The sequence below is a fragment of the Ascaphus truei genome, chromosome 10 (genome assembly GCF_040206685.1).
Source record: "Ascaphus truei isolate aAscTru1 chromosome 10, aAscTru1.hap1, whole genome shotgun sequence".
Taxonomy (NCBI): Eukaryota; Metazoa; Chordata; class Amphibia; order Anura; family Ascaphidae; genus Ascaphus; species Ascaphus truei.
This window is the reverse complement of record NC_134492.1, coordinates 44,353,121-44,497,299: the sequence shown is the minus strand read 5'-3', so window position 1 is coordinate 44,497,299 and position 144,179 is coordinate 44,353,121. Positions and strand designations below refer to the sequence as shown.

General features: G+C 42.6%; 1 protein-coding gene and 2 long non-coding RNA genes across 3 annotated transcripts; 1 reads left to right on the top strand and 2 right to left on the bottom strand.

The window, feature by feature from the left end:
* Nucleotides 1-28,012: 28,012 nt before the first annotated feature.
* On the top strand, nt 28,013-55,091 carry RGS13 (regulator of G protein signaling 13). Its single transcript, XM_075615518.1, has 5 exons — nt 28,013-28,292; nt 31,642-31,710; nt 39,418-39,479; nt 50,494-50,660; nt 53,350-55,091. The coding sequence occupies exons 2-5, from the start codon at nt 31,646-31,648 to the stop codon at nt 53,539-53,541; spliced, it is 486 nt and encodes a 161-aa protein (XP_075471633.1). The 5' UTR covers nt 28,013-28,292; nt 31,642-31,645; the 3' UTR covers nt 53,542-55,091.
* Nucleotides 39,475-46,059, bottom strand: LOC142503392 (uncharacterized). Its single transcript, XR_012804005.1, has 3 exons — nt 45,319-46,059; nt 43,197-43,378; nt 39,475-40,373 (listed from the first exon to the last, which is right to left on the bottom strand). It is a non-coding gene; the product is annotated as an uncharacterized LOC142503392 (long non-coding RNA).
* Nucleotides 55,092-55,330: 239 nt separating the features above from the next.
* Nucleotides 55,331-127,762, bottom strand: LOC142503390 (uncharacterized). The gene is made up of 3 exons (XR_012804004.1): nt 127,594-127,762; nt 57,088-57,210; nt 55,331-55,398 (listed from the first exon to the last, which is right to left on the bottom strand). It is a non-coding gene; the product is annotated as an uncharacterized LOC142503390 (long non-coding RNA).
* Between the last annotated feature and the right edge of the window lie 16,417 nt (nt 127,763-144,179).

Below are 144,179 nucleotides of genomic sequence, written 5' to 3'. Positions count from 1 at the left end.
CCTCACATCACTGCCCCCCCCTGCACCGGACAGCACTCTCACCCCCCTACACTTCACAGAACTCTCCGCCCCCCCACCCCACATGACTCTCCCCCGCTGCAACCCACATCAGTGTCCCCCCCTGCACCCCACATCACTCTCCCCCCCTGCACCCCACATCACTCCCCCCCTGCACCCAACATCACACTTTCACCCCCGGCACTCCACATCACTCTTCCCCCCTTTCACCCCCCATCACTCTCCCCCCTGCACCCAACATCAGTCTCTCCCCCTGCACTCCACATTACTCTTCCTCCTGCACCCCACATCACTCTCCCCCCTCTGCACCCCACAACATTGTCCCCCCTGCACCCCACATCACTCTTCACTCCTGCAGCCCTCATCACTCTCACCCCCCTGCAGCCCTCATCACTCTCACCCTCCTTGCAGCCCACATCATTTACCCCCCTGCAGCCCTCATCACTCTCCCACCCCTCCCCTTTGGGCCTCATCAATCTTTCCCCCCTGCGGCCCTCATCACTCTCCCCCCTGTGGCCCTCATCATTCTCCCCCCCCCTGCATCCCCCCCACGTCCCAGGCATTTGTGTCCCCCTCTGTCCCTGGTGCTGGTTCCCCCTCCCCCATCCCTGGCAGTGTTCCCCGCCCCCCCTGTCCCTTGTGCTTGTTCCCCCCCCTTTCTCCGGCACTGGGGCACCCTGTCCCTGGCGCTCCTTCCCCCCCCCCCTCCCAGGCGCTGGCGGGGGTCCCCGCTAAGGGGACGTGTGGTCAGGAGGAGAAGCGGCAGCCGCTCCCCCCCCCCCCTTCCCGGCGCACGCCGCAGTCCCCGCTGAGGAGAGAGGCGGCGGGGTGTTGAGGTGAGGAGCGGCGGCGTTCCAGGAAATGTGTAGCGTGTGCGGTGGGGCTGCGGGTCGAGGTGAGGAGCTGCAGGCGGGTGTTTAGGCGGCAGGGTGTTCAGGTGAGGAGTGGTGGTGGGGCGGGTGGTGCTTGTCGGCGGCAGGGCGTTGAGGTGAGGAGCGCCGGTTAAGGCGAGGCGGCGGCGGGCGGGTTGTGAGTAGGCGGGGCATTGTGGTGATGAGCTGCGGGCGGGCGCTTTGTGTCAGGCGACGGCCGGGTGTAGCGTGTGAAGGGGGGCGTGTTGAGGTGAGGAGCTGCGGGGGGGTGCTGTGTGTCAGGCGGGGCCGGTGGAGGTGAGGAACGGCGGATGGAGGATGTGAGTGGCGGGTGGGGTGGATGGTACCTGGCGGTCCCGCAATGGTGGGTTTGCACTGGGTTTAGGGAGTTCGCTGCATGGCGTGTGTCTCCCGGGCAGAGGGGCAGGTGGTGTGAGGAGGGTTAGGGTGTGTGTAGCCCTGTTGTTTGTGACATCACCCCACCCCGCAGACCAATCAGAGCGTGAGCCACCAGCAACCAATCAGCAACAACCCACAGACAAACAAGATTTCAGTTTTATATATATATAATATATATGAGCAGGGAGTCTCCGGAGCAGAACCGCATTGATTTCAGGTCCGAGGAACCCCTGCTTCCCAAGATACAGGCCCCGTTATGGGGTGTCTGTATCTCCTATGCATTTAAATGTCCCGGGCACATGACGCGTGTGTTTTCTAGTAGCAGGAATGGAGTATTAACATTACTCCCTCAGAGGAGGGAAAAAATGACATAAGAAGAGATGACCAATCAGAAGAGTTAGGGGTCGGTAGAGAGGAGGCGGTAAGGTCCAATCAGAAGAGAAGAAGGACTGGACATAGGAGAATAAGACAAGAAATATTCCTAAAATAACTACAGCTACTGAGGGGAGATAAACAGACAAGGGAGCAGAGAGAGGGAAAAAGCTTGACAAGGGGTCTCAAAGGGAGACAGACACACAGAGGGAGGGAGACAGACAAGGCAGTAGAGAGAGATACAAACAGACAGAGAAGGTGGCACATAGAGAGACAAACAGATAAGGGAACAGAGAGAGAGACATACAAGGAGGCAGAGGGAGAGATAGAAAAACAAGGGAGGAGACAGAGAGAGAAAGACAGAACAGGGCACAGAGAGAGAAAGACATACAAGGAAGCAAAGAGAGAGAGGGAGAGAAAGACATACAAGGGGGCAGAGAGAGAGAAAGACATACAAGGGGCAGAGAGAGAGAAAGACATACAAGGGGACACAGAGAGAAAGAGAGAGAGTGACAGACAAAGGGGCAAAGAGAGAGAGAGATACAGACACAGACAGAAAAGGGAACAGAGAGAGACAAACAGACACATAGGGGCACATAGAAAGACAGGCAGATGGGGGTAGAGAGAGGGAGATACAAATAGAAAGTAAGGGTGGCACATAGAGAAAGAAAGGCAAGTAGGAACAGAAAGAGAGAGAAAGACAGACAAGTGGGAACAAAGAAAGAGAAAGACAGACAAATGGGAACAGAGAGAGAAAGACAGACGAGAGAGAGAGGGACAAGTGGTGTCTGTGTGTCTATTATTATTATTATTATTATTATGTATTTATTATTATGAGTTGTACTATAGTATTGCATGTCTTTATTTTTATAGCGCCAAAAGTGTACTCAGCGCTTCACAAAGAATACAGTACAGGGAATTATAACACTATAAGTGCAGCAAAATCAGACAATAGGAAAGGAAATCCCTGCTCCTAAGAGCTTACAATCTAAGAGGTTTGATGGGAAACTTGCAGAGACTATAGGTGAGGGAATAAGTGCTATAGATGGCAGTGCTATCTGAAATGCTTTGCTCATTTAGTATATAATTTGACTTGTTAAAAGTGTACTTCCATCTTTTCCATGGTGGTTTGGCTGGCAGTGTTTTTTTTAATATTTTTTTCTACTTTTCACTGTGTGCTTCTCTCTTTTTTCACTTTCTTTTCTCTTCAACATCATCTAGTTTTGCTATGCTAGTGTTCACCTCATACATATACAGCTGCTCTCCGTCTGTCCCACCTCTGGGTTTTTGCCAACCTTTTTATTTTGTTAATTTTTAGGATATATAGAGCCATGTTTTATTATGCTATATATCTTAAAAATGGTCCCTGCTGTACAACTAAATGCTAATTGTTAATAAACCTTTTCTTATTTTTCCAAATTCCTATGAAAAAGTTTGTGAACCTCAATGATAATTACAGAAATTTCATAGTTTTTCAATAATAACTTTCTTGAATCAAAACCAGTCTTTTAAAATATCCAATAGGGTTTATGTTAATCAATTCCATGTCTTTAGAAACAAAATGATGTATGAATTAGACCAGGAGTGTGCAAAGATTTTTTGCTGTACCCCCACTGTGTGCCAGTCCCAGCGCTCACCCCTTCTCCAGTTACCAGTGCCGTCTTAACGCATGGGCACGCTGGGCAGTTACCCACGAGCATAGGGGCCCCATGCTAATCTATGCACAGCCCAGAATTTAACACTAATTTTCCGATCACCCGCCTCAACATTCAAATCTCCCGCTAACTCGGTAGAAGGAGAAAAATTACGACTTGTAGCGGAGAGTTGGCATGTCTGTATTGCATGTCTGGAGGTGCTAATAAATATAAGTTTATTTTATCGGTAATTTACATTTTTATTTCTGTGAGTGGTTGTGTAGGCAGGGCCCGGTGCACTGCTTTGCCCGGGGACCTATAATGCTATTAAGACAGCCCTGCCAGTGACCAGGCGTCAAATGATGCCAAGGAACACGTGGCATCCCGTGACCCTGCAGCGTAATTTGAAATGCGTTACCATGGCGATATGACCAGAAGCTGTCTGAATCTCGGTAAGTTCAGGTTACAGAGGCCTAGCGCGGTTCCCTGGCATTTAATTTAAATGTGCTCCCCAGTTTGCGCACCCCTGAATTAGACAAACAGTGAGCAATTAAGAGTCAGGGTATGTGCCAAGGTACAGTACGTGAAACCCTGGTTTTATCTACTAAATTAAAGGGGATAATTAGAATCAGGTGTTTAAATAATTAGGTAGAACTTCATGTGTGCGTTTGGGAGGCCCCACCTATATAAAGATCAGAAACTTTGTGAGTTTTATCTTCACCATACAGGTGTGTGGAAACACATCATGCCAAGATCAAAATAAATTTCTGAGGACCTCAGAAAAGCAGTTATTGATGCTCATCAGTCTCTAAAGGGTTATAAAACAATTTTTAAGGATTTGGGGCTTCACCAATCCACTGTCCTACACTGGCGACACAGTTTATTGCACTGCGGCCAGATCCGCAAGCCGGGAGATTTCCCGGCTTGCTAGTGGCCGCCCCTCGGCGTGCCGCGCGTCACCGACGCGCAGTCACGCGTCATCGGGAGCGTGCGCCCCCTGCACGCGCGTCCAGGGCTCCCCGAGGGAGCCCTGGTGTCCGGCGATGTGGGGGACGGCGGCAGGGGGTTCCGGGGGACCCGGCGGACCCGGCAGCGGGAGGGAGAGCGCCCCGATCGGAGGGCGCTCTTCCGCTGCTTCGGCGCACGCCCGTCACCCTCCGGCGCGCGCCAGGCTACTGCTGCGGCCGAGAACGGGCAAATGCTCGAACAAACTCGGCCGCAGCAGTACAGACAGTATACAAATTAAGAAAATTCAAGACCACAGTCACACAACACATGAGCACTCGTCCTACCAAAATCTTTCCAAGAACAAACCGGAAAATCATCCAGGAAGTTAGAAAGAACACCAAAGTAACATCCAAGGGTCTGCAGGCAACTCTAGCCGTGGATGATGTCAGTTTTCATGACTTAACTATCAGAAAAATAATGTAAAAATGGTGTTCATGGAAGGATAGCCAGTATGAAACACTGCTCTCTAAAAAGAATATTGCTGCCCATCTGAAGTTCACCAAAGAGCACATACTGTAGATGAGCCACAAGACTTCTGGCACAATGTTATCTGGACAGAAGACTCAAAGGTAGAACTTTTAGACCTCAATGAGAAATGTTATGTTTGGCGAATAACATAACACTGCGTTCGAACTGAAGGACCTCATCCCAACCATCAAGCATGATGGTGAGAGTGTGATGGTTTGGGGCGGCCTCAGGACATGGACAGCTTGCCACCATTGACACAACCATTGCATTATATCAGAAGATTCTAGAGGAGAGTGTCAGGCCATTCATTCAAGAGCTGAAGTGAAAGTAGGTCATGCAGAAAGACAATGATGCTAAACATACAAACAGATCTACAAAAGAATGGCTGCAGAAGAAATTCCCCATTTTTGAATAGCCTAGTCAAAATCCATACCTAAACCCCATTGAAGTGTTGGGATAGGACATTTGAAGTGATCTGTCCATGCAAGGAAGTGTTAGGAATCCGGTTTCTCAGCACCGTCTGCCCAACTCACAGACTACCCTCAGGGAGACCCAGGGCATGCGGCGCAACTTCCGCCTACCTGCCTTTATACCCATGGGCCATCAGCTCCCCCGTCGCCACAGGGCTGCTTCCCTCAGCGGTCCTTCTCAGTGGGAGGCACGGTCCCTCCGTCCCACGCGCACACGTGCGCCCTCCTCCAACGCTGGTCGCGTGCACGCGCAACTTACAGAGCATGCACCCAGCATCCGTTCTTTAGCTTGCAGTAAGGCTCCGCCCCTGTACACAGCGCGGGCACACAGAGTACTACCAGTGCTCACCTGGGCTGTATCGGCCGCACCAATCATGAGAGGCTCCCTGCAGTCCTCCTGATCCACCTCCATCCCTGATTGGTCAGCCCAGCCTTATCAGGCATCTCTGAGCCCTCATTCCTCGCTCGACATAGTTTCTGTATGGAAGTTGTTTGGTATTCTCTTTGTGATTCTACAGTTTCTGACATGCCACGTACGACTACCCCCGTTGGCTCCCGACCTCTGCTCTCCTCGGACTATGTATTCTCTGGCATCCCACGATCACGGCTTGGACTTCGGCTCTCCTCATCTCTCCGCTCCCTGACCTCGGCAAGGCAACCACTATTCTACTCCTACACCCGGTACCGGCAAGTATTGTCTACCTTACCTACATCTGGCCTGGCAACGCTTAACACCACACTCCGGACGCGCTCCCTTTGCTGCAGGTGCGTGTATTCCTACTTCCCCCTTCAGCACAGGGGATGGGTCTGGTCTGCGGGCAGCACCGGCGTAACATTATGTCGAGCCCACAAGACGCAGACCAGACTGAACTAAGGCAGTTTCTCTCTGATCTGCTTCAGCAAAACCAGGCCATGGTGGATCAAATTGTGGCATTAACACGTCAGGTCGCCGTACTCTCAGCCCGAGTACCAGCCGCTTCCTCTCCTGGTGTTAATCCCCAGCCCGCAAGCACAGCTAGCAGCTCTGACTTAAGAATTCCGCCACCAAAGCCTTACGCAGGCGAACCGCAAGAATGTAGGTGTTTCCTCAACCAGTGTGAGGTGCAGTTCGAAATGGCCCACCACCTCTTCGGTACTGGATGTAAGCAGGTAGCCTACATTTATAACCTCCTGAATGGCAGCGCCCTGGCTTGGGCTTCCCCGGTCTGGGAGTGACGTTCTGAACTTACCCAGGATTATCCGGCCTTTAAGGCTGAGTTCCAGCAAATGTTCGATTCCCCCGCAAGCCGGGGGATGGCATCTTTTTCTCTCCACCAGATCACTCAAAGGCGACGAATGGAGACGCAGTATGCCGTGGAATTCCGTACCCTCGCAGCCGAGACTAACTGGGGGCAGGAGGCTCACATCTCAGTATTCTGGCAAGGCCTGGCTAATCACATCAAGGATGAACTCGCTCATCAACCCAGTGTCACGCTGTGCAGCCCGCAGACCAGACCAGTCCCCTGTACTGAGGTGGGATGTAGAGTATACGCACCGACAGCAGAGGGGGTGTGTCCGAATGTGGCGTATTAGCGTAGAAAGGCCTGGATGTAGATAAAGAATGGTCAAGTACTTGCCGAGTCCGAGGATATAGAAAGTTCCGTAGTCAAAATCCGTAGCAGAATCCGAGGGTCTTAGAGGTTAGAGTAGTCTGTAGGAAAGCCGAGTTCAGGAGCCAGAGGGGGTATTCAGACGAGTCGGGTCAGTAGCTGTAAGGAATAAACACAAGAGAGCATGACACAGGTTCCAGGCAACATAGGTAGCAAGGAGCTATGTAGAGCAAGGAAGTGAAGGCAAAACCGGATATTTAAAGCGACAGTGACCAATCCGGACGAGGGGCATGGCGGAGGCATGTCGAGGAGCTGCTCGTGAGTGGCTGAGAGACCACGAAGTAGTAGAGCACAGCTGAGAATCTGTAACACCAGTGCCAGAATCCAAGATGGCGGCGGCAGAGTTCAAAGTATGCACTGGGCGGTGGCATGGGTAGCGATGGGGGGCAGGAGCAGCAGCTGCTGCAGTACTGGTAGTGGGTAAGGAGGGGTCATGCCACAAGGGACGTGGCCCCCAATTCCTTACAGTACCCCCCCCCCTTCAGGATCGACCTCAGGACGATCCATCCAAGGCTTCTGTGGAAATTTCTTGTGGAAGCGATTGAGTAGAGCTGGAGCATGAATGTCTTCCCTTGATATCCAGGAACGCTCTTCTGGACCATAGCCCTTCCAATGTACAAGGAACTGTACTTTTCCCCTGGATATACGGGAATCCACAATGGACTGTACCTCGAATTCAGAGTGTCCTTGGACCATAGCAGGGTTGGTTTTACGGGCTTTTGCAGGGAAGCAATTGCGCTGAACGAAAGGCTTGAGCAGGGATACATGGAATGCATTGGGAATGTTCATGGATGAAGGCAACTGTAAGCGGAACATGACAGGATTGATTTGTTCCTGAATCAAGAAAGGCCCCAAAAACCTAGGCGCCAATTTCGAGGTAGGAGTCTTCAGTCTTATATTCTTTGCTGAAAACCAGGCTCGGTTCCCTGGCTTGTAATTGGGAGCCTGTTGACGACGACGATCTGCTTGAAATTTGAACCTCTGAGCTGCCCTAAGGATTGCGGATTGGATCTTGATCCATGAGTTCTGTAGCGTGGTTACCCATTCATCGGCTGCTGGCACTCCTGAAGGACTTGGATGAAAGCCGTAATTCACGAAAAACAGAGATTCTTGCGTAGATTAATTACGGAGAGAATTGGAAGCAAATTCCGCTCATGGTAACAGATCAACCCAATTATCTTGGGTAGCAGAAATAAAGCATCATAGATACTGTTCAAGGCTTTGATTAAGTCTCTCAGTTTGCCCATTAGTTTTGGGATGATAGCCTGAAGAGAAGGATAAGGCCATACCAAGCCTCTTGGAGAAAGCACGCCAAAACCTTGATATGAATTGCGATCCTCGGTCAGAAACTATGGACGTAGGGATCCCGTGGATGCGAAACACTTCTTTGGTAAAAATATCAGCCAGGGTGGGAGAGGAGGGAAGACCCTTGAGGGAACAAAATGGGCCTGTTTCGAAAATTGGTCTACTATGACCAAAATGGTAGTCATACCTCTGGAGGGCGGAAGATCTACAAGAAAATCCATTGAAATATGTGACCATGGACGCTCAGGTACTGGAAGAGGCATGAGTAACCCGGAAGGCTTTTGATGAAGAGTCTTGTTCTGTGCACAAACTGGACAAGCGCGTGTAAATTCGTGAATGAGGTTTGCCATATTGGCCACCAAAAGGTGCGCTTAATGAGATACAAAGTTCTCTTGAAGCCGGGATGGCCGGCTGACCGGACGGCGTGACCCCATTCCAAGATCTTCTGATGGAATTTGGGGGCGGCATAAAGAGTTCCTTCCGGTACCTCTAGACCACTCGGAATCTGTGACTGGGCTTCTATGATCTTTTCAAGAATATCAAAAGAGTTGGCGGAGACTATTCATTTCGAAGGTACAATTGTTTCTGGGATTTCTTTGGATTTTCCTCAGGGGAAAATTGTCTGGACAAGGCATCAGCTTTTATGTTCTTCGTGCCGGGGATGTACGATAGAGTATAATTAAATCTTGGAAAAAAAAGTGCCCAGCGGGCTTGACGAGATCCTAGACGACGTGCACTTTCGATATAGAGAATATTCTTATGATCTGTCAAAATAGCAATTGGTTCACGGGAGCCTTCCAGGAATTTTCGCCACTCCTGTAAAGCCATCTTGATAGCCAGGAGTTGTCTATTGTCGACATCATAGTTCTTTTCAGCAGGGGAGAATTTGTTCGAAAAAAATCCACATGGGTGCAATTTATCTTGAGGGGAGAGTCTCTGGGAGAGAATGGCACCCGCACCACAGTCAGAGGCATCCACTTCTAACGTAAACGGAAGACTAGTATCAGGATGACGAAGGATGGGTGCCGAAACAAAAGCTCGCTTCAAGATTTCAAAGGCGGAGACGGCCTCCGGAGGCCACACAGATGGGTCGACTCCCTTCTTAGTAAGCGCAGTGATGGGAGCCACAGTGGTAGAAAAATTCTGGATGAATTTCCTATAGTAATTGGAAAAGCCCAAAAAACGCTGAATGGCCTTAAGAGAATTGGGCAGGGGCCAATCCAAAACAGCCTTAAATTTTTCTGGGTCCATCGAAAATCCTTTATCCGAAATGATATAGCCTAAGAAGGCGGTAGAAGATTGATGAAAAAGACATTTCTCGAGCTTTGCGTAGAGATTATTGACATGGAGACGAGAGAGGACAAGTCTAGTATGCTGGACATGATCTTGAAGATTCCTAGAAAAAATTAGAATGTCGTCAAGGTAAATAATTACGAAGGAATTGAGGACATCGCGGAAGACATCATTCATAAAATCCTGAAAGACAGCAGGAGCATTGCATAAACCAAATGGCATCACGAGATACTCGTAGTATCCGCTTCTTGTATTGAAGGCGGTCTTCCATTCATCGCCTTCTTGAATACGTACAGTATGAGGTTGTAGGCTCCTCGGAGGTCTAGCTTGGAAAAATGTTTGGCCCCTTGAAGCCTATCAAACAGTTCCGAAATCAGAGGCAGGGGATACCGGTTTTTGACAGTAATAAGATTGAGGCCCCGGCAGTCATTGCATGGTCTCAGGGATCCATCCTTTTTCTTCACAAAAAAGAAACCGGCACCGGCAGGAGACGAAGAGTTGCGAATGAATCCCTTCTCAAGATTCTCTTTGATGTAGGTTGCCATGGCTTCAGTCTCTGGGAGAGACAAGGGGTAGGACTTAGACTTTGGCAGGATGGCACCAGGGACCAGATCAATGGAACAATCATAGGGTCTATGAGGAGGCAGGACGTCTGACTGAGACTTACTGAAAAATCGATGAAATCAGCATATACTTCGGGAAGAGTGGAGTTGCTATCAGAAGGCGTTTTCATTCCCGCGATAACTGTGGTAGGAGCTATGACCAGCAAGGATGAGGCGTCTGACTCTGGCCCCCATTGAATTGGTTTGCAGTCCCTCCAATCTATGCATGGGTTGTGATGCTGTAACCACGGTAATCCTAGGATAACTGAAACATCAGGAGAGTGTATTTCGTCAAAGTAGAATCTCGGTATGAGAACCGGCAGATAAAGTGAGAGGAAGAGTCTCTAACATGATAAAAGCAGGTTGCAAAGGACATCCATCAATAGCCTCGTGTCCAATTGGTACTTTCTTGGAGATAAGAGAAATCTTGTTACGGGTGGCGAACTCTTGGTTCACAAAATTACCACCGGAGCCTGAATCGAGAAAAGCAGCAGTAGTTACACGAAAATTTGGGCCTTCGAGCGAAACTGGGAGCATAATCCTTTTAGGGAGTTCCTCTTTAGAGAGGGAGCAAGAAGAAATTGATCCGAGTGTAAGTCCCTCTTGCATTGCTGGTCCTGTTTGTTCCTTGGGCCTAAAAGGACAAAAACTTACCATATGATCTGGTGATCCACAATAATAGCATAGGCCCTCATTCTGGCGGCAAACCCTCTCGGCCATCCTGTCGGGAGTACGGATCCGCTGACTGCCGATCTGCATGTGTTCCACAGCGTTAGGAATAGGCCGAAAAACCGGAGGAGGACTAGGATAAGAAGAGTCAGTAGGCACGAACCTGGGATGTTGGCGTTCGTGACGTCACTACTGGTGGCGCAGATCCACGCGTATGCACTGTGCGATCAAATCCTCTAATGCTTGGGGTCGGGGCTGGACTGCAAGTTCATCCTTTACAGATTCGGACAAACCTTGCCAAAATACAGTATTGCAGAAAGTGCCTCTTCATTCCGAGTCTATGCTGCGACGGTCCGGAATTCCAGTGGATATTTGGCTACGGACCTACGACCCTGAGACAAATGAACTATAGAAGACACAGCAGTATCTTTGCGAACAGGAATATCAAATACCTGCTGGAACTTTTGGCGGAAAAGCTTGTAATCCGACGTGGTCTCCAGACGCAGCTCCCAGATGGGAGAAGCCCAGGCCAAGGCATCCCCTGTTAAGAGAGAGTAAAAATAGGATACCTTGGTGCGTCCGTTTGGAAAGAGGCTTGGAGATATTTCAACTGAATTTCACAGTATTTCAAATACCCTCGACAGGCCAGAGGGTCACCCGCATATGCTATAGGCGTAGCGATTCTTAAAGGTGCGGCTGCTGCTGGTGGCGGAGTGGGCTGTAGTGAGAGAGTGGATAGTTGTTGAATCAAACAGGTAATCTGCTCTCCAAAAGTTTGGATGCATTGTGCAAGGGACGTAATTAGCTCCCCCACCTCAGCCAGGTCTGCATTTGGGCTCTGCATAATGTCACGCTGTGCTGCCCGCAGACCAGACCAGACCAGTCACCTGTACTGAGGTGGGATGTAGAGTATACGCACCGACAGCAGAGGGGGCATGTCCGGGATGTGGCATAGTAGCGTAGCCAGGCCTGGATGTAGATAAAGAATGGTCAAGTACTTGCCGAGTCCGAGGATATAGAAAGTTCCGTAGTCAAAATCCGTAGCAGAGTCCGAGGGTCTTAGAGGTTAGAGTAGTCTGTAGGAAAGCCGAGTTCAGGAGCTAGAGGGGGTATTCAGACGAGCCGGGTCAGTAGCTGTAAGGAATAAACACAAGAGAGCACGACACAGGTTCCAGGCAACATAGGTAGCAAGGAGCTATGCAGAGCAAGGAAGTGAAGGCAAAACCGGATATTTAAAGCGACAGTGACCAATCCGGACGAGGGGCATGGCGGAGGCATGTCGAGGAGCTGCTCGTGAGTGGCTGAGAGACCACGAAGTAGTAGAGCACAGCTGAGAGTCTGTAACACCAGTGCCAGAATCCAAGATGGCGGCGGCAGAGTTCAAAGTATGCACTGGGCGGTGGCATGGGTAGCGATGGGGGGCAGGAGCAGCAGCTGCTGCAGTACTGGTAGTGGGTAAGGAGGGGTCATGCCACAAGGGACGTGGCCCCCAATTCCTTACAGTACCCCCCCCCCCTTCAGGATCGACCTCAGGACGATCCATCCAAGGCTTCTGTGGAAATTTCTTGTGGAAGCGATTGAGTAGAGCTGGAGCATGAATGTCTTCCCTTGATATCCAGGAACGCTCTTCTGGACCATAGCCCTTCCAATGTACAAGGAACTGTACTTTTCCCCTGGATATACGGGAATCCACAATGGACTGTACCTCGAATTCAGAGTGTCCTTGGACCATAGCAGGGTTGGTTTTACGGGCTTTTGCAGGGAAGCAATTGCGCTGAACGAAAGGCTTGAGCAGGGATACATGGAATGCATTGGGAATGTTCATGGATGAAGGCAACTGTAAGCGGAACATGACAGGATTGATTTGTTCCTGAATCAAGAAAGGCCCCAAAAACCTAGGTGCCAATTTCGAGGTAGGAGTCTTCAGTCTTATATTCTTTGCTGAAAACCAGGCTCGGTTCCCTGGCTTGTAATTGGGAGCCTGTTGACGACGACGATCTGCTTGAAATTTGAACCTCTGAGCTGCCCTAAGGATTGCGGATTGGATCTTGATCCATGAGTTCTGTAGCGTGGTTACCCATTCATCGGCTGCTGGCACTCCTGAAGGACTTGGATGAAAGCCGTAATTCACGAAAAACGGAGATTCTTGCGTAGATTAATTACGGAGAGAATTGGAAGCAAATTCCGCTCATGGTAACAGATCAACCCAATTATCTTGGGTAGCAGAAATAAAGCATCATAGATACTGTTCAAGGCTTTGATTAAGTCTCTCAGTTTGCCCATTAGTTTTGGGATGATAGCCTGAAGAGAAGGATAAGGCCATACCAAGCCTCTTGGAGAAAGCACGCCAAAACCTTGATATGAATTGCGATCCTCGGTCAGAAACTATGGACGTAGGGATCCCGTGGATGCGAAACACTTCTTTGGTAAAAATATCAGCCAGGGTGGAAGAGGAGGGAAGACCCTTGAGGGAACAAAATGGGCCTGTTTCGAAAATTGGTCTACTATGACCAAAATGGTAGTCATACCTCTGGAGGGCGGAAGATCTACAAGAAAATCCATTGAAATATGTGACCATGGACGCTCAGGTACTGGAAGAGGCATGAGTAACCCGGAAGGCTTTTGATGAAGAGTCTTGTTCTGTGCACAAACTGGACAAGCGCGTGTAAATTCGTGAATGAGGTTTGCCATATTGGCCACCAAAAGGTGCGCTTAATGAGATACAAAGTTCTCTTGAAGCCGGGATGGCCGGCTGACCGGACGGCGTGACCCCATTCCAAGATCTTCTGATGGAATTTGGGGGCGGCATAAAGAGTTCCTTCCGGTACCTCTAGACCACTCGGAATCTGTGACTGGGCTTCTATGATCTTTTCAAGAATATCAAAAGAGTTGGCGGAGACTATTCATTTCGAAGGTACAATTGTTTCTGGGATTTCTTTGGATTTTCCTCAGGGGAAAATTGTCTGGACAAGGCATCAGCTTTTATGTTCTTCGTGCCGGGGATGTACGATAGAGTATAATTAAATCTTGGAAAAAAAAGTGCCCAGCGGGCTTGACGAGATCCTAGACGACGTGCACTTTCGATATAGAGAATATTCTTATGATCTGTCAAAATAGCAATTGGTTCACGGGAGCCTTCCAGGAATTTTCGCCACTCCTGTAAAGCCATCTTGATAGCCAGGAGTTGTCTATTGTCGACATCATAGTTCTTTTCAGCAGGGGAGAATTTGTTCGAAAAAAATCCACATGGGTGCAATTTATCTTGAGGGGAGAGTCTCTGGGAGAGAATGGCACCCGCACCACAGTCAGAGGCATCCACTTCTAACGTAAACGGAAGACTAGTATCAGGATGACGAAGGATGGGTGCCGAAACAAAAGCTCGCTTCAAGATTTCAAAGGCGGAGACGGCCTCCGGAGGCCACACAGATGGGTCGACTCCCTTCTTAGTAAGCGCAGTGATGGGAGCCACAGTGGTAGAAAAATTCTGGATGAATTTCCTATAGTAATTGGAAAAGCCCAAAAAACGCTGAATGGCCTTAAGAGAATTGGGCAGGGGCCAATCCAAAACAGCCTTAAATTTTTCTGGGTCCATCGAAAATCCTTTATCCGAAATGATATAGCCTAAGAAGGCGGTAGAAGATTGATGAAAAAGACATTTCTCGAGCTTTGCGTAGAGATTATTGACATGGAGACGAGAGAGGACAAGTCTAGTATGCTGGACATGATCTTGAAGATTCCTAGAAAAAATTAGAATGTCGTCAAGGTAAATAATTACGAAGGAATTGAGGACATCGCGGAAGACATCATTCATAAAATCCTGAAAGACAGCAGGAGCATTGCATAAACCAAATGGCATCACGAGATACTCGTAGTATCCGCTTCTTGTATTGAAGGCGGTCTTCCATTCATCGCCTTCTTGAATACGTACAGTATGAGGTTGTAGGCTCCTCGGAGGTCTAGCTTGGAAAAATGTTTGGCCCCTTGAAGCCTATCAAACAGTTCCGAAATCAGAGGCAGGGGATACCGGTTTTTGACAGTAATAAGATTGAGGCCCCGGCAGTCATTGCATGGTCTCAGGGATCCATCCTTTTTCTTCACAAAAAAGAAACCGGCACCGGCAGGAGACGAAGAGTTGCGAATGAATCCCTTCTCAAGATTCTCTTTGATGTAGGTTGCCATGGCTTCAGTCTCTGGGAGAGACAAGGGGTAGGACTTAGACTTTGGCAGGATGGCACCAGGGACCAGATCAATGCAACAATCATAGGGTCTATGAGGAGGCAGGACGTCTGACTGAGACTTACTGAAAAATCGATGAAATCAGCATATACTTCGGGAAGAGTGGAGTTGCTATCAGAAGGCGTTTTCATTCCCGCGATAACTGTGGTAGGAGCTATGACCAGCAAGGATGAGGCGTCTGACTCTGGCCCCCATTGAATTGGTTTGCAGTCCCTCCAATCTATGCATGGGTTGTGATGCTGTAACCACGGTAATCCTAGGATAACTGAAACATCAGGAGAGTGTATTTCGTCAAAGTAGAATCTCGGTATGAGAACCGGCAGATAAAGTGAGAGGAAGAGTCTCTAACATGATAAAAGCAGGTTGCAAAGGACATCCATCAATAGCCTCGTGTCCAATTGGTACTTTCTTGGAGATAAGAGAAATCTTGTTACGGGTGGCGAACTCTTGGTTCACAAAATTACCACCGGAGCCTGAATCGAGAAAAGCAGCAGTAGTTACACGAAAATTTGGGCCTTCGAGCGAAACTGGGAGCATAATCCTTTTAGGGAGTTCCTCTTTAGAGAGGGAGCAAGAAGAAATTGATCCGAGTGTAAGTCCCTCTTGCATGGCTGGTCCTGTTTGTTCCTTGGGCCTAAAAGGACAAAAACTTACCATATGATCTGGTGATCCACAATAATAGCATAGGCCCTCATGCTGGCGGCAAACCCTCTCGGCCATCCTGTCGGGAGTACGGATCCGCTGACTGCCGATCTGCATGTGTTCCACAGCGTTAGGAATAGGCCGAAAAACCGGAGGAGGACTAGGATAAGAAGAGTCAGTAGGCACGAACCTGGGATGTTGGCGTTCGTGACGTCACTACTGGTGGCGCAGATCCACGCGTATGCACTGTGCGATCAAATCCTCTAATGCTTGGGGTCGGGGCTGGACTGCAAGTTCATCCTTTACAGATTCGGACAAACCTTGCCAAAATACAGTATTGCAGAAAGTGCCTCTTCATTCCGAGTCTCTGCTGCGACGGTCCGGAATTCCAGTGGATATTTGGCTACGGACCTACGACCCTGAGACAAATGAACTATAGAAGACACAGCAGTATCTTTGCGAACAGGAATATCAAATACCTGCTGGAATTTTTGGCGGAAAAGCTTGTAATCCGACGTGGTCTCCAGACGCAGCTCCCAGATGGGAGAAGCCCAGGCCAAGGCATCCCCTGTTAAGAGAGAGTAAAAATAGGATACCTTGGTGCGTCCGTTTGGAAAGAGGCTTGGAGATATTTCAACTGAATTTCACAGTATTTCAAATACCCTCGACAGGCCAGAGAGTCACCCGCATATGCTATAGGCGTAGCGATTCTTAAAGGTGCGGCTGCTGCTGGTGGCGGAGTGGGCTGTAGTGAGAGAGTGGATAGTTGTTGAATCAAACAGGTAATCTGCTCTCCAAAAGTTTGGATGCATTGTGCAAGGGACGTAATTAGCTCCCCCACCTCAGCCAGGTCTGCATTTGGGCTCTGCATAATGTCACGCTGTGCTGCCCGCAGACCAGACCAGACCAGTCACCTGTACTGAGGTGGGATGTAGAGTATACGCACCGACAGCAGAGGGGGCATGTCCGGGATGTGGCATAGTAGCGTAGCCAGGCCTGGATGTAGATAAAGAATGGTCAAGTACTTGCCGAGTCCGAGGATATAGAAAGTTCCGTAGTCAAAATCCGTAGCAGAGTCCGAGGGTCTTAGAGGTTAGAGTAGTCTGTAGGAAAGCCGAGTTCAGGAGCTAGAGGGGGTATTCAGACGAGCCGGGTCAGTAGCTGTAAGGAATAAACACAAGAGAGCACGACACAGGTTTCAGGCAACACAGGTAGCAAGGAAGTGAAGGCAAAGCAGGATATTTAAAGCAAAAGTGACCAATCCGGACGAGGGGCTTGGCGGAGGCGTGTTGCGGAGCTGCTCGTGAGTGGCTGAGAAACCAGGAAGTAGAAGAGCACAGCTGAGAGTCTGTAACACCAGTGCCAGAATCCAAGATGGCGGTGGCAGAGTTCAAGGTATGTACTGGGCGGCGGCATGGGTAGCAACAGGGGGCAGGGGCAGCAGCCGCTGCAGTACTGGTAGTGGGTAAGGAGGGGTCACGTCACAAGGGATGTGGCCCCCGATGCCTTACACCCAGGCCAGATCAATTGGAGGTTCTCATCGAACTAGCAGTCCGAGTGGATCAACGCATCCAGGTACGCCACTCCCAGAGTCAGCTCCCTCGCTTTTCTAATTTTCAAGCCCCCTTCCTCAGTACTCCTGGCAGTACCCCTGCGCTTACAAGTGCTATCACTCCCATTCGTCCTGCCTTGGAGCTACCTGAGCCGATGCAATTGGGGGTACAATGCATCCGCACACCTATACGGCAATTCCGCCACGCCGGGGGATTGTGTTTCTACTGCGGATCCGCTGAATACCTTGTCCGGGAATGTCCCCTGCGGCCGGGAAATGGGAACACCCAGTGAGTACAGAGGGGCTCTCTCTGGGTGTCATGTCTCCTCGTCCCCTCCATAAGGGAGAACTCCCTAAGAAACTCACATACCTGTCTCTCTTACAGGCGATAAGTTTCAGACCTCTACCGCAGCGTTCATTGATTCTGGAGCAGGAGGAAACTTTGTGGATCTAGAATTTGCCAGGCTTAACCACATACCGGTCGAGAGAAAGAAAAATCACATCGCACTGGTCGGTATAGATGGACTACCTCTTACCCCAGCATACATCTCCTTAAAGATGGTTCCTCTCCTTCTGACCTCACACCCTCACAAGGAGACCTTAGTCCTCAATGCCATCCATGCTCCTGGAACGCCCATAACCCTTGGCCTTCCATGGTTAAAGCTAAACAATCCGCTGATTGATTGGACCTCCTCTTCTCCCATCATTTGGAAACAGAGGTCAGGCAAAGCATTCCAACTTTTGGCCAATACCTCCGTCTCTGAGATTACCCTTCCCCCTGTCTACCACCAATTCCGGGACATTTTCAATAAGGTCCAGTCAGATCTTTTGCCACCTCACAGGACCTACGATTGTCCGATCGATGTTGTTCCAGGTTACTGTTTGCCTAAATCCAAGACCTACCCCTTGTCACTACCAGAGTCTCAGGCCATGGATGAATATATCCAGGAGAATCTCAAGAAAGGTTTCATTCACCCTTCCAACTCCCCAGCAGGGGCTGTTTTTTTCTCCATGAAAAAGAAAGATGGGTCGTTAAGACCTTGCATTGACTACAGGGGTTTGAATAGCATCACCATTAAGAATTGCTACCCCCTACCCCTTATTACCGAACTGTTTGATAAATTACAGGGGGCTAAAATCTTTTCCAATTTGGATATTCATGGAGTCTATAATCTGGTGCGCATCAGACAGGGGGACGAATGGAAGACGGCCTTCAACACACGTAGCGGCCACTACGAGTATCTTATAATGTCCTTCGGGTTATGTAATGCCCCAGCAGTCTTCCAGGACTTTATTAATGACGTTTTTCGTAAGGTACTCAACATTTTTGTAATAGTTTACTTGGATGACATCCTGATTTTTTCCAAAGATCTCCAGGATCATATTCGCCACACTTCCTACGTTCTCTCTCGTCTCCGTGAACACCATTTATACGCCAAGCTGGAGAAGTGCACTTTTCATCAGACCTATGCTCAATTCCTGGGTTACATCATTTCAGATGAGGGTATTATGATGGATCCCGATAATCTTCAGGCAGTGACTGAATGGCCAAGACCCAATACCCTCAAGGCCATACACTGGCGACACACTTTATTCGAGCTCGGCTAGTCCCACGAATTCGGGTATACCCGGGTGTATTGAGGTTTGTGACTGTTTTCTGCCCGAGTGCATTGGGTTATTTTCCAGGCAGGGATTGAAGCATTTTATTCCTGCTGGCTGCAATACTGCACAGTATATATATATATACTGCATTACAATTCATGAATTTATGCCATCTGGTAGACACGCGAAGCATTGCAGCCTATTAAATCCTAATCATTATCATTTAACAGATCAGCCGCCCGTCAGCCAGGCATGAACCCAGGCTGGGAAGGCAAACGCAACGGGGCTTGTCAGAGGTGAGGAGCGGCGCATTCCAGGTATCTGCCAGGTACATACTGGGTATTTGCTCGAATAAAGTGTGTCGGTGCAGTACAATGCTTTTTGGGATTCGCGAATTACTATCGTAAGTTTATACATAATTTTTCTACCATTGTGGCACCCCTTACAGCTCTTACGAAGAAAGGGGCTGACCGATCTGCTTGGTCACCTTAGGCTCTGTCCGCCTTCAAGGTACTCAAGGAAGCTTTTGTATCCGCGCCTATCCTCCGTCATCCTAACATCAATCTTCCTTTCGTGTTGGAAGTCGACGCCTCCGATTGTGGCGCAGGGGCAGTTCTTTCTCAGAGACCCACTCCCCAAGACAAGTTACATTCCTGTGCATACTTTTCCAAGAAGTTCTCATTTGCTGAGAGGAATTACGACGTGGGTAACAGGGAGCTCCTGGCAGTGAAGATGGCTCTCCAATAGTGGAGACATCTCTTGGAGGGGTCGAACGAGCCGTTTACTATACTCACGGATCACAAAAACCTTCTCTACATCGAGAACGCCCAACGCCTGGGTCCACGACAGGCTCATTGGTCTTTTTTTTCTCTCAGATTTGATTTTCACCTTTCCTATATTCCAGGGACAAAAAACGTAAAGGCGGGCGCACTTTCCAGACAATATTCTTCAGAGGAGAGACCAGAGGAATCCTCGGAGACCATCCTTCCACATGAGAGGATTCTCGCCACATCCACCTTCAAGAACCTTGCTAAGATTATGCATTCTCAGAGACGCATTCCTAAGGACTTGGCGGTTCCCAACAACAAACTCTTCGTACCTCCCAAATTTGTTCCTGAAGTCCTGAATTGGGGCCACTCCTCAAAATCCATAGTTCATCCAGGTTTTAAAATAGACTCGACCTTATTCATTGGAATTTTTGGTGGCCCAAAATGTCCCAAGATATTTTGGATTATACCCGTGCTTGCCCTATCTGCGCACAGAACAAGACACTCCATCAAAAACCCCAAGGTTTTCTGTTACCTCTACCAGTCCTCGATTGCCCCAGGTCCCATATTTCAATGGATTTCATCGTGCTTGCCCAAATCCAGAGGAATGAACACAATCTCTTGGTGGTCGTGGACAGATTCTCTAAGATGTCTCATTTTATTCCACTTAAGCAGTTACCCAACTCTCCCGCCCTTGCTTATATCTTTACAGATCAAATTTTTTGGATTCATGGGATCCCTTCCTCTATTGTTTCTGACAGTGGGTCCCAGATTGTGTCCAAGTTTTGGAGAACTTTCACCAAGAGATTGGGTATCTCTTCATCTTTCTCCTCCGCCTATCATCCACAGTCCAATGGACAGACGGAGAGGATCAACCAGTCCCTCGAAAAGTACCTAAGATGCTTTATATCTGATTCCCAAGATGATTGGACTCAACTCCTTCCTTGGGCAGAGTATGCTGTTAATTCCGCCAAGAATGAAGCCATCCGTGAGTCACCTTTTTTTTTTTTATAAATTATGGGTTTCACCCTCCCTTCTTGCCCATCTCCAACATTCCTTCTGGGGTACCGGCCGTAGACGAACGCATTTCTTCTCTCCAAAACGCATGGTCCAGGATTCAAACTACCCTTCTCGACTCCTCCCACAGATCTATACTTCAGGCCGATCGCCACGTCGTCCTGCGCCCAGGTAGAGGCCAGGGGATTTGGTATGGCTCTCTTAAAAAAATATCCACTTAAAGGTACCATCCCCAAAATTGACACCTAAATTCCTGAGTCCTTTTTCTATTTTAGAACAGATCAATCCTGTGGCATTTCGCCTCCAGATACCACACATTATGAAGATTCCCAATGTTTTCCATGTTTCTCTTCTAAAACCATTCATCTCCAGTCACTTCTTCCTGGACCAGACTCGCAAGCCAGATCCAGTTACCATCCAATATAATGAAGAGTGCGAGGTCTATTTGATTCCCGTGTGTCCAGAGGTCAACTCCAGTTCCTGGTGCAATGGAAAGGTTTTGGACTCGAGGAGAGGTCCTGGGTTCATTTGAAGGACATCCATGCGCCGGGTCTTCTTAGAGCCTTCAGAAGGAAATTTCCGGAGAAACCTTTTGAGGACCGTCCAGAGGCCGCTCCTGAAGAGGGGGGTATTGTTAGGAATCCGGTTTCTCAGCGCCGTCCACGCAACTCACAGAGTACCCTCAGGGAGACCCTGGACGCGTGCACACGCAACTTACAGAGCACGCCCCCAGCATCCGTTCTTTAGCTTGCACCCCTGCAGTAAGGCTCCGCCCCTGTACACCGCGCGGGCACACTCAGAGTACTACCAGTTTTCACATGGGCTGTATAAGCCGCACCAATCCTGAGAGGCTCCCTGCAGTCCTCCTGATCCGCCTCCATCCCTGATTGGTCAGCCAGCCTTATCAGGCATCTCTGAGCCCTCACTCATCGCTCGACATAGTTTCTGTATGGAAGTTGTTTGGTATTCTCTTGGTGATTCTACAGGTTCTGACACGGCTCGTACGACTACCCCTTTGGCTCCCGACCTCGGCTCTCCTCGGACTACGTATTCTCTGGCATCCCACGATCACGGCTTGGACTTCGGCTCTCCTCATCGCTCCGCTCCCTGACCTCGGCAAGGCAACCACTATTCTACTCCTACACCCAGTACCGGCAAGTATTGTCTACCTTACCTACATCTGGCCTGGCAACGCTTAACACCATACTCCGGACGCGCTCCCTTTGCTGCGGGTGCGTGTATTCCTACTTCCACCTTCAGCACAGGGGACGGTCTAGTCTGCGGGTAGCACCGGCGTAACAGGAAGCCCTCTAATGTCACTGAATTAAAGCAGTTCTGTAAGGAGGAATGGGCCAAAATTCCTCAAAACCGTTGTGAGATTCTGACCAACAGTTACAGGAAATGTTTAGTTTATGTCATTGCTGCTCAAAGGGATGCCACCAGGTACTGAATTTAAAGGTTCACATACTTTTTCACACATTGATATTGAATGTTTAATCACTTGTGGATAAAGAAATGTTGAAACAGTATCATGCGTTTGTGTCATTTGTTTGATCAGGTTATCGTTATCTATTATTAGGACTTCGATTAAGATCTAATAACATTTTAAGTTTCAAATATGTGAAATATGCGAAAATCCTAAAGGGTTCACAAACTTTTCTCACCACTGTGTGTGGTTTACAAAATGCGTCAGGACATTTTTGCAGTTTAGCATTCTTGTAAACCCACTAGTCTGTCTAGTCCATTGACTGTTACCCCTTCGAAAGTCCGCTGTGATTGTGGCATTGGCCTATCCCTGGAAATTGCAGCCATTTATTGAGCGACCCAATCATGCCTGAGGAGATCCAATGTACTTTTTATTTTAAGGTTTTGCTGAGAGATATTTGAACTCAATCAGGATAAAAAATAGTACATACTATACTTCTGAGCTCCAAGGACGCACATCGAGTAGATATAAATTTGATACAGAAAGAGTAGCACTCCATCTTATATAGTGTTCAAGCTGGGTTTATTTCCAATGTTTTTAATGAATTTCAACATTTCAAGGGAATAGCAAACTATTTAAACTAGTTCAAAAAATGCAAACGTGGTGAACTACAGAAAAAAAGATTAAGAAGTGGATTCCAAAAGAGAAGAACTATAATGTTATTTGCCCATGGCTAAAAATGGAGGCACAAAGAACCTCCTACGTGTTTTGCGCCCTCAAGCACTGCCTCTATTTTTTATCGGAGGAAGAATGGACTACAGATGTTCCAAAAATTAGTACAAAAGTAATGGATGATTATAAGTAATGGTGTTGGATGACAAAAGTTGTGGATGTATACATCTTGGACTCTTCTAAGTAATTTTGCATCTATAGTATTTTGTGTGTACACAGAATTAAGGAAGAATAAAATGCCTTTTTCCTTGTTATTGGAGGAGGGTAGCATTAAACTGTAAGTGCTGTTTCAACCTCAAGATTGTGCATTGAACTACTATCAACATAAGGGGGCTCCCTAATTAACATATACTTTATTTTGTCTTTATTTACTCTAAGGACCTGGTTTCACCCAACTCTACATATATAAGCTATTTAAAGCCCTATACCGATAGGAACATAATGTACTAAATGAGATTATATAAAACAATATACAGAAAACCAAAGCAAATGTTAATATTAGCATTAGTAAAACAAAAACAAGTTTACATAAATAAATGAACACTGCAAGTTGTACCTCTTGGTGTAAAAGGGAATTTCATTGAGAATCAAGAGAAGTAAACTTGAGCCTGATTTCTTTTGAGAAGTGACATCATCAAAGTACCTTCTAGTTAGGGATTGTTATTGCAATTTGTATCAAGGCATAATACTAGGTACATAGTTTAAACTCAGAATGTTCAATGCATAGTGTCACATACGGCATACGGAACAAGGGCTAATACACAGCTCACAAGCTGTCCCACTTTTCACCTTCGCAAAGGTCCCTCAAATGGACAAAATCTCCCCTAACTCCATCCCAATATACCACCAGTCACAAACAGCACACAAGTGAGCACATGACTTAAATATGCAACCAGGGTTAATACACACAGCTTCTCTAGCCAACTCACCTTTCTCCTCCGCAAGGTACTTTCAATTAGTAATGTTAACCCCTTACTCAATTGCAATCATATCTATACGCTTCCACCACCCAAAAAATACAAATAAAAGATGTCAAATTAATATTTGCCAGGGTCCAAGGTCCCTGTTTATTATAGAAAAAACTATGTACTTAACACACACACATCTGTTGTAGAAAAATATGTCCGAAAATGTAAATACTCTCTCTAGATGGTGCAAAAGTTCATTCAGAGCCTAAAGCATCACTTATTAAATGTTTTAATATATATAAAAATACATTGCTGAGATTACAGAAAAAGCATTACAGGAACATACAATTACAGTAAATGCAGGACAATTTCTTAAAATAACAGGATAAAACAGAAAACAGAAATCCCTATAAAGTACATTACCGTATGTCATAGGTTTTCTCCCACAAAAGTCACTGGCGTAGCAATATGAGATCACGTATTTGGTCCAAAACACACCTCTGTTGAAACCTGATTTTCATAAACCTTGCTCAGATTTATGTACTATTTGTCCCCCATTGAAAGAACATAAGCCCACCCCTGTCGTAAATCAGCTGTTAGATTGACAGTTTTATGACAAAGAAAAAAAACTGCTACAAATGACATCTGAATTGTGCCTCAGTATGTAACTGCACTCATAACTTCCCTTCTCTAATATGTAAATACCCATGTGAAAAAGAGACTGCTGTGTCTCTCCCAGGGCTCAAACCACCAGTACCCAACCTATATAAAGTAATTAAATCACTGATAGTTCGTGAAAGCACAGATAGCCACAGTAGAATAAACTATGCAGATAGAAGTTCAATGAATCTTGATGCTAGTCACAGATGGCACTGTGTCCCAATGATCAAGTGAACAAACAGCAGAGTAACAGAGTTCAGTATGAACAAGCAGCAAACATGGCACTGATTGAAGTACTCACTGTCTGTGGCTAATCAGGGCTCTCATGCAGCGTGCATCTCCCTTCATTTTGCATAAGCAGGGAAGTTCCAAGATGTCCACGTAGGTAAGGAACCAGGAAAGCACAGCAGGCCAAAAAGCGTGGACCAGGAAAAGCGTGAGCTATTAAAGATGAGGTTTATTCATGTAGAAAACACAGCAGCAGGTGAAGGTGAGGTATCCCTCTTATGCGTTTCGCGCTCTTCCAGCGCTTTATCAAAGAGTAAAATACTCGAGTGAACACTTCCTGTATATAGGCAAGCACTTAGCTCCGCCCCCGGCATTGCGTGACCTTCGCCAATGAACGGCCTGCTGAGAGACCTGGAAGGTAAGCAAAGGAAGAGGAAGAAAAGCAAATGAGCCACGAGGGGCAAGGAAGGGGGAGGAGCCAAAGAGCGAGCGTACTGCTGCGGCCAAGTTTATTCGAGCATTTGCCCGTTCTTGGCCGCAGCAGTATCCTGGCGCGCGCCCGAGTGTGACGGGCGCGCGCCGAAGCAGCGGAAGAGCGCCCTCCGATCGGGGCGCTCTCCCTACCGCTGCCGGGTCCGCCGGGTCCCCCGGAACCCCCTGCCGCCGTCCCGCAGATCGCGGGACACCAGGGCTCCCTCGGGGAGCCCTGTACGCGCGTGCAGGGGGCGCAGGCTCCCGAAGACGCGTGACCGCGCGTCTATGATGCGCGGCACGCCGAGGGGCGGCCACTAGCAAGCCGGGAAATCTCCCGGCTTGCAGTACCGACCACACTGCAATAAAGTGTGTCGGTACTGTACAACCAGGAGTAAACAAACTAACAGGACATATAACATATAAATAATATTTAAACATACGTGAGTTGCATCACCAGATTTAGGAGGTCATGACGGACACCACAACACTAATCACAATCGTTTTAATCCTAAATTTGAGTGACAAATTAATATCTGTCCTTGGCACCTCTTAACAATGCCTTGTGTGGTCTCAGAACATGACACTCTGTGCCTTGAACACACACACATGTAACTCTTTGTATGTACAGTAGATGATGTCACATAATATTCTAATTTTTTTTAAAAAGTCCTTCAATGAATGCATAACCTGTGTGCAATATCTCTCTGGAATGCACCAGTAATTATTCACGAACACTTACATTTCTTTGAGGTTGAATGCATCATCTCTGGTTACCATTTATAACCTTCTACACAACACATATGTCACCTTGAGTGGGCCATCCGTGACAGCCCCCCCCCCCCCCAATTAAGATCTTTTTGAAGCTCCCCCACAGACCCAGGAAAAGTCTTGACCTGTCATAAACCCAATATATTGTATTCTTTATCGAAACCGTACCTTCATTAAGCCCTGAAGCACCAGATGTATTAAAATACATAATATATCATGATATTATCATGACACATAGCGTGTGGGTTCCAACGGCAAGTGATCAGTATTGTGAAGAATCTGCTATATACTACACACAGTGAAAATCTCATGCAAATGTATAAAAAATGCCACAGATCCTATTATACATTATCAACATTATCTTAAAGGAACATATGTAAATTGTTAAAAGATCATAATAGAAAACAATGTATAATTTTAGGGTGTCCTAAAGGACTAGATACCATATATACAGTAGGAAATTGTGCTACAAGTTGTCTTAAGGGTAATCAAAGTACAAAAAAAAGTGTGTGTGTGTGTGTGTGTGTGTGTGTGTGTGTGTGTGTGTGTGTGTGTGTGTGTGTGTGTGTGTGTGTGTGTGTGTGTGTGTGTGTGTGTGTGTGTGTGTGTGTGTGTGTGTTAGTAGGGTAGTACATTAGATTGACTAATAATTATTCTACAAATTATATACAGTACAGTATGTAGGCTCATACTACTAAACACAATGAAAAACACAATCTGGTTCCTTTTCTTAGAGTCATGGAAAATACAACACAAAATCAATTTGTGACAGAGTGGTCACGCAATTTTTATAAGAATGTCTTGTAACGCACTTTTCCCGCTCTACTTTTTTTTTAACTGTAAAAATGAATACATCCAATTAAGGAAAAATTTTCTTTGTGGAAGAATAACCAGTAATCTTTTCTATAAAAAAAAAATGTTTTCTCAATTCTTAAATGTTTGCTTTTGGCTTTGAGCCTGGAGTGTATTAAAATAATTAGAATGTGCAATGAGTTGATGAATCATTATATTCTCTTATATCAGTCAAAACAGATCAACCGCTCAGGAGCCCCCCCCCCCCCCCCATGTAATCAGTATTTCAAATATTGATGGACCAAGAATTGCATGGGTCCACCAATTGAAACCCTACCTCTTTGCAGCATATGAAATCATATCAGAATAAGTAGTATTTTACCTGATCCATAACATATTTTTAATTTTTTAACCATTTTCTCAGATTTGTATCTTATTCCCTACTTGTATTTACATATATTGACATAGGTTTTGCATGCATAATGTCCCTCAATACAAATACACAGATTATTGGATGTAAGAAGCAAAGGCAGATACATTAAAATATTTCGCCCAACTTCACCTCATGTAAGGGGAAGATTCAAAATACTGTACCACACATTGAAACATGATGTAAAAAATCTACTAAGAGGGACTATACCATACCGATGTGGGTTGCACATTACAACATATTCAAGGGCTATATGCATATTTAATAGGCTTTAAGGTGTTTTGTGGCTTCAGATTGTGTTTTATAGCATATTCATCTAAATATCAATTAAGCCAAATTGAGTGAAAAAAAAGAACCCTAGAACTCGTATTTCAATTAGAGATTCCTCTATTGAAGCTTGTAGTCGAACAATTCAAGAATTTCCAAGCTAGAGGTAAAATAATGGTTACATTTACTGTAGTCTCAAGTAAAATATTGGAATTGATTTTTGTTTTGTTTTTCAGAATATTCAACCATAACAAATGTAGGCTACCTTCTTTTTTTTATCAGACTTTGAACACAATTTGCTCGTCTCCAGGCAAAATGATCCAGCTTATTAAAATGTCTCCAATAAATTGGAACCTTGAAACCTACTTGCATGTAAGAAAAATCTTAAAAAATTTTCTGAATTATATTACAAACAACATAAATACAGTCAAGTTCAAGAAGAATTTTTTTACGGTTGGAAAATATTTTTGAGTAACCAGATATCCACAATGTTCAGTACTGTTAACCATTAGACATCTGCAGTAATGCACTATTCTGCACTGCAGTGTGAAGTCATGCATTGCTATGTGATCTCTCCAGCACAGCTGAGGTTAAGAATGATGCAAAACCTAGTACAGTATGACTCAAAAGCTGTTAGTGTCTATCTCATTGCAAAGATAAGACTGTTTCACTCATATTTCAACTGATTAGAATATGGGAACTCGTATAACCCAATTATTATCTACATATATACTGTAGTCATAATTTTCAGGAAACGAGGGACATCTCTGAGTTTTGTATGACAAATGCTTATTGCAGAAGAAAGAGAGCTTCATTCGAAATTCATCTGCCGCCAAGGAACTACTGTACTTGTTGTCGTCATTTTATCCTGTCTTGACAATAATGTAAATTTGTACTTGGAGAAACACTGTAGGAGGTTGGAAAAGTCTAATTTAAACAAGGATCATTTCTTAAGAAAATCTGCTATGGAAAAAAACTCATCCCCAAGAGAGGTACCTGTGAAAGGAACAGACTGAACATCTAGTGAGTTGCGTAAGTAGAGTTGAACTTAGAATTACCTATCGTGAGGAATCTCATATATAATCAGACAGAGAAGAACAAAGACAAAGTCAAATTGGCGCATATGCACTTCTCAGTTTGATTAAGAAAAATTAGGATGGGCTGTGTTATCCGTACATTATTTTTTTTTACCCCATCATGGTTGAAGTGTGATGGAGTAGAGTACCACTACCTTTCTTATTTACTAATCCAGAGTACCACAACCTTTCTTTTTCTAAACTCCTGGTTTCAGGTTTTTATTTTTTATAAAGACTCTAAAACCAACCTATTTTTAGAGCTTAAATATTGTAAAAATGTCAATGGAATACAATGCAGAGAGCTTTTGCCCAATATATTATAAATGTAGATTTTTTTAAATCCGACACAATATCACTTTTATAAACCACTGATCACTATATAAAGTGGCAATTCTCACGTAAGACTATCTACTCCACTATGTTTAGTGTTTGTTTGATTTTTTATAATGTCTTTTATCATTTTCACAGAAAGCCCTAACATCTAACTTGTATTAGCACCATACCAATCTGTATCATAGGTAATCATACTGCCTTATGTTAAGAGCTAGCAACTCTCCCATAGCTAATGAAGGAATAAATGGTACAGCAGCTTCAAGGTTAGCAGCTGAAGTATAAAGACTTCTATAGAAATCACAATAATATCTATTTTAAACACTCTCCAGAAACATTGGCTTACATCAATATTTATTAACAATGGAAACCTGATGGGTGATTGATTTCCCAATCAAGTGTATGATCATGATGAACAAAGGAAAGCAATAGTATGATGTACAGTAACTATTTCTTGAGCTTTGCAAGTGCCCCTTCATCTACTTTTCCACTAGACTAGAGTGACTAGCAATGCTTTGCAAAGCCACAATTGAAATGCATTGTTGGCCATGCTACCGTGGAAGCGAAGAGGTAAATACACAATTAAATATTCAATCCCTTGGATCATTGCATTGTTTATTTACTGTAGATAGGCCAATCATGCTCCAGAAAAACCACTGCTGAAATAGGTGCATAAAGATTAAAACCACAAAGAGAGTGTGGTGAACTCTTAAGTAAATCAATGGGTTGTACATCAAACAGTAATAAATGTTAAGAAAAAGAGATTCAAAATATTGTAGGATCTACAGCACAACATCAAACGTTGTATGGAAAATAGGCAGACAAGGATGGCCAAGTGGTCCTTACATGTCACAAACCTGTGTAATTTATTAAACAGTGAAATTTCTTAGCATGAGTAATGTAACTGAAGTGAATGGTTGTCGTACATGTTAAAACACTAGCATAATTATTCTATCAGGGCTGGTTGTGTGCACATACAGTACTGTATTAAACAGGAAGGTATGCACACCTTTCTGGTTATTGTACATTTGGAACCCGGACCTACATTTTAAAGCTTGGTGGGTTCTCACAGCGGACAGTGATACAAGCAGTCTTGTATTTAGCGCTTTATTTTACGTGCCAGCAAGTAACCATTTTAGTGACAGAGCACACCTTCATCAGGACCAGGAACTCTTTCTTTATACGGTAGTTTTTAACTTGGGTATTTTTTTTAAGTTCCAGATATTTCATATGAGAAAAAAGCTTTTAGAAACTCTTTACTGATGTAAATCTGTTTCAGGCAGTTACAATTATGTCCTGAGATTTTTTTTTTTCCTTTTGCTCTGGAAATGTAGTAATTTCCGGCATACATATTTTATTTTTACGTGAGCATTTTTTATTGAGACAGTCATTGAAAGAGTATCAAATTTGACATAATATAGGTATTTAAAGTGTGCACTCACTCTTAGATTTAAAGGTAAAAGGTAAAGGCAGAATATTGTTATCAAACTTTAAATATAGAATGTATGGTTTCTCTTTGCATCATTGCATACTTATCTACAGTATGTTATGTTTTAAAAATACTGTAGGTCTAAGTTAATGCTTCGGTACATAATGGTGTGATCACCAGTGTTATGGGGGGGGGAGTAAATAATACATAAAATACTCTTTCATTGTTGCTATCAAACACTAAATTTCCCTTTTTTGTTACAAGACCTAATAAAAGATTGATGATTTGCTGGGTGTAGTAAAGATAAAACCCAGTAAACACTAAACAGTGCTATTACATGCCTCGCACAGGTTACCTGAATTACAGTCTATTAATAACATAACATGCAGTGGTTGCTAACGTTACTTCCATACAGTACAGGTGGAGTCTTTCCTTATGGCCCAGCGTCCGAGGGAAATTCTACAGTACTTTTCAAAATTCGGAGACACTCCGCAGCACAGTCCATAGCAGGCTGTAATGGCCCATCAGATTAGCACTGCGGGGGTCCCTGCGTTTTAACGGGACTCACACTGTGAGAATCCTACCGGGCTGCACCTGTCACTAAGAGACGCGCACTAAGAGTGATACAGAATCAGTCACTCTCCCTGCACACATCTAACAGGCGATCGCAGGGCTTTTATTTTATTAACACAGTATTGTAGCAGGGGATCCCCGCAGCTGAAATGAATGCGATTCAGCATGGGAGACCGCCTGCTACAATATGGTGTTTTTAAAATAAAATAAAAGCCCCGAAATCACCTATTAGAGGCGCGCAGAGAGAGCGACTGATTCAGTCTCAGTCTTACTACGCGTCTCTTACAGACAGGAGCAGCCCGGTAGGATTCACACAGTGTGAGTCCCATTAAAACGCAGGGGCCCCCGCTGTGTTAATTCAATGACCCATTAAGTCTGGTTGCTGGGACTCTGCAGCGCAGCAGAGGATGCCGTACGTGACCCGCAAATAGAGAGGGCCCGAACCAAAAGTTCCACCTGTATATGACACTACAGTAGCTTCAGCATAATTATTGCACTTTTTTGTACCTTTGCCTCTGTTTTCCTCTCTGTTACATAGAGCTTTCCACAGACGTGTGCTGTACCATTCAGGGGGACATCCATGCACCACCAGTTGCACTCATACTAGAAATTGGAAACCACTGATATATAGTAATGCATAAACAGTATGTACAGATGTCGCAGATCTCCCAGTAGCTACCATACAGTATTCTGACGCATGACATGGATAAGCAAATAAGCATGCAGCTTGTGTCACCTTTTAGTAATAGTATCCAATCTCAATTTAATTAAGAAGGCTTAAACAAAGATACAACTAAGGGAAATAGTTAGGGCATGTGTGAAACAGACAGGGGCTTATTCGTTAAACAGCGATAGTGCAGATCAGGACTGGTGCAATGTAATGAATAACCACCCAAACCTTCATCGTGAATAGCTTCCATCAAATACATTCACGTCATTTTGCATTAACATGTTATCTGTTATCTCTTTTTAGGAGAATGAGTGAAATGGTTTGTGGTGTGTGCAAGCTGTCCCGTTCAAGATCAAAAGAGAATGATTATCAGTAAGTTTTCAATAAAATAATTTCAGCGCCAAGAGTCAAAAACATGAATTGAAAATCCTGTTTCGGTAATGCACTATTATATCCATAAATGTAAAAGTTCAGGTCATTTCGTGTTACTTTGTAGTTGTTGTCACTTTTTTATACCTCCCATAACTTTTTATTCTTTGTACTAATATAAATGTAACACTGTAGCTCCCATTAATTTGAACGAGAGCTAATGTGCCGTATAGTAAAGCTTAGCACCATTTAGTGAATCTGGGTTAAAGGGGATTTTTCTACAACGTACGGGCAGCTGTTTCTCCATTTTTAGTCAAAAATTCCCCATTGAAATCTGTCGGGAATTCCGGCTGAAAGAGTCCCGAACAGCCACCTGGCAAATAGAGAATCATTCCCTAAATCAGTTAATTTGTCACTGCATCACAACATTACCTGTTTTCATGTGTAGACTATGATCTAAAATTCTATCAGCCTATAATTGACTTGAAAGTCAGTGCTACATTTTGTCAATATTGACTTTTAAATGTAACATTGATTCTAGTTATTTTATTGAAGAGGTTTTATAACCCTTCAGAAAGAAAAACATTAAGGGACATACTGACATTAGATAAGAATAAATTACTTCTTCTAATGAGTCCATTTAGTTTAAAATAAATATTATAAAATTGTATTAAATAACATTGCTATAGCGCCCTTCAATAATTGCACTCTTACAGTACTTTTTCAAGTAAGCGTTATTATTTTTTTATTATGGTAGAAAACGCATTGTGGAGAAGGCAATGCAAATATCTCCGCGACTGAATTATTAAACATTACTGAATTGTTTATAACTATCAAAAGTTCATGTCATGCTTAGGGATATGAAAAGTAAATTCTGAATGTGAACTACACAAATAAAAGCAATTTCCTGGAGAAGATTTTTTCTGAATCTAGATCAATATTGTCAATGATTTATGTACGAGAACCTTTTTATTACCTTGGGAATTACAATGAAAAGGTAATCCGTTAATATAAGCATGAAGAACTACAGTGAAGAATTAAGGAGTACAAGAGACTGAATTAGCAGCTTTCCATGCAAATGAACAAATGAAATGCTATACATGGCTTTTAAATGAATATAGGTACTTTACCTATTCTGTAATAGATGTCCAGATATATTAGCTCTGGTGAAGGTCCATGGACAGTACTGTATACAGTAACTAAAAGCCTACAGTATGTGTGTCCAGATTTCCCAGTAACTAACTCTTGATGGTGGCACAAATGTGTCCATGCATTTAGGAAACGGTTGCCACATTACCTTTGATTGTACCGTAGCTACTGTATACTGTACTTCTCAGTATATGAAATACTGTATTGTCACCAAGGACAGAAACATTACTACTTCATACTGTACATATATTTCCTGGAATTCTCTGAAATTCCAGGGTCTATTGTGACTCTGGAATACTAATGAGAAAGGTAAACATTCTCTCCTAGTATATAGAAATGAAGCCTTGATCTCTGCCCCCTTCAAGTAAACTTTTGTCAAAGTGGACAAATATACAGCCATAATTACTAAGCCGTCTTCTGCTATATGACATCTTGACACACTGGAAGACAACTTACAGCCCATTCACTTGAATGGGCTGTAAGTAGCCTTCCTGCGCCAGTTGATTCTATTCCACAAGACAACTTTTGGCACCAAAAAATACCTTATGGCCCAAATGGGTCGTAGGGTGTCTTCCAGTGCTGGAATGTGTCATGGCATACCAGAGCAGTGCTTAGTAAATAGAGCCTGTAGTTCTCTATCTAGGACACCCATTGTTGTTCTGGTTTGAAATGTCTGAGGCAAGCCTTGCTTCATATCCTAGAATTAGGAAGCTTCCCTTCAGTACAGTCTTTTCATTGTTACATATTCCATCTGCTTTCCCTTGCTCGTCTTTTTCTTTACTACTGCAATTCATAGGGAGATAAAAACACAACATTTGCATTTCTGTGGAACAACATCAGTACAGTATGTACCTACAGGGTGATTTGCTTCTATTTATCATAAACAACTACATATTACTATCATTGTTCTGAATAGTAAGAGAATAACTGAGTTAAAGCAGAGGAGAAGTCATAGAGATAGTTTCATTGGAAATAAACAGCACAGTATATAATGATATAGAATTGATAGCTATATAAAATATATAGAAGTAAATGCTTATAATGCATCTTTGAAGAAATAAATGTAGGGATGATAATAACAACATGATAATAGTAATAATGATCATACTATTCTCCATTTGTATTAATTGTATTTATTTCTGTATCGAGTTAAATTATCATTACTGCTTTTAAAATTGGTAAACTCTGGTTGAATCCAAGTATCAAATACTTTGACCCAGGTTATATAGTTTTAACTCCCTGCAATTCAGACATAATTCAGTTCTATAAGTTAAGAACATCCGTAAATTGCCATTCTATATAAGAAAAACAATATTATTGAAAATAAGTTTGCATTTGCATGGTCCACAGAGGTGACAGATGTACAAATGAAAACACTGGAGCCATTGGTGTTAGAGTGAAATGGTTGTGAATGACCAGAAGTCTGGTAAAAAAGTATATTTGAGGGCAAATATACATTATAGATAAGAAGTAGTGTTGGGAAGCAGCAAGTGTGAGGGTACGTCAGGAGAAAGACAGGGAGAGGGGTGGGCACAAGAAGGAAATTAGTGTTCTTGGATTTGAGCAGGTGATAACATTTACAAATAATAGAGCAAAGATTAAGTAGAAAGGGGTAATGTTTTTTATGGAATGTGGTGACTATTGCAAGCATGCTTTAGATAGTACTGTAATTTAATGTAATTCGTGATTAATTTGATTTTTTTTTTGGTAAACGCTGAATGTTTGGCGATCTTGTTTAAATATTTTGTCACAGCAGTAAAAGGACCTTGCAGGGAAATGCAGGCAGGATCAGTGGGGGGAGAAAGGAGGCTCTCGCCCGCTTACACTTGATGTATTGGGAAAGGCATGGCTGCTGCCTATGGTAGGTGACAGGGTGTGATGGTGTCCTCTAATAAATAGAATTGGGTGCTACTGTACAAGCCAACGGTGAACAGCAGGGCATAGCGGTTTCCTCTCATGGTGGGAAAGATGGTGGTACCGGCCAATCTTGGTGGCAGAGTTTGGTGCTGTCCTCTCATAGAGGTAGAGGCACCGCTGATACTTAATGGTAAATTACAGGTATTTGTAGTCTCCTCTCATGGAATATGGATATGTAATAAGGATTGCCTCTAATCAGGAACTGCATGTATGTGATTCTGGCATGGTCCTCTTTACTTAGAGTGGGTATAAGATTGTAAATAGATTGCTGTGGCAATGTCATGTTTTAGTGTTCTATAGGAGTAAAAGAGGAAGGTGTATTAGGGGTGATATGGTCACAAAGGGAGTGGGCAATTAAGGAATCTCCCAGTCATGTAAACTTCCAAAGAGAATTGTAAAGATGAGCATCACTGAAGAAATTTATTGGGAGAAATTGTCATCACTTGTCAGGTCTAAGTTTGCCCCAAGGCTTCAACATTAGTGGCATTCACACACAGCAGTAAAAATAAATAAACAGCTGATCAATGTAGCTGAAAAGATGAAATTACCCTCAAAGAGGAGATCTTACTTGTTTGCATTTTATAACATCTTAATATGATTTGATCTATTTTGCAAATGTTGGGATAATTCCTTCAAACAGAGAGAAAGTAGCAATGACAATTTACCTTTAGATTCTGCTGCTTTCCTCTCCTGAAGAAGTTTATAGCTCCATTCAAATGAATGGAACTAATATCCTTTGCAGCTTTAGAAAATATTGAATTACATAGTTACATAGTTACATAGTAGATGAGGTTGAAAAAAGACATAGGTCCATCAAGTTCAACCTATGCTAAATTTAGACAACAGATACTTTATCCTATATTGTATTGTATTGTATGTCTTTATTTATATAACGCCATTAGTGTACATAGCGCTTCACAGTAGTAATACATGTGGTAATCAAATAAATAACAGATAATATAAATAACAGATCATGGGAATAAGTGCTTTAGACATAAAAGTAACATTTCGGAAGAGGAGTCCCTGCCCCGAGGAGCTTACAGTCTAATTGGTAGGTAAGGAGAACGTACAGAGACAGTAGGAGGGAGTTCTGGTAAGTGCGTCTGCAGGGGGCCAAGCATTATGTATCGTGTTTAGAATATCCACAGTGCTATTCATATGCTTCTTTAAGCAAGTGTGTCTTAAGGTGGGTCTTAAAGGTGGATAGAGAGGGTGCTAGTCGGGTACTGAGGGGAAGGGCATTCCAGAGGTGTGGGGCAGTCAGTGAAAAAGGTTTAAGGCGGGAGAGGGCTTTAGATACAAACGGGGTAGAAAGAAGACATCCTTGAGAAGAACGCAAGAGTCTGGATGGTGCATACCGAGAAATTAGGGATGAGATGTAAGGAGGGGCAGAAGAATGTAAAGCTTTAAAAGTGAGGAGAAGAATGGAGTGTGAGATGCGGGATTTGATCGGAAGCCAGGAGAGGGATTTCATGAGGGGAGATGCTGAGACAGATCTAGGAAAGAGTAGAGTGATTCTGGCAGCAGCATTTAGGATAGATTGTAGGGGAGACAGGTGAGAGGCAGGAAGGCCGGACAGCAGGAGGTTACAGTAATCAAGACGGGAGAGAATGAGGGCCTGAGTCAGAGTTTTAGCAGTCGAACAATAGAGGAAAGGGCGTATCTTAGTTATATTGCGGAGGAAAAAGCCACAAGTTTTAGAAATGTTTTGAATGTGAGGGGCGAATGTGAGAGAGGAGTCGAATGTGACCCCTAGGCAGCGTGCTTGGGCTACTGGGTGAATGATTGTAGTTCCAACAGTAATGTGGAAGGAGGTAGTAGGGCCAGGTTTGGGAGGAAGTATGAGGAGCTCTGTTTTAGCCATGTTGAGTTTAAGGCGTCGGAGGGCCATCCAGGATGATATAGCAGAGACATTCAGAAACTTTGGTTTGTACAGCAGGTGTAAGGTCAGGTGTTGAAAAGTATATTTGTGTGTCGTCGGCATAGAGGTGATAATTAAACCCAAAAGATGTTATTAGGACACCTAGAGAGAGTGTGTACAGAGAAAAGAGAAGAGGTCCCAGGACATATCTATACTTACTTATTGATCCAGAGGAAGGCAAACAAAAAAAACCATTAAGGGGAAAAATTAATTCCTTCCTGACTCCAAGAATTGGCAATTCGATTAATCCCTGGATCAACATCCTTCCCATATATACTTATTTGGTATATCCCTGTATTCCTTTCCCATCTAAAAAGATGTCCAACCTTTTTTTGAACAAATCTATTGTATCTGCCATCACAGTCTCCATGGGTAATGAATTCCACATTGTAACTGCCCTTACTGTAAATAACCCTTTCCTTTGTTGCTAGTGAAATTTCCATTCCTCCAACCTTAAGGGATGGCCCTGAGTCCTTAGTACTGCCCGTGGGATGAATAGTTCTTTTGAAAGCTCCTTTTATTGTCCCCGAATATATTTGTATATAGTTATCATATCCCCTCTTAGACGCCTCTTTTCTAATGTAAATAAATCTAATTTAGCTAGCCTCTCCTCATAAGTTAGATTGTCCATCCTCTTTATTAATTTGGTGACTCTTCTCTGCACTCTCTCTAGTTCCATAATGTCTTTTCTTAGGATTGGTGCCCAAAATTGTACTCCATATTCAAGGTGTGGTCTTACTAGTGCTTTATAAAGGGGCATAATTATGTTTACTTCCCTTCCATCTATTGCCCGTTTGATGCAAGATAAGATCTTGTTTGCCTTTCCAGCTACTGCATGACATTGGGCACTATTGCTAAGCATGCAGTCTACAAGCACTCATAAATCCTTCTCCATCAAGGATTCCCCCAGTATATCTCCATTTAATTTGTAAGTCGCCTTTTTTATTCTTGCATCCCAAATGCATAACCTTACATTTATCTGTATTAAACCTCATTTGCCATTTACCTGCCCACGTTTCCAGTCTCTCCAGGTCCTTCTGAAGAGAAATTACATCCTGCTCTGATTCTATTACCTTACACAATTTAGTATCATCAGCAAAGATGGAGACTTTGCTCTTGATGCCAACCTCAAGATCATTAATAAATAAGTTAAAAAGCAGGGGTCCCAGTACCGATTGCTGAGGTACTCCACTCACGACTTTAGCCCAACCTGAAAAAGTTCCATTTATAACAACCCTCTGTTGTCTGTCCTTTAACCAGTTTTCAATCCAGGTGCATATATTATTACTGAGTCCAATTTTATTTATTTTGTACTCCAACCTCTTGTGTGAAACCGTATCAAAAGCCTTTGCAAAATCTAAGTAGACCACATCAACTGCATTACCCTGGTCTAAATTCCTACTTACCTCCTCAAAGAAACAAATAAGGTTAGTTTGGCATGATTTATCCTTCATAAATCCATGCTGACTATTACTAATAATTTTGTTTTCCATTAGGAATTCTTGAATATTATCCCGTATTAAACCTTCAAGTAGTTTCCCTACTATAATAAGTTTCCCTACTACTACGTAGTAGTTTCCGTACTATGAATAAGTACCTAAGTTCCATAAATGTTTGATATATTATTAAAAAAATATATTCATACCTAATTTTTTTTAATCCTACCTTATATTGAAGCTATAAAACATAGCACAACCATACGTTCTCTTTAGTCCTCTTTGCCCCTGTAACTTTCAATTTTGTCTTTGTCTTGGAGTAGTACATTCAATGTAATTGACATCTGGTGGGAGAAGTAAAAAATTACACTTTTCTTGATAGCATGTTAGTTATCATGAAATTGATCAGAAGTGGAAAGAAGATTATTCATCCAAAAGGCCAAATTGCAGACCGTGTGACTGCAGACATCAGCAATGGAAACTTTTTTGTAACTGACTCTAACTATCAGAAGATTAAAACGTTAAGAGAAAGAGTTCAAACAAAAAACAACATTGTGTGATCATTTGTATTCACAAAATCCTGTATTTTCATAAATATACCAAAAAGTAGAGATAGAGATTTCCACAAATGTAGTTATTTGTTACATAGTTTGTTTCATACACTTATGGTTCTTATTGTTATAAAGTAATATTTAATGGTAGGACATATATAGTATTAAAAGGGAAAACTTCAGTTTTTACTCATCGTTGCAAAATAACATAATATTGACCCCTGTGGGTGTGTAAAGTACCATATAATTAATATTTTTCTCACTCTAATTAAATTCCTAATATTAGGAGTAAATAACACTTGAAAAGCTTTTTAACTTCCAAAAAGCCAAGTAAATAATTCTAATATCATTGGTAATTATTTGCCAGTGTGAAATGAAATAATATTTCATATTTCACAGTAAACCCCTTTAGTACCAGATAAATAAACCCTTTCAGTGTCCTGTCTCTCTAGGACTTAAATGGGTAATCAGAAATGGTTGAATTACATTAAAGACTGAGGGGGCACTAAGGTGTCTTCCGGTGTTAGAAGGTGTCTTATGGAATAACAATGCTTAGTGAACATGGCCCTTAACCTGCCTGGGAAGCAGTGAGTCATTGAGACAGTACATTCCTCTATTTACAAAGTGACATACTTTGTCATATACTGTATGCAGGAAGAAAGAGACTGAGACATTTGGTAGAAACCATTATACACGTATTAGTAATATCTTTTTTTTTTTGTTATATGTTTTTAAGTATCTCCTCAGAAGAAGTGTCGAAATGGTCAGAGTCTTTTCAAAAACTGATGTCCACTAAAAGTGAGTACAACATTTATTTTCCTTGTTTTAAATAACGTATTATTACATTGCTAGAAGGTGATAGGACTTATTCATTCAACTTTACATGGCATGTATTATGGTTTTCAGGAAGCAGAAAAGAAGCATTTCTGAAAACTTACACGTCTAATAGTTAGTGGGGAAAAATCAATGCAAAAATAGAAACTAGAAAATGTGGAAAATTGTGAAAGAAGTGAATACAATATTGGTAATATACTGTATTACCCACATCAAAACATATAATATAGAAAAAGAACATGCAGAAAACAGATACAAATTGAAAAAACCTTACAAAGATTCACTTATGGGCAGCCTATAGTCCAAAAGGAGATTCATAGGGTCTCCAAGTAACACTTCAGAAAAAAAGGTGAATGAAGCATAGAGATAAATAAAAAAAATGGCAAGAGAAAAATAAAAGTATATAGTGTACAGTAGTGCACTGTATGTTGATAAAAAAATGGGAGCTTAAACAAAGCTTATCATGCACTCACAAATGTACAGTATAGACGTAGCAAGATTTACTGTCTCCAGAGCCACAGCTGGAAAAGCTTAAAGTCGCATCTCAGAGATAGTTCTGTCTTGGTCGCGCTGTGGAGGATCAATGCTTCTGGATCGAAGAACACTGAAGTCAAAGACTCTAAGGAATTATTCAAAACTCGCAGACATTTCCACCTCTCCATCAGGATTGGAGACACGTTATGTACAGTAGGTAGACAGAATCGCCAGCTTAGAGATAAGGTGCGAGTGCTGACATTGAATGCTTGCTTTCCCAATGCATTTCACTGGGGTGAATACGCTTCGTCAGGGAATTATGGGCCATGTCCCCCATAGAGAGTGGCAGGTGTATGCATATCCAAAATCCTCCCTTATGTCAACCTATCAAATATATAATGACATTACAAAAAAACCTGAATACATAGTTATATATGAACTAAATGCTTCTATAATAAAAATTACATATTTGAGGTCACAAACTGGAGCCATTAGTCATACTGAAATATATCCCTTTAATAGAAATATATAAAAGTAGAACCAAAAGATATTTTTTTATATATATATATATATATACAGATGCAGCGGCCGTTATTGGAACATTTCACACATTGTATACCTCGGAATTCCCATGTTATGGCACGTGATTTCTTCCAACTCTACCGCCTTAACACGCGTGTTGACTCGTGTTTTTATCGAGTGCAGAAAATGTCATTTTAGTGTTCTGGTTTTTAAACACCTGCAAATTGACACAGTAGCACAGTAGTACAGTACCACAGTACTGTACACATTACAATTAATTCATTTCTACAAAGGATACGCGAAGAATTGCACCCAAAGAAATCATAATCCATGAAATTCAAACGTCAAACGGTATCAGTGTTCTCAGTTTTAAAATCCCCAAACACTCACTCTTAGAGAGAGTTTTTACATGGCCACCTCCTCTTCTATCTATCAGAACTCTTTCTAAACCCCAAGAAAGAAAGCAAAGGAGCGCACCAAGGTCAGAAGATATGTATTCAAAAATACAATAATAAAGCAAGTGGTTACTTACATATTAGTAAAACATAGTCCAGTATAAAATGCAACCAGGCTCTGTGTCACCACATCAGTATATCAGGAGGGATAGGGGGATGTTGTGTTTGTGTTGGTTTCACTGCGATCAGCCGACACCACCTCACAGTTCCCCTACTTCCGGGTTCGCGCGTCACTGCGGTACTTGTATGGAGTAGGTCTCCATGTCTCTCTGTCACTAACTATCCCGAGCAATGGGAATATGGTGGCTATGTGCAATAAAAGTACACAAATGGAAACTGGCAACCAAATGGTATATGCAATGTATTCCACTACGCATTTCGCACAATAAATGTGCTTAATCACTTCTAAACCCTTATAGCGGAGAAGGGAGGGATCTTGGTTATGATGGCTTTTGAGGTTAATGTGTTGCTCTAAATCTATTTTTATATTTCTTCTCCTGAGCATGAATTTTGAATCTGCATCTTAAACTGCCCTAGAGGGATATTATCAATGGAAGACTTGTTATGATTACTACTTACCATCAGTAAACTATTCACATCTACTTCATTAAAGTGTGTTCGGGTAGTTATTTGTCCATCTGGCAATGCTTGTAAATAGAAATGCTGAAAGTCTATGTGCGTTTCATGTGTTTTAGACTGCACTTATAGTGCCAGCGACGGCAACAGCGACATGACGTTGCGTGCTCTTATAGTAAGCGCGACATGACGGCTTGGACGCGATCGCTGGAAGTCATCTCAATTTGATTTTTCCAGCGACCGTAGCCTGACGTCGCCGTTGCCAGCACTGTAAGCGTAGCCTTAGATGTAAATATTAAATTATAGTCATTATCATTGATAAATCCCAGAAATCCATCAAGTTCCTTCTGTTCACCCATTTCAATTCATTTACCTCAGTGTTGATCAATTAGGTAGCTTACCTGGTTCTCTGCCAACAGAACTAGCGTTCAGAGGACTACTCATTTCCTATACGTACAACTATTATAGTGCATTCATTCCAACTGGTGCATAATCCCTACCACTACGAGTGAAGCAACCTTTTTACTGGAGCTACGGGCTTCGTGTTAATTGGATCCAGTGTTCCTTACCAGCAGCTGTGCCTATTGTATCATATTGAGTGACTTAGTTGCAGTCTCCTTTTATTATATCTGGAGTTCCTGATTTACAGTATTAGGTAGCTTACCTGGATCTCTGCCAACAGGACAAGTGCTCAGAGGACTAGTATCCACTCTGACCACCCATACCTTTCCTTGGCTATCTTCACCTTGTGGTTATTGTTTTCAATCCCCCCGCCCCCCATCTCCTGTATACACTCCCATCCTATAAGGGGTTTATCAGGGATAGTGGTATCATATACTTCTATATCCTATCCCTTTCATTTATTGATCCTGAGTTCCCACTGTGTTACTCCCCTCGGGATCTCCTGTGCGTCATTATATGTTATTTTAATGCCCTTTATTTTAATATCCACGTTCTAATAAAGATCATTTTTTATACCATCACCAATCATCCAGAGGGGTGGCAGCGTGCTGCATTTTGGGTTTCTGCATCTTGTTTAGTATATTACTATTTATCTACCAAATTAGCACCTCCACTCCACAATATTGAGCTGAAGCGGGGGCACCTTACTCAGTTTATCTAACTTTTAGAAAGGCAAGATATAAAGGGATATACCAGGTAAGTAAACATGGGAAGGATGTTGATCCAGGGAGAGATTTGATTTCCATTATTTGGAGTCAGGAATGAATAATTTGTTTCCCCCTTATGAGACATCATTTGCTAATGTGTCACTGGGGTTTTTGTTTGCCTTCCTCTGGGTCAAAATACTGTAAATACAAATATAGGATAAGTACTGTATCTGTTGTCAAATTTTTGGATACATTGAACATGATGGACACATGTCTTTTTTCATCCTCATATACTATGTAACTATGTAACTATTTCTTGGTTTCAGTAAACAGTTCTTGCAGGGAAAATTGTAACGAAAAGCCATTCCAGTTTTCTTGCAAGTTAAATTTCAATAGCATGGTAACACTGGCAGTGCAGCCTTTACCCATTTAAAACATTCCTCTCTTCCCAGCTGCCATCTTATTTGGATGTCTGCAATTAGATCATTTGCATAATAATGAATTGTTTTCCGTATAATGAAATATTCACGTTGCTTCTCACTCACCTGCAGTGTCATTTGATGTATTCATTTCTCTCTTTACATTCCGAATGTTCCAGTGCGTTCCTTTGATTTGTCTGTAAAAGTTCCATGTTCTGTTATTTTCTTTCCTTTTTCTCCTTGAAATTTCACCGTTGCCCATAATCCCACAATCATCAGGTGGTTGCTCCGTCAAGGTCAAATATATTCTGTAAAAATAAAGAGTGCAGTCATTCAAGATAGGTATCAGAAATATATTCTCAAATATACAGTACATGTGCAATAAAAACCTAACATATACTGTAAAATAAATATCTGCCAGTTGTATTTTGTACACCCCCCCCCCTCTCCCCGACATGTAAGGAGACCAGGCTAGGTAATGGGAAGTAAAAAAAATTGCGCAGTTAGTCGTACATCATCCACGTTTCTTCACCACAGCGTTCCTCTAGGTCCTCTAGGTATCCAACACAGGCTCGGGCTAACAAACGTGTGCAGATTACATCAAAACATTTGGCCACCACACTTAAAATGATCTACAACATGCTGTAATAGACCATCGAATTAATACAGCGGGGGTCCTTGCATTTGAATGGGATTTGTGCTGTGTGAATCCTACTGGAATAGACTGAATCGGTCACGCTACCTGTGCCTCTAACAGGCGATCGCAGGGCTTTTATTTTATTTTAATATTACAGTATTATAGCAGGGGGTCTCCGGAGATGAACCGCATTGATTCCAGGTCTGGGGACCCCCTGCTTCCCGAGTTACAGGTCCCGTTATGGGGTGTCGGTATCCCGGTGGCCATGTTTAAAGTCTCCCACGTTATGGCCCACGTGATCGGGGGATTTAAACAAACCAGAGTTTGTTCATGTAAAGCGTGACATTATCCAGTGACATCATCGGTCACCACCAGAGGCTTAAGGAGCTCTTCGGCGTGCATTGAGGGTACTTAGCCCCTTAGAAGACAGTGTGGGAGTTGTAAATTATTAGCGAGAATACATGTACACCGGACTTCAACGGAGCAGGAAGCAAACAGCCGCCAAACCCCCTGACGTCATCCGGTAGCGCACCGCTTGATACGAGGATGCCTAGACACGAGGACGCCTGCATTCACCTGGTCCGGGAGAAAACTTTGGCAGTCGTCCATGAAGTGGGAGCTGGTTGTCTGCTGTAGTGGTAACATGTACCCTAAACATGCCATGCTTTAAGGATTTAACTTTTTGTACGTGTATTACTTACCTCATCACATCACATTATACCAACCATACTATACTATGTCAGCAGCCCTTGGTGATGCCAGCAGCAGGAGGTGCAGAGAGGAAGACCACGGCTTATCCGAGAACACTATACTTTACATTATCTCCCTCTTGGCTGTCTGTGAGATTTGTGCTACATTGCTATGGACTTATTACTGCATTTTTTGGCCTTGTAGCTCTCCTAGTAGGAGCTTGTTTGCACTTTATTTAGCATTGGGATTTATGTGTGTACATAAGGAAGTACCATAGGTCTATTTAACCTTTTGGAACAGGCCTCAGGAAGGGGTCATTACCCCGAAATGTTGCCCCCCTATTTTCCCTGTTTTACCTTCTCTCAACACCCCCCCCCCCCCCAACTCCCCTTGTGGTTGTTCCTTGTTTCCCTCTACCTCTCTCTGCATGTTTCCCCCTCAACATTCACTGAGAGCTCCTGTAGTACTTTGTGCTGCCCTTGTGTACCTGTATAGCATTTTTCAAGTTCTGAACTTTGTGCTTTTTTTGTTCTAACCATACATAAAATTATAATTTTCTTTCCACATGTCACTGAGTGCCGGGAACCTCCCCCATTTTTCTCCTGATATTGTTTGGAGGACTAAGGGTCCTCCCTGTTCCCTTGTGCACCCTACATATTCTCCGATTAATTGCTTTTTTGAGTGCTGTCTATCTCTATTTTTTTCGGATTATACTATGAGAGTTGTGCACTGTCTTCTTCCTTTTTCTGTTATAACCCTCCCTTCCCTGTTACGTTCTGTTAGTTTATTGTGGTTCTCCCTATAGACAAGCCCAATGTTTCTTCTTGCCTTTGCGGTTGTTGTCAACCAGACCCTTTAAGACCTCCCTATGCTTGTCTCTTTCCAAACTCTAACCTTTGACTTTTCCCTGTCCATCACTACCTGCTTGCCACCTTTCCTGACATCGGAAGGTTCCTGACCATTGGTATTTGCTTGCCACCAGCCCAGACCTGCCTGTCTTCTTTCCATCACTACCTGCCATGACAGAATAAACAGACCATATTATGGAGCCCGCTGAAACAGGATCCACTCTGGCTCAGCAAGTGGCTTCCATTACACAAGTGGTTATAGTTCTACAGACTCAAGTCGCTACTCTTTAAGGACAAGTCGGACGGGTATATTAAGCTTGTTAACACTGAAACTCAGCGTAAGAATCTACGTGTTCCCCAGCCAGTCGCGCTCGCCTAGTCAGCATGAAATCTGCCTTTCCCAGAGAAGTTTAGTGGGGAGCGGAACCAGTTCAGAGGGTTTTTAAATCAATGCAGACTCCATTTTCAGATACACCTGTCTATACTTCTGACACTGCTAAATAGGACTGATTATCTTCTTATTAAAAGATGAGTCCCTCTCTTGGTTATCCCCTTGTCTGGAGCAAAATAGTCCTTTGTTGAGGAATCTGCAAGACTTCCTGGATGCTATGAGTCTTGTGTTTGATAACTCTAATCGCTGCACTATGGAAGGTGCAATTCTGATCAACTTCTGCCAGGGTAGGCAATTCTGATGAACTTCTGTACAGCTGCTGAGTATGCCGCAGAATTCTGTAGATGGGTAGTTGACACAACCTGGTTGTACACTAGAAAGGAAACAGAAACCCAATTATAGCACTGTAACTTCTGAATGATTGGTGATAGTCTTAATAATCTTTATTATAACTTGAATATTAAAATATAGGGCATTAAAAAGGCATACAAGGACACATATAGTATCCAAATAGGAGTGAAACAGTGCAGACTCTGGATCACAACATGAAAGGGATAGAAAATATTGATATATTGCACATATCCCTGATAAGCCCCTTTAGGAAATGGGGATTATAGAGGATGGTTGGGGTGGGGGGGGGGGGGGGTGTTGATGGAACCACAAAGTGAGGATAACACTGGATTGGTAATGGTAGTCAGAGATTAGCTGAAGCTCTGAGCACTAGTCTCTATAGATCAGGTCAGCTACCTAATGATAAGCATGAGTGTAGATTGCAATCACATGAGTATGTAGATACTTAGTGCATTCCCAAGTTGCTGCATACACAGGATGCAGTGAAGTGGAAAAACTAGAGAGTCAGTAGCTAGTATACAGTAGCATGAACTCTTCGTTGGTAAATAAAGGAGACCACAACTATATGGTAGGTAGAAAATGCTGTGTACACTATAGCTAGAATGAGACACTGAATCAATCATGTAAGGTGATGTTACTCTCAATGAAATGTTCACTTGTATAAAGCACCAATGGGAGTGAGCAAATACTATATATATATATATATATATATATATATATATATATATATATATATATATATATATATATATATATATATATATATATAGTATTTGCTCACTCCCATTGGTGCTTTATACAAGTGAACGTTTCATTGAGAGTAACATCACCTTATATTAGGTATATAAGGTATATATTACCTTATATTAAATATATATTAGGAAATCAAGTAGCCAATACACACCTATAGCAGTGGAATAAAGGGCCCCTGGTAGATGTGTACGTAGCAGATTATTTTGCACCAAGGATAAAGTATAATAAAATGAACGAGGGAAAATGCCCTTAGTCTAAATAGTAAGTTCTCAGTATTGGCTAGGGTGCTTCAATAAAGTCCCCCTTTCCCCCATTTCTGTTTCTTGTCTAGTGTATCATTATAGCCTTAACCATTAGCAACACCCCACCTCCCCCCCCCCCTCTCCCCCCAGAGATTTCATTTTTCTGGGGCCTGTCTGATCAGATAAAGGATGCACTTGCTCAAATTGTTGCTTCAACAGAATTGCAAGACTTTGTTCGCCTCTGTATCCATATAGCCCTAAGGATTTCGGAGAGAAGACTAGAAATGATGAGAAAAGGTTTCCCCTGAGTCATCCCTGGTTTAAGAAGTTCTACTACTCCCTCAACTTCTTGAGTTTTAAGAATGGCAGTTTTCCCAGCTCCAGAAGCTGAACCAAAGTAGGTAAATACTGTTCGAGGGCCATTCAGCTCTGAGGAAAGAAGCTGACGTCACTCTGAAGACTTATGTGTGTATTGTGGAAACGCTGTGCATTATACAGTCTCTGTCACAACCCGTATTCTTCACCACTCAAGAGGATAGCAATGTACCCAAAAGGCCTTCCCACGTCCTTATGACTATTAATGTTAAGGAAGGTTCTTGCTACATCTCTACCACTGATACGATAGCACTCTTTTACGGGTTATAACCAGAACGTTTCCATGCGTAACATATCTCGAACAGCAATGTGTAACAAGAAATGTATTACTTCTGATTAGGTTATTACTTACGTATTACTTACACTCAGATGAAGGGGGAAATTTAATGGACCTCCAATTTTCCAAAGCTAACTTTGATTTTTCCCGGCGCAAACACACACGTGAAGATGGAAGTAGTCAACGGTTCTTCAGTAGGTCTGGTCCTGTTATGCATTAAACTGATAATCTAACACTCATAGTGAAACCCGGCCACCAATAAGAGATTTAGTTCAACCTCATTCACTCACCTCAGTTTCCATTTATTCTGGGTATTCCTTGGCTAGTGGTCCATGTAAATCAAATCAACTGGAAAACCAGAACTGTCAGTTTTCCCTCAGAGCAATGTGAACTCTGTGGCTTGTCCTCAAAAGGTCACCTGATAGAATGGCTATGTGCAGAATGTCCTCCACCCATTCTGGTACACTACCACCACTATATGAAGAATTCCATTAAGTGTGTGATAAAGAAATGCAGATAAGCTCCCTCCACACAGACCATATGACTGTCCATTCCTTTTGGGAGAATTTATTGCCTTTCCGAACTTTAGCTACAGGTAACTTTGCTGCTCACATTAACCTTTTGTGTGCCAAAGTGCTAATATGCTAAATATATTGTAGGTAGGGCCTATCGTCACATACTTGCTAAAAGTTTCATTACCAATAAAATATTTATATATAAGCCAAAGAGCGGTGTCAAGCAGCCTATATTTACCCCATGTAGTTTTGCATGTATGTGTTACTTCTAGGATTTTTAGTCTACAAGGCCTTATATACTTAGGCATTATCTATGTAATATATCCTTCGTTGTAACATGTATATTTATGCTTTCTACCATGGTATCTATATGCTACCTTTATGACCTTTAGTCTAAAAGATTTTCTCCAACTCTTTTTCTCCATGATGGTAAATCATCTTGTGCTATTGATTATAGTATATACTTTTATATTTAGGTTGCTGCACTTCACATCAAGTTGTTTTTAATATATTTTTTTAATATAATTTTTTTGTATATGGTTGAGTGTTATCACTTGTCCTTTTGTGTATGTAAAATACATCTTGAAAACAGGCACGCATGAGGCTTCAATATTCTAATCAGTAATTGATTAAGTAAAATCATCTGTGTTAATATACTATCAGCCAATAGCAGAGGGAGACCTGCCTATTTAAGATCTGTTTGTTGAGACTCCACTTACTCTTTGATAAAGTTCCTACAAGGAACGAAATGCGTCAGAGAAATAGGAGTCTCTGTGATGTCCAGCAACATGTCCAAATAAAGCTGTTTTTATCCTTATTTTGTGGCTGAGATCCTGATTTTGCAGTGCCCCCCTACAAACTTACCTTCTGCTACAAGATTTCTTGGATTGGCTGCTACTTTAATATCCTTTTAAATTCACAGATTAATATTTTCTCTACAGCTGTTTTGTATATTCAATGTTCGTTCTATGACACTTCTTGCATATTAGGAATGTCTGTATCTGGTTATGCCAATTTCATCTTTCAGTTCGGTTCTAATTAGCATAATATTTTATTATAGGATTGCCCGTTTGGTGGGGAAAAAAAGCATGAAAAATGGCATTTAAATAAAAGTTTAGTAAGTGCAGGAATTGCATTGCACTAAACACAACATACTGTAGGTCATATTTAATTTCCCTAAGAAAGGGATTTTTTAGTTAATATAATAATTATGTTGACACAAAACTCCTGGGGTCTCTTTATGAAAGAGACGTCGTTAAAATTAAGTAACCTTTTCAATTAAATAGTATCCCTTCCTTCAACCTCTACAAATATTACAAGCTTTTATTATAGACTTCAACTGCAACACCGGAGCAAAAAATGTCACCAGATTTATTTAGTAAAACAAATCCCTTAAAAGCAATGATGCAATCTTTTTGACCAAGTCCGTATTGTGCGATCAAAAGTATGTAATACACTGGCACTGCCCACATACATGAGTCAGATATAATCTAAGAGAACCATCATTGATACAAGTTTTCGACTAATGGCCTGTAGCATGTAATAGAGGATAGGTGGCATTGCTATACTTAGGAGAAGGAGCTGCTCAGTGAGTAAAGACACTGACAGACACTGAGCAGGAGGAACCTGGTTCAATGCCCAGGGTCGGCTCCTTGTGACCTTGGGCAAGTCACTTTATCTCCCTGTGCCTCAGGCACCAAAAAAACATAGATTGTAAGCTCCACGGGGCAGGGACTATATCTGCAAAATGTCTCTGTAAAGTGCTATGTAAAACTAGCAGTGCTATACAAAAACAAACAATTATTAATTATTATATACTGTACTCTGTAGTTGAAAGCAGTGATTTGCACTATTTTACTTCAATGTGGATTTTCGGATGAAAACAGCCCGAACGACTGCTTTGGGCAATATAGAATACTGTAGTTCACAGTTCTAGCAACCATATTGGATTCCCTTTCAGAGGACGAATACTAGGTTTCTTCATAGATTCAATTAGATTTTCTAAGCTCTGTACAGTATAATATATTTTATGTAGTTCTCTGTTATTCTCTTAAAAGCTTTCACAAGCTACAACTTATCTAATGCTAAAATTACCCTTTTAACGGCAATTTCATGTAAAATTGTCATTTGTGAAAACTGAAATTTACAGCAGCTATCCTTAGTTCAGACAAAATTAGTCTGTGTAATGTACGTCAGCTTTATGTAAGTAAATGTAACTGCTTTCTATCTGAAGTTCTGTATTAGTGCTGTGTTTTGTTTTATCAGATTACAGTACATTCAACCTCTTATAATCTACACCATTTATTGTAAGAATAGTTACCTATAGTTTTCTGGTAAATTGTAGGTGGACCTGATGTATACAAAACCTACCTGAAGACAGAATACAGTGATGAGAATATTGAATTCTGGTTCGCTTGTGAGAATTACAGAAATATTACTTCCAGGTGGAAAAGAATGTTGAAGGCGAAGAAGCTATTTAAGACGTACATTAAGCCAAATTCTCCAAGAGAGGTGAGTCTGACAATCACTGCAATATAAGCAATTAGATGATGTATTAAAGTCTCAATGATGATAAACTAAATTTAGAATGTTCTCTCTTCATTTATAAGATGCATTTAAATGCACACTTGAGCAATTTGACAAGATGCTCTCAAGTGTGTGCTGCATTCATGAGTTTAAAGCAATATAATGCAAAATAACACACGTTGCATAGGGGTGTATTGGTAATATTATGGCATATTTTTGGACCATTTTACGTAGTTACACAGTAGATGAGGTTGAACAAAGACATATGTCCATCATCTATGTTACATGCAGACGACAGATACTTATCGTATATTTGTATCTACAGTATTCTGATCTAGAGGAACGCCAAAAAAACAACCCAGCGAAACATCATCCAATGCTCTCTTATAAGGGGAATATTAACTAAGTGGTGTTTATCCATAAGACATTTTACAGCTCAATCCCTTTGATAAGCCCTAAGGTGCCTTATGTCTCTATACGGTATTTTAGGGATTAGCACTGCTTATTAAATATGGCCTATCTTGTCATTGTGGTATATACCCCAGTTCATATTTTCCTAATGAGATTGTCCAACATGTCTTTTGATATTAATTTTTCACATAAGATAGTCATGTTTTTAGCAGGATTGAGACACTTACATATTCTGATCCAATTTTCAAATGTATATGGACTGCTTACATTTGAATACTTGGAATATAGTATTCTAGTTAAACAGGTAAACCTGTCAGCTTTTCTTAACCTTGAATAGTTACAGTACTGTATCATCCTGTGCCTAATGTACCAAATTATTCTGTAAATTCTGCAGGGAAGGAAACTGAACCTAATATATTGTATGTATCAAGATTCAAACATTGTAGCATTTTATAGGAAAAAAATTGATGTATGAATGAAGCATGTCACTATCCCCCCCCCCCCCCCAGATGAAAGAACATATTGTATCATAAAGCAGAATATCAAAACGTTTCTATAGGATTCGAGATCAGTTTTAGTGCAGAATATCACATACCGCAGCATGCCACACCATGGCTCTTCATGCCACACAATGACGCTTCATGCCACACAATGACGCTTTATGCCACACCATGCCACTTCATGCCACACAATGCTGCTTCATGCCACACACTAACGCTTCATGCCACACCATGCCACTTCATGCTACACAATGACATACATACATAGTTACATAGTTACATAGTAGAGGAGGTTGAAAAAAGACATAGGTCCATCAAGTTCAACCTATGCTAAATTTAGACAACAGATACTTTATCCTATATCTATACTTATTTATTGACCCAGAGGAAGGCAAACAAAAAACCCCATTAAGGGGAAAAATTAATTCCTTCCTGACTCCAAGAATTGGCAATCGGATTAATCCCTGGATCAACATCCTTCCCATGTATACTTATTTGGTATATCCCTGTATACCTTTCCCATCTAAAAAGATGACCAACCTTTTTTTGAACAAATCTATTGTATCTGCCATCACAGTCTCCATGGGTAATGAATTCCACATTTTAACTGCCCTTACTGTAAAGAACCCTTTACTTTGTTGCTGGTGAAATTTCCTTTCCCCCAACCTTAAGGGATGGCCCCGAGTCCTTTGTACTGCCCGTGGGATGAATAGTTCTTTTGAAAGCTCCTTGTATTGTCCCTGAATATATTTGTATATAGTTATCATATCCCCTCTTAAACGCCTCTTTTCTAATGTAAATAAATCTAATTTAGCTAGCCTCTCCTCATAAGTTAGAATGTCCATCCCCTTTATTAATTTGGTGGCTCTTCTCTGCACTCTCTCTAGTTCCATAATGTCTTTTCTTAGGATTGGTGCCCAAAATTGTACTCCATATTCAAGGTGTGGTCTTTCTAATGCTTTGTAAAGGGGCATAATTATGTTTACTTCCCTTCCATCCATTGCCCGTTTGATGCAAAATAAGATCTTGTTTGCCTTTGCAGCTACTGCATGACATTGGGCACTATTGCTAAGCTTGCTGTCTACAAGTACTCCTAAATGACGCTTCATGCCACACAATGCACCTTCATGCCACACAATGCCGCTTCATGCCACACAATGCCACACCATGCCGCACCATGCCTCACCATACCACAGACCATGCTGCACCATACATCACCATACCACACCATACCGCACCATGCCTAACCATGCCACACCATACCAAACCATGCCTCACCATACCACACCATACAGCACCATGCCACACCATACCACAGAGCATGCCACACCATGCCTAATCATGCATCACCATACCACACCATGCCAAACCACTCCATGCCACACCATAGTGCATCATGCTGCACCATAACGCACCATACCACACCATGCCTCAGCATGCCACATCATACTGCACCATCCCACATCATGCCACATCATGCCACACCATGCCTCGCCATACATCACCATGCTTCACCATGCCTCACCATAGCACACCATCCCATACCATACCACCGCATGCCACACCATACTGAGGCATGCCACACCATACCACACCATGCCACACCATACCGCAGAATGCCACACCATAGTTCACCATACTGGACCATGCCACACCATACCACACATACCGCGCACCTGGGGAAAAGGAAGCATTCTATATCTGTATCATACTGTATATATGAGCACCCAGTATATTAAATATTTGCTTTTGTTGTGTTATAGATCAACATAGACGGTCATATAAGAGAAGCATTGAAAAAAGAAATTCAACGGCCAACTCCGAAGAGTTTTGATGAAGCCCAGATAATAGTCTTTAGGCACATGGAGAGGGATTCATATCCTAGATTTTTAGGATCATCATTCTATCAGAAACTACTCAATTTACAGGATGAAAATGTAATCAACAACCTCTAAAATTAAAATAACAGTGATTAAAAACTAAACAAAATAGATTTTTTCACAGTGGAAAAAGTTTAAGTTCATTTTTAAAATGTGCAAAGAAAGAACATATTTTGTATTAAGTCTTAGGAAATTAGATAATGGCTAAATTAAGAAAAAATGTAGTAATAATTAAAGAGGGGAAAAAACTCAAGATAAGAGTTGATTGAAGCTGGGCTGATTTTATTTTGTAAATGTCACAAATTCACAGCACATAGAAGCCATGTTCAAAACAGAATTTGAAACAGGGAATGGACATATTGGAGTCCAGTACTTATTACTATTATAGGCTTGTATAATAAAGGAATATGTACAGTATACAGTCTATGGGGCTTATGTATCAAGGTAAATGATCTGCAATTCTGGGGCAAAACATTGCACCATGCGTAGATATCAAGGGAAAAATACCATAGAAATCAATAGGAGGTTTTCATAAATGCAGCACTCTTTTCTTGGTATATCGTGCCCTATATATGCTACAGTAAGTTGCCATTAAGCTATCTTGTCCTTCAGCACATTTCCAGTGGACAGTTCCACTTGATTAATTTACTGTACATTACTTGATTACACTAATGCTTCCCTTTCTCACAGGGCCTGTCTAATCATATTGTATTTTAGCAATAACTAATTAAATAAATGTTAACAGAAAAATCAACAAAGCTCCGGCCAAAATCTCATCATCCAAATAAGGCTCTGTTCTTATCCATATTTTCTTTGTTAAGGTAGATTTTAGTCTGCCCTGCTTTACTCTTATTGTTTCAATAAAACCTCGTGATAAAGTAACACCATTTAATAGAAGATTTTCTCAAGGCCTTTGTCACCGACTTAATTCTAGGAAAACTCTGCTGATGTTTAATCTTTATTTGCCTTGTTAACCTATCTACCATCATAGAGAGCATCAACATATTTATTTTCAATGAGTTGCTAGCTTCTCTATCAGAAAAGGGAATACAAATGATAGAAGCTTATTAGTGCCTCTGATAAGCAGCATTTTATATCCATGAATTCACATTGAACATGCTCCAATATTGTTGGACTAATTGCAGCTGCTGATCATCACTACATTCGTCTACATTTCCCACATGTGCAAGGACTTAATAATTACTTATTAGAATAGTGGTGGTTCTATGTTGCTTGTTGATCACCAATGACACTTGGATGTTATTTATAACGTCTAATGGGGGAAAAACTTGGTTGAAATGTTATCGAATTATGAAAATCTGACTGTGCTTAATGGGATTCCTTTTCTTTAATAATTTCGTTGCTTTTTTTGCACTGGATTTGCTCAGGTTTTGCAGCCAGGAATCTTTATAAGATAACCCTCTTGCAATTTTTTTTTATAGCAATTTCAGTTTCATCGTTTCAAAATCATACTGGAAATGATTTGGCTTTTTTTCTTTTTTTTTTTTTAAATATCTACTGTCAAAAATACGCAGCTGCAAAATAAAAATAAAATATCTGCCATGCGTTTATTAGTGAATGTGTCCCATATTTTTTCCAGCCATGTAGAAATAAAGAAGTTTACGTTTCACCTCCGTCCTGATTAAAAGGCATATGTTTATGGATTTAGACAGCTTTGGTCATTCTTATTTCCACTATGATGATATACAGTAGGTAAGCAGTGGCGGGTGTGAAGCTTGCCAAAGAAGGAATGTTTGCTAACCTTTACACACCACAAGGCCCATAGGGTCCTAATGCAAAATTCACATACGGGTCTTAAAGTAGTGAGGCTCCCTTTTTACATTTTTATTTACTGTACCTAAATCAGGGAGACTCTTGGAGCTGATCTGTGGTTCCCGAGCCTTCAGGGACCACCGTTCCTGATAAAATGTTCTGCCAAAAATGAGACAAAGAAATACAAATATAGCTGCAGGGTCACAAAAAGAAAGTCATAATATTATCATCTCCTTATGATGTGGCAGCTTTCTATTGGCTATGGAGCTAGGCTGAGCTCCTTTATGTGACTCAACGGGCGTTAACCTAAGTTACCATCACATTTTGCCTTAATGTGTATCTTCAAAGGGCAATAACATAATGCTAAGTGTTTGTGTTAACTATAACAGCTGTTAGTGAATTATATGGAAAAGAGCTGTCCCCCCCTAACAGTGCATATCCACAAAGGTCCATAAGATTAATGCAAGTGCTCTCTCACTCTCCAGCAAAACCCATTTTTCAGGATCTGGATGGCTAAGACTCAATGTGAGATTACGTACCCATGAGGATGCTCATTAAATTAGTGAAACACGTAGGGTGACTTTATATCACTGTACTGGACTTGGGAGAGGTGTCTGCTTCTGTTCCCTATTTGCCTGCACCAACATGAGAATCTGATCTGTTCTGCCTCTCTGCTGCAAGCTGTGATAGGAGGACAAGTGAACCATTGTCTGCTGGAGTGGAGCCCGTGGTTAGACAGTCTTCAGACCCTGGGTGCAGGCCACAGACAGATTTCCCAAAGCCCAGGACTAGAGTTATGACAACCGCCCCTTCCCCCCGCCCCGTATTGTCTGTCTTGCGAGCTCCTCCCATTACACACCTCACGGGCCCCCACTTTCCCCCCTTTTCCCATGTATTTCTCTCCCCTCCGTCTCACACCCTCTAGTCCCCTTAGGCATAAGGCAAGGGGGCTATATTTGGAAGCACTGCTGAGATTCAGACCAGGGATGCCCAAGAAAGCAGAAACAAATTTAGGGAGCCATGTTGTTACACTCCAAACAAGAGGTCCGTCAGTGGGCTGTGGAGTTCCACGAATCTCCCCGCATTGGTCGCGGTGGGGCATGTCCTGGTTGTAACACCCCCACAGCAAGTCTGCACCTCCATAATGCGGTTTAGCTGGAGCCCGGGCCCTAGCCCAAAAGTGGGACCCTACCTACCACTGGAGTGTAGTCATAGTTACCTCCAGCATCAATCCCATGCAATAAAAATGCATTTACAAGGCAACTTCATTACATTAGCGGCTAACCGCTAAGGCAAGGAATGGGTAAGGAACAACAGCAGCTTCATTGGGGGCAGAGGGGGTGAGTGAAGCATATACTTGGCCCTTCATTCACCCCCTCTGCCCCCAATAACATTTCAATATGTACTAGCCACCTACAGATGCAGCGGCCATTATTTTAAGAAATCACGGTGCCGTTTTCGTGTGTGCTGCTGTACTCCACGCGGCATGAATGCGGCCAATCCCCCCAGGCACACGTGTTTATCGCGGTTGCTTTGTTTGAATTTCATGGATTGTGTGCAATTAAATGCAATGAAATTAATGAATTGTAATGTGTGCAGAACTTTGCTACTGTGTCAATTTCAGGTGTTTAAAAGCCACAACACTAAAATGCCATTTTATGCACTCGCCTGCCTCGTGTCTTAAGGCGGTACGGTTGGAAGCAATCCCACGCCATGATATGGGTATTCTGAGGTGTACACCGCGTGATTTGTAAAAACAATGGCCGATGCATCTGTATACACAACCCACCCACCCCCTGTGCCCCCACATAAGACCATAATTTATTTTTTGATACACAGGATTGATACCAGAGGCTGTTGAGGGTTCACGGGTGGTCCCCACGGGTGTGTGGGGGTCCTCAGGTGGTCCACCTGGTCCTCGGGTGGTCCCCGTTGGTGTCTGTGGGTCCTTGCTGGCCTGCGGTAACAATCCTGTTGCAAAAAACAAAACAAATTTGGAAGACATTGCAATAAATACACCTCCCCTCCCTCCCCCCAACACATACAGTACTGGGCAAAATAACTATTATCCAGATATGGATAATAGCTCATTTGCCCATTATTAAATAAAACATTAGCCAGGCAGCATAAATAAAGTAAAGAAACCTTTCTACTTACCCCTGCCATCATGAAGGGCGTCCTTGTCAGCATGCTGCAGGTCCATGTCCTCCGTTGCCAAAAAGTATACTTTAAAAAAATACAATCTAATGGCCCCTAACCCCTTAATCACCTTAGCAGTTAATAACCGCTATAGTAATTAAGGTATTAACCCACCCTCCCCCACTACCCACCCTGGAGGCCTAGTCACCCACCCCAGGACCACTATACCCACCCTGTACCCATTGATTGGCATAGTGGTTATGTTTTTTTAATAACGATTTTAGTACACTGTACTTGGAATGTATCTAATCTGTAAAATATACATAATTATGTTACGCATTATATTTACAGTAGAGAGAAGACCTCGAACGAGGAAAAAGCAGAGCACTGCACTGGGGTGTTGCGCAGAAGAAAACGGCAGTGACTGCGTGAGACATCCAAAAAAAACTCTTTGACAAAGGGCTTTGCCCGAAACGCGTCAGAGTCGGTTAGTTGTTCCTTTTTTTTGGATGTCTCACGCAGTCACTCAATAAATTAGATTTTATTATTGGTGTGCCATTTTCTTCTGCGCAACACTCCACTGCAGTGCTCCGCTTTTTCCTCATTCGAGGTCTTCTCTCTGCTGTTATCTTCAATCAAGCTGGATGCACGCACCTATGAGCTTATGTGTACCTACTTTGGATGTTTATTCAACCAAGCCTCCATCTCTACCAAGTGAGTTACCTGTGGAGTTTTCCTGTATTTGATAGTTTGTTTAGCTTACAGTATATGCTCTAAGTGGCCTTATCTAAGTGTGGTGGTGAAAAAGGGGGCACTTTACCTTCAGGTGGTTGTGCCTCCCCAGTACTCGATAAATCCCACTTTATGATTTAAGTCTGATATGGTGGCGGACACTATTTTATGAGTCATAGGCTATTAATTATACAAATAATCACTATCCCAGCTCATTATATTTGAGCAGCAATACAAGGATTACTAGTATACTCCCAGGATCAAGACTAATTGCTCAGATTTAAGGGGACATAATAGGAAATTATACTATATGCCTGTGAACTGTTCCTGTTGCACCGATAATGGACTGTATGTCTTTTTCCTTGTGTTATATTTACAGTAGTTCTATAAACAAACAGTAAGACATTATGCTGATATGTTACAATTTAGACATTAAATTCATGGGAGCAAACAAAACCCCACAGTGACTCTTTGGATAAAAAATATTCCCTTCCCCCTTTTAGTATGAGGCAAAGCTACATTTATTATAACTGCAAAATACTGTATACACTGGCGACACACTTTATTCGAGCTCGGCTAGTCCCACGAATTCGGGTATACCCGGGTGTATTGAGGTTTGTGACTGTTTTCTGCCCGAGTGCATTGAGGTATTTTCCAGGCAGGGATTGAAGCATTTTATTCCTGCTGGCTGCAATACTGCACAGTATATATATATATACTGCATTACAATTCATGAATTTATGCCATCTGGTAGACACGCGAAGCATTGCAGCCTATTAAATCCTAATCATTATCATTTAACAGATCAGCCGCCCGTCAGCCAGGCATGAACCCAGGCTGGGAAGGCAAACGCAACGGGGCTTGTCAGAGGTGAGGAGCGGCGCATTCCAGGTATCTGCCAGGTACATACTGGGTATTTGCTCGAATAAAGTGTGTCGGTGCAGTAAATCATATCCTTCAAAATAGAAGGCAAAATACATTATTGAAGCTCTACAAATTACTAGTATAATAAAGCATAACACTCCAAATATCAATTAAGAAACCCCTATTGTGAGAAAGGGAAGTCCTGATCATCAGGGTAAAGGACAGGCAATTGTCAGGTCAAGCCACCAGCCTTCTCCCTTTTTTATGCTTTATTGTAGGATTGGTAATGAGACATTAAGGTGGAGCAGGGAATTAGGCTATTAGGCTAAGTGTGGGGGAGGTCCCTCTGGAAGCTCCAAGTGCGTGCCCCACTCAGAAAGATTTAGCCTAACCCTGGCCCTTCCATATTCATCTGTATATTATCTTATTTAAAAATGTTTTATATGTATTTAAAAAGTTGGGAGGAACACAATAATAAATAAATAAATAGTTTTATGGTAAGGATGGGAATTCAATTAAAAAAAGCTGTGTGTGCTGTGCACGCGCATAGTAAGTGAAACTTCTTTGACTTTTGTCACAGAAATTGTATTTGTATTGGTGATGTTTTAATTAAAAATCAAAATACAATTTCATTGACAAAACGCAAATAAATTTGACTTAGAACATGCGTACACATCCCTTGTATTTGCACTAAGCGTGAATTCCTCGTGTGTGCGTGACTGTGTGTGTGTGCGTGACTGTGTGTGTGTGCGTGTGACTGTGTGTGTGCGTGTGACTGTGTGACTGTGCGTGTGACTGTGCGACTGTGCGTGTGACTGTGCGACTGTGCGTGTGACTGTGCGTGTTACTGTGTGACTGTGTGTGACTGTGCGCGTGACAGTGCGTGTGCACGCGACTGACTGTGCGCGCGACTGACTGTGCGTGTGACTGTGTGTGTGTGCGTGACCATGTGCGTGTGTGTGTGACCGTGTGCGTGCGTGTGACCGTGTGACGTATGCGCAGCCCCCCTGCACCTCACACATCCCCCTAACCTATTCACAGTCAGTGTGTGTATGTCAGTCAGTGTGTGTGTATGTCAGTCAGTGTGTGTGTATGTGTCAGTGTGTGTGCATGTGTGTCAGTCAGTGTGTGTGTATGTGTCAGTGTGTGTGCATGTGTGTCAGTCAGTGTGTGTGTATGTGTGTCAGTCAGTGTGTGTGTGTGTATGTGTGTCAGTCAGTGTGTGTGTCTGTGTGTGTATATATGTATGTGTGTGTGTCTGTCACTGTATGTGTGTCTCTCTTTCTGTGTCCTGCCCCCTCTCTCCTGACTCCTCCCCCCCCCCCCTCACAGACAGGCAGAGCTGCGGACTCGCGGCGGCTCTGCCTGAGACTCTCCTCCCTCCCCCCCCCCCTCACAGACAGGCAGAGCTGCGGACCCGCGGCGGCTCTGCCTGAGACTCTCCTCCCTCCCCCCCCCCCTCACAGACAGGCAGAGCTGCGGACCCGCGGCGGCTCTGCCTGAGACTCTCCTCCCCCCCCCCCCTCACAGACAGGCAGAGCTGCGGACCCGCGGCGGCTCTGCCTGAGACTCCTACTCCCCTCACAGACAGGCAGAGCTGCGGACCCGCGGTGGCTCTGCCTGAGTCTCTCCTCGCCCCCCCCCACCCCCCGGCGAGACGCGGCCGCACCGGGCACCGGGCAGATACCTAATAAAGGCCCCCCCCCCTCCGGAAGTGCTGCGTGGGCAGAGGCAGTGTCGGCGGGGAAGGGGGGCAGCGTGTCATCGTCAGCGGGAGCTGGCTTGGTGCTGTGGGGAACGCAGCTCACTCTACCCCCCCCCCCCCCCGTTCCATGCCTCGGCCGAGGGAGGTCAGCAGGAGTGGCGGCAATTAAATTTTGAGGGCTGCCGCCGCCGCATGTCAGCGGGTGGGGGGAGCAGAGCTCGTTATGAGCTGCGGCGGCGGATACCCTCCATGATCCCTGGGCTCCTCTCCTCGACCCCGGCGGCGCTGAGTCAGCGGGACGCAGGAAAGCGGAGGTAGGGAGGAGAGAGGCTGCGCAGCATGTCAGCGGCCGTTAGGAGCGGCGGCTATCGCCGCCGCATATGTCATGGTGTGTGGGGGGTGTGGGGCTGGGTGGGGTGTGGGGGGTGATTAGGAGCGGCGCCGGCGGCTATCGCCGCCGCCGCCGCATCTGATTTGTGGAGCGGGTGTGATGTCAGTGTTGGGGTCGGGCTAAGCCAGAACACAGCCCGGCCTCAACTGCCAGCACTGACGTCACATCCGTTTCATTTCTGTCTCCACAATTCTTTTTTGCCCCATCACGAATGAGGTGCCACTAAGGAAGTTTCACTTCAAAAAAGAGAGAGAGAGAGAGGCAGACGTGAGTTGGAAGAGGCTGGTTCAATTAGAGGAAGTTTGAACATACACTGCCAGCAAGGGCTCCAATAAAAGTTTGGTCTTGATCTGAACATGGTGGGTAGCTGTATGATCTACTGGGTGGTGGGTGTAAGCAGCAGTTGGTGATGGATGCAGGCCATTACTGTTTACAACAAAAGACAGGGGAGCCCAATGCTACATCCAATTGGCTTTCAAGATTGGCTTACTGACATTCAAACCACTACAATACCAGGGTCCCAGCTATCTGAAAGAGCTTCTAGTTCCCTACACTCCCATTCGCTCACTTCGATCTTCAGATGAAGGACTCCTAACAGTTCCCAGAATCGCCTTGACTTCCTTTGGGACCTCAGCTTTTAATCACGATGCTTCCAATCTTTGGAACACTTGGGGACCCGCACTAATGGGGGGAACTCTCTCCCCTCCCCAGCCCCCTTGTTAGCGGCACATTTCTCTCTCTCCAGATAGAGACAGACGGGGGGAGCTGGTATACGGCGGCAGAAGCGGCAGTGGTGGGCCCCTGGTGTTAAACAGAAGATAACCCGGAGAGGAATGAGCAGTTTCTACAGAGGCAGAGCAGGGGTCGAGCATGCCCCTGCGGTCCGGAAGTCTTTCATACTTCTGGTGTCTTCTGCTAGAGCGCTCTCCTCCCTGGTCATCCTTCTCTGCCTCTTTAGCAACTGCTAATTTGTCTGTCAGCTTATCCTCTGTTTAACACTGTGGGCCCACCGATGATGCCACATACCATCTCCCCCACCTGTCTCTATTACCACCCACAGGTAGGCATGGAGCAGGAAGGAGGTAACTGATGATGGTGATGATGATGAGGGGGAGCGCTGATGATGGTGATGATGATGAGGGGGAGAGCTGATGATGATGAGGGAGAGAGCTGGTGATGATCAAAAGGGGGAGAGATGGTGATGATGAGGGGGGAGAGCTGATGATGGTGATTATGAAGTGGAGAGCTGATGATTGTGATGATGATCATGTGGACATCTAAGGATGGTGATGATGATAAGGGGGAGAGATGATGATGGTGAAAAGGGAGAGAGATGATAATGGCGATGATGATGATGATGAGGAGAGCTGATGATGGTGATAATGGTGAAGAAGGGGACATCTCATTATGGTGATAATGGTGAAGAGGGGGAGAGCTGATGATGTGATGGTGAAGTGGGGGGAGCTGATGATGGTGAAGCTGATGAGGGGAGAGCTGATGATTGTGATGATGAGGGGGAGACATGGTGATGATGAGGGGGAGAGCCAATGATGGTTATGATGATGAGGGGGAGGGCTGATGATGATGAGGGGGAGAGCTGATGATGATGAGGGGGAGAGGTGATGATGATGAGGGGGAGAGATGATGATGACGATGATGATGGTGATGGTGATGGTGATGACGGGGAGAGAGCTGATGATGATGAGGATGGGGAGGGTATGGTACATTTTACACAACTGGAGAAAAAAGCCCAATAGTATTTCAGAAAACAAAGCTGTTGAATCTTATTGTGGATTGTTGCAGAGAAGCTCCCACCCTTTAGTTTACACAGTGGTGGATTTGCCATTAGACCCATTAGGCCCAGGCTTAGGGTTGTGGATTTTACACAGAGGAACGGATTTTGGTGGGAAAATGCTAGAAAATCCAGGAAACACATTTGGACAGATTCTCTTGTCTCTGTTTGTGGGTCAAGCTGAGAAACATTGTTTTATGGGTCAAGTTGAGGAATATTGCTTCATATCTCACGCTGAGGAACATTGCTTCGGGGGTCAAGTGGAGGAATATTGCTTCATGTCAAGCTGAGGAACATTGCTTGAGGGTCAAGCTGAAGAACATTGCTTTTGGGGTCAAGCTGAGGAACATTGGTTCCAGGGTCAAGCTGAGGATCATGCTTTGAGGGTCATGCAGGGGAGCTTGGTGCCACTGTGGATGAGGAAAATGAAAGCCTTCATCCCAGCAAGGGTAAGTAATACATTTATGTATCATAGGGTGTCCATTGATTGCCAATGTAGGTTTCCTTGACCCAGTTGAGGGCATAGGTTGCCACACTGACAATCAATGAATTAAATGGATAGTGTTTGTAAAGCATATTGTATTGTAATTTGTATTTTATTTTATTGTAATGTACTGTACAGTATATTTGAATTGGCAGAAGCGCTATTAGCCATATTTTTTTAATAGAGCTATTGCCCATTACTTGGTGTGGTGGGGGGGGGGGTATTTTCTTGGGGGTAGAGGGACCGGGTGAAAAGGGTAATTTCCCTGAGTGGGGTTGTTATGTGTTCTAGGGGGGTAGCGGGAGGGGTTAACCCCTTTATTACCTTAGCGGTTAGCCACTAACGCAATGAAGGATGGTAATGTATGTATGTTTAATGTTCTACAGTGTTTTATTATTTTATATTTTTCTATACTGTTCTGAAGCAGGGGTTCTCCAGAGGAGAACCCACTTAATTTATGCTCTGGGTATCTGCTGATTCAGGAGATATAGACCTCTGTAGGGGGTGCCAGTAGCTGCTCTGGCTAGGTCCACGTCACGTGGCATGGGAGCTTTAAACCCCAGCCATAACGGCTACCACTACCCCCTATGGAGGTCTATATCTCCGGAACCAGGGGGTCCCCAGAACTGAAATTAATGGGATTGCCCACCGGAAACCCCCTGCTTCAATACAGTGTATACAAATAAAAATAATAAAACATTTGATTGCTGTAAGAGCTGCTCAGGGAGACACATAGAGAGATCGCTTTTATCTCTGGGACACAAGCTCTTAAAAACGCATGGCTGAACGGGTAGGATTAAGGCTGTGGTGATTCTATTCTGAAGCAGGGACCCCCGTTGTTTTAATTCTCCCAGGCAGCTTACTGCTTTCTTGGCCATGATCAACCCCTGCCCTGCCTCGCTCTGGCTCCGCAACCTCGCACACCCAATGTTGCAGTAAGTCTGGATACATCTGTACTCTTTACTTTCCACTGATCAGATCTTAATTAGACTGTAACTACATTTTACTTTTATAGATCAGTGTAATAGAGTAGTGTGTTAATATATTTGTTATTACTTATTTCACATAAAGCAAATTCAAGAGTCTAACGTAAAATAACCATCTTCCAATTAATCTCAACATTTCTTCTTATATTTTCATAATATTATCATTTGAACCTTACCGGATATTTATGTAAGAAGAGCTTCATAATATCAATTTATATTAATTTACATACAGTAAGTGCACTTTTTAAAAGCTATTCTATTACATACTTTTTCATAATACCTGCACAATATATTACAATATTAGCAAGATTCGAAAATCAATTATCAGATTATCCTACTACAGTGAAATGCTTCAAATGGCAATTATTCCATTCTTTTAATATTAAGGCTGGTGTCCCAAAATACTCTATTTCAAATGTCCAAGCGAAGTCACTAGTGCACTTATGGCTTTTAAGGTAGATGTTGCACTTTAAAGAGCTCTTTCATTAACAAGGTTTCACAGAGTACATTTTATTAAACTATGAAATGGAAATGCAGTGTATTTGTTTAATGAACTTATACTTTGTGAAGTGAAATGGGGACAAAGCAGCTCTTTACGGGCCAGACACGCATTCTATAAATAGATTCAGCGCCCTTAGTGGAGGTGTGCATAATTTTAGCAAAAGTTTGAAAAACATTTTTCCATGGATAAAAAGTCAATGTGCAGGTCATATGCCACTAAATTCACGTCACACATTTGTCAAAACTTTTGTGAAGCACTTTGGAATACATTTCTCGCATATATATATATCTCACGTATATACATATACAGATGCAGCGGCCGTTATTTAAAGGCATCACAGCGCTGTTTTCGTGTGCGCTGCTGTACTCCACGCGGCATGAACGCGGCCAATCGCCCCATGCACACGCCTTTATCGATGTTACTTTGTTTAAATTTTATGGTGGTGTGCAATTATATGCAATGAAATGAATGAATTGTAATGTGTACAGTACTGTGCTACTGTGTCAATTTCAGGTGTTTATAAGCCAGAACACTAAAATGCAATTTTCTGCACTCGCCTGCACTCATGTCTTAAGGTGGTACGGTTGGAAGTAATCCCACGCCATCACATGGGTATTCCGAGGTATAAACCGCGTGATTTTGTAAAATTATGACCGCTGCATCTGTACATCTACTCCTCACATTTTTATTTACAGTAGCGACATCTTTTATTGCACTGAATGCCGCCGGCAAGCCGGGATCTACCCCAGCTGCCGCCAGTAACAACCGCGCGCCGCCGCGTTTCCCCCACGCACCCCCCCTCCACTTCGCGCGCAATTTTCCTCCCTTCCCGACCCCGTACCCGGCTCCTGCTCTGCCCCTCTGCTTCCCCGCACCCCCGCTTACCTTAATTTGATCTCCAGGGGTGTCGGGGAAGCCTGCGGAAGCCGGGGAAGACGGGGAAGCCGGGCGCGCATGTTACTGTGACGTCACAGTGCGCCGCCACGCGCCGCGGCTACCCGCTTCCCAGACGCATGCAGCCGGCGGCTTTTACTCGAATAAAAGCTGCCGCTGCTGTATATTAAAATAAATAGCAAGCTTGTGGCTTAAGGCAAGTGCAATTATTAAGGATAATATTTTTTTGCATAGGAATGTATATATATATAATAAAAAAATAAATAGATGATACCGTTCTGTGGCTAACGAAATGCTTTTATTTGTGCGAGCTTTCGAGATACACTGATCTCTTCTTCTGACGATGTTACCGACAACCGTCTCTTGTTCCGCGTTTGATGCCAATGTGGTATCTTCCATATTTTCATGTAGAGGTATCAGTACCGTGTTAGCTGAGCTTCAAGAATCAAAGACGGTCCTGTCGGCAAACATTTCTCTGACTCTGGCCATAAGATGAATGATCTGAGGGTTGCCATACTCAAAGGTAATCTTAAAACACCGAAAGAGAGACGGTTGCATGAATACAAATGTATGCAACTGTTCGGGACACTTAACGGTGGCCTAAACAGAGATCGAAATTTTATGAGTCATTACTGACACAAGTGAACTCTCTTCCCATGAGCGCTAAAGGCCATGTCTGTACATACTTTGCTATATGTATGCACACACAGCTGTCTCTTACACATACTAATACTCCTTGTTTTTCCATCCCTATACACCAATAGGGACCACATAGTATCTACACACACTTTTAGTTATGCTACAATCTCTCACATTTCCACACTTACCCACACCATTTATATTAACTCCCACTCCACACACACCTTTTGTAAAGCACTGTATACACTGTGGGCTCTCCATTAATTTATATTCACACAGATACACACACACACTCTTACATCACTAACTTTCAGGAACCATTTAACACCTCTAGCCATAAATCGCATCCACACCGGGGGAGGGACAAGCACAGATAACATTCCAAGAGACACTGTTTTTAAGTGTACCCTTTGCTTGCTTCAGTCATTGTAACATCGCCGGAAGAAGAGATCAGTGTATCTCGAAAGCTCGCACAAATAAAAGCATTTCGTTAGCCACAGAACGGTATCATCTATTTATTTTTTGATTATTGAAGCTCGGCTAACACGGTACTGATACCTCTACATGTGTATATATATATATATATATATATATATATATATATATATATATATATATATATATATATTCTGTATATATACACCTCACTATAGTTCCCTGCAATCAAACAACCCTTTAATGTGCGAAAGGACTCCTCATTGGTTGCAAATTTGGTAGAGTTAAAAACAAGTATAGCAGGGGTGTTAGAATTATTTTTTTGCAAATAGAATTGGATTAGGGGATTTTGACATACATATTGTTAACATAAAGTGCAGCATGTATTGATCCAGTCCAGCATTTGTTGGTTTTAACATATTGTACAATGAGTAATACGTAGAATAATATGATCCCAAATAATGTTTATTCCATAGTCAATTTAACTCCCTTCATCAATGTTAATAACTTACTCTACAAATGTGGCATACAACAAAACAACAATCGCACATGTATCCATTAATACTGCCCATTAGTGCCTCTCAGTCTAGGTCTGTAATACTGCACTGTCCTAAAGATGATGGCAGATACAAGAAAAGTGTACTTCAGTTTTAAAAAACATCAAAAAGGAAATGTATCAGGGCAAAGACGAAATTGTTTCTTATCTACAGGTGTGATATTTCTTAAATATGCATTTTCTTGGCGTTTTAGAAGAAAGAGCCGGATGCTTTCTCAAACCCTGATTTATTAAATAGTGCTAAACCTTAATGCTATTTTTAAGGGCCTTATTCAATATGCTCAAGGTCGATCGCACTGTTATCGGCTGAAAAACTCCCATTGACATCAATAAAGTTGGTGCTATTTCCTACTTTGAAGCATATGGAGTAATGTATCAAAATCTCCTGGCTGTGAAACATGGACAAAATCCCTGTACCAAATGTATCAAAACAAATGACTCTATTGTATCCTATAGAAATGTTTATTTTAATAAATCCGGTGAATGCCTCTGAGTACAAGAGGCAGAAGGTGGAGGTATATCTTCAGGAACTGCCGATCAAGGTCACAGAGGGGCATAACTTCCTGGCAGAGAGAGGGATATGTGATACAATCACTGTCCCTGTATAGGCTGGAGTGTGGCAGATCGTATGCTTTCCAGTCTACAGGGATTTAATCTCCCCAGAGAAGCTAGTTCAGCTGTAGCTTAACAGGCTGGACTCCCGAGTGAACAGAAGTGTTTTAAAAGACAGACTGAGAGCTGCCATAGAGACTATTTTTCCTCAGAGAAGGGGGAGAGACAGATATCTCCCAGCTATGTGAAGCTGGATGACACAGTCCGCTAGGCTCAATGGACGGTGTTCTCGGAGCCGGCTGGGACTGCCTTGGTTGTAAATCCCAGGAAGAAAAAGGAAGGACGCGAGACCGTGCTGAGGCAGGGAATGTCCGTTCCATAGTAGTGGAACTATAGAGGAGAGATTCTCTGAGCTCTCGTGGGGGTGAGCTACCCTAAGAATAAAGGTCGAGAGACCACGCTGAAGCAGGGACGTCTGGTCCATAACCTTGGAACTACAAGGAGGGATTCTCTGAATACTCGCAGGGTCCAGAGGGAACTACCTGGAGCCCCAACAGAAACAGATAAGAGAAACACTATATTTCTGTGTGCAGAGACTGTATGTTTAAATATCATAGTACCTGGTTTGAGGTGGGAACCAGCTTAGCTGGCCATCCAGTTAGTAAGGGCTAAAGCTACGGTGTATTTAGTTTTCCCTAAAGGGAATATGTGTTATTTTTATGTTTTGTTTTGATTTAAAGGGATGGTGGGCCTGTTGGTGTATGATATAACCCTGTAAATAAACCCCATGTATAGAGAAATACAATCTTTCCGGCCTTAATCTGGGACTAAAAGGGACTGCAACGTGGTGTGGGCATCACAATATGTATACAAATATTTGCATACAAACTATTTCTTTTTACAGCTACTGTTCTAAGTAGAAACTGTCAACAAGGATAAAACATGACCAACAAACATTGCAAAGCTAGTAAACCAGGAATGTGAGAGGGGAGGTAAGCAGTAAATCGCATACACAATATTTATTCTGCTCCCTGGCTACTTTCTAAACAGAAGACATGCACAGGGAAGATAAGGTAATATTTTCCTTGATGGAAGGCCAAATATGTTAATAGAGGGATACAGTACCATGGGAAGTAGCTATCTTGTACTAAAAAGAAATGCACATTAATAAGTAAAAGGAACAGATGGGAACATACTTGTTCAGTATAAATTATATTCTGCCTCAATTGAATTCAGTTTCTAAATTCAAGAATTCAGTTGTGGCTCATAATAGAGAAGTAATCAATCTGTAAATACTGTACAGGCATACCCCGTTTTACGTACACCCACTTTACGTACACTCGCGAGTACGTACATATTTGCAACTACACCATACCCATGTTTACGTACGCTCGCTTCACAAGTACGTTCACTAATTTTTATTCCCTGCTGCTTGACAGCGACACGCGCACCTGTCCCTCACCACTCACAAAGAAGGACAACAAGCAGGGAAGTGAAGGACCGGTGACAGATGTGCACGCGGGACCGGTGAGAGGCACCCATGTGTACTTTACCAAGGGAAGCCTTGTGCCCTGGACCGGAGGTGGGATTGTGGGAGAAGATGTGAGATTCCCACACACAGAGTACGGACACTGTCCCAGGTAACCTCATCAACTCATATGTTTTACAATGAGTGATATGTTTTGGAGAGGAAGGAGAAGGCAGGGGAGGGTTTGCTCCATGTGATAATTGTTATTTTACATCAATCACTTGCAATGTGTCTAAGTGAACAGGACAGTACACCAGCAGCCCTGCTGACTGAGGTCCCAGTGACAACACAGCAATGGAAAAGATCGTAATAACTGCCTTTGCATAGAAGGGAAGTAAAGGAGAAGTAAATGTGTTATTTACATCAGGTATGCACATATATGACTTTTGCAGTACAGTACATGCATTGTAATGTGGAAACAAAGTAGTGCTTCACTTTAAGTACATTTTCGCTTTACATACATGCTCCGGTCCCATTGCGTAAGTTAATGCGGGGTATGCCTGTATGAGTCTGTGGGGCAGATATACAGAATCAAGTCAAACGTGGTACCATTCTGAGGCAAAAACATTGATCCAGGTCTTTTTTTTCTTTGATACCAATGTCTTAATACTTTGCCCCAGAATTGCACCACTTTTGCCTTGTTATACAGTATTTGACATAGAGACTCCCATGACTGGGTCAACTGTGTTAAAACTAGAAAAGGGCATAACTGTAAAAATCTGTTTTACGGAATTTCCCAGGCTTTTGATTTAATATCCATTCCGCGGATAAAATCCATCTATGGATTGTTACAGTTTCAATCCGTGTGGATTAATCCAAAACCGCCATTGTATACAATCCTCTGGTGGATTTTAAGATTGCTGAATCTGCTGATTGGATTGTTAAAATCCACCAGCGCATTTCTGAATCCGCAGATTGGATTGTAAAAATCCACCAGCGTATTGCTGAATCCGCGGATTGGATTGTTAAAATCAACCAGCGCATTGCTGAATCCATTAATTAAATTGTTAAAATCAACCAGCGCAGTGCTGAATGTCACGCCTGTGCTCACCACGAACTTGGAGGGACCCGGTACTGAGGTGGTAAAGTATAAACTGCGCCACCCACAGCAGCGGAGGCGCGCCAGGAAAGCGGATTTTCAGTGTAGCCTGGTCTGGATTGGAGAGAGTGGGTTAGTCCTGATAATTGCCGAGGTTGTGGGGAGGAGCCAGTAGAGTAGTCAGTGTCCGTTAGGGATGGAGAAGTGCGGTTGGTCAGAGGCAAGCCGGGGTCGTAGTCCAGAGACTAGCCGGGTCGGTACACGAAGGGTCAACTGGAAAGCAAGACAAGGCAGGAACAAGCAAGGCAAAGCAAGGAACGTGAGAACGCAAGGTACAATGATCTATGCTCAGCAATGAATGACTGAGCAATCAGGAACTAAATAGGAGCGGAGCAATGAGAGTCAGAGGCGGAGTGGAGGCGCGGACCCCGCGGGGACCGGGATTGGACGCAGGGCTCAGGAGACAGTTGGGCATCATTAGCATTGTTGCCTCGCAGCTGGGGAGTGGCACACGATCGTCGCGTGCGCACGACACGCATGAGTGACGCGTGATGCAAGCGGGGGGCGGGACCAAGCTCCGTAGCAATGTTAGAAGGCCTTCAGATGCGCATGTCCTCTGTAAGCGGCGCAGAGGTGTGTGGAGCAGAAGGTACGGAGGGGGAACGCCGCAAGGGACATGTCCTCCGATTCCTTACAGTGAATCCGCGGATTGGAATTTTAAAATCAACCAGCACATTGTTGAGTCCACGGATTGGATTGTCGGTGGTAAAAAAAAATCCAGAAAAGATTATCGCCCTTTTTGAGGCTGATTCGCGGAAATTCACAGACCAAAGAAATCAGCCAACCCAAGGCAGATACCCAAAAATGTGCCCATCTCTAGTTAAAACCCTTAAAAACTCTTATCCCACTAAGTATTATAGATATATATATATATATTCACAGTGTGACAAACGCCCCTCTTTTGTAGCTCTGACGTCTGTCTGGGCTCTGCACGGTCTTCTAGGGTTAATTAGAGAAATAACAGGATAATACCAAAGCATTACACAAAGCATTATACAACGCAGTTAATAGTCATCACTATTATGGTATCAAGCACATCGATGGTGGAATCCCTGACCCTAAGTAGCTGGAAGAGGTCTAGAGCTTTGAGGCACAAGTGAGGTTTACCCCATTTTGGCATTGGTGCAGGTGGCTGCACGCAGGACGCTCTCAGAGGCTGATCATTTGTTGAGCTTTTACATCTCTTCACATCCGGGTGCTGCAAGCTGTCGACATATAGGAACCCACGGCTGTGAGTTCCAGAGACACTGTGTTCGTCGGTCAAGGCAGCTCTCATTCGGTGCTGTGAGGAGCCTGCTTTTAATTACTTACATGTGAGTAAGTTATGTATGGTTGTGTGTCCCTCTAATACACATTTCTGCCTTTGAATCTGTGTCTTTTCTCTATTTGTTGAAGATCCTGTGAAGGGTATTTTAGATTGAGAGTGGTGCTCCCTCTGTGGCAACAGCAGCAAAGATTCGGCTTTTAACCCCTTCATTACCTGGAACAGTTTGCACGATTGGGACTTCTTTTTCACATATATAATATATATAATATATACAGCTGAACCCCGTTGTAACGCGATGCTCGGGGTCCACATAATGAGACCGCATTATAACCAGGATCGCAAAATGGCTGCCGCGCTCTCTCCTTTCAAGGTATTTTTGTCCGCTTATAACGTGGTCTGAGCGTCGCTCCCGAGTTAAAAACACCTCCAAGATTTTTTTTTTTTTATTACAACATTCAGTGCTTTATTGTTAACGGACACACATATATACATACACACACATCCCCCCTACACTAATAATTTTACCATACTATGCAGGAATCGAACCCATAATCCTTCATACACTAGTAGTGATTCTGTAGCTCCTACACTATAGGAGTTAATGACATCTCACTAATCCAATGGTCTAGCAGCTACAGAATCGCTACCAGTGTACGAAGGGTCATGGGTTTGATTCCTGCATGGTATGGTAAACTTATTAGTGTAGGGGGGAGGGGTGTGTGTATGTATGTGTGGTAGCATTGAATGTTATAATAAAAAATAAAACAATAAAACAATAAACCTTGGAGGTGTTTTTAACTCGAGAGCCACACTCAGACCATGTTATAAGCGGATCCGCATTGTAGCTCAACCCCGTTATAACGCGATCCATTACAATGCGGATCCACTTATAATGCGATGCAAGTGTGGCTCCCAATTGTCGGATTTATGAATATCTTAAATACTTTATTGTACAATTGTACATTATTTCTAACGCGATCCATTTATAACGCGATGTGATTCTTTGGACCCCAAGCACAGCGTTATAAGGGGGTTCAGCTGTACATATATATATATATATATATATATATATATATATATCAGACTTGTCTAGAAGTCCTGAACACTGTATTTTAAAAAATGTATTAATGCAGAAAACCTTCATCCTCCCCAGAATTATACTCCACATGAAAATGTTTTTCATTACACACACACACACCCACACACACACACACATACACACACCGTTATTCGAGCATTTAACGCGTTGCATACCTCGGAATACCCATGTCATGGCGCTTGATTTCTTCGAACCTTATCGCCTTAAGACCCGAGTGCAGAAAATGGCATTTTAGTGTTCTGGTTTTTAAACACCTGAAATTGACACAGTAGCACAGTACTGTACACATTACAATTCATTCATTTCTGACACGGATACCGGAAGAATTGCACCCAAAGAAACAGAATCCATGAAATGTCAAACAAAGCAACCACGATAAACACGTGTGCCTGGTGTGATTGGCTGCATGAGTGCCGCGTGGAATACAGCTTAGCACACGAAACCGGCTCCATGAAATGTTCCAATAACGGCCGCTGCATCTGTATATGATAAATGTAACATTCGGCACAAGATACTGTAGGATTGACTGTGATATATAATCCCAGTGAGAGAGGGACCGAAAAGTAGAAATACCGGTTGGTACAAAGTCCTGATTATAACTCTGGAAGCAATAGAAATGTCCAATGATCTATAGCATCAAAATGTATAGCACTTGAAAAAACAATGTTCACTTTTGTAATAGTGAGTGAAGCGGATATGTAGGAAAGTTCTCGTCTGAGTGTGCCTGTTAGGTCTTAGCGTCTCAGAGTTGCAGTCTCTGTAGCCCCACAGGACAATTACCTTAGGTCGTCAGTCATGCTACTCACAGCTGATTATAGATGTGCCTCTCTCCTGGGGAAACTTGTATCTTTTATCTCCAACTGTACCGTGACTTTAGGCTCCGCTTTTTGTCCTCAGATGATTTGGGGGCTTTGGGTGGTCAAACCGGTATGCACACTCTTTCTGTGTTGCTCCATTTTGGCGTCTCAGCGGCACCACCTCTCCGTTAGGTCAGCAGTCGCCTTCCACCATGTGCAGTCTCTCAGTGCTGCTCCGTCTCCGCAGCACCACCTCTCCATTGAATCCGCAGTCACCTTCCACAGTGGATCACGTTTATGCGCTGTTCCAACTCCCAGCTGATTGTGATGTCACCTGGCTGCAGGACTTCTCTAGTGTATGTGTTCTGTAAGTACAGTACTATGAAACCATTTATTTCTATCCATGAAAAACAAGGGGGTCTATTTACAAAGTCTCCTGGCTGCAAAAGCAGGGCAAAACCAATGCAAAAAAGAAAGCCATATTTATTACAGAAAAGGAATGAGAGAGACCAGGTAAGTGACAATACAGCCACAGTGGTCCCGCAGTAATATACTGCTGGTCTGTCAGGTACTTCAGAGACACCAGAGGTGTCAAAAATAATAAAATTTTATTAATTCTACATTGATAATTAAAAACACAGATACATTGTTAAAAATCCCTATAGTTCTGTGGCTGATATGTACAGGTATTGACATAGCACTTACCTTATCATACCTGTACCTATCAGCCACAGAACTATAGGGATTTTTAACAATGTATCTGTGTTTTTAATTATCAATGTAGAATTAATAAAAGTTTAAAAATTGTATTATTTTTGACACCCCTGGTGTCTCTGAAGTACCTGACAGACCAGCAGTATATTACTGCGGGACCACTGTGTCCATTATAATATGTGTGACATCTGAGTGCTAATTATAAAGGGTTTTCTTTCTGATCAAACCTCTTGATCAACACTGATATTACTGTATCTATACCCTTTCTAGCACCTGTCCTTTACTGTACATACAACTCAATTACATATGGTGATTGCGGTCTCACTCACCTATCTAAAGTGACAATACAGTACATTTATAATTGGCAATATATTATTCTCATGTATACAGGTCACTTAAGACACATCTTTGAACATCCCAAAAAACATTACCATCTTATTTGCAGTGCACACACACACAGCTGAGGAGTACTTAGCTAAATCATATATGTGACATGCTTACATGTAACCTGTGTCCCTCAAATCATGGTCTAGGATAAATGCATTCAAAACTTATAATGTTAGCCATAGTAATCGTGTTTGAAATAATCACATTTAAAGTACTTTGTCACTTATTGCTGAGGACATATTTGAAAATGAGACGTCACTCTAAATGATATAGCAAAATGACAAGGCGTACAAACTATAGCATGCCTCAGCTGTCATTCATGTGCATGCGAATAAAAACCTTCTAGAGTTTAGCAACAGTTTGTGGATCAGGCCCTCTATATATTCTACTGATAATATGTTCTATAATTGAAGAGACATGTTCAAAAATGGCTGTTTGGTCTAAGAAAATAAATCCTAATGTGCTAAATGTGTTAAAGTTTAGTATGAATGTCTTAGATGTTATGATGTATTTCTTTCAGGGCCATCTTTCAAACAGCGGACGCAATTGGCCCGACAGCCTGCGTCAGTATCAAAGGTTGTGAAGGACGTAGCTGAGAAGCCCAGGTTGAAGACCTAAAATTATTCTCACAGAGGTCAGTAGTTGGCCTGAGGAGCCAGGTGAAGCTCTGGTTGAATCCACAACTGCTCCCCAGCCAACCCCTTGGGCTGCTCCTTAGCCAATCCCTTGGGCTACTCCCCAGTCAACACCTCGCACTGCTTCCCCAGCCATCACCTGTGGCTACTCCCCCGCCAACCCCACCTTCCGCTGCAGCTTGATCAACCTTAATGATGGAGATGCAGCAGGAAATAATTGACATCCAGAAAGCAGGATTCAGTGACATAGTGGGGCACCTTGCCCATGTGGAGTCCAGGGCAGCCATTAATGCCTGAATGAGGGAACAAAATACCAGATGCCGAGAACAAGCTGCAGCTAGGCAAGGTCGCCTAATTCTCAGTGCTATAAGGAAGCACTCAACTGAAGTAAATACGAGCGTTGCACAGTTGACTGGATGAGTTAGTGTCCTGACCTGGGCAATGCAGGAGAGTATGGACATATCTGTCCCAACAACACCAGTTGAATCTCTTCAGTAAAATACAAAAATTGGGGCGCAAACACAAACCAGAAATAGTGTAAAAGTGACTGTCCAATATAAAGTGATATATGAGAAAAAATGAATGGCTTACATGTGGTGAAAAGAGGGCTCTGGAGCAGCAAAACCTGAGAGGACTTCTACTTGGGAAGAAAATGGTGTAATATAGTCTAGTAACATAAATTGTATTTAAGAAAAATGCGAACTCACAAACAGAAGTATATAAACAGCATCAAGGTCTTATGACCTAGGAAGGGTCTCACGCTTGTGGTCGATCGAATTCCACAGTAGTTCTTGCTGTGAGCCAGAGTTTGTAGCCGTGTTCCTGTTCAGACGATTTTCCCTGTGTCTCGGTGCTGGGGAACTGTCTGCCACTTTGCTCCGATCCGGTCACTGACTGCCGTGTCGTCACTCCGTGACAAGGCTTAGGACCGGATGATCACTCTTTCTCAGTGAAGGAAACGCACAGCAGCCACGGCGCACATCGAAGAGATGTCGTGGGACAAGAAAAGTTTGGCACTCATCCAATGCGTTTCACTCAGTAACGAGCTTCCTCAGGGATTGCCTGAAGCTAGCCATTTATATGTTCCACAATATAGTAGAACACGTCATAAAAGAGTACATTTCTACACTGACTCCATTCTTATGGGTACCACTTAAGACCTTCCCATTTCCCATGTAGGCTATTTGTAGAAATAACGCAATGCTCCACAGGTTTTAGAAACAGGTAAAGGCAGCGTTCAGCAGGCGTTAACGTTATGCTAATAATGCAATATACACTGGCGACACACTTTATTCGAGCTCGGCTAGTCCCACGAATTCGGGTATACCCGGGTGTATTGAGGTTTGTGACTGTTTTCTGCCCAAGTGCATTGAGGTATTTTCCAGGCAGGGATTGAAGCATTTTATTCCCGCTGGCTGCAATACTGCACAGTATATATATATATATATATATACTGCATTACAATTCATGAATTTATGCCATCTGGTAGACACGCGAAGCATTGCAGCCTATTAAATCCTAATCATTATCATTTAACAGATCAGCCGCCCGTCAGCCAGGCATGAACCCAGGCTGGGAAGGCAAACGCAACGGGGCTTGTCAGAGGTGAGGAGCGGCGCATTCCAGGTATCTGCCAGGTACATACTGGGTATTTGCTCGAATAAAGTGTGTCGGTGCAGTATTTAACAGTAATGGAGGTCTGAGAATCTCGGTTAGTAGGTAAAGTACTCATTACCATATGATTTGGATATGAAGAAGCCTACTCTTACCCTGTTCACTTATGTAACTGTATTTGTAACCATGTATTATTTGTCATTTTAACTCCTATGCCCAGGACATACTTGAAAATGAGAGGTAACTCTCAATGTATTAATTCCTGGTAAAACATTTTTATAAATAAATAAATAAAAATAAATAAATAATGTCCATTAAAATGTAAGTTTCACTTATTTTTAAGGGAAATGGCTGAGCAACGTAGTGTTACGCAGCTTTGAGGATATGTGTTACAGATATGGTTACGTTAAAGCGGCAAAATGTGAATTATAATTTTTTAATAAAAATCAGTTCTATAGTCTTAGAAAAAAAATATAATTCAGCTCTTAATGCCATTTTTAATGGGTTTTAAGCACCCTCTTGATTTCTTTAGCAGGTTTTAACCCAGCTCCAAAGCAAAAAAAGATCTTTGCAACACTTTCCAGTTTGTGATCATTTGTTGCCTATGTTCCCAGCAGTTTGAGCTGTAAACTGTAACAATAGATAATGTTACCTTAGTAATATAGATGTAGCAGAGGGAACTGTTAGGGGGAACTGTGAGGGGGAACTGCACGAGTGGGGAAAGTAGCGGCTGCTGCAGATCTGTTGTGCATGCGCAGTTGCAGACGGAGCGGCGGCCATCTTTAAATGTCTGAAAAGGGCATTAGGAACTACAAGTCCCATAATGCTTTGCGGGAATAGCGCAGTTGCCATTTTGGATAGGCTCCGCATGGATCACAGTGGGACTACAAGTGGGGGTAGGGAAACCTCACATGGGGCTGTCCCAGCCATTAGGGCTCTGGCAGCAGGAGAAAGACAGGATATCCTTTGGGACAAGGAGCCAGTGTGCTCAGTCAGACCGAGGGCTGCAAGACAGAAGGTAGTGTCCAGGGAGCAGTGCTTTCGTGGGCTAGGCCTAGACCTTGCCCCTTAGGCCCCAGCTAGGCCCTGAGTCACAACAGCGGAGTGTTGTAGGGAAGGCCGCAGATAGGGACTTTTCCCTGTAGCACCATAGTAGTACTGTTGCACTGGTGACCGGACAGCCACGCAGTGCCCTACGGCCTGGGACAAGGCCACAGCACTCTGAGACATTCAGGTGAGACACTCCTGCTGGAGCTCACCACACAAGGAGGATCAGAATCCTTAGGTGTGAGGGAATTGTTGTTGGAGGCTCAGTGGGACCTGTTCCAACCCATCGCGACAAGCAGCACCTAGGTACTGGAGAACCCAGACGGGTACCCAACGTGCACCTACATCCACAGGGCGTAGCACTACCTCACATTTGGGTGGGATTTGGTGGGACAGGACACAAGGAGTATTGGTGCCACATTACCCTCAGTACTTTGGGGGATCACCATTGATGTTAGTGCATTGTATTGTATTGATGTGATATATTGTTTTAGTTGTTATACTGTAATAAAGTAAAGCAGTTATATTATACCAGGTTGTATAGTAATTATTGTGTCCTATGAGGAGTCATCCCGCTTATGCTGGGATCCTCATAGGTGGAGGCACTGCACTGCAAGATATAGTCCCCAGGCTCCCCGGAAGCAGAGGCTTTAGCCCCCTGTGAGCCTCACAGGTAACAGCAGCACTCGTAATCGCCACAGTTTCCCATAGGCATAGGGAAAGGGGATTACATAAGGATACATTGTAGCTGCTAAGTTACACTTACAGAAGGATTGATTGAAACTGAAAGGCGGCCATTATGTTAGGTACACACTCAGGATTTTTACAGATTTATAATATGAGAGCCAAACGATTGCCAGCTTAGGTAAGAATGTAGAATTATACTGTACATTGTCAAGTGTTCTACCTATAAAATAAGAAATAAAGGTAAAAGGGGGAACGTAGTAATGCTGCTTTAAAATTATATAACATAACATAAAAAAATATTCGCACTTCTGAGGATCTACCCTTAAGTTAGAATGACATATGGCATGTGTCACATTTGCATTAGTTTGGATTTATTTCTTTCATTGTTCATATTCATTAACCACACTATGAATTAACAATACCCTTTTTGCTGATCTGAATTATTCTCTCATGCTTTAAAGGGGCAGTAATTCCGTGGAAGTGTACTGTTGACAGTGACATATTTTTGGTACTTAATATAATTTATACCCAAATCTGACAACAGTACAAGTTTATTAAAATCATGTTTTCATTAACTTCCACACACACAAAAAAAAAGGAAAAGAGACAAGACAAGATTTGCTATTAGCACGGTCACATTTGTTTTGGGAAGCCAATAGACTGTTACATTCTTTACAATTGAATTATATTTTGCCAGCTTTATGGGATTGCAACTTCAAGGCACAGTGTCACTACTTTTTAATGCACTTTATAAATACATTTGCAACCATGCAGGGACAAGATAATATTATGCTGGTACTGTATACTGTATGCAGACATCTTGTTTGCTGCGTTCACTCCTACTATGCATACCAAGCAGTTGATTTATATAATTATGAGGAAGTATCAACCATGTAGGGCCATGTTGCTGCCATACTGTCATGTAGTGTATTGAAACGCCTGTTTCAATACTACAGTATATAGCTCCTGGTTTTTCTCACTCTCATATTGTAATTAATATTCTTCTCTTGCAAGTGAAATGACTTGATGGCAACAGTAACTAATAGCAGCAATTGTAACAGACCAGACTGTAAGTGTTCATATTCCATTCTGCATAGTGCTTGTTTGCATTAATCAAGTCTGTTGACATGGCTCTTGGAATAAATGAGGTCACATCTAAAATATGTAAACATTTTAGGTAACTGTTGCTTATTACATCTTTGCATAGAAGGCTGTGCATATGGATAACTGTTTAGAATAATTTACTAGGGTTTAATACTGTAAATGTAATATTTTTTTAGAGCTGTAATACATACAGTAGTAATAATTTTAGAGCTTTGTCAGTTGGGCAAGTTGTTTGTTTAAAACTGTTCAGTCCAATTAGTTTTTCAGCTGTTACTACATTATTAGTGAGGGAATTCTGTATTTCCATATTTGCCTAATAATAATTATCCTAATAAAGCTTGTATTGTTACACACAAAAAAATCTCGCCTTCCTCAATACGAAACATTTTTCAGACTGATAAGCAAAATAATTGTCTTAAAAGCCCCATTAACTGCCAATATATAGATGCAGCAGGCATTATTGTGACTGTTAATAATAATAATAATAATAATAATATGTTCTTGTATAGTGCTGCTAGTTTTACGTAGCGCTTTACAGAGACATTTTGCAGGCACAGGTCCCTGTCCCGTGGAGATTATAATCTTTGGTTTTGGTGCCTCAGGCACAGGGAGATAAAGTGACTTGCCCAAGGTCACAAGGAACCGACACTGGGAATTGAACCAGATTCCCCTGCTTCAAACTCAGTGCCAGTCAGTGTCTTTACTCAATGAGCCGCTCCTTCTCTCTGTTAATATATTAGGAGGTCATCAATAACACAGTTTTCCCCATGAATGTTGGCAATCTTAATAGCTCTTTGAATGGAGCCTTTCTGAATGATCATATTATGGATTTCCAGCTCTAATGTGTTAGTGGGTGCAATATTGCCCCCTACATCAATATTCAAAGCTCCCTTACTCAATTCTTGCTCATGAGTTTACAAAACAAAAACACCACCTTGATTATTATTTCAGACACTCTCTTCAGCTGGGATGGATCTCTCCTAACTTCATCACAGTTATTAAAAATAAGTTAATTAAATAAGTAGTTACTACTTCGTTTCTATTAGTTGTCATAGAGGGTAGAAATGTGTGAAAATATCCAAAATAGAATAGCAAGATTTGTAGTGGGTTTTTTTTCGGGGGGGTGGGTGTCTTTGCAAAACTTTTCACTAAGCCTCAAAAGGCTAATATTACATAGTTACATAGTAGATGAGGTTGAAAAAAGACATGCGTCCATCAAGTTCAACCTACAGTATGCTAAATTTAGATAACAGATACGTAATCCTATATCTATACTTACAGTATATTGATCCAGAGTAAGGCAAACAAAAAACCCCAGTGTAATATCATCCAATGATACAGACGAGACAACGAGTATTCCTTCCCGACACCAAGAATTAGAAATCAGATTACTCCATGGATCAACATCCTTCTCATGTTACTTATTTGGTATATCCCTTGTGACAAACGGCTTACTCCGGGGCTCCGCCGTCTGTCCGGGACTGTTAGAACACGGTCTTTTAGGGTAGGTTAAATGATGAGACGTCACGTACTGTTCCTTTAAACAGGCTATGCCTGGTTTATTCAGTCCCAGGCACTGAGACTGCCACAGTTTAAACAGAAAACAAAGCCAAACAAAAAGCTGCTCGTCTGAGCGATAACTTAAACTTAGATGTCCCTGACTCAGAGTTGGAAGTGGCTTGTCCACTTCCACCAACAAAATAAGTACCTTTGCAGTCTTTAGACAAACTAACAGAATGAATGAAGCGATTTGGGAAAGAGGCTTTCTCACCCCTCTGCAGTTCAGCAGCCTTCCAGGCTCTTGGGCGGGGCTCAGAGGAAACAGGAAACAGGTCTTATATACCTGAACTCTAATCAGCATGACAGGTGACAGAAAACAGGCAGCAGACAAACTGTGGAATGGAGTGCCTGTACCACGAGGCTGCCCTGTTCAGCTTAGACAGGACAGAAACTGTTCAGTATCCTGGGAGCCCTGTATATGGAGTTTATTACCAACCCCTGGTTTCTGTCACATATCCTCCCCCCCAGCTCAGACCTCGAGGGGTGAGCGACCATGGATATTAGGGAGTGCATCCTTGACAACCCGTCGGCATTGCCATGTTTGTGCCCCGACCTGTGTTCCACAGAAAATTTAAAGGGCTGTAGGCTTAGGAACCACCTGGTCACCCTAGCGTTCTTCTCCCTATTTTGACACATCCAGGTAAGGGGTGCATGATCTGTGACCAATCGGAACTTTCTCCCCAACAGATAATACTTGAGTGTCTCTACAGCCCACTTTATTGCGAGACACTCTTTCTCGACTATGGAGTAATTTTTCTCCTGGGGATTTAGTTTCCTACTTAAATAAAGGATGGGGTGCTCCTCCCCTTGAGACTCCTGGGAGAGTACCGCCCCCAGCCCTACCTCAGATGCGTCGGTTTGGACTACGAACTCTTTGGAGAAGTCAGGTGTGACCAACACTGGTTGGGCACAGAGAGCTTCTTTCAGGCTTCTAAAGGCCTGTTCGGCTTCGGGGGACCACTTTACCATTAGCGGTCCTCTTGCTTTTGTGAGGTCGGTTAGTGGGGTTGCCTTAGTTGCAAAATTGGGAATAAACCTCCTATAGTAGCCAATTAACCCCAAAAAGGTCCTTACTTGTTTTTTTGTGACTGGCCTTGGCCAATTTTGTATCGCCTCTACTTTGAGTGTTTGTGGTTTGAGTAACCCTCTACCAATAGAATACCCCAGATACTTGGCCTCCTCCAGACCAATAGTGCATTTAGCGGGGTTAGCAGTTAGTCCAGCAGACCGAACTGCGTCGAGCACAGCTTGGACCTTTGGAAGGTGGGACTGCCAATCTTCACTATGGATTACCACATCATCCAGGTAGGCGGCAGCGTACCGAACATGTGGTTTTAAAATTTTATCCATCATTCTTTGGAATGTGGCGGGAGCTCCATGTAAGCCAAAAGGCAGCACCTTATATTGAAAGAGGCCGTCTGGGGTTGAGAAGGCTGTTTTTTCTTTTGCCCTTTCTGTGAGGGGAACCTGCCAGTACCCTTTTGTTAGGTCTAGGGTTGTGAGATATCGGGCTTTGCCCAGTCTCTCTACAAGTTCATCCACCCTGGGCATAGGATAAGTATCAAATTTTGACACCGCGTTTAGTTTCCGGTAGTCATTACAAAACCTTGTTGTACCGTCTGGCTTTGGGACTAAAACTATAGGGCTGTTCCACCCACTTTGGGATTCCTCAATTACGCCTAGTTTTAGCATTTTTTTAACCTCTAAACTTATAGCCTCTCTCTTGGCCTCTGGGATTCGGTACGGTTTAAGGTTAACTCGGACCCCCGGTTCAGAGACTATGTCATGTTTAATTACGTTAGTTTTACCTGGCTGTGTAGAGAAGATTTCTTTGTTCCTTCTCACTAAACTCTGGACCTCTCGTTTCTGATGCACGGACAGTGTTTCAGCTATGCTAACCTCTGGGTCAGTTTCTTGATTCTCTGACGGACCTGGGGGTACTAGGGTTAACAAGACCTCTCTATCTTTCCAGGGCTTGAGTAGGTTTATATGGTAAATTTGCTCAGGTTTCCTCCTACCTGGCTGCCTTACCCTATAATTTACTTCTCCCACTCTTTCCAAGACCTCATATGGCCCATGCCATTTAGCAAGGAATTTACTCTCCACGGTGGGAACCAGAACTAGTACCCTATCACCTGGAAAAAAAATTCTGACCCTAGCACCCTTATTATACGTATTCCTTTGTGCTTCTTGAGCTTTCTCCATGTGTTCCCTCACTATGGGTAGGACTGCAGCAATGCGGTCCTGCATTTGGGCAACATGCTCTATTACACTTCTGTAAGGGGTAACCTCGTGTTCCCAAGTTTCTTTGGCTATATCCAGTAAGCCCCTTGGATGTCGGCCATACAATAGTTCAAACGGGGAGAAGCCTGTGGATGACTGGGGAACTTCCCTAATGGCAAATAACAGGTATGGTAACAAACAGTCCCAGTTTTTCCCATCCTTATCGACCGCCCGGCGTAACATGCTCTTTAAGGTTTTATTGAACCTTTCCACTAAACCATCTGTTTGTGGATGATAGACTGAGGTTCTGAGATGCTTGATTTTTAGGAGTTTACATAGCTCTTTTGTTACTTGGGACATAAATGGTGTTCCCTGGTCAGATAAGATCTCTTTAGGAATTCCGACCCGGGAAAACAGAAGTACTAACTCTTTTGCTATGTTTTTAGCAGAGGTGCTACGTAGGGGAACTGCCTCCGGATATCGGGTAGCATAATCTAATATTACCAATATATGCTGATGTCCCCTAGCAGACTTTATTAGGGGTCCTACTAGATCCATAGCAATCCGGTCAAATGGTACCTCTATTATGGGAAGGGGTACCAATGGGCTGCGGTATGCTTTGAACGGGGCGGTGATCTGACATTCTGGGCATGAGGAACAATAGTTTGTAATTTCTGCCAGAACCCCAGGCCAATAAAAGCTTCGGAGAACCTTTTCTTTTGTCTTTTCCACACCTAGGTGTCCCCCCAATGGATGACTATGTGCGAGGTGTAATACTACGTTACGGAATGTCCGTGGTACCAACAATTGTTTAGTTGTAACTGATTTTCTTTTATCAACCCGATATACTAGGTCGTTCTCTACCTCGAAGTAGGGGTAAGCAAGTGACCTATCTGGTTGGCCATGAGTACTATTCTGGTCCCGTATATTTCCCCTTGCTACCGCTAATGTGGGGTCCTCCCACTGGGCCTTCTTAAAACTCCCAGGACTGACCTCTAGGTCAGCGAGGGTCTTATCCTGTACTGGGGTGGTAAGTGCCTGATCAACATCTTGATTTGGGGTATTCCCTACCAAAGTAGTGATGGGGAAGGGAATTTCACAGCACTCCTCCTTTTCCCCCTTCTTATTTGGGCCCTCGTCAACCTCCATTTCTGAAAAAGGGAAAGGATTTGTTTCTTCTAACACTTCGTTATGGTCTGCTATTGAACTCTGGGCGCTATTCTGAGCTGGGGACCACATTTTTAGAAAATGGGGAAAGTCGGTCCCTATTAACACATCATGTGCCAGTTTGGGTACAACACCCACCTTGAAATCTAAAGAACCAAATTCTGTTTAAAAAAAAACATCAACAGTGGAATATTCATGATTATCCCCATGTATACAACAAATTGCCACTCTTTGTGAACTGTTTACCTGTTTCTTCTTAATGGGCAATAGGTATTCGGACACTAGTGTGACCATACTCCCAGAGTCAAGAAGTGCCCGAACCCTCTTACCATTAACCTTTACAAATGCCCACAGATGGTTATTCAAGGGGTCCTCTGGGCTAGGGCCCATACATTGGGACAACAGCGAATAAGGTTCCACGCTGTTGCATTGCATGGGCTCATCATTTAGTGGGCAGATTTTTGCTGTGTGGCCCCTCTCATGACAATTTACACATTTAGGTACATAGTCTGTGTCCCACTTAGAGCCTTTTCCCGGCTCCCCATGTTGGCTATTGCCCTTAGTGTGCGAACCACTGTTGCTGTCGCCGCTCTTCAGCGCCCCTTAACCCCGGTACCCTTTTACCGTCTCTGGAAGAGTCCTGGAACCTCGGATAGTGGGGTTGCTCCACGACTGTGGGTTGCGGGTGCTCTTCTGCTGCACTGTACCTTTCTACAAGGGCCACAAGCTCATCCGCATTGTGGGGGTCACTCCGACTGACCCAACGGCGTAAGGCAGAGGGAAGTTTCCTCAAGAACTGGTCCATGACCAACCGTTCCACGATGTGGCTTGCTGAGTTGATCTCGGGTTGTAGCCACTTCCGGGCGAGGTGGATGAGGTCATACATCTGGCTTCGGGTGGCTTTATCCATCGTGAAGGACCATGCGTGAAACCTTTGGGCACGAACAGCCGTGGTTACGCCGAGGCGGGCGAGGATCTCGAACTTCAATTTTGCATAGACGTTAGCTTCGGCTGGCTCTAGATCAAAGTAAGCCTTCTGGGGTTCGCCGCTTAGGAAGGGTGCGATTAGACCAGCCCACTCAGCTTCTGGCCATCCCTCTCTCTGTGCCGTGCGTTCAAACGTGAGAAGATAGGCTTCCACATCATCCGAGGGTCCCATCTTCTGAAGGTAGTGGCTTGCCCTGGTCATTTTCGGAACTGGGGCTGCCTCTGCCAGTGGAAGGTTACTGATAGTCCCCCTCAGGATCTCGAGTTCCTGCTGTAAGCCCTGAGCGAACCGCTTTTGCTCCTCTCTCAGCAGGCGGTTTGTCTCTTGCTGGTTTGCATTAGTCTCTTGCTGGGCTATTAACAGCTGTCGCTGGGTTTCACTCGCCTGTTGCTGGGCTTCATTCGCGTCTTTCTGGACAGCGACATTGCGTACCAGCGCACTCACCACGTCTTCCATCTTGTTTGGAGAGAGAGAAAAAAAAACCTTCTTTTTTTTTTTTTTTTTTTAAAGTTCTTTAACCCCCAGACCTTTCAGTGTTCTGCCCGCATTCTCCACCATATGTGACAAACGGCTTACTCCGGGGCTCCGCCGTCTGTCCGGGACTGTTAGAACACGGTCTTTTAGGGTAGGTTAAATGATGAGACGTCACGTACTGTTCCTTTAAACAGGCTATGCCTGGTTTATTCAGTCCCAGGCACTGAGACTGCCACAGTTTAAACAGAAAACAAAGCCAAACAAAAAGCTGCTCGTATGAGCGATAACTTAAACTTAGATGTCCCTGACTCAGAGTTGGAAGTGGCTTGTCCACTTCCACCAACAGAATAAGTACCTTTGCAGTCTTTAGACAAACTAACAGAATGAATGAAGCGATTTGGGAAAGAGGCTTTCTCACCCCTCTGCAGTTCAGCAGCCTTCCAGGCTCTTGGGCGGGGCTCAGAGGAAACAGGAAACAGGTCTTATATACCTGAACTCTAATCAGCATGACAGGTGACAGAAAACAGGCAGCAGACAAACTGTGGAATGGAGTGCCTGTACCACGAGGCTGCCCTGTTCAGCTTAGACAGGACAGAAACTGTTCAGTATCCTGGGAGCCCTGTATATGGAGTTTATTACCAACCCCTGGTTTCTGTCACACCCTGTATACCTTTCCTTTCTAAAAAGATGTCAAATCTTTTTTTGAACAAATCTATTGTATCTGCCATCACAGTCTCCATGGGTAATGAATTCCACATTTTAACTGCCTTACTGTAAAGAACCCTTTCTTTGTTGCTGGAGAAATCTCCTGTCCTCCAACCTTAAGGAATGGCCCGAGCCCTTTGTACTGACCTTGGGATAAATAGTTCTTTTGAAAGCTCCTTGTACTGTCCCCGAATATATTTGTATATAGTTATCATATCCCCTCTTAGACACCTTTTTTCTAATGTAAATAAATCTAATTTAGCTAGCCTCTCCTCATAAGATAGATTCTCCATCGCCTTTATTAATTTGGTGGCTCTTCTCTGCACTCTCTCTAGTTCCAGAATGTTTTTTCTAAGGAGTGGTGCCCAAAATTGTACTCCATATTCAAGGTGTGGTCTTGCTAATGCTTTATAAAGGGGCATAATTATGTTTACTTCCCTTCCATCAATTTCCCGTTTAATGCAAGATAAGCTCTTGTTTGCCTTTGCAGCTACTGCATGACCTTGGGCACTATTGCTAAGCCTGCTGTCTACAAGCACTCATAAATCCTTTTCCATCAAGGATTCTCCTCATTTATCCCCATTTAATTTGTAAGTCGCCTTTTTATTCTTGCTGTCCAAATGCATAACCTTACATTTATATGTATTAAACCTCATCTGCCATTTACCTGCCCAAGTTTCTAGTCTCTCCAAGTCCTTCTGGAGAGAAATTGCATCCTGCTCTGATTCTACTACCTTACACAATTTATTGTCATCAGCAAAGATGGAGACTTTGCTCTCGATACCAACCTCAAGGTCATTAATAAACAAGTTAAAAAGCAGGGGTCCCAGTGCCGAACCCTGGGGTACTGCACTCACGACTTTAGCCCAACCTGAAAAAGTTAAATTTATGACAAACCTCTGTTGTCTATCCTTCAACCAGTTTTCAATCCAGGTGCTTATATTTTAACTGAGTCCAATTTGCTTTATTTTGTACATTAACCTCTTGTATTGAACCGTTTCAAAAGCCTTTGCAAAATCTAAGTAGACCGCATCAACTGCATTACCCTGGTCTAAATTTCAATTACCTCCTCAAAGAAACAAATAAGTTTAGTTTGGCATGATCTATCCTTCAAAAATCCATGCTGACTATAACTAATACATTTGTTTTCCATTAGGTATTCCTGAATATTATCCTGTACTAAACCTCCAAGTAGCTTCCCCACTATTAAAGTCAGGCTTACAGGTCTGCAATTCCCCGGTTGTGATCTAGCTCCCTTTTTTAAATATAGGCACCGCATATGCTTTACGCCAACCTTGTGGTACAGAGCCTGTGGAAATGGAGTCCTTGAATTTTAAATGTAATGGTTTGGCTATTACTGAACTTAACTCCTTGCGAACACTTGGATATATGCCATTGGGGCCAGGTCCCTTATTTACTTTAATTTTATCAAGCCGCCTATGAACTTCTTCCTCAGTTAACCAATTGTTCATTAATAAGGAGGTTGTGACTTCCTCCTGCGGCACTACAATTGAAATTGATTTTTCCCTGGTAAGCACAGAGGCAACAAATTTGTTTAATACTTCTGCTTTTTCCTTATCTCCAATAATTCGCCTGCCACTCTCACACTGAAAGGGTCCTATATTTTCTTTTTTGGTATATTTGTTATTAAGGTACTTAAAGATCTTTTTAGGGTTGATCTTACTTTCTATTGCAATCCGTTTTTCATTATCCATTTTTGCTCATTTAATTCCCCTTTTGCAATTTTTGTTAGATTCCTTATAATTCTGATACGATGCCTCCGTCCCTTCTGACTTAAAGAATCTAAACGCCTTCCTCTTCTTTTCCATTTCCTCCCCTACCTGTTTATTTAGCCACATTGGTTTTTGACTTATTTCTTTTATACCTATTACCCAAGGGTATCAAGTGTATATTGTATCAAGTGTATATTAGTCTTAGATTTTGACATTTCTAAGGTTTTTAGCAAATTGTCACCAGACAGTGAGCAAAACAGGGTGTGTGGCCCATTTATAGTCTCAGAATGAAGTGATTTTAACGATTTTGCAAATTAGCAAAAAGGGTGCTAGTCGGATATTGAGGGTAAGGGTATTCCAGAGGTGTGGGGCAGTCAGTGAGAAAGGTTTAAGTCATAATAATATTAACAACATTCTATGAGACTCCTTCCAGTGCAGGAAGACATCAACTGCCCATTCAGGTAAATGGGACTGGAGGACAGTCTTCTGGTGCCTGTAGATGTCTTACAGTATGTCATACACTAGCACCACTTAGTAACTACTGAGTGATTTTTTGTAAAAATGTTTTATTGCATAATGAAATAACATGAACTTATTCTAAAAGCACTTGCAACTATACATATGAGTATTTAGGCACAATTAATTCCTGCACAAACATTACAATCTACGTTTGTTTCTGAGATACTGTACAAGACAAGTGTCTTGGAAACAGGAATTGTGTGGGTGGCTAGCAAACTGTTTTCTTTACAAAGAGCTAAAAAGATAATCTGCCTTCCCTTTTTTTATCTCTTCCTTTTCAATTCTTCCTCTGCATATCTCTAGTCAACACTGACCCTTAATTAAACTATCAATAACATTCTTCAGCAAAGCTGCCTCCAAATTCAACACACTTTGTTGTCTTGGAAAGTTTGGGGTGGAGCAATCCCACCAAAATCCAGAGAATCCCACTAAATTTAGTACAGTTAACGATCCCAGGAAAATAATGGACAATTGGCCCACCCAGTCTATTATTGTCATGTTCTAAGCCTGCAGTACCCATACTTGTCCACCGGAATTGCTGATGCTGTGCTAGCTCTCTCAAGGAACATTCCTACCCTGAAACCTAACACCTCTGCACCTGGGCTCTAACTCTCAGCCTGCCTATATCAAATTACTCTTCCTGTCTCAGTACCTGTTTATACTGGTTCCTCAGGTCCTGCTAGGTTCTTGTGTTTACTGCTGTTGCTTTTGCTATTATCCTGTTCCAGTCTCCTCATTGCCGACCTCTGCTTGTGACCCCGACCACGCAATCTGCTGCCTACCTCTGACCTCTACTTGTGACCCCGACCACGCTATCTGCTGCCTGCCTCCGACCTCTGCTTGTGACCCCAACCACGCTCCCTGCGGTTCCTGTCACTGGGATCCAATCCAGCCAAAGATCAACCCTTTACAGTTGTCAATTTTTAAAGAAGCTTCTGACCCCAATTGATACTTAGATTTAATTGGCAAAGAAGGGTGAGTAGCCGTGTTGGTCCTTTCTGCCATGTACAATAGTAAAATATCAAAGGAGGGAGAGGGAGTAGATGGTATGATACCTTTTATTGGACCAACAAGGCAGAGGGACAGATGTGTCAGAGCTGGACTGGAGCGGAGGAACACAAGGCTGGAAAGCTATGCACCAATGCCTTTTTAACAGCGTTGTTTGCGAGTGCATCCACTTTTATCTACTTATTGCTATTAAAACATATTATGCTATGTCCGTTTTCTCTACTCTTTTTAAGTACTTTGCTGTGGAATGCTGCATCCTCAACTCTAATGTGGATCTGCACATGTAAGTGTGAGTTTGCTATTTAGTGAGGTGCGGCAGTATTTTGGTAGTACATACTGATATTATACTCTCTGTTTTGCTTTGTGTGTCTGTTTTCTCCCACATATACTGTACCTGCTTGGGATGGTGAACTGAGTCTATGCGCTGGAGGACTTCCCCATTTCCCCATGAACATATACCTGAAGAAGAACCCTGAGAGGTTCAAAGCTTGTAACATTTTAATTACTTGTTGGTCTAATATAAAGGTATCAACTGCTCCTTCTCATGTATTGTATTGTATTGTATGTCTTTATTTATATAGCACCATTAATATACATAGCGCTTCACAGTAGTAATACATGTGGTAATCGAATAAATAACAGATAATATAAATAACAGATCATGAGAATAAGTGCTTTAGACAAACATAACATTAAGGAAGAGGAGTGCCTGCCCCGAGGAGCTTACAATCTAATTGGTAGGTAGGGAGAACGTACAGAGACAGGAGGAGGGAGTTCTGGTAAGTGCGTCTGCAGGGGGCCAAGCTTTATGTATCATGTGTTCAGAATATCCACAGTGCTATTCATATGCTTCTTTAAGCAAGTGTGTCTTAAGGTGGGTCTTAAAGGTGGATAGAGAGGGTGCTAGTCGGGTACTGAGGGGAAGGGCATTCCAGAGGTGTGGGGCAGTCAGTGAAAAAGGTTTAAGGCGGGAGAGGGCTTTAGATAAAAAGGGAGTAGAAAGAAGACATCCTTGAGCAGAACGCAAGAGTCGGGATGGTGCATAGCAAGAAATTAGGGCTGAGATGTAAGGAGGGGCAGAAGAGTGTAAAGCTTTAAAAGTGAGGAGAAGAATGGAGTGTGAGATGCGGGATTTGATTGGAAGCCAGGAGAGGGATTTCAGGAGGGGAGATGCTGAGACAGATCTAGGAAAGAGTAGAGTGATTCTGGCAGCAGCATTTAGGATAGATTGTAGGGGAGACAGGTGAGAGGCAGGAAGGCCGGACAGCAGGAGGTTACAGTAATCAAGACGGGAGAGAATGAGGGCCTGAGTCAGAGTTTTAGCAGTCGAACAGAGGAAAGGGCGTATCTTTGTTATATTGCGGAGGAAAAAGCGACAGGTTTTAGAAATGTTTTGAATGTGAGGGGCGAAAGTGAGAGAGGAGTCGAGTGTGACCCCTAGGCAGCGTGCTTGGGCTACTGGGTGGATGATCGTAGTTCCAACAGTAATGTGGAAGGAGGTAGTAGGGCCAGGTTTGGGAGGTAGTATGAGGAGCTCTGTTTTAGCCATGTTGAGTTTAAGGCGACGGAGGGCCATCCAGGATGATATAGCAGAGAGACATTCAGAAACTTTGGTCTGTATAGCAGGTGTAAGGTCAGGTGTTGAAAAGTATATTTGTGTGTCGTCAGCATAGAGGTGATATTTAAACCCAAAAGATGTTATTAGGTCACCTAGAGAGAGTGTGTACAGAGAAAAGAGAAGAGGTCCCAGGACAGAGCCCTGGGGTACCCCCACTGAGAGATCAATAGAGGAGGAGGAGGTGTTAGCAGAAGAGACACTGAAAGTACGATGGGAGAGGTAGGATGAGATCCAGGATAGAGCTTTGTTCCGAATACCAAGAGTATGGAGAATGTGAAGGAGAAGAGGGTGGTCCACGGTGTCAAATGCTGCAGAGAGGTCGAGTAATATGAGCAGAGTGTAATGACCTCTGTCTTTGGCAGCATGGAGGTCGTCAGTTATTTTAGTGAGGGCTGTTTCCGTGGAGTGAGCAGTGCGGAAGCCAGATTGTAGAGGGTCTAGGAGAGAATAGGTGTTGAGAAAATGGAGCAAGCGAGAGAATACAAGACGTTCAAGGAGTTTAGAGGCAAAAGGCAGGAGGGAGACAGGTCGATAGTTAGAAAGACAGGTAGGGTCAAGCTTGCTGTTTTTGAGTAATGGTATGACTGTTGCATGTTTGAAGGAGGATGGAAAGGTTCCAGAGCAGAGGGAGGAGTTAAAAATGTGTGTGAGCGTAGGGATTATAGTAGGAGCAAGAGGTTTTAGGAGATGGGAGGGAATGGGGTCAAGAGGGCAAGTGGTAGAGGGAGAAGTGGCGATCAACAGCGACACATCCTCCTCTGAGACAGTGGAAAAAGAGTCAAGGAAGGCAGGAGGAGAGTTAGGAAGAGGTGTAGGATGGGAAGAAGAAACAGAGGGGATGTTTTGACCCTACCTGTCTTTCTAACTATCGACCTGTCTCCCTCCTCCTTCTCATTCCTTTGTTATTTTACTACTTAGATTTAATTCACATTTACGATTCCTGTACTATCGGGATATGTTAGGCTGATATTCCCCATTAACCAATGGGGAATTGAGCAAAAAAAAAAGCCTGATAAGTCATTTCTGTGGATATACAGTAGAATAAGCCCCTTTGTCCATGTTCAAAATGAGAAAGGATACGAAGGTAGATCAGAAAAAATCTTTGCGCTGATGATGTGGAACTGTAACTTTAAAGGCCTGAAATGTACAGTTAGTTCTACGTTATCATGTATGTATGTATCAAAGTACATCAATGTACTGTAGCTCTGGGTCTTCAAAGCACACTAAAAGACATAGAGCATCTGGCATAAACAAGTCTTAAGTAAATGTTCTTTCAAAAAGCAGCTTTTCTTTTCAGTGCTACTTGATAAGAACTTGGCACCAGAAAGAAAAAAACAAAGCCAAATGACTCACTCCTTTGATTACCAAGCAGAAGGTTTTGACACGATTTGACTGAATAGCAAGTGATATAAATTGAATGATCCAGACAGCTCATGAAGAGGTGTAATGTAAAAGAGTGATGAAGCTGCAGTTGGCCTGTCCATAATTACATAAATGACTTTCATATTGTGCAAAGAAGGGATTCTAAAATGCTACATCATAAAACGTATCACGAAAGACTAAGGGATCGCAACATGCACAGCCTGGAGGTGCCAAGGGGGAGGAGGATATAACGGACACATCTAAATATATCAAGGGTTTCAATAAGTTACAGAAGGGAAGCATATTTCAGAGAAAGATATGTGTTTGAGCTAAAGAGCACGATCTGAAGCTGGAGGGTGGGCGGCTGTGGGGAAATGTCAGAAAGTAAATAATCACAGAAAGGATAGTGGATTCATGTAGTAACCTCCCAGCAAAGAATGCCGGGGATAGACACAAGGCTATCTTAATGTAAAAGAACGCCAAGGATCATATGGGGTCTGAGGCTTTACAACTGAATAGAAAATTAGCAGATGAAAGTGGGTCAATTGCTGTTGAACTCTACCAGGGTTGTTCCTTAAACTTCAATAGTTACCATTGATTTCAATAGGAGTTTCTCTTCGACAGTGTCCCGATTATTGCCATTGCAGTTTAGAGAATAACCATCTCTGTTTATACTGTATATGCTCAGTTGAAATCAGCAAACATGAACCTGTGTTTAAAGGGGCTGTGCTACTTACGTGCTGGTCCAAAAAATAATTTTAATAGAAATAATTTGTGTAACGCTCGTTACCCAGCTCTAAAGGAGTTTTTATCAGATTGACTTAATACATTGCAGTGCTCAGTCTCTCATACCTATTGAGGTGCTGGGTAGGTGCATGCTGGTGCTTGATTAAGCAGATACAGTAGATAAACGTTGGGTGCAAGGAACTTTGTCAACTATAAAAGGTATTTATTATTTGTCTATAAGACTACACAGGGGCTTGACATAGAATTCACCTGACAGAAAATCATCACAAAACAAAAACATACTACTCTGAACTTCATCCCCTTTCTATTTGTAGCTCTCACTCCTGCACTAGGGAGGAACTTGAGTTATCTGGGCTTCACCCCCTTTGCAGCTCTATTTTATATGCTGGGGAGGTACATTGCTTGTTGCCCAAAATAAAGGATAAATTGGCAGTCTCATGTATAGAGTTAGCAAGGCTCCATATTACATGGGCCTTCTATGGAATACACTTCGGGCTTCACATTAAGCAAGCCGCAAACTATTTAAGGCTTACTTATTTCATACCTATGTGATCAGGATTGCACTACGGACCTTTTGGTTGGTCCGATCAAACTAACACTGGAGATATTCTGAGAACTCCTAACTAAAAGCAAGCTTCATCCTTTTCAATAGTGAGAAAAATCTTGGACTATTACTGACGCTTTCTTAAAGGGCATGTTTCCTACCTGAAAACAACAAACAGTGAGAGGACACGTTTTAATACACTTAGGGGCCTATGCAGAGAGCAGCGCTATTTCGAAATTCGCCATTTTTTGGAGAAAATCGCGCAGAAAGCAGCAGAAAATGGCGAGTTCCGAAAAACGCGCCAATTTTTCTTTTCTATTTGTAAAACTCGCCTCGCGGCTGGCGAGAACCTCAATCTCGCCAGTTTTAAAAATATCCGTATGCAGAGAGGCGCGAACGGCATCTAGCGGCTGTTCGCGCCAATAAAATGGCGCGATTGTCTCCTTTTTGCCTCGCCAAAAAAAACTGGCAAGAAGCTGCCGCTCGCGGACATTGCAAAGGGAAAAAAAAGGCGCGAATTTGTTTTTACACGTTTCTGAAGCGCGCATCTCGCCAATTTAAACTCGCCACACGCATCCATGTTAAACATAGCAGAATTCGCACTTTTCTGCATATGGAGAATAAAACTCTCCAAAAAAGCTACTTTTTAATAAATTCGCCAATTTTAAAATTCGCTGCTCTCTGCATAGGCCCCTTAGTTATATGAACAAACCTATTTACCGGACTTATAGTGAGGCCCTAGTCTGAACGCTGAAGAACCTGTTTCTAGAAAATTGGGTGGAGCTATATATACACCCTTCTATCTCTCTATGGTGACATCACTGGTCATAAGACCAAGATATTAGGAAGTGGCAATCCACGTTCTTTATAGTTTAGCATTGACCACTTAAACTTTTTAAGAGTTGGAACATTGACATTATGTACTACTGGAACTGAATCAGGCTGTATTATATATTTTATATTTGCTCTTGCAATTTTCATAGCCTTAATTTAAAAAAAACTTTTAAAGATAGGTTCTGAATAAATTGTTAATAGCAGAGTAAGCTGTTACTGGCAACTGAGCTCTGGTAACTCAGGGCTCAAAAATCATGTTATCTAAATGAGTAACAGATGTCTTTGTCACTGAGGTTGACACATATCCACAAAGCTAATTATTTGCAAAAACAGCAACTGTTGTTTATGTTATTAGCATAGGCCGGACGCCATGTTTAATTAGCCCTACCTGTCTTAAAATAACGTGACTTATCTAAAGGTGTCATTACTCCCATTCAGACCTAGAAATATGTTTTTTTTTCTGAAAAAAAAGTCTCTCTCTCCCTGCGAAAATGTTAACACAGCTCTTTTAGGCCAAAAGGAGGACTTTATGTTACCTTGTTGAGCTTTGAAGATACAGGTTACGGCATTACTTATTTTAATGCCATGTTACTTATTGGAGCCTGTTCACCGTGCATTCACTTTACTGAAATACTGTATGTACTGGTAAGTATGTCTAAAGTGTTACAAATGTTTTATGCAGCAAACATTTCAAATTCCATCTACTTTATGTAGACTCATTGGAGATTCATCCATTTTTATTGGGTGCCATAGATTTCAATGGAATAGCAATATCTGAAATGTTAGTTTTAATGTTGTTGATTGTTCGAAACATCCAAACCTAACTTATTTGGGTCATTAGATATTATATGTTGCAGTTGGTACAGAGATAAGTGAAATATTTCCATTAAAGAATGTAATGTAGCCCTTCCCGTATGGAGACATTTTCAACTTTTACCTCATCACCAGAAACAACAGAGCTATTAATAGACCCAGGTACTGTACGTGCTACAACTTGCTGCCTAAATGTATAACTTCAGCCTGAAAAATCTCATCCACTCACTAAAGCAAAAGGTTTCACAAAAGATCAGTCACTCCTCAAGTAAACCTCCACAGAATGATATTTATACTGACGCATCATTAATCTTTAGTGGTATATGTATCTGTTTAGCCTCTATTATATGACTTTCCCCCGATCCCTCAGCCTACAAATTCTTTTAACATCTTCTCTCTTTTTGCACTTGATAGCCAGCCTCACTGTTCCTTCCAAGAGATCATGGACAAAGTGGTCTGTTTAAAGTTAACAATATTGAGTCTAAAAGGAAAAGTAATTCAAATTAATTAAAAGTAATTAAAAGCAATGTTACACCTGTGTAAGCATTCATGTCATACAAAGCAGTTGTTTCACGCCTAGATGCCCTGCTTCTATCTTCATCATTAACCGCAGGGGCTATGGGATTGTAGCAAAATAGGACATGTGCATAGTGATGGCACTTAGCTTATGTTATAAAATACGTTTTCTGTTATTAAACAACAATTACCTCAATCCTTTTTTCTAGGACTCATAAAGAATTAGAGGAGGATGAGGATTACATTTCAGTGTGAGATCCAGATCTGGCCTGAAAAGTCCAGAAAAATCCCTGGATCGGACTCTGACAAATGCCCCCATCTCTACCCAGTGTGTATTGGTTTCCTGGAAATGATGAAATCATGTCTAAGGTCTTCTCATGTCCAGGAATAACACTAGTGAGACACCATACTCTAAGAAGTTGGTTGCACTAATGATATTAAGATATTAACAGGGCACACACTGACATAGCACATTATAAGAAAAATATTATTTGCAGAAGTAACCTTACAGTATTGAGTAAGCTTGCGAACAATCACTAAACATACTTCTATCAATAGAATAGGTCTCCAAAGTAGAGTTTACCAACAACTCACAGTTCTGCTGATTTGTGGTTTGGAATTTGTCATACGGCTCAGCTAAATACATCTTTCTGAATTCAGTCCAGTTCTGTAACAGTTCAATTTAAATCACAACAGCTTTTATTTCTATTTACTCTCAATCCTCTGCTGTTATTTGCATAACCTACTGTATAGTTGCCTTTGTGTTTTATGATGTCATCAACAAGAACTGGAAAATAAAACAACTAACCAATGCTGTCTGCCTATAAATGTTTGTTTTTTCTTCCAAGTCATGCTAAATCAAATATAAAGCTAATGTATTTCAATGACATTGGCAGTGACAGAATGAAAAGTACCCCATTCGTGAAATGAGCTTAGAAGCCAAACGCGAAAAAAAGTATTTCAGAATTTTAACACAGACATCAAAGTAGGCACCAGCCAAGACGTCTATAAAAACAAGCTCAAAATAAATCCAGACTCGCAAATCTGGAAGACCTTAGGAAATATAAATGGAGTGTAATATTTTTACTACCTGTATTTAAAAATTGAATCTGGAAAGGGGCATGCAAAATGGGATACTGATATTACCATTTGAATTCATTCCACATACATTTTGGGATATGTTTTATGGAGTTCTGTGCATTTCTGTGCTATTTTGTTTCCCTTGATAAAGATAAACATTCAATGTGTGGTTTAAACATAACAAAGTCTGTTGTGTTTTTGTTTTAAGATCTCATCTGTGTTCCTACTATTAAAACTGACTCCCATTTACAGCTGCAACTGGTCTAAGATCTGTGCATTCCTTTTTAGTAATTCTTTGAAACATTGCGCCTCGTAGGAACTAGAACCAGCTGTGTGTCTCTTCATAGGATTGTGGAGAAGAAGTCTTAGGAACAAAACATTCAAAGCCAGATTTACTATGCTGCATTAAATCAGTAAAATTAACTCTGTGTTAACTTAAAGAGCAACTGTTATTGCTTTCCCCAGATTTACAAATCTAATTACATGCAGATAATTTAGCGAATTAGAATATGGTTAACGGGAGGAATATGGTTAATGGGACTTATTTTTAAATCTGACCTGTATGTGAAATTGTAAATGAATTTATTTCAGGTATCGCCTACTGTATGGGTGCTAATTGAACAGGAGTTACTGTATTTTAGCTAACACCTATGCAAAACAGTGTCACATTAACTGATAACTATTTCAGAAAGTTGGGGCTTTATTATTCTCCTTATTCCTATGATTATATATATCATTGATATTTATACTTATGTCACATTAATTGTAGTTGCTGAGCGTGGTCAGCACTCACATGATCTAACCCTTGACAAGGAGCATAGTGCATGCCAGTCCTCATGATGTAAATTGTATGTTCAAAGACACCAAAGGGGTTAAGGTGCATAATTACATATCCACAGGAAATTGACAGTCAGAAATCTCACCTCCCCATGGAAATTGCATCAAGCAGGCACTCAATTGATGAAAAGTGCATACAAATGAGATGTCAAATCATCCAATTTTTCTGTATACAGTGGCGACCGCCTTTAGTCTAAATCGGCTAGATCCGCGATTTTCAGATTATCCCGGTTATGTGCGGTTTTGTGTCGTTTTGGCCCGGAGTGAACTGCGTTATTTTCGCGCTCGTGATATTAGCATTTTATTCTTGCTGTCTGCAATACTGCAATGCCGTGTAAAAACTCAGGAGGGGCGTTTGCGAGCTGTTGTCTTGGAAATCTAATACCTTTGCGGTTCAACCTACGTCAGTACAGTCTGTGTGTGCGCGCGCAGTAATTGTAAATTTGCATATTTAAAGTATACATGCATTTGCGGTGCTGTGCTGCTGTACAGTATGTCTCGTTTGAAAATTGTTGAAACGCATAGGCGTGTACAGTACTGTAACCGTGTCACATTTCTGCATATACAGCCCTATCCCCTCACTCAGGATAATTAACTGCACTGCAGGGTATTTCAACTTCTTATCTTCTGTGCAATGCAGTACATCTCTCCCACACCATTCCTTTGAACGTGTGTCTGGTTTCAATCACATTCCTGCTTGACAGCAGGAATTTACTGTGCATGCGCCTGTAACTTCGCCCACCACTGCTTGCTTGCCTGAGTGAGTGACCAAAAAAAAAAATTAAGAATTTTTTTTTATTGTAATTTTTTTTTCTCCAAAAGCCTGCAAAAACCATCTTACTTTAGCTTTTGACTGCACATGGTTGATTTGTGTGCTTTTTACGTACTGTATTTGGGGGTGTATTATTATGATGAACTGCCTTTTGAAATTAAAGTATGTCTTTAGCTTTGAACTTCATGCGGCTGTCTTTAATTTTTGGAATCTTGCCATTGTGTTTTGAATACGTCCATAGCCGAGCTTCAAAGCCTCACTGCGCCTGCGTGTAATCCTTGTTCAGATGGGAGCTATTTAGCTGCTTAGCTGCTTACTGCGCATGAGTCACCCAACCCCCTCCTCTCCACAGAGTCATTCGACAGACACCTGCACAGAGTCATTCATTTTCTGAAGTTAGTCATTGTGTTTTTAATCCGTCCCTAGCCGAGCGTCAATCGCCTCACTGCGCCTGCATGTACTCTAAGCCTCTTTGAGATGGGAGCTGGCTGCTTACTGAGCATGAGTCACCCAACCCCCCCCCCTCTCCACAGAGTCGTTAATTTTCTGAATCTTGCCATTGTGTTCTTAATCCGTCCATAGCCGAGCTACAGAACAGTACAAAGCCTCACTGCGCCTGCGCGTAATTCTCTTTGAGACGGGAGCTTTGAGGCTTTGTTTACGGCAACGTTTTGGAAAATCCCTTCTCGAATTTGATTTGCACAGAGCATCACCTTGATATTATAATAATAATAATAATAGCATGTTTTTGTATAGCGCTGTTAGTTACAGTATACGTAGCGCTTTCCAGAGACATTTTGCAGGCACAGGTCCATCCCTGTCCCGTGGAGCTCACAATCTACTGTATGTTTTTGGTGCCTGAGGCACAGGGAGATAAAGTGACTTGATTTTTATGTACTGTATTTGGGGGTTGTATTTGGGGGTTTATTGATCAAATTATTATGATGAACTGCCTTTTGAAATTACTGTACTCTACTCTACAGTATGTCATTTCTTTGAACTGCAGCACAACTAATCCTTCATCCCTCCCCCACGCACACACAAACTCTTTTCGACAGACACCTCCACAGAGTCATTCATTTTCTGAAGTTAGTCATTGTGTTTTTAACCTGTCCCTAGCCGAGCGTCAATCGCCTCACTGCGCCTGTGTGTACTCTAAGCCTCTTTGAGATGGGAGCTAGCACTGCACATGAGTCACCCAACCCCCCCTCTCCACAGAGTCATTCGACAGACACTTCCACAGAGTCATTCATTTTCTGAAGTTAACAGGAATAAATGGAGAAACAAAGCGCACAAGCAAAAACGGAGCAGGAAGGACCCAGAATCAAAAATAGAATAAAAGGGCACTTTGAATGTGACAAAAGACCCATCCAACGCATTTCGAATGTCACAGCGTTCTTTTTCAAGGATAAAACATAGTGTAATAACATCCATTCAATACCCTCTTACCTGCAAGCAGATTCGCGCCAAAAACGGAAGCACGATGACGTCATGACGCAATGCGCGTCATCGCGCATGCGCAGAACAATCCGGCACCGTCTAAGGGCAAAACTGTCCATGTAGGCAGTGTGGTGTATTATTAGTAAGGGCAATGCATAGGATAACACAGTGATTCTAATTGTATAATAAGCAGGCAAATACATACCCAAAACGGACAAACAATGACGTCATGACGCAACGCGCGTTGCCGCGCATGCGCAGATTGACACAGCGCCGTCTGAGGGCAAAATAGTCCCTGCAGGGAATTTAAGTAATACAAGTAAGGGCAATAATACGGCAACCATAATGGGACAAAAATACATGTCAAAGGACAAAAACAATGAGCAGACCACTGAATCTCTTCTACCACTCCTAGTATTGATTATTATTCAGGGGAACCTGCCAATGAGACTGATTGTGGGTGGGCTTGTATCATCTACCACCTGTCTTCAGGAGGATAGTACCCATACTAGTGGTTATTATGTACTAATACCATTACTCATTTTTTATACCTTGGATTAGTGGTTTTGGCTTATAATATTCTTGTATTCCTGGCATTGGAGCGCTTTAGCCTATTTTCTCTATTTTCTGAAGTTAGTCATTGTGTTTTTAATCCGTCCCTAGCCGAGCGTCAATCGCCTCACTGCGCCTGTGTCTACTCTAAGCCTCTTTGAGATGGGAGCTAGCTGATTACTGCACATGACTCACCCAACCCCCCCCCCCCCCAACCCTTTGAGGCTTTGTTTATGGTAACGCTTTGGAGAATCCCTTTTCGAATTTGAAATGTAAATCTGATTTGCACAGCATTGTGAGAATTGAGAGTAAAAAAAAATTAACTGATTCATGTTGTTTTGACATTCATTCTTATACTGTGGGGGTGGGGGGGTATGGTTGTCAATGATTATGATTACCAGGAATGTGAATAAATATTTATTTTATTTCATCAGGAACAAAAAAATAGAAATATAAAAATAATCATGAATAATACATAATGCAGTCTTTATTAAGTTCTTCTGGCAGATTCAAATTGGATAAACATTTAGAAAACATTTGTAAAACATGGAGAAACATGAATTATGCACATTTATAAGAATATTATGTAATAATATATATACACTGTAATGTATAATATATGTATACTGTATATATATATATGTGATTGCGTCTGGACACCAATTCTTAGCACCCCTGCGGTAAGCTGTGAACCGCCTACATCCTTTCCTTTACCTACGATATTTACTGGCTGGAGCACGCTTCTCAGCGCACCTGATCAGACTTACCTGCATCATCATTCCATGGATTGAACTCGCCGAGTCAAGTCTGTGAGTACTCCTGCTGTCTGGGGGGGTTGCTGTTGTATGAGATGCCGGGTCTGTGAGGGCAGTGGCGGGGAGCAGTTGCGGTCAGCCGTTACAGAGTCCCAGGCAGGGGACATGGCTTTCACTGCTGGTTCTTTCTCTCCTTACCACACTCTGTCCCCATCCCGTGTCAGTCGTTGTTACACAGTACAAACTACTCACCTACATCTGCTAGCATGCGGCCATTGGTTAACTGATCACGAGCGCTTTTAAGAATTGGATAACTTTATGGATTCTATGTGTGCAAGATATAGAGCATCAGTGCCTTTGGAGTTTATTCTCTGATTCTTTCTACTGTACATAGTAATATAATTTTTTACGTCGTTATCTTGTTCCTCATTCCGTGTACAGTACAGTAGTTCATTGAGAGAGGAGAGGTTTTGTGTATATCAATACTGCTGTTTATATACTGTACATTTGACTGTACAAACAGATTAGACTGTACACAACACCCCACCTCCCCCCAGGCCACCCTTTTTTCCTGAAACGACAAGAAAACAAAAAATTAGTGCAGTTACTGTATGTGCGTACTGTATTATGGCATTGTGTGATATGTAGTACTACTTTAGATGTCTGGTGCTGCTTTCTCTGAAAAGAAAAACAATGACCAGTTAGTAGGCAGTTACTGTACTACTGTCAAACTAGTCTACTGTATACTGGAACTACTGTACTGTATACTCTGACTACTGTTAAATACAACTTAAATACAACTGTATGTAACCTGATGGCTGGTGCTGCTCTCTCTGTAAAGAAAAAACTGTAACTACTGTACTGTATACTCTGACTATTGGGAAAGAAAAATCTGTGCCATACTTACCTGTATCATACTGTACTTACAATACTACTGCACAGTACTACTTTCCTGATGCTTGCCCATTACGCGCGATCACAATGGGCAACACAGTCGCAATATGGTCTATATGTTTATTGCAGCGTTCCACGGTGAGTACATCGTTCCAAAAACTCATTATGCCTTTCAACAACTCGTCCTTTTTGGAGGGTTTCGCCACTTTCCGGATATGGTCCTTCAGCTGATGCCAGACCATTTCGATCGGATTGAAGTCTGGCGATCTGTCATTGGAAAAAAAGGGACAATTAGTTTAAGAGATACAGTACACAGTAAAAACAGTGGGGGAAAAAATGAGACACGGTCTACTGCACTTACTCCGCTGGCGTCTTCACCCAGTTGATACCGCGCTCAAGGATATGCGCTGTTGACGCAGTGTGTTTCGGATTGTTGTCCTGGTAGAAGCGGTGACCATCCGGGAACTCGCGTGTGATATATTGCACTATCTCAGGGACAATGTTGTCTTGGAAGAAACCTTTATTCATTATTCCTATAGCAAGAAAAGAAAAGTGCTCAAAAAACTGCACAATAGTACAGTACAGTGCATACAGTAAGGTTACACTAGTAAAGTACAGTGCATAAGGCTACATTATATTTGATATATTTTACCTTCAAAGATGACAATGCATCCTGGTCCACGCCTAGAGATGGCACCCCACACATGCAGCTCACAGGGTGTTTTGGCCGCGGCTTCAAAGATATGCGGCCTTTTTTGTGGAATGCAAAGCTTGCAAATCTCTCCAGCGACACAGTAGACTCATCAGTGAAGATGCAATCCTGGAAAATCTCCCCACTGTCGATCCATGCCTGGGCCTGGTCCACTCTTTTGATTTTGTTTGCGTCCCATATCATGGGCTACGCTCTGTAATGACATGGAATAAATAATTTTAGCGGTACAGTACAGTTTCCTGAACAACACTTTTACCTCCTGTACTGTCCAGTACTAACCTCACACGTCCATATTTCCATCCAATGCTGCGTCTCATCTTCTTTATGCTGATCTCGGATACAGTCAGATTGTGCTTTCCTGCAGAGTGTTTTTGACCCTTAATGTGCTCATCTCTACAATGTAAAGAAAATATATTGTTTTATTAATATGCAGCAATATAAAATTTATATATAAATATAAATATACAAAATATATATACTGTTGTAATATAAATATAAATATACAAAGTATATATACTGTACTGATATAAATATAAATATACAAAATATATATACTGCTGTAATATAAATATAAATATACAAAGTATATATACTGTACTGATATAAATATAAATATACAAAATATATAATGTATACTGTATACTGTATACTGTATACTGTACTGATATAAATATAAATATACAAAATATATATACTGTTGTAATATAAATATACAATGTATATATACTGTACTGATATAAATATAAATATACAAAATATATATACTGTTGTAATATAAATATAAATATACAAAGTATATATACTGTACTGATATAAATATAAATATACAAAATATATATACTGTTGTAATATAAATATAAATATACAAAATATATACAGTATACTGTACTGATATAAATATAAATATACAAAATATATATACTGTTGTAATATAAATATACAAAGTATATATACTGTACTGATATAAATATAAATATACAAAATATATATACTGTTGTAATATAAATATAAATATACAAAATATATACTGTATACTGTACTGATATAAATATAAATATACAATATATATATACTGTTGTAATATAAATATAAATATACAAAGTATATATACTGTACTGATATAAATATAAATATACAAAATATATATACTGTTGTAATATAAATATAAATATACAAAGTATATATACTGTACTGATATAAATATATATATACAAAATATATATACTGTTGTAATATAAATATAAATATACAAAATATATACTGTATACTGTACTGATATAAATATAAATATACAAAATATATATACTGTTGTAATATAAATATAAATATACAAAGTATATATACTGTACTGATATAAATATAAATATACAAAATATATATACTGTTGTAATATAAATATACAAAATATATACTGTATACTGTACTGATATAAATATAAATATACAAAATATATATACTGTACTGATATAAATATAAATATACAAAATATATATACTGTACTGATATAAATATAAATATACAAAATATATATACTGTTGTAATATAAATCAACAGAAATAACAAAAATATTAGATTTAAATAAAAATTAATTTTATTTTTAAGTTGTATAAATATACTTACGCGTTAGTTACCCTTGGTGCCCTTTTGCGGTCTCTGTTTTTTTCCGTGTGCATGACAGCTCACGGTGGATGCTAGCACAACGATGCCAGAAGTAGCTAGCCAGCGTTGGATAGCAGCAATTCGGTGTCCGCTCGTGTACATCTCCTTAATTCGCATGCTGAGCTCCTTGGAAATCTTTTTAACAGGCATTGCTGCGAGTAGAAAGAAATACAAACTCAAGAATGTATATTCGTTTAGTCGATGTGTATTCAATGTGCAGTGAATCCACAAAATGGATGGTGTATTTATACGGTAATGACTCACATTAGAGTACGCCCACTTTCAACACCTGTACCTGGTCACCCTGCATAAAAGGTTACACACTTTGCATAGCCCACCACTCGATGATCTTTATCTGAACTTGCCCTTGTCCAGATACTGCATTGTGCCACCTGCTTCCATGGAGCAACCCCGATTCTACGGACGCAGGAACCCACTCGCCTCTGCCGTGCCTGTCAAGCAAAAAAAGCGAAAGGCGGTTGCCGTTTCCACACCAATGCAAAAGCGACAGGCTTAGGCCAATAAAGAAAACCTTCTGCTGACCCCAAAGGCTAAGGGTTTTCATAGACGTCAGCCTTATTATGTCAAGAAGATATACGGTGATGTACTCTCGACGCAAAACAATTGGCAGACAACCCATCGAACCAGCAGACCACTTCCTCACATACGCTTCGACGACTCTGCCGCTGCTGTCCTGGAAATCTTCAGCCCGTCTTCTCCACCCCTTGTCCTTGAAGCTGCCGCTGCCCTCCCGGAAGCCCACAGGCCATCTTCTCCACTTCTATCCGACGACGCTGCCTCCGAAATCCACGGGTCACTTTCTCCTTTGCTCTTAGATGACTCTGCTTCTCGCCTGGAAATCCAAAGGTCACTTTCTCCATCCCTCTTCGACGACGCTGCCGCTTCTCCTCTACCGGATATCCACAGGTCACCTCCTCCACTCTTCTTCGACGTCGCTGCCGCTTCTCTCCATGGAACCCCCATCTCATCCTCCGTTGCACCCATCCACCCAGATGTTCACACGCCATGCACAAGAAGCAGCTCGTTAGACCGGATGCTGAATGGGATAATTGTGGATCTCCCCGGGAACTCTATTGTGCTAGCAAAGATAGATCTGCTTCTGGAGACAATGCTAAATGTGGAGCAACGGATGCTACAAATGGATAAACGGATGATACATATGGATCAATGGATGCTAGATATGGATCAACGGATGCAACAAATGGATCAACGGATGGATCGACGGATGGAGAAGATAGAGGCTGACATAGCGGGCATACATTATTTACTTGGTGTTAATGCCCCTGTTTCCTGCTGGAGCAGGGGGGTGACATGGATGTGATGAATGGGACCTTCGACCCCCTTCCATCACCAAGAGCACCCCCTCCACCAGAAGATGTAGTGTACATGTATGCCATTGAGGAGGACATGACAACCCCGTCAAGACCACGCCAGGAGACAACACTGCGACCAAGACCGGTGGAAAGCTTCCTCCCAGACAACCTACCATTGCCCGTCGCCTCAAGCACACCCGCTCCCAAAAGACCTACAGTCACTCGCATCGATATGGTGCCCGACATCACCCTGTGCGATCTGCCACCGGCGCTCAGGGAGAAGTATAGGGTGAAGAGTGCTGGTGCACCCCACAAGTATGCCTTGTTACTTTTTAAGCACCATGTTCCCTACTCGTTGTATTGCGACTGGACCTTCAAAGTGAACTACGACGGAAATTGCGTAAAAAAGGCGCTTACTGCCAATGTAAGACGGAACATTCGGGATGAAATGCGGCGCTTTTATCCAATTACAGATTCTGTAATGAAAGGCGTTCGAGACTGCATTAATGGCGTTTTGCGCCATGCAAGGAATCGGCCATGGACGGACAATGTGGAGGACTTTCTGTAAGACCATACTGTTGTGCTGAACTGTATTGTACTCTACATGATTTGACCTGCTGTACTTAAATAAAGGAGATGTTGTTGTGTGTTTTTTTTACTTGTATTTATACAAAAAATGTTTTAACTTGCTGTCCACACACACAGGACCTGCACAATTCCAGTCCCTGAGGGCCGCAAACAGGCACGGTTTTCAAGGTTGTCCTGAAAACCTGCCCTGTTTGCTGCCCTCGAGGACTGTAGTGGTGCAGGTCTGACTGACAGTTTTGCGCACCATCCCACTGTACTTTATATGTTTCTTTAATAAAGGAGATGTTTCGTTTGTATACTGTATTTTATGAATAAAGTTTTTTTTGTAATCACAGGTAAGGCCATACTGTTGTGCTGAACTGTATTGTACTCTACATGTTTTGACCTGCTGTACTTAAATAAAGGAGATGTTGTTGTGTGTTTTTTTTACTTTTATTTATACAGAAATGTTTTAACTTGCTGTCCACACACACAGGACATGCACAATTCCAGTCCCTGGGGGCCGCAAACAGGCATGGTTTTCAAAGGTTACCCTGAAAACCCGCCCTGTTAGCTGCCCTCAAGGACTGTACTGGTGCAGACTGTTTTGCACACCATCCCACTGTACAGTATATGTTTTGACTTGTCGTTCTTTAATAAAGGAGATGTTGCGTTTTGCTTATTTTATGAATAAAGAATTTGTTTTTAAAACATGTGACTGTAAACCATACTGACTGACATAAATGTTTTCACAAATGTAGCAGTAAACCATACACCTGTTGATGTTTTGAATTGCTGTGCACTTAAAATGTTTCTACATTGTACAGTATTTGTAAATAAATGTTTTTGTACTTACTCCACCAATAAAAGAACATGTCGATTTGTTTTACATTGTTCCATTTGCTCCTTTGCTACTGTAACAAAATACAGTGTTTCTAGAATGTCGAGGCATACTGCACTGTATACTGTAGGCATGCTCAGTATAAGAGTATTAAAAAAAAATAGAAGACACAAAATGCATAGTTTTTATTTTTTCGGGTTTATTACACAGTATACTGTACTGTATATAAAAAAGTATTGTACAGTATACTGTATGGCTGGAAAACATCAGCATACTATTTCAGGTACAGTATTCTATCCTAATCAATAACAACGGCCACTAAACTGTAGACTCCGGTACGTGGGTTTTTAAATCCGATTCAGCAATGTGCAGGCATTGTTACACAAAGCGATATTGGGGCCTATGCAGAGAGCAGCGCTATTTCGAAATTCGCCATTTTTTGGAGAAAATCGCGCAGAAAGCAGCAGAAAATGGCGAGTTCCGAAAAACGCGCCAATTTTTCTTTTCTAGTTATAAAACTCGCCTCGCGGCTGGCGAGAACCTCAATCTCGCCAGTTTTAAAAATATCCGTATGCAGAGAGGCGCGAACGGCATCTAGCGGCTGTTCGCGCCAATAAAATGGCGTGATTGTCTCAGTTTTAACTCGCCAGAAAAAACTGCCGCTCGCGGCCATTGCAAAGGGGAAAAAAAAGCCGCGAATTTGTTTTAACACATTTCTGAAGCGCGCATCTCGCCAATTTAAACTCGCCACACGCATCCATGTTAAACATAGCAGAATTCGCACTTTTCTGCATATGGAGATTAAAACTCTCCAAAAAAGCTACTTTTTAATAAATTCGCCAATTTTAAAATTCGCTGCTCTCTGCATAGGCCCCATTATCCATCGAAATCGCTCCATTAGCCGTTTTTTTTTCTGAGGAAAAACAAAAAGAAAAGTTTTACTGTAATGGTCAGCCCCCTAAAGAAGTTCCCAGCCAGTCCCACCAATAATTTTCTCGGGGGGCGTCTCCTGTACACATGCGCATGCGCCTACCATCGATGTAATGACACGCATACTGTATGCGTTTCAAGAAGGTTCTAATGCGCATGCGCCTAGCGTTCCACCAATAGTTCCGTATCTGCAGCACAGTACTGGAGAAGCCGCTCAGCCAATAATATTGCTTACAGGAGAATCGCTTGACTTTTGAATCGCGCCGATATTGATACTGTATTGTCAAAATAAAAAAAACACAGAAAATAATACGGCAACAATACTCACCATAGAATTTCCCATTCAGCTGGCGCCGGCGCTGGTCCACTGCCAGTCCAGCATTCTTGATCATCCACGTCGATAGTTTGCAGCGGGTCTAGTCCACCTATAGTCAGCTAATGAGGCTGGAAATTGCTTAGGTACATGCAAGCTTGATCGAAACTGCACGCCAAATCCGGCTCAGTGTTGTCACTGACGGCGTGACCATCATTGGAAGCTGGTGCTGGTGCATTGCTTGGCAGCGACTGTCGTTTCTTAGTTGGTTTTAACACCACCCTTCGCCTTTTGCTGTCATCATTATCATACACTGGCGACACACTTTATTCGAGCTCGGCTAGTCCCACGAATTCGGGTATACCCGGGTGTATTGAGGTTTGTGACTGTTTTCTGCCCGAGTGCATTGAGGTATTTTCCAGACAGGGATTGAAGCATTTTATTCCCGCTGGCAGCAATACTGCACAGTATATATATATATACTGCATTACAATTCATGAATTTATGCCATCTGGTAGACACGCGAAGCATTGCAGCCTATTAAATCCTAATCATTATCATTTAACAGATCAGCCGCCCGTCAGCCAGGCATGAACCCAGGCTGGGAAGGCAAACACAACGGGGCTTGTCAGAGGTGAGGAGCGGCGCATTCCAGGTATCTGCCAGGTACATACTGGGTATTTGCTCGAATAAAGTGTGTCGGTGCAGTAGATACAGAAAAAAGCCGGTGATACACACCAATACCCTCCAACAAATTGTGGCTCAATACGAAAAACCGGGATCGCTACATAACCTTTTCCTTATTGCACGCTTCCACGTATGAGGAGTTGGCGAAAATTTGTAAAAGTCATAGTTTTCGACAAAATACTGATAAATTTGAACAACTGTTGCCATCTTATCCTCTGTTTCATTAATCGCGGCCCATATCAAATATGTGTAACTTCTGTCGGGTTTTTGGAAAGCGGGCTGCACTTGAACACTCATGGCGGGCGGGTCTCTGGAGAATACTGTAACCGAAACTGGTCTTTGTCTTTCTTTAATATGAAAATCCTAAATTGATACATTTTTGCAACCTCTTCCTTCAGTCTCAAGGCCAAGTTACAATAGCACACTGTGGTATCTTTTTTAAACGAAACACCTGCAAGATGACACATTACTGAAGCGCAAGCACATTACAATTCATGAATATCTGCCATCTGGCGGACACGCGAAGAATTGCAACCTATTAAATCCGAACCATTCTCAATAAACGCATCAACCGCGCGTCAGCCGCGCATGACCCGTGGCTGGGAATGCAAAATGAACGCGGCATGCGCCAGGTAAAGAGCGTCGCATTCCAGAAAAAAGCCAGGGAAAAAAACGGCGATTTGTTAGAATAAAAGCTGCCGCAGCAGTAGATAATACTTATGATATTGTGAAAATGCCAAATTTGTATATTGTCAAATTGCATGCCAGTTTCTCACTATTTTGCAGTATTAGAGTTTAATAAATAGTCCCCTGAATGTCGCTTGTTCCTATACTGGCTCAAATTCTCCAGCACTCTCCTCACAGGACAGCAAGCACAGCACAGCACAGTTTTTAATCTTCAGTATATACTGGGAGGGAGAATGGTCTAGCCAGCCACCTTTAATTATTTACTTAAACACATACTGTATTTGTTCTAGTTAGGGACACCCGCTGTATTAATTATGAAACAAATACGATTATTCTCAGCTGACTTTGAGCTTTAAAACTCTAAAGCATCTTTGATGTCGTTTTCGCCTTTTATGGTCACTAAATTTGCTAAAAAAGGGGGACATTTTATTTAAAGTAATTTCCAGGAAAATAAAATCCCTGCTCAGAACATGCTGACCACCGATGTTATCCTAACATGAAAACTCTAACAAGAAAGCTGTATTTGTTATGACTGTTTCTTTCACATGCTTTGTATCTCTCATCTACTCTTTGTATTTTCCCAACATGTCTTCCCCTTCTTGTCTCTGCCTTTTTACCGCCGTCTTCACATAGAGGAATATCCTAATCTCCCAATTTTTATGAGTAAGTTCCACAAATTCCCAGTAATCAGTCACCCAGTTAAGAGATTTATAAATCTGTGTATTTAATGTAATAAAAACATTATATTATAGATTATCTAATCTGTTCTTACAGCTTTTTGTGCTTTGAAAGTGACCTCACCAGAGCATTTGAAATTAAGGACAGCTAAGAAAACATTACTCACTTCTTTAGATGTTGGTTAATTTACAGTAAGAAATGTATTTGTTGAAAAATGCCCCATAACAATCTAGTTACCGTATTGCTGCTGCCGAAGTGTAGATTTTTGTATGTTTTGATACAGTAGCTTTAAAGAGTCAATCCTCTTAGAATCACAGTACACTAATGGTAGTAACATATTTAAGGGTGTACATCTGAGTGTTTGATATCTATCTAACCAAAACCTGACACCTAAAAGTTCATGTTTTTAAAAGTTTGTAAACATGGTGATCTCAAATTAGGGAGGTGTGTGATTTCCTCTGGCTTTCACCTTTTAGATATTGTTGTGTTTTTGAAAGGAGTATTCACAGACAAACCTACAGATGTCGCAGACTTACTTTCCATGGAGCCATGTGACCGTTCTGTCAAAAGGACCCTGCACAGAGAATTTCTCACTGCAGCGGATTCCCCTCGGCACAGAGAACATAGAAGCTGGCTACTTCTGTGTCTTCTTTTCCCTGCCTTAATTTTATTGGCCCTTTGAGAAGGACCAGGTTGCCGAATGATAAGGAAAGCACTTGATGTATGTATATCTTTTTTATACAGTACTGTGTTGCGCTCACAGGGTACTCAGCGCTTTACAAATTAGATAATACAGTACAGGGAATTGTAATTAAAAAAATTACCAACAATTAATATAAAAGGAAATCTCTTCCCCGGAGAGCTGGCAATCTAAGCCATATGTTGGGAGACCTACAGAGAAAGCAGGTGAGGGAAGATGTCAGTTTTGTTACAATGGTTGGTAGGTGAGTGTGGGACAGTAGCCATGAGTCCAGTCTATTAAAATGCTCAATGTAAAAGCTTTTTTTTTAGGTGTGACTTAAAGGTGAGGAGAGAAGGTGCTTGGCAAATACAGTGTGTGAGAGAATTCTACAGGTAAGAGGCAATGAGGGATTTTTTTTAGGGCGGTAGAGGGGGTGGAATGGAGACAGTTATGAGCCAGCACATGGGTTGGGCAGACACGTAATGTGAGATCAACAATAGAGTATCCCCACCAGGGAAAATGGGACTCAAAGGTATGGGATGCACTAATTTAAAAAAGAGACAATCTGAAATGGATATTCTTCCAATATGTTCCCTTCAATGATAAATCAGTGCAATATAGAATACACCCTAAGCAAGTCTTATAATCAATTCAATTCTAGAGTGTGTCTTGTGGAGGGTTGAAATGTAGAGCTGAAATCCCACTCAGTATAAAGTGCAGAAAAGACAATAAGTAGTGAGTGTCCCAAATTCCAAGGTATCAAGACAGTCCAATGGTGAATGGAAAAAATACTCACAGATTAATAAATGAGTATTCTCTCCTGGTGGAATCCATATGTACCAGGAGTCTTCACTTGCCGGGTGTAATCCTTAGTGTCAATGCGTTGAGAGTAAGCAAGCATAAGAGAAAAAGATGGCATAAATCCAAAAATCGCTGCACCGCTTGAATAATTCAGTAAAGAGGGTGGAAATAAAACGATTTATTTAGAGCAAACAACGGGAGATCAAAGCTGATACATAGGGAGGAACAGACAATATAGAGCCTTGAAGGTAAGAAGAAAAACACTTTAGATGATCCAAAACTTTATGGGAAGCCAGTAGAGGTATTTAATGAGGAGATGAATATGGAATGTACCAGAAGAAAGTTAATGATTCTAGCTATAGTATTTGGGATAGATTGCAAAGGAGAAAGTTGTGGGTCAGGGAGGCCTGTTAGCAGTACTGTATATTACAAAAATCCAGAAGGGAGAGGATAAGGGTGTGGGAATTAAGAAAGTTGAGGGATAGATGGCGGTAGTTAGTAAGGCACTTTAGGGTTAAGGGTGTTGTTTTTCCTGAATAGTTGTCACCACCAGATGATTAAAGGATGACAGAATAGGCCCAGATGAGAGGGAGGAGTTTAAATTCTGGGTAAGAGGGGAATAAGATAGGAGATAAGATAGGAGATGTGAGGGAATGAGATGCAGGCATGTGGTAGAAGGAGAGGAGAAAATCCGCTTAGAAGATACGAAAAAAAGTCAAGAGTGGAATAAGTCAGTTCGGAGGCTCCAAATGATTGCAATGGTAATTAATTTCCAGAGAGACAAAAGCAGTTAACAGTTATGCAGCTTTTTAAAGGAAAGCCAAATAGATATGTACGTAGGTTGACACCACTGCAAAAATGTAAATAAAGGACTGTGGGGCTTATACAGAGAGGTACGTACCAGAAAGGCTTAACGGAAATAAATTCGCCACAGGATTGGCATTTCATTTCGTCCTATGCAGGGTACTCCGGTAGTCCGGTGTGCAGTAAATTATGAATTTGGCGAGTTTCACTTGGAGTGAAACTCGGCATTCAGAGGCGCGCGGTATTTGGCCACCATAAAGCCAACTTTTGCTGGCGGGCAACATTTTACACAAACGCGCCATATAGTAGCTCCGATTGGCGCATACATGAATCTCTCTTGGTGTTTCTATTTATCCATATCCCTGATCACCGCTAGAACTCGTTCATGTAAGAGTTAATTCTAGCTTTTGGGTACTATTCCATTATCTTGGGGCTTCGATGCATCCAAGCCCCAAGATAATGGAATAGTACCCAAAAGCTAGAATTAACTCTTACATGAACGAGTTCTAGCGGTGATCAGGGATATGGATAAATAGAAACACCAAGAGAGATTCCCTAAAAGAGCACACGGGTATACCAGATAACGTATGAACAATTTTATTAATGTAACATTAAAAATATATGAAAAAATGGTAAAAATTTAAGGGGGACAAAACCATATTACCTCCTCACGAGACATGAGAATAAATTACTGTGCCACATATCTTCAGCCGCAAGACGCGAACTAGCGGCAGTATGGAAACAAACAACTATTCCCTCAATCCCTAAAGTTAAAAATAAAGTCTGGCAGATTTGCTGCATGGAAAAATTGGTTAGTCTTAATAACGACACCTGCGCAGATTTTCAGAAGGTGTGGTTACCTTGGATTTTGGGTGCTGGTCAACCAGAAATTAATACCCACTTAATTTTGTTGTAAAAAATGCTATTTATATTAACTATGTGATTGAATATTATAAGATGATTTGGTAGGTAAAATTCTAAATGAATGTGTTCTTTCTCCCGTCTCTATTTTTTGCACACTTCCCCCCCCCCCCCCATCTTTTATTTTCTTCATTTCCCCCTCTTCCTAAAAAATTTAATAAAAATTAAGTTTAAAAAAAAAAATTTGAGGGGGACTCTTAACCAGAAATGACAGAGGACATGCAAGTACTGCAAGGCTAAATATGTAACACTCCTTGGGACATACCTTAAAATTGGTAGATCCCCAGGGAAATATGAAGGCACATCCATACTGCTCCACTATAGGAACATAGGGGATTCTTGACTCTGATATTATATTGTACTTGCAGAGAGTACCCCCTGCAGATGACGCCTCACATCTTCATCATCAGCTGGGGCCAATCTCAGTGACCTCTCTCTAAATGGATGGGTATCATGTAGGCGTATTCAGTGATCCCCTCTCTTGACATGTACCATGTCCCACTCATGGTTGGAGAACACTTCAGGGATTTAGACCACTTTTTAACTTACAGCAATAGAGAGTTTCCTCGCTCAAACTTGTATCATATATAGAGGGAGGTTTTGTGCTGCCTGGGGTCTCCTTTATCTTATAGATTTTTACACTCTATATATATATCACCACTACGCACATGGCTACAACTAAAACCCCAGGGTAGTTTCTCCTGCCAACACTGCAAAGCAAGCAAAAATGTCACTATAACGAAAACCTTCCATAACTGGAACAATACTAAAACGTACCAAATAAGGAAGTTCATAAACTGCAAAAGCTTTGGAGTAATCTATCAAGGGGTGTGCAGATGTGGTAAAATATATATCGGTAAAACTAAAAGACAATTTAAACAACGTGTATTTGAAAGCCTAGGCACAATCAGAAACAAAACAGTATCAAGGCATGTCAACAACTGCCATAATGGTGACACAAATGTTATGTCCTTCAGAGGCATAGATCAATTCTCATTGGGCCAAAGGAAAAGGGATATTGACGCGATCCTCTTACAAAAAGTCACGTTGGAGCTATACCCTGCAAGCACTTTCACCTAAAGGGTTAAATGAAGGTTTCATGTTCCGTCCTTTCTTATAACTATAATCATCCTATAATTGTCATCATGATATGGTTTGGCATTTACTAGTGTCTCACCTCCTATAGTACACTTGCCAGTAAATATAAATTGCAATTCAAGTTTAGGCTAAAAACATCACAATAATGACACACAAACCTGACACAGTATTGTTATTATCCATTTATTTATTTGAAATTACCAGTGGTAACAATTGAGATCCACAAGTAACAATGTGTATGGTTAACATTGTAATCACAGTACTTATTAGATACAACCCAGCACCTATTGTCAAAGCACACAGACAGGCTTTAGAGCATTACAAGCTCCTGCACTGACAACCACTAGGGGCACATGTGCAGGCTGAAGGGTTACTTTAGGTCATAACCACCAGCGCTATAAATACTCCCAAGGTCTCATGGGATCTCCCCTCCACACTGGCCATGATTAAGCACTACTAGCGAAACGTGCACGTTGGCAGAACTCCTCAGTTAGGTGCAGGCACTAAGCCCTCTGACACAGATGCTGCTATCTATGCTTAATGACAGAGCAGGCAGCGCTGAGACTCAACTCCTGCACAGTTTACACTCCTGTATTACCCGATGGTCTAAGGGAGCCTTTTCTAGGGATTATATATATATCTATACTGACAAGCTATACAGCAGCTGTAGAGTATACTTACCTGTGCTGTTGCTCTCTACCATTCACTGTTACAGCAGAGTAGCTCTTATCAGGGCTGTTAAGGTACTGTTCATGTTCTACACTTGCTGAGCTGAATTGTTTTTACACTTATACACCTACTACTCTGCACAGTAACTCCCATACAGGGATTTCCAGGTATAGCAATCAGTATACACATGGTGCTCTATGTCAGATTATGTTTATTTCAATCTACTGATTAAGTCAGTTCACAATCTTATATGGTTAAATAGCACACCCTTCAGGTCTGGGGCAGATTATATAGCAACTGCCACCATTTGTCTATACGGTGCTCTATTTAATCTATCACCTACTGCTGTTAGCAACAGGTTTTAGAAGTGCAGCACACTTTATTATAACTACACTGTGCAATATCAGCTAGAGCCAAAGGTTTTAACAATATGACCTAGAGCTATAGCTGTTGTGTATCCTTGGGGCAGTCATTTACACTGTTCATTTAACCCTAAGGCAACATAGGTGCATTATCTTATCAAGATTTAAATGACACTCTATTGCTAACTACAGGCTGTGCAATCAACCCACCATTAGCAGTGTCATTTCAATACTATTGCACCAATGCACTACAAGTATATAATTGGCATTCCATATAAGAATAGTATTTATAATCCCTCAATCTAGCTTTCCCCCAGGCTTCCCTAATTAAGGTGGCTGGGGGCTAGTGCACTCAAGCAACACTTCAATAACGACTACCTACCTGGGGACTATCATATCCCTTAGGTAATTAAGCATAGCGATACAGAGTTTAATCCTATTTTAATCCCCATTGTTTTACTATGTTTCTAATAAAGTTTAGTTTTAAATTTACACCATCATCTCAACACAGTGTATGAGTGCTCTACTGGGGTTCTTTCCTCCATTGTTTATCATTCTTATATTACCCCATCAGCACCTACAGTACACCCATCATTATTAATTCACTATTGCAAGCAGTAGCGGGGGTTTCTCTATAGTATATATATAGTATATATATATATATATATATATATATATATATATATATTCTCCCCATTTATTGATATCTCAAAGGGAGAAGCGCAGGGATTCACTTTCTGTTTTTCACAGACTACTAAGGAAGGAAGAAGCATCAAAGTGTACTTTCCAAATAAAAAAAAACTTTTTATTGAGCACAGCAACCTATAGGTGATAATGATAGTATTATGGAAAACAAATTCAACTAACTTTATTAATCCAAAAGTATAAGTATAATCATGACAAAGTGCTGGACAAATACATTAATAAAATTGTATGGTGTACAATTCCTAATAAGTACAGTACTATCAGGTAGCTAAACTGATCTACTACAATATAAATGCATATATGTATCACTAGTATAGGGTGGAAGGGAACCATACATTTAGTTCCAACTTATTTAGTTAGTGGTCTCTTGTCAGTACTCTAGAGTCCTGAAAAGGGACTACTAACTAAATAAGTTAGTAGAATTAATTTACCATAATACTATCATTATCACCTATAAGTTGTTGTGTGCCATCAAAGTTATTTATTTTGGAAGCACACTATTGTGCTTCTTCATACCTTAGTCATCTTTTCCCTTAGGAACAGCTGCCCCCAAAGTATCTGGGGTGACTGTCCCCAGGCTAGTCTTCCTCTAGTCTTCATCTGCCGGGCTTGACTCATTTCTTTGGCATTGTTCAGGTTAGTCATCACAGTACCTCTTTTCACCTGCACATAGTGGGAAGTTTTGTTATTTACTACAACTGTTATCCACTCTAGCTCCTTGGCAGATACCAACACCACTCCAGTCTTTACTAACAATCCACCTGGGAATCCTCCATTGGGGAGGCAAGCTATCATCATAGTGGGACCATGTATTTCTCAATGTAGGGTCACCCTTCCTTCTATTTGATGGATATTGCTTGGGCACACTCTCACAGAACGAGGTCCGATCTATCTGATCTCTCCTATTGGATCTACGTTTGCAGTACTGGTTCTCTTCCCACTCCCCGGTATACTTTCAGGCATAAGTGGTGAATGGTCATACCATAATCTTCTCCACCAACCATCTGACACCATCTTGCTAGTTGGCCAAAAATATTTGCATTTGTTTTGATTATAGCCCCTGTCTCATTATACATATTTTGGACCTCTAGACATATCAGTGCAAACAAACAAACTTAATTGGTCCTCCCGTGACTTTTTCAGGAACTCGAACTCCACTACTACATACCCTAGATAAGGACAACAGCAGCTGTTTCAGATGTTTATCATGCCATGGCTTGAAGCTAATGGACACTTGTGACACACTTGGAGAACATTGTATCTTTTTCTTTTGTTCTGAGCTTCTACCCTACCGTGGGGACCCAGAAGGATATCCAGCAGGTATGATTGTTTCAGTCCCTTGGCCGGGATAGCCTTTGTGGAACCATTCTCCATGTGGGACCCAATTTGCTCCTTCACTGAGTCCCTTTGCCTTTTCCCTGATTAGACTTCAATTGAATGAACCATATGATCACATGTTGCAGATTATCTTGCCTGCTATTGTGCTTGTAATAATTCCCTTGGCGTAATGTATCTATAGCAGAAGTCGGGTCTAGGGTCCATTAAAGTAGCGTTTCCCTTGAGATCATTGCCCTCCTTTCGGGCATTTCTCTTCCGGGAGCCCACCGGGGCCTGTCCCGTCAATCAGTCAGAGTGTCTTCTCCTGACACTACCTCCATCCACATGGAGTCCATGATTTCATGTATTATCCTCGACGAGCTCTCCCACTTTGTCAGGTCCAATTCATGTTTGACCCCGCCCTTTCGAGTATCACTGCTGGATGCAGGTCTTCTTCCACCGGTCATGCCTCCGCTACACTCTCTCCCGACCCTCATTGACTGCTAGCCAATATGCTCTTGTTTGACATTATACTCAGTGACCGTAGGGCTGTCTGCTCTTTTTAATGCCGTATTTATCTCAGCAGTTTCAAAAATGTAGGGAATGTCCCTTTTCTTTCCCTCAGTCAAAGATATAAAGTCATCACATCCCCAGTAGGGACCCCTCGCATCAACTGTTTTTTTCGGATGCGATCAACCTTTCCCACCAGGACTTCTTATGTAGTCGAGTATCCTTGCCAAGTGTGTGAGATAACAGGAGTGGCTAAATACTGTAATATCATCTATATAAGCTACAGAACTTCCTTCTAGGCCATCTAACAGGTAATTCACGAGTCACTGGAAGAAGGAAAAGGCATTTTGCATCCCAAATGACATGACTTTAAACTCATGTAAACAAAAGGGGGTGATAATCAAGAACCGTTCCTGAGCCTCTGATGTCATAGGGATTTGCCAGTACCCCCTGCTCAAGTCCATAATAGTCAAGTAGCTGGCACCTGCCAGATGGTCTAACAGCTCATCTATCCTTGGCATGGGGTATGCATCAAACAAAGTCACTAGGTTTAGTCTCCTATAGTCAAAACAGAATATGGTGGTCCCATCTTTTTGGGGTATTTGGACTCCTGGGGCAGCCCAAGGACATTGGAGTTTTTAATCACCTATCTTCTATCTCCCTCTTTATGTCCTGCTGCAGTTCTGGGGAGAATCTGTAGTCTGTCTCTCTGAGGAAAGTTTAACTCCCTGTATCAACTGAATGTGTAGCTAAGTGAGTTCTCCTTTGCCTCCTGGTGAATATGAGCTCATCGGGGTTCAGCATACTATACAGCTGATCCCTCAGAGCTTCTCACTGACCGTAATCGCATACTGAACAACCCTTTTTGGCTACAACTAACAAGTCAAGCAATGGGTCAGCTACCTGTTCTCCCTCTGACTGGCCACATAGAGCTAATACAGATGCCCCCCGCTGATGATAGGCTTTAATCATGTTTATATGATACACATTCTGTTGCTTCCTTCTGTCCTCCCAGGCCACTACGTAATTTACTTTCTTCAGGTGCTATAGCACCATGAATGGCCCCTACCAGGCAGCCTGAAGTTTATTCTGCTGCAAGGGAATGAGTGCAAGCACTTTCTGCCCTATGTCTCTCTCCCTGGCAGTGAGATCCTACCATTTCTTCTGTCTGACTTGGGCATACCTCAGGTTCTCCTTGACTAACAAGGAGTAAGTCCACTAGTTTCTACATGTTATCCTGAAACTTGAGTACGTACTCCACTACAGACATTTCAGGGGTGTTTAATTTTCCATCCCACTCTCCGCAGATCAAGTTAAGGGGCATACAGACCCTGTGTCCATAGAGTAGCTCAAAGGGAGAGAACACTGGACGCTTGTGGCATCTCCCTTTATGCAAACAGGAGTTGAGTCAAGAATCGCTCCCAGCCTCTCCCCGGAGCCTCCACAAATGTTTTAAGCATAAGGGTCCCATTAAATCTCTCACACAGGCCATTAGTTTGAGGGTAGTAGGGGCTGAATTTGAGCTGCTCTACCTGTATTTTCTCGCAGAGACTCTACATTAGATTGGACATACACTGTGCACCCTGGTCAGTGAACATCTTCTTAGGGAATCCTAACCTAGCAAAAGTGTCTAGCAAGGCATTTGCGACCCTGTCAGCCCTTAAGGAGGGGAAGGATATGGCTTTAGAGTATCTGGTGGCATAAACTACCACAGTTAGGATATACTTCTTTCTGGAACTGTTGGAAATAGCTAGGGGACTCACAATATCTACCTTTCTCTATAAGTGACCGGGGCACTAGGGGGACATGAACAGAATCCCTAATCTTCTTCACCTTTTGACATTTGCGGCAGGTGTGACAGTAATCTGCCACATCTGTACCCAGGTTAGGCCAATACTAATGATGGGCTAACTGTGCCTTGGTGATGGCAAACCCCAGGTGTCCTGCCAATTGAATTTTATGAGGTATCCTCAGTAAGGCGTCGGACAAGCTTCTTGCTGGCGTGCGGAGGTGCGCTGAGGCTTAGGGAAAGCAGGTGCTTTCCCTGGCCTTAGACAGCGCGCCATCCGGGGGCATGTCGGGGGCATGTCGTGGGCGGGCCAGTGACGTCACGGAGCTGGTTCGCCCTCATTGGGCGAACCGCTCACGTGACCGGCCCTGCGCAAGCGGGAAAATTAAAAAATTTCCTAAGACCTACGCTTCCGCGCTCTTGCGGAAGCGTAGGCGAGCCCCTAATAAAGCCGCTCTAATTGCGGCTGTAGGGGCTCAGTGCTGAGCGGAAGCGCGCCTCAGCGTGCCTCCACCAGCAAGCAGTAACCCTGGACGAGGCCTAACTGTCACTGAAATTCTCCAGCCACTATCAGCTGCCTGTCAGCTGCTCAGAGTTCCTATTTGCTGTTAAGAATAGTCTCCCTGTAAAGCCTCCCTTTATCACAATACACCTGCTCCTTTTCAGACTCAGATGGGGATTTTCCTGCCTTCTAAAGTGTGGTCTGTCTGCTTGGCCATCTGAAAGTCCTGACTTGGCCCTTCTTCCTCAGCAGTCAGTCTGGGTCTGTCCTGGCCCATCACTACTCCCAAGGTCCCACAGGACTCTATGAGCTATTTTGATGGGCTGTAATAGGAGGTCCCTTCTGACCCCCATGTCAGTACAACCCTTGTCAATCACCCTCTTGGGGCCCCCTGAGACCTTTTGACCTATAGTGATGGATTGAGGTTTGAGGTCACCTCTGTCCCCCAATTCGGTACAACCGAATCACATCTCCTCCCTGGGAACCACAGTGCTTGTCAATACCAGGACTTGTGACGCAGGCTACTGCTTTTGTGCAGCCTGTGTTGGGTCACAGCAGTCTTATACTGGGTAATAATTTTACCCAGATATTTCTTAGCAACACATTAGCAGGAATATCATAAATTAGTCCCACCTGCCGCAAACCCTAACTAGCTCCCTAATCCAGGTAAACTTTGACCACAGGCCAATCATGGCAGGCTCCTCCTGCCACCCCTAAATGCAGAGTCCATCCAGGAATGATTTCCTCAAGTCCCACGGCCCCTGGTTGCACCAGGATAACTGTACTGTACAACCTGAGTCCCTCAATCCTTGGTCGAGTCTCTGACCCATCGTGATCGGCTGCAAGTGGGCAACTCTGTTTTCCTGCACTCCAGACAACACATAGGCACCTGGGAGCACTCCTATGGGGTGAACCCCTCCAGATGCTGTTGCAGGCTTCTTCCTTTCTGGGAAGGTATGCTTCTGCTTTTGCATGTAAAACACTGACAGGTATCCCCCTGCCCAGGTACTGTATGCAAACCCCTCCCCCCATAGATGGAGCCCTGGCACGCTTAAAAGGAGGTCGTTGTCTGTTCTCCCACCAAATAATCCAACCGGATCTTCAAACAACAAAACAAAAAAAACAGTGCACCGGAAGTGAATGGCAATAGTTTTAATAAAAACACATAAACATATAGCATGGACTTACAATTAAAATAAAAAAAGTAGGCTCCACGATTTCCCAGTGAGAGCTGAGAAGGTCCGTTGATATAATTCTGCTAGGACCCGGTGCACCAGGGCCCCGGACTCTGACCTCTCAGCACTGGATCCATGGAGGCTTCACAGCTGATTTACTGACTGGCATCTACACATGATGACGTATGGAAGCTCCTGCGTGATGACGTATTACGTCAAAGTTACGAGACCTCAACGCGTTTTGCACATACAACATGCTTCATCATGGTGTAATGTCACTATGGCAGGGCTCTTGTATTTATAATCATATCTCCTCCAGCTGCTCAACATCTAGTGAAGAGTCCTGGGACCTGGGGCACCAGATCCTGGCAGACTTACAACAACGGAACTTCTCAGCTCTCACTGGGAAATCGTGGAGCCTACTTTTACTATTTTAATTGTAAGTTAATGCTATATGTTTGTGTGTTTATATTACAACTATCTGCCATTCACTTCCGGTGCGCTGTGTCTTTTGTTTTGTTTATACATACACACATTCATAAAAAAGGTGTGACATACCTGAGTGCTTTCCCTTTATGGCAAAATCAAAATATGTTGCAAGGTAAAAAGGGAAAGAAAAAACTAATAGAATGAATACATGATCAAACCGATATTTATTTTTTTTGTAAAAAAAAATTGGTTTTCTAAGGGAATTTGCATAGCATGTCCAATATTTCAGTGCTTGTTCTTCACTGAAATTTCTTGCTCGGTGAAGACATTGCAGAATGAGTCAAGGTAACCTGCATTTAGGTCTATAACAAGTTTGATGGCTCATGACAATTCTGAGTGAATATTATAAAAGTTTTAACAAGATACAGTAATGTTGAAGAAAAGAAAATAACTTAGAAAGAGTACAGTAATTGAAAAAACTATTTCAATCAACTTTTACTGTGTCTATGTGTAATGTACAGAATAACCGCAGGATTTATTGAATTACAGTATGGACATTTCAGCATGTAGGCTTTAGTCATTTTACATAGCATGCTGATGCTATAAAGAACATTATTGATGCCAGATGTAACAAGGGATGTGAGTCTTATTACATTTTCTTAGCATTCTATTATGTTAATACATGGTTTTTAGAATTCCTGATGAGGCATCATAGCTGTTTATTCATATTTCAGTTATTCTGATTTTCTGTTAGTACAGTATAATTACTTACTGTACTGTTTCCGTAACCACGTAAACACAAGTGCATTTCTCTGGAATTTCTTTGCAAATGGGATTTAGCAACTGCCATAGTACTTTGCAGTAGCAAAATGTGGTGCCTTTAACCTTAATATAATACACAGTATTCCAAGGCTATTGCTACAGTCAGGGCCACAGACAGATTTCCCGGGGCCTAGGACTAGAGTTACGACTGCACCCCCCCTCCCCCCTCATGTTGGCGGTCTCGTGAGCACCCCCATTTTACACCTCGCTAGCCCCCTCTATTTCTCCCCCTCTTCCCATGTATTTCTCTCCTCTCCATCTCACACTTATCCCCTCTCTTCCTCACTCTCCTCGCCGCCCCCTCTATTACACCCCCTCTGTCTGTGATACATATGGTTCAATTTTGTTGCCCCAAAATTATATAATTTTGTCTTCTTGACCCCATAGCATTATTTGCTAAAATTTGGAGGACAGAACAAAAGTACTGTAGAAGTGATACCTTTAATGGCTAACTCGTGGTTTAAAAGAGTGCAAACTTTCAGGACTACTAAGGTCCATCATCAGGTAGACTTTTACAAATTAACTGAAATGGTATGTCATTTATAAAAGGCTCACATTCTATGGAAGTGGAATCCTTTTAAACTAACATTCCAGACCAAGATACAATAGCTTTGCATTATACCAAACTTACTTGGAGACTGTTGTAACGAATTTCAAACTTACACACAATTACTTCTCATTTAGTGAAAGCCATCTAGCTACAAAAGATAAATACAGCTACCAAAACAAGGACGGCACCCAATATGCAAACCTGTTAATGGCAAAGCTAGAAAATAATTTATTGTCTACCTCAAGCACAAACCCGTGGCTTATTTCTGTTCAAAAGAAGACATTGCAAAATATGCCCAAATATGACTAAATCAACACACTTTTCCAACTGTGATGAAACACGCAGATTCCAGATCAAATCATTTATGTCATGTCAGACAAACTTTGTGGTGTACTTATTAAAATGCGGATGTAATAAGCAATATGTGGGGTTAACTAGTAGAGCCCTTAAGATTCGCATTTTAGAACACTTGAGACTTATCAAAAATCATGACATGATGCATCTGGTATCATTACATTTTAACACATGTCCATTGGGTTCTGTAGAGACCTTACAATGTTGTGCTATTGAGCATATTGCATTACCTCCTCATGGAGGGGATCGCGTTAAGATCTTGCATCAGCGAGAAGCACATTGGATTTTTGTATTAAATACCCTACAGCCCAATGGACTAAATGTGGAATGGGATCTGCGTTGTTTCTTGTTTATATTTGACATCTTTTCTTGAGATGTGACTGTGCCTTTAAAAATTTCTTTAGTGAGTAATATTCAGTTCATTTTTATTTATTATGTACATATTGCTACGTATCTCCCGCTTATGTTTTCTTCATTTATGTACCTCACCCCCCCTTCTCCACCCCTCTTTCTCTCCCCCCTCCCCCCCTAACCTCCACCACCCCCCCTCCCCTGCCCCCCCCCCTCCCCTCTTCTTTCTCCCTTACTGGTTCCCAGATTGATTTACCATTCAATGTTAATCAGCATCATTCAGCCTTTTTATGTGATGTGTTAAACTGTGCTTTTGTAATATAGCAAATGCCTTTGCACATAATAATAGATTTGAAGCTGTATTTTAGAGTGTAACATTGACTCAGGGACCTAGTAAGTCTTTGCAGTGTTGTCAGCAGTTTTTAATATACCTTTAGGACATTGCCTGAGTTTAATATTAGCCCAATATAGAAACGTTTATTTCAATAGAGATTCTATTAAAGGGCAGGTAGCATGTAGGATTGATGTATCCTAGTAAACTTAAACAAGCATTTTATGGCAATGTTAAAGAAAGGGTTAACACATTTGCCCATTTTCGCGGGCTTTTTAAAGTTTAAATGTCAGGCAGTCACCGCATCTCCCCACTCCAAGACGAAGCCCTATCCTAGAGGGTGAAACGCGTAGAGGAGGAGATCGCGGTGTAGCCCTTGTTTGTGGTGTTAATAAAGTTGGTTGAAGATCATCCGGGAGCTTCATTGAGTCAGTCATGCGCAGTAGCGCCGAAGTTTCTTCTCTTTCCTGACAACCACAGACGGCAGCACGCAGGAGCAGCGGAGGTGAGCTGGTCCCAGACCAGAGAGGCAGTTGAGGTAAGGATTATACATCCCCCCACACCGGTCAACACTGTGACCACGCTGGGCTCCCTCCCACATAGCTCCATTGAATTTCTATTGCTGATACACGGAAGCGCAGGACAGGCTTCTGGTAATTTAATTATTTGGATTGCCTGTGAGCAGGAACTCATCCAAGTCCACAAACGGCTTAATGACCATTAACCAAAACACAAAGCAGTTCCCACAAATTCTACATAAAAGACAAGAAAGTACAGACATCCCTATGCCACAAACTCACAGACCAACCTACACACGTAAGATATGACTGTTTACACCTCAGAGATACACACCACTCTATTGTTTATTTGTTTGTAGCCAAGCCATAAGGTAAATCTGCACTATCTCGGATACCACAGCAACTGGATATGCTCATGGTGATCTTCATAAATTAAGGTTACAACAACTGATTTACATACAAACAAATACAAAGAAAAGTCCCCAGCATGACTGGGCATTGGTTAATCCCCATGGGCAGAGGTGCTAGATCAGGGGGGAGGGGGAGGAGATCATGCTATAGAGGCTAGGAAGGAAGAGCAAGGGCCACTCACCTCATTGTCTAAGCAAAGAAAACCCACCCACCATCCCTTGTTTACCATGGTTGTTTTTGTGGGTTTTTTATTAAGTTTATTATTTTACATTTTTCGGAAAGCGAGAATAGATAAATAAAAAAGAAAAAAATATATGTAAACGTAGATGAAAAACAATGATGTTACAGCTGGGTGCATGGTTGTTTATGGTACAGACTGGACCCATAAGTAGGGTTTGGGCATATAGCCCAGTTAGTAATTGCTGTTCGTCCCACCCCGGGTCGCTAGTGTTGGGGAGCATCCTTTTTGGTGGTTAACACTGTATGGTTGCGGTGTCAGTTGCAACCACAGAAACATGGGATCACAAGCCACTGCAATGCTGAGGGTTCTCGACATGGTACAGTCTTGTCTGAGTTGGGTTTAAAACAATGCTGTATCATTAATAAAAGCTGTGGCCTTAATCCTCCAGTTGTCAGTGTCTTATGTTGGCAGTAGGGGCTCATCGGGCCTACCCCAGTCAATAGCAACTGGCATACCCAGGATAAAACGTTTTTGGATACAAAGAGAAGAAGTGAAGAAAACCAACCCTCCATAAAGATGACAATTTAAAATAAATCTTTGGGGACACACCCTTGCTACCCTACAGAAAGACAGCAAACTTCAAACTACTGATCGTGAGGAGCTTCTTGTCCTGGCCTATGGCTAACAGCACATTTCCCTGTCAACACAAAATATGTGAAATCTGTGCACACATTTTAAATACAGAGAGGATAACTTTACCACACACACATAAAGAGTATATACATCACCTGAGCCTCATTCAATTTTGTATACCTCATAACATGCACATAATGCCTTCATGGCTTATTTTATATACATACATGGCAAGGCTTACTTTTCCCAGAGCTGGGGCTTAGAAGTCAAAACACTGTGGCTCCAGAGACAGTAAAAACGGTAGCTTCTTGTGGGGTAGGAGGGTCGGTTCTCCTGAATGGGACACCCCACAGAGAGATCTTCTTCTGCATAGGAATGTGGTCTGGATTCCACAGCTTCCCCGGGCAGTGCCAACTGTAGACAAAACAGGATACACAGTAAAAAAAGAATGAACATGCATCTCTACCCCATCAAGCAGAAAAAAAAGTTTCCTGTAGGGCAACACTTTAGCCTCAGTCATGATATCATGTACATGGAAATAACAGTTATCAATGGGTATTCCTTGGCTCATAACCCTCAAATTAATTTAAAAACCAAAACTGTCACATTTCCCTCACAGCATTGTGAACGCTGTTGCCAGCCAACAAACAGCTCACCTGATAGGATAACAATATATGGCATTTCTTCCACCCATTCATGTACGATATCACCCCAATATCAAGAATTTCAGGACATTTGTGAAAAAAGAAATGCAGATAATCTTCCTCGACAACGGCCACATGACTGTACAATTGAATTGCTGCCAGGTGCTGCTGTTCAATTTGGGAGAATTTATTCCCTTTCTGAACCTGAGTTATAAGTCCTGCGAGAATACTTACAAGAGAATCTTTCTAACGGCTTCACCTGATCCTCTACTTCTCCTGCTAGGGCCGCTTTTTTCTAGATAAAAAGACAATTCTTTACACCCTTGTATTGACTACCGAGAGCTCAACAAAATCACAAATAAAAACAGATACCGTTATCTTTGATTGCCGAACTTCCTGGAAAGGCTAAGATCTGAAAAAATCTTTAGAAAGCTTGATCTCATGGGAGCTTAAAATTCAATTTGTACCCGACCAGGGGATGAATGGAAAACTACCTTCCAAACCCGCTATGGACACTATAAATACTCAGTCATGCTTCTCGGCCCCTGCAACACTCCTTCCACTTTTCAGTATTTTATCAATTATGCTCTTTTAGATCTCCTGGACCAATTTGTGGTTGCTTATCTGGATGATATCCTGATTTTTTGGGATAATCTTCAGGATCATGAAAAACATGGCCGAGTTTCTGTACACATCCATTATATTTACAATTAGAGAAATGTGAGTTTGATCTGTATGCATTTTCTTGGTTATGTCATCTCCCCTGAAGGACTGAGTATGAAATGGCCAATTCAAAAGAACAAGAAAGATGTTCAGAGGTTTGTTGGCTTTTCCAATTTATATAGGTGTTTCATTCAAAATGTACCTTGTCTAATTGCTCCCTTTAACCAACTCACCTGAAAAGATGTTCCCTTTGAGTGGTCACCAGAAGCTAATTCAGCCTTCAAGCGACTGAAGTCTCTCTTTACTTCTGCTTCGGTCCTCATTAATCCGTACCCTGACCTTTCATTCATAATGGATGTTGATACTTCTGGGTCTGCCATTGGAGCAATTCTTTGTCAAAAGATGGACTATAGATGCATCTTCAGCCTTGTGCATTTTATTCTAATCAAATGTCAACAGCGGAAAATAACTATGATATTGGTAACAAGGAACTCTTGGCCATTAAGTCTGCCTTTTCTGAATGGAGACATCTCTCAGGCTGGTGCCCAGTGGCCATGGCTGAGCTCACAAAGGTGTGCACGCTGCACACCAGGCACAGCCCTCTATGGGGCAGGCCCTAGTCGGCATGTGTGTGCGTGCGTGCGCAAGGCAATATGCGCAATTGCCTAGGCCACAAGACAAGATTTATGTCTTTTGGTGTGGTGGCCAAGCATTGGCCACGTTACGGTGGCGGTTCAGCCAATGAGGGCGAACCAGCCACATGATGACATGACTGTGCCCCCGCCATGCCCCCCCCCCCCCCCCCCGCCCCTCCATCGGATCTTCTGCTCAACCGCAAACCCCAGGTCACGGCTGAAATGGGTGTGCACGCTGCCAGACTCTCTGGTGGTGCAGCCATGACCACGGGATCGAACTTCACCCCTTCAATGACCACTGTGGCCGAAGCCTTAATAGGAGCCACTCATCTGGTTACTATCCATACTGATTATTAGAACTTGGAGTCTATTGAAACAGCAAAGAGATTGTCTGCCCGACAAGCTCGGTGGGCTCTATTCTTTTTCACGATTCAATTTCCTGATTTTTTTACCGTCCTGGTTCTAAGAATGGGAAAGCAGATGCTCTATCCAGGTTATCTCCTAATTCTTCTTTAAGTTCTGAACGTGAAGAAACCATTCTGCCTAAGAAATATTTCCTTGGTGTCTCCTTTTCTTCGGATCTTCTCAGGTCTTAAGAGAGCCTATACTGATGAACCATTCCTACGCAATCCCATGAAGGATGTCAATTTAATCTGGATCTGAATTTGGATCTTCCAAAAATGTCTGTTTGTTCCAGAATGCATAAAATTGGAGATTCTACATCTTATGCATGATTCTAAACATGCTGGCCATCTGAGTTTCCACAAAACATAGAAACTATTGTCCTACTCCTTTTGGTGGCCCAAATTTCAAGAAGATGTCCATAAATGTGTACACTATCCTGTGAGACCTTTGCCTTGAACAAGACCCAACATGCCTCCCCTCTGGGTTTATTACAGCCACTTCCAGTACCTACTGTACACGTCCATGGGGATCCATCTCAATGGACTTCATAGTGAAATACCATCTTGGTAGTGGTAGATCTTCTCACTAAGATGAGTCACTTCATCACCACCAAATATTTCCCTACAGTGGACAAGACAGGTGATTTGACAATCCAGGGAATCTTCCACTTTCACAGAGTACTGGATAAAGTTATATCTGACAGGGGAGTACATTCATGTCAAGATTCTGGAGATGTTATTGTTCTACCCTTGAAATCAGTCTGACTTTTTCCTCCGCTTTCACCCACAATCTAATGGCCAAACAGAGAGGACTAATCAGACTCTTGAACAGTACCTGTGATGTTTTTTTTCAGCTACCTCAAAGAAAACTGGCCCGAGTTTTTACCTATCACAGAGTTTGCATACAATAAATGCTCAACATACTGTAGCTCAATCTAGCATAGTCCATTCTTTACAAATGATCGCTTTTATCTTACTTTCAATACTTGCCTTCATTTTTTTGTCTTATTCCTCCTTTCCCAGAAAGGCTTTCTTCTTTGCAGAAGATTCAAGAAACATTAAAATAAACTCTTCAGAAGACTCAGGAACAATATAAAAAGAATGCTGACTAGCACCATAGACCTGTCCCTGTTTTACATGTTGGAGACAAAGTCTGGCTCTCTACCAAGAATCGGGGTTTGAAGATTCCTACTACTAAGCTTGGCCAGAAATATATTGGTCCTTCAAAGATCCCTACTCCAATAAACTCTGTTTCGTTCCATCTTGAACTCACTGACTCCATGAGAGTGCATCCTGTGTTCCCCTCTATTAAAACCTTTCTGGGAGAAGGCTTTTCCCAGGTGCAACCTTCCTCCTCATGACCCCATCCAGGTGAATGATGGAGAAGAGTTCGTAGTAGAAAAAATCTTGAACTCCAGAATCTCCAGAGGAAAACTCCAGTACCTGGTACAGTAGATGGGCTACGGTACTGAGAACAAGAAGAAAATAGCTTGTCATGGTTTTTCACCAGAAATATTACGTAAATCCAGGTAACAAAATCTTGCGAAGGATGCTTCTTTGAAGGGGGGAGTAATGTCAGGGATGTGCCTTTTGGGTTATGAACCTTGGCCTCTGCATTTCCAGTTTGGAGTTCTGCCTGTCTGCCACCAGGATAGTTGCTTGTGTGTTGCCGTTCTGCGGAGAGCCTTCTGAGGCTGCTGATTACCTCATGACTGGCACCTGTTAACAATCAGCAGCCAGGACTTTATAAATCTCTCTTTCAAGTTCCTGGTTTCTGGATAATTGAGGTTTATTTTGTTAATTGAGCTTGCTGCCACATCCTGTTTTGTTGCCTTAGTGTGTACCAGACTCTAATCGGACCTTACTACATTTGCTTCTCTCCTATCCTCGACATGGCTTGTTACTGACCACTGCTACCTGGCTGCCTCTGACCATTGCCTGTTATCTCCCCCCATGGCAATGTAATTGATGCAGATGTTGCAAGACTTCCTGTACTCGGTGCTGCAGACAATGAAGCAAAAGTCTTTGGTGCCGGGACAGTGCCTGCTGTGATTGAGCTGCAGGAGGTCCATGCTTTTGAATGGGACCACCCACAGCATTAATCCTCCAGTACCGAGACCACTGTGGTCGCGTGACCAGGCTTGGGAGTGGCACCAAAGACAAGGCTTACTACATCTGTGTATGCCTCAGACACAGGTCTTCTGTTAATAATACAATGTCAACTTGAACTGACCTTGGGTATGCTTTAGAACTATCTACAGTACTGAATTAATTTGGTTAGTTGTCTATAAGTGTGATTATGGGCGAGATCGTGATGAAAAAAAGCCAAAGCTAATTTCTGGCAAATAATATAACCAATGTGTTTATGCATAGAATTATGTTTGTACATAAAATGTATTTGAATTGTAGTTTTCATAAAATGATTTGTAGATTTTTATAAATAGATAATACACAATATCTATTTATTTTAAAATAAATATGTCCAATGTGAAATTTGTATAAAAATGTAACGTATTTCATAATAAAAATACAATTTCAAGTTTAATTCACAAATGATAATACACATTAAAAAAATACTGATGAAATATGTCAGTACTGTAAGTATTGCCTCGTATTTGTGTGCTTTTGATGGAATTTGCAGCACAGGGGTGTACATTGTTACATTGTAAGGTAAACAGTAATGTAAATTCAAAGTGTATTCATTTCCTATCCTTGAGGATTATATATAGAATAACTTTTTTATATGGTTTTAACTAAAGTTAATGCCAAAGTAGAAAGGAGTCTGAGATATACAGTAGATCACTATGGATTCCTATACTTTATATCATTTTGACTGCCAGAGGGGCAATTCATGTAATTACAAAGTTCTGCATGCCACATACTGTTGTTGCATCTGCTTTTCAAATCCAGAATCCATGACTGATTAGGCCATTCGTCCATGTGAGATATTAAGGATAAGCCCTATTCTCTGCACAAGGTAATTAATTGACATAATAAAACCATGCACTGAATAATGCTTTTCAATGCCCTCACTTTCTAGTCACAAGAAATGAGAGAGAAAAGATGGATAATTAGCAAACAGCAGTCACGCTTTCAGCGGAGGCTTCCTTTTAATTAAGTCTTGTTCGTACATCTAAATAGGATGACAGGCAGGAAACGAGGTTGCCACAAGTGAAGAAGTATTTCTTTTCTGAGTGACTAAACGCTTTCAAAACAGCATGGAAACCAATGTCCAGCTGCAATAATCATTCAATGTAATAATATATTCTAAACTGCTGTTTCCTATTATGCTCCCGCTCTGGGAGAACAAACATAAAATAGTTTATTGAATGCATGTTATGTGAGTAAACACAATACATCCCAATTACAGTATATGAGCACCAGCTTTTTTGTATTCATCATACAAATGTTGCATTGCACGAGTTTACAGGGTCACACTGTGCCATTAATTATACAGGGACATTGAATTCTATAGCAAATTAATAGTGTTTCTTTTAAATACCGAAGAGGTAAACTGTTGTTCACAACAATAAAGTACATAATGTGTATATGAAATCCTGTAGTGCACTTAAGGGAAGCAATTTGGAAACTGAGGCATTTTTTTTTTTAATACTTATTTATTTATATTTATATTTTATTTAGTAGTTATTTATAAAATGTTTTACCTGTAAATGATACATTGAGAGTTACCTCTCATTTTCAAGAACGCCCTGGGCAGAGTTATGATGACAATACATGGTTACATTACTGTAAATAAACGTGTGTTATAAGCACAATGCTAAACATTGGTTACATTTGTTACATTCACTACTTTCATTTGTTAGGTGCGTCATTATCACTGTAACAGGGAATGAACCATGTCACGATGAGGCTTCAATAGAAAGCTTCAGTGGTCTAAGTCTCCACCTGGTTAATCAGACAAGTGAAAAAGTCTCCTGGTGAGAATTGACAGGTATACTGTTGAGCACACCGCAGGACTATGTGCTGACATCAAGACATAAGGACTGCAGACCTCTATTCCAGGACACAGCAGACCCTGGAACACACCAGAGGCTGGCCCCTCAACAGACAACCACCCAGACCCAGACCCAGAGACTGACATAAAGGGCTCCTGCTTACAGGTACCTCTTTGGACTTTGGGGTGATAGGTTGGTAAGAGACTTTTCATCCCAGCCTTGCAGATAGGGACTGGGAAAGTGAGTTGGACCTTACACAGGGATAGGCTGTTTATTTGTTTCTTTTTGTGGGTTTGTGTTTAAAGTGACGGGCTGAAAAGCCATGGTTTAATTTCCCCAAATCTGTCTCCCTGGTTGTACCTCTGCACATCTCTTACTATCACCAAATAAGAATTGTGTGCACTATTTTAATAGGTTTATGCGATTAAAAAAATAATATATGTACTGTATGTGAATTTAAGTTATATGACCCAAATCATGTGAGAACAACTTTACAGAAAAAGTATACAAGACACAATAGTAGGAAATAAAGCACAATAGAAGGTATAAGTGCATTACATCTATAAAAGTAAATATTGGAAGAAAGGGATCTCTGGCTTAAAGAGCTTATGCTCTTAGAGGAACTCAGAGATATTGATTGTTGCCATGCTTATTTGAAACCCACACTCCAAACTGTGGGAACCCCCAGTTCTTGAGATATTTACTTATTGGCAATCCATGCTGTTTTTTTTTTTTCATTTTAATTCTTTTTTTATATACAGGATTGAAGCAGGGGGTCTCCTATTCCTGCTACCGCTGGTTACAGAGATACCTCCATAGTGTAATACTGTATAGTGTAATACTCTTTGAAAAAGTCCATAGCCTGGACGAAACATGTTAGAGTGGTTGCCTGATGTTTGCTGCTAGCGATCAATAAAGTTTTTTTAGACATCCATGCGTTGGCTGCTGAAGTTGCTGTGAACCACGGACCATCTTACCCCCTTATACCTCCATAGTGGGTGCTGGAAGCCGCTCTGGTTTGCATTCAAGGTTCACATTATGGTGGATTCTCAAAGCTCCCGTATTCTGCGGGCCAATAGGAAGCCGTGATGTCATCCGGTGCAGCATCCTCATGGCCTATGTGATGTGGGAGCTTTAAACTGCAGAGAGATACCAGCACCCCTTCTGAGGTAAGTATCTCTGGAAGCAGGGGGGCCTGGAGCTGAAATTAATGGGATTTAGCTCCAGAGACCCCCTGCTTCAATCCTGTATAAACAAAATGGGGAAAAATAAAACAAATGCCTGCGATTACGCCTTTAAAGCATTGAGTATACTGTAGTATGTATTATACATTTCATAGATATATCCTTATATTTAATATATTTTGGGGGATAAAAAACAAAAGCCACCATTTCCAACACAGTAGATGAGGGTTTTGCTGCCTTAAAATACAACTTGTAAAATATGAGTTTTAATGTTAAATAAAATATGTTAAGGGACACCTGGAGCTGAACCACAGCACTCCAAGCAATTGGAAGCTCCCAATTGCAGTTCCACTTGTGGGGACCCACACCTCTCTTTGGTTTTCCTTGCAAGAACCAGCAAAAATAAGAACATGAAGGATCTAATTCACAAAAGCTTTAGCACGCCTTACAGTAACTCCCATTCGGTTTGTTAAGGCATTCTAAAGCGTAGCACCATTTAGTTTATCTGTGCTTAAGTACTGTACCTTGGCTAAAGAGAAGTCCTCAGTGATTTGAGTGCTGCGGTTCAAATAAAGTTTTAAAAAAACAGCTTTATTTTGTTGTGGATTGCTGCTTTAACAGAGGAAATCTATGAAAGTGAAAAAAAAGTACATGTGCTTTAACATATTTAACTTACATTATAAATCAGGATAGAGTTTGCTTTGCATATGTTATAAAATGAACATCTGTAAATACTTTCTTTAGTTTTCATGTTTTCTTGATATGTGAATGTGGCTGACAGTATGATCAAAAAAAAAACGAAAACCTCCTAGTTTATTTTATGATAACTATAGATATCTGGCAATCATCCGAAAAGTCTTGGCAAGGATTTCAAAGCGCTATGTAAACATTGAAAAATAGAAAGTAAAATGCAATAACTCTGAATGTGAAAGGTGACATAATGGTCTTAAACTAGATGATGTTATCTTTACACAGGACTGCAGAACCTTGTTAAAAATAGAACTCAATGGATGAGCGCAGACTCTTAAAGGTGCAATTTACACGTTTTAGATTTTGATGAAAAGAGAGAATGGGTGAAAAATATATATCCCTCTCTCTATCCGTTCAGTCTAGTACTACTCTCGGCCACTCTATGGATCAGTGTGCTCCATGTCTTCCAATCTCTCACGGCTTCTTTCAATTCTGCTATATTCAGCCCAATATCTTTCTTGATGGTATCTATCCGGCGAGTTCTTGGGCGGCCTCTTCCTCTTTTACCACCAGTCATTCCAAGCATGACGTCCTTCTCAAGCGACTTTCTTCGCATGATGTGACCAAAGTAGGAGAACTTTTGCTTTGTTATTTTGACCTCCAATGAGATTAACGGTTTGGTCCGTTCCAGGACTGCTTGGTTCGTTATTCTAGCTATCCACAAAATACGCAGCAGACATCTCCAGCACCACAATTCAAATGCATCGAGCTTTCGCCTGTCTACCTTTCCCAGAGTCCAGGTTTCGCAGCCATACATTGCTTTTGGGAATACGATCGCACTGACCAATCTGCATTTAGTTGTCAAGCTGATGTCTTTACTATTCCAGATGTTGTTCATACTGATCATTGCATTTCTTCCTAGTGCTAACCGTCTCTTGATCTCAGGGGTGCAGTCGCCATCGCGATCAATCTTGGAGCCAAAGAAGATGACATTTTTAACCACTTCAATTTCCTCATTATTGGTCTTGATATTAACATTCACATTTTTTGCTGTTGTCATGATCTTTGTCTTCTTAATGTTCAGGTGCAATCCAATCTTCTCACTTTCTTCTTTGACTATCATGATCAGATTCTTCTTGTTTTCAACCAGCAGGGTAGTATCGTCAGCGTATCTGAGATTGTTGATGGTTCTGCCGCCTATTTTCATGCCAATCTGGGACTCATCCAGGCCTATTCATCGCATGACAGCTTCTGTGTACATGTTGAAAGTTGCTGGGGACAGGATACATCCTTGGCACGTGCCCTTTCCGATCATGAGCCAATCCATGTCTCCATATGGCATTCGGACTGTAGCTTCTTGATCTTGATTGAGCGATCTTATAAGTTTGGTCAGGTGTGGTGATGTGCCCATTTCCTTCAGGCAGGTACAGAGCTTGTTGTGCTCAATTACATCAAACGCCTTTGAATGATCAATGAAACACATGTAGAGATTTTTCTGATACTCCCTGTTTTTTTCCATTATCCATCGAAGGTTGGCAATATGATCACGAGTGCCTCTGCCTTTCCTGAAGCCAGCTTGCACATCTGGCATTTCCCTATCGACAGTTGTTCTCAAGCGTTGTTGGATAATCTTCAGAAGGATTTTGCTTGCATGTGGTATCAAGGCTATTGTGCGGTAATTCGAGCAATCCTTCATGTTACCCTTCTTCGGAATTGGGATTAATACTGCTCTTTTCATTCTTTCGAAGGGGGAAAAAAATATCTAGCACCCTGTTTTTACTTATTTTTCATATTTTAACTTTAGTTTCCATTTAGTATTTTACAAATGTATTTAGAAGGAAGCAACACCCTCACCTACTAAGCTGGTAATGGTAGTTATTTTTTTCTACCCCTTAAATACTATAAAATACAATCAGATCTCTTTGGAATGCATATCTGTAGAATAATACATATTGTACTCAATGTACTCAGCCATGTGGTCTATAAAGCCCAATATTCTCTCCAAGTTAGTACTTGAGACATTTGGATGGGATCATCATAGAGCATTACCCACTTACTGCCTTCATATGTGTCCACTGCTAGTAACAATTGTATGTACGTGTCTCCATGAATACATCTAGTCCCATATTTACTAAGCAGTGTTATTTCGTAAGACACCTTCCATTGCTGGAAGATACAGTATCTTATGGCTATTTAATCAAAGGAACTGTAAGGTAACGTCTGGTGCCCAAAGGTGTTTTATGCAGAGCACTGCCATTTATGCAGTACACATATGCCCCTTAGTGCTCTTCCAAGACAATTAATGGTATTTGTTGTCACAACATCCCATGAGTTATGTGATTGCCTTCAAAATTAGTCCAGATAGTTTTTCGCACTCCACTGAATTCTTGCAAATTTTCATATTGCCAGAAACTTGACAATTTTGCCAAATTTGTATAGAATTTCCACCAGAATTGAGAAAATGTTGTAATTAAACAACAGTAAATGGCACTACTGTATATAAGGAGCCATAAAACACAAAATGTTTCAGCCTGCTAGCCTTTCTCAAGTGAAGTGGCATTAACTAAAGAACAAACATACATTATACATTATATACTGTAGTGTAGTCCCAAAAACCACAGCACCCATGTGCAGCTGGTCTGATGTTAATCAACTAATCAGGCCCTTCTTTGTTGACTAATCTGGCTCCCACTTCCTTGGTGGGCATATCCGACCTGTGCGAGAGTTAACGTAATGTCCTGCATCATCATCAACCTCCAATCGTATTGCCTATTCCTAGGGATATGTCAGCGACGTCCTCTGGCGCGTTCGTCGTTGCCATGCTTCCTTTCCCTATCCCATCGTCCGTCTGGGGTGCACGCGATGCATCCTCATGTGCGTCTGATATCATTATCTGGTGTCTCCTAATCCGGGTCCCATAATTCGTCCACAAAACGTCTGACATCATCATCTGGCTATTCTGCCCCAGCCAGGTCCCACGGTCATCCTTCTGTCATCCTTAATCTGTTTATCCCTCATCGCCTGGTAACGTGATTTCTCAGGAGCGCTCCCTATCCAGAGCTATTCCAACTGTTGTACAAATTTGTAACTGCCATAGTAACCAATAGAACAGTTTTATACCCTATTGGAATTTGTTTTACTTTTGTTAAAAAGTCGAACGTGTCTTTTAATACGATTGGCCCTTAACTACCAGGGGCTGCAGAAACGTGTCTATGAATACCGCCAACGGTATGGATTACAAGTACAGAAGATTGAAGACAGAAAAAAAGAAGAACAAAAGTACAGATGTTACCTGAATCTGAGGAGCATTGCGTCGCGATTGAGAGCTTCCAGATACATTGGGAATCAGAGGGTGAAGACATCTAAAGGTACAAAAACATTGAATGTCATTTTAGTTTTTCAGGTTTTTTTATTGTGTTTTTTAATTTTATTTTTTTGCTTGCCCATTGACTGCTAATGTATTTATCTGTGCCCCTTTAGGACTGGCTATAGGTAAATACAGTGACACGCAATTAATTTTTAGGCAAATGCTTGTTTTTTATTTCATTGATATATATTTTTATTGATTGTTTTTTTTTCTTCTTGTTTATTTTAATTCTGTATTTTTATGCATGTTTTTTCTAATTGTGTTTTTGGATGCTTGTTTTTTTTTAAGGGTGGCCATTGTCTGCCAATGTGTTTATCTATGCCCAATTCAGGTATTGATAAATACAGTGACAGGCAATGCATTTTTAAGGCAAATGGTTGTTTTTAATTAATTGTTATGTTTTGTATTTGTGTTTCTTATTTTGAGTTAATTGTTATATATTTGTAGGGCTGGTTTTTAATTTAGTTTTTGGGTTGATTAGGTGTTTGATTCCTTTAATTGTTGTGCTGTTTAGGCGTTTGATTTCTTTTATTGATGTGTTGTTTAGATGATTGGTTTTTAAAATTGTTGTGTTGTTTAGGTGCTTTTTTTTATTGTTGTGTTTTTTAGGTGCTGTGTTTTTTTTTTAGGTTGGCCATTGACTGCTGAAGTGGCTAATCGTGCCCATATTTTATGGGCGTGATGAACCACTGCACTAATCAATGGGTAGAGGTTGAGGGAAGTTGCCCTGGGGAAGATGAATAGGCTGCCTAGGTGGGTAGCGGGGGAGGTTGGTTAAACCCTTAATTAATATAGCGGTTACTAATCACTAAGGTGATAAAGAGGTTAGGGGCCACTCGTTTCTATTTTTATTGTACCGTTGCTACCCACGGGGGATATGGATGCAGAGGATGGTGATGAGGACAACTTTCGTCCTGGCAGGGGTAACTAGAAGTTTTATTTACTTTATGCTGGCTGAATAATGTTTTATTTTGAATGGGCAAGTGAGCTATTATCCATATCTGGATAATAGTAATTTTGCCCATTACTGTACTGTAATGTAATGGTTGTTGGGAGTATAGAGGCTGCCCATTCCTTGCCATTGGGGTTATTTTAGCTCCCATTGAGGGCATAGGTAACCACACTTGCAATGAATGGGTGTATTGCCTAGTATTGTGTTGTAATGTTTATTGTGTGTAGCAGGGGTGGGTGAAGGTGGCATTTGGCCCATGGTGGGTGTTTATGCCTACCGGGTGGGTAGCCAGAGGGGTTAACCCCTTCATTACCTTAGTGTTATTAACCGCTAAGGTAATGTAGGGGTTCACTCCTACTGCAATCCCCCGCAAGGCTTAAACACCCACCATGGGCTAAACACCACCTTCACCCACCCCCGCAACACACAATAAACTGGGCACTGGTAGTTAACCCCTTCATTGCCTTAGCGGTTAGCTGGTAAGGCAATCTAGCTGCCTGCAGGACCGCCAACAGAAATCATGGGGCCCAGGACAAATGAAAGGAGCAGCCCCCCCCCCCCCGAACCCATAGCACACCCCCCCCCAAACTGGGTGGGGGAGTGGGTGGATGACTTGGTGGGTGAATGACAGTGACTGGGTGGGTGAATGACAGTGACTGGGTGGGTGAATGACAGTAGAATGACAGTTGGGTGAATGGGTGAATGACAGTGGGTGGGTGGGTGAATGACAGTTGGTGGGTGGGTTAATGACGGTGGGTGGGTGAATGACGGTGGGTGGGTGAATGACGGTGGGTGAGTGGGTGGGTGAATGAACGTGGGTGGGTGAATGAATGACAGTGGGTGGGTGGGTGAATGAATGACAGTGGGTGGGTGGGTGAATGAATGAATGACAGTTGAATGAATGACAGTGGGTGGGTGGGTGAATGAATGACAGTTGGGTGAATGAATGACAGGGGTGGGTGAATGAATGACAGTGAATGAATGACAGTTTGGGTGAATGAATGACAGTGGGTGGGTGAATGAATGACAGTGGGTGGGTGGGTTGGTGGGTTGGTGGGTGAATGAATGACAGTAGGTGGGTGGGTGAATGAATGAATGACAGTGGGTAGGTGGGTGAATGAATGAATGGCAGTGGGTGGGTGGCTCGGTGAATGAATGACAGTGGGTGGGTGGGTGAATGAATGACAGTGGGTGGGTGAATGAATGACAGTGGGTGGTTGGGTGAATGAATGACAGGGGGTGGGTGAATGAATGACGGTGGGTGGGTGAGTGAATGAATGACAGTGGGTGGGTGAATGAATGACAGTAGGTGGGGGAATGAATGACAGTGGGTGGGTGAATGAATGACAGTAGGTGGGGGAATGAATGACAATGGGTGGGTGGGTGAATGAATGATGGTGGGTGGACGGTTGGGTGAATGAATGACGGTGGGTGAATGAATGACAGTGGGTGGGTGGGTGGGTGGATGGGTGAATGAATGAAAGTTGAATGAATGACGGTGGGTGTGTGGGAGAATGAATGAATGACAGTGGGTGGGTGGATGAATGACAGTTGAATGAATGACGGTGGGTGGGTGAATGAATGACAGTGGGTGGGTGGATGGGTGAATGAATGACGGGGGGTGGGTGAATGAATGAATGACAGTGGGTGGGTGGGTGGTGAATGAATGAATGACAGTTGAATGAATTATGGTGGGTGGGTGAATGACAGTGGGTGGGTAGGTGAATGACGGTGGGTGGGTGGGTGGGTGAATGACGTTGGGTGGGTGAATGAATGACAGAGGGCGGGTGAATGAATGACAGTTGAATGACGGTCGAATGACGGTGGGTGGGTGAATGACGGTGGGTGGGTGAATGACGGTGGGTGGGTGAATGACAGTTTGAATGACGGTGGGTGAATGAGGGTGGGTGAATGAGGGTGGGTGGGTGGGTGAATGAGGGTGGGTGGGTGAATGACGGTGGGTGGGTGAATGAATTATGGTTGGGTGAATGGGTGGGTGGGAGACAGTGACTGGGGGTGGTGGGAGAGTGACTGGGTGGGTGGGGGAGAATGACTGGGTGGGTGGGGGAGAGTGACTGGGTGGGTGGGAGACAGTGACTGGCTGACAGTGACTGGCTGACAGTGACTGGGTGACAGTGACTAGGTGCCAGTGACTGGGTGGGAAAGAGTGACTGGGTGAATGAATGACAGTGGGTGGGTGGGTTGGTGGGTTGGTGGGTGAATGAATGACAGTAGGTGGGTGGGTGAATGAATGAATGACAGTGGGTAGGTGGGTGAATGAATGAATGGCAGTGGGTGGGTGGCTCGGTGAATGAATGACAGTGGGTGGGTGGGTGAATGAATGACAGTGGGTGGGTGAATGAATGACAGTGGGTGGTTGGGTGAATGAATGACAGGGGGTGGGTGAATGAATGACGGTGGGTGGGTGAGTGAATGAATGACAGTGGGTGGGTGAATGAATGACAGTAGGTGGGGGAATGAATGACAGTGGGTGGGTGAATGAATGACAGTAGGTGGGGGAATGAATGACAATGGGTGGGTGGGTGAATGAATGATGGTGGGTGGACGGTTGGGTGAATGAATGACGGTGGGTGAATGAATGACAGTGGGTGGGTGGGTGGGTGGATGGGTGAATGAATGAAAGTTGAATGAATGACGGTGGGTGTGTGGGAGAATGAATGAATGACAGTGGGTGGGTGGATGAATGACAGTTGAATGAATGACGGTGGGTGGGTGAATGAATGACAGTGGGTGGGTGGATGGGTGAATGAATGACGGGGGGTGGGTGAATGAATGAATGACAGTGGGTGGGTGGGTGGTGAATGAATGAATGACAGTTGAATGAATTATGGTGGGTGGGTGAATGACAGTGGGTGGGTAGGTGAATGACGGTGGGTGGGTGGGTGGGTGAATGACGTTGGGTGGGTGAATGAATGACAGAGGGCGGGTGAATGAATGACAGTTGAATGACGGTCGAATGACGGTGGGTGGGTGAATGACGGTGGGTGGGTGAATGACGGTGGGTGGGTGAATGACAGTTTGAATGACGGTGGGTGAATGAGGGTGGGTGAATGAGGGTGGGTGGGTGGGTGAATGAGGGTGGGTGGGTGAATGACGGTGGGTGGGTGAATGAATTATGGTTGGGTGAATGGGTGGGTGGGAGACAGTGACTGGGGGTGGTGGGAGAGTGACTGGGTGGGTGGGGGAGAATGACTGGGTGGGTGGGGGAGAGTGACTGGGTGGGTGGGAGACAGTGACTGGCTGACAGTGACTGGCTGACAGTGACTGGGTGACAGTGACTAGGTGCCAGTGACTGGGTGGGAAAGAGTGACTGGGTGGCAGTGACTGGGTGGGTGACAGTCAGTGACTGGGTGGGTGACAGTCAGTGACTGGGTGGGTGACAGTCAGTGACTGGGTGGGTGACAGTCAGTGACTGGGTGGGTGACAGTCAGTGACTGGGTGGGTGACAGTGACAGTGACAGTGGGTTACAGTGACAGTGACAGTGGGTGACAGTGACAGTGGGTGACAGTGACTGGGTGGGGTGACTTACCTTGACCGGGTGGGGACAGCTTGCCACCAGACGCTTCCACCTCCTGTCCCCAATATCCCCGCAGCAGCTGACCGGGACGTGAGGAGGGCTTGGGGGAGGGGGCGCGGGAGGTGGGCTCGGGGGGCACGCGGGAGGTGAACTTGGGAGGCGCGCGGGAAGCAGGCCGCAGGAGGAGCAGGTACTTCCCCCTCTGTCCCACGTTGGGAACGAAGGGGGAGCGGGCCGCAGATGAGGAGCTGGTACTTCCCCTTCCGTCCCACGTGGTGAGTGGGCCCTGCGCATGCACGTTGGAAGCGGGGTGGGGGTGAGCAGGCCCTGCTTGTCCTGCGCATGCGCGTTGGGAGCGGTGGGGGGGGTGAGCGGGCTCTGCTTGCCCAGCGCATGGGCGCCGGGACCGCCGGGGAATCGCCACCATTTTTTTTAACTTTTAAAAAAAATGTATTTAAATAACTGGTGCCCGGCCGCGCAAGGGGCCCGGACGGCCAGGCCCCCCTTACCCACGGGGCCCGGAACGCCAGTGTCCTTTGTCCCCCGCTGTTGGCGGCCCTGGCTGCCTGTAAATGTATTTTTATTGCATTGGAAAGAAGCCGAGGTCTCTGGAGCTGATATTAATGTGTATCAGCATCGGAGAATCCCAGCTTTAATCCGATGCAGGAAAAATGCATTTTTTTTTAAAGTCCTGCTCTCACATCCCCACCCTATGGCTGGCGAGATGAGATCTTCGATAAACTCACAATTCTAGAGCTCTGGTTATCTCATTGGAGCACCTAGAATAGCGACG

What these genes read in the sequence shown, in the direction of transcription:
- RGS13 (XM_075615518.1), top strand. Translation starts at nt 31,646, where the DNA reads ATGAGTGAAATGGTTTGTGGTGTGTGCAAGCTGTCCCGTTCAAGATCA. An exon ending in TCAAAAGAGAATGATTATCA is followed by an intron (nt 31,711 to 39,417) that starts GTAAGTTTTCAA and finishes TATGTTTTTAAG; the next exon opens with TATCTCCTCAGAAGAAGTGT. An exon ending in AAAACTGATGTCCACTAAAA is followed by an intron (nt 39,480 to 50,493) that starts GTGAGTACAACA and finishes GGTAAATTGTAG; the next exon opens with GTGGACCTGATGTATACAAA.